The sequence below is a fragment of the Melozone crissalis genome, unplaced genomic scaffold (assembly GCF_028551555.1).
Source record: "Melozone crissalis strain CALT ecotype California unplaced genomic scaffold, PUWL_Pcris_2 ptg000004l_1, whole genome shotgun sequence".
In the NCBI taxonomy this organism is placed as follows: domain Eukaryota; kingdom Metazoa; phylum Chordata; class Aves; order Passeriformes; family Passerellidae; genus Melozone; species Melozone crissalis.
Genome location: NW_026535782.1, coordinates 42,587,959 through 42,724,441, shown reverse-complemented (window position 1 = coordinate 42,724,441; position 136,483 = coordinate 42,587,959). Strand labels below are relative to the sequence as shown.

The 136,483-nt window shown below is 53.5% G+C and overlaps 11 protein-coding genes across 11 annotated transcripts in view; 6 read left to right on the top strand and 5 right to left on the bottom strand.

Moving 5' to 3' along the window:
- Positions 1-7,153, bottom strand: part of MFNG (MFNG O-fucosylpeptide 3-beta-N-acetylglucosaminyltransferase) — a 9,974-nt gene extending 2,821 nt beyond the window's left edge. Inside the window, exons 1-5 of the mRNA XM_054277544.1 lie at positions 6,815-7,153; positions 2,144-2,192; positions 1,525-1,627; positions 1,284-1,437; positions 164-249 (exon numbers count right to left, since the gene is read on the bottom strand). Coding sequence (XP_054133519.1) covers positions 164-249; positions 1,284-1,437; positions 1,525-1,627; positions 2,144-2,192; positions 6,815-7,153 — 731 coding nt within the window. The remainder of the gene's footprint in view (positions 1-163; positions 250-1,283; positions 1,438-1,524; positions 1,628-2,143; positions 2,193-6,814) is intronic.
- A 5,186-nt stretch (positions 7,154-12,339) lies between these two features.
- On the bottom strand, positions 12,340-25,989 carry CARD10 (caspase recruitment domain family member 10). The gene is made up of 20 exons (XM_054277005.1): positions 25,707-25,989; positions 25,246-25,383; positions 24,599-24,924; positions 22,602-22,784; positions 22,096-22,251; positions 21,851-21,976; positions 21,513-21,707; positions 21,276-21,413; positions 20,451-20,566; positions 20,167-20,207; positions 19,371-19,491; positions 18,732-18,912; positions 17,780-17,903; positions 17,187-17,427; positions 16,838-16,907; positions 16,404-16,503; positions 15,933-16,091; positions 13,848-13,969; positions 13,078-13,193; positions 12,340-12,853 (listed from the first exon to the last, which is right to left on the bottom strand). The coding sequence occupies exons 1-20, from the start codon at positions 25,987-25,989 to the stop codon at positions 12,646-12,648; spliced, it is 3,144 nt and encodes a 1,047-aa protein (XP_054132980.1). The 3' UTR covers positions 12,340-12,645.
- Positions 25,990-46,404: 20,415 nt separating this feature from the next.
- CDC42EP1 (CDC42 effector protein 1) lies at positions 46,405-48,880 on the top strand. Its single transcript, XM_054278409.1, has 2 exons — positions 46,405-46,977; positions 47,983-48,880. Exons 1-2 carry the CDS (start codon positions 46,533-46,535, stop codon positions 48,783-48,785), a joined length of 1,248 nt encoding a protein of 415 aa, XP_054134384.1. The 5' UTR covers positions 46,405-46,532; the 3' UTR covers positions 48,786-48,880.
- Positions 48,881-51,333: 2,453 nt separating this feature from the next.
- LGALS2 (galectin 2) lies at positions 51,334-52,866 on the bottom strand. The gene is made up of 2 exons (XM_054279918.1): positions 52,612-52,866; positions 51,334-51,480 (listed from the first exon to the last, which is right to left on the bottom strand). The coding sequence occupies exons 1-2, from the start codon at positions 52,864-52,866 to the stop codon at positions 51,334-51,336; spliced, it is 402 nt and encodes a 133-aa protein (XP_054135893.1).
- A 17,978-nt stretch (positions 52,867-70,844) lies between these two features.
- GGA1 (golgi associated, gamma adaptin ear containing, ARF binding protein 1) lies at positions 70,845-80,680 on the top strand. The gene is made up of 17 exons (XM_054278055.1): positions 70,845-70,937; positions 71,274-71,358; positions 71,658-71,733; positions 72,354-72,452; positions 73,648-73,771; positions 74,240-74,340; positions 75,393-75,473; positions 75,883-76,020; positions 76,168-76,249; positions 76,448-76,555; positions 76,833-76,988; positions 77,748-77,812; positions 77,946-78,124; positions 78,231-78,514; positions 78,721-78,890; positions 79,128-79,238; positions 79,390-80,680. Exons 1-17 carry the CDS (start codon positions 70,907-70,909, stop codon positions 79,498-79,500), a joined length of 2,001 nt encoding a protein of 666 aa, XP_054134030.1. The 5' UTR covers positions 70,845-70,906; the 3' UTR covers positions 79,501-80,680.
- Positions 80,681-83,025: 2,345 nt separating this feature from the next.
- On the top strand, positions 83,026-92,906 carry SH3BP1 (SH3 domain binding protein 1). Its single transcript, XM_054277418.1, has 18 exons — positions 83,026-83,237; positions 85,004-85,046; positions 86,427-86,531; positions 86,921-86,997; positions 87,277-87,388; positions 87,489-87,565; positions 87,939-88,074; positions 88,709-88,777; positions 89,171-89,261; positions 89,555-89,697; positions 89,794-89,905; positions 89,990-90,071; positions 90,359-90,439; positions 90,547-90,663; positions 91,116-91,207; positions 91,389-91,518; positions 91,683-91,798; positions 92,187-92,906. Exons 1-18 carry the CDS (start codon positions 83,176-83,178, stop codon positions 92,519-92,521), a joined length of 1,980 nt encoding a protein of 659 aa, XP_054133393.1. The 5' UTR covers positions 83,026-83,175; the 3' UTR covers positions 92,522-92,906.
- Positions 92,907-93,865: 959 nt separating this feature from the next.
- On the top strand, positions 93,866-96,211 carry PDXP (pyridoxal phosphatase). The gene is made up of 2 exons (XM_054275673.1): positions 93,866-94,442; positions 94,685-96,211. The coding sequence occupies exons 1-2, from the start codon at positions 93,866-93,868 to the stop codon at positions 95,008-95,010; spliced, it is 903 nt and encodes a 300-aa protein (XP_054131648.1). The 3' UTR covers positions 95,011-96,211.
- Positions 96,212-115,449: 19,238 nt separating this feature from the next.
- On the top strand, positions 115,450-118,959 carry LOC128938419 (beta-galactoside-binding lectin-like). The gene is made up of 4 exons (XM_054278629.1): positions 115,450-115,496; positions 116,990-117,069; positions 118,257-118,428; positions 118,816-118,959. The coding sequence occupies exons 1-4, from the start codon at positions 115,488-115,490 to the stop codon at positions 118,957-118,959; spliced, it is 405 nt and encodes a 134-aa protein (XP_054134604.1). The 5' UTR covers positions 115,450-115,487.
- Positions 118,960-121,352: 2,393 nt separating this feature from the next.
- On the bottom strand, positions 121,353-122,537 carry LOC128938478 (urotensin-2 receptor-like). Its single transcript, XM_054278758.1, has one exon. It carries the CDS (start codon positions 122,445-122,447, stop codon positions 121,353-121,355), a length of 1,095 nt encoding a protein of 364 aa, XP_054134733.1. The 5' UTR covers positions 122,448-122,537.
- A 1,658-nt stretch (positions 122,538-124,195) lies between these two features.
- Positions 124,196-132,104, bottom strand: LOC128936938 (arf-GAP with dual PH domain-containing protein 1-like). Its single transcript, XM_054276243.1, has 12 exons — positions 131,989-132,104; positions 131,715-131,857; positions 130,598-130,728; positions 129,626-129,717; positions 129,445-129,527; positions 128,637-128,749; positions 127,854-128,000; positions 127,362-127,445; positions 126,978-127,040; positions 126,400-126,471; positions 125,679-125,910; positions 124,196-125,591 (listed from the first exon to the last, which is right to left on the bottom strand). The coding sequence occupies exons 1-12, from the start codon at positions 132,102-132,104 to the stop codon at positions 125,563-125,565; spliced, it is 1,305 nt and encodes a 434-aa protein (XP_054132218.1). The 3' UTR covers positions 124,196-125,562.
- An 891-nt stretch (positions 132,105-132,995) lies between these two features.
- Positions 132,996-136,167, top strand: NOL12 (nucleolar protein 12). Its single transcript, XM_054274856.1, has 6 exons — positions 132,996-133,100; positions 133,189-133,294; positions 133,391-133,439; positions 133,864-134,006; positions 134,868-134,968; positions 135,539-136,167. The coding sequence occupies exons 1-6, from the start codon at positions 133,021-133,023 to the stop codon at positions 135,708-135,710; spliced, it is 651 nt and encodes a 216-aa protein (XP_054130831.1). The 5' UTR covers positions 132,996-133,020; the 3' UTR covers positions 135,711-136,167.
- The last annotated feature ends 316 nt before the right edge of the window (positions 136,168-136,483 follow it).

Here is a 136,483-nt window from a genome sequence, read left to right as displayed (position 1 = left end):
ACCCACTACATCCTTCCTCCAGTCTCACATCTTGCAGATGTGCAGCACGCGGCACTCTGCACCTTTGCACACACCACATGCACAAATCCAGGGCTGACACTGCCAGGAATTAATGTGCAGCCATGTTGCTCATCTCCAAAGGCTCCCACACTCCCCAGCTCACCTGGCCCAGGGCACCATCTTCCTTGCCAGCTTGCGGCTGATGCAGAACCCAGCCCCTCCCGTGGCAAACCAGAAGCGCACGGATTTCTGGAGAGAAACGCCAGAGAAAATCAATGGCAGAGGCTCAGAAAATACCACACTCCCAGAGGTGGGAATGCTGGAAACCCAGCTTCGATGTCAGGACAAGCACAGCCCTATTGTCACCCCAGCCCCCTGACCGCTGCCCAGAGGAAGGACTTTCTCACAGTACAGCATGGATTTTTGCTTCCTCATAACTAGAACAGCCAGTTGCTCCTGCTGGCAGCAACAGGTGGGGTGCCTAGGGCAGGCTTTTGTCCTGCCAGACGTGTACCCAAAGGCAGAGCAGCAACGTGGGACTCTGCCCCTTGGACGATCAAATTTAGTCAACATCTTACAGCCATGTATAGACAAGATGGCAAGTTTTCAGCTGTTGTCATTCCTCTTGGGACCTGTTTCTCCTTGCAATTGTGTGCTGGTTTTGGCTGGGGTAGAGTTAATTTTTTCACAGTGGCTGATGTGGGGTTGTGTTTTGGATTTGTGCTGAGTACAGCGTTGACAATACAGAGATGTTTTTGTTATTGCTAAGCAGGGTTTACACAACAGCCAAGGTCTTTTTTGCTTTCCGACTGCCACACTGGTGAGGAAACTGGGCGTGCAAGGGAGGTTGTGAGGAGACACTGCCAGGAGAGGTGACCCCAGCTGACCAAAGGGATTTTCCAGCCCATATGACACCATGCTTAGTCTATAAAGTGTGGGGAGAAGGAGGAAGGGGAGGGACATTTGGAGTGATGGTGTTTGTCTTCCCAAGTCACCATTACACGTGATGGGGCCCTGCTCTCCTGGAGGTGGCCGAACACCTGCCTGCCTGTGGGAAGCAGTGACGTAATTCCTTGTTTTACTTTGCTTATGTACATGGCTTTTGCTTTCCCTGTCTTTAGCTCAATCCACGAGTTTTCTACCTTTTACCCTTTCAATTCTCTCCCCACTCCCTCTGGTGGGAGAGTGAGTGAGCAGCTGCGTAGGGCTTGGCTGCTGGCTGGGGCTAAACCATGACAAATGTGAGCCAGAGCACCAAAACACCCCACTGCCCCAGGCTGTACCGTCTGGTTGTTTGGCAGCGTTTCAGAGGCCCAGATGGGTCGGTTCAGGCTGGGTTTGCCCAGGTAAACATCCCGTGTCTCCGCATAGGAGGACAAGAGCTTCAGGAGCGCCCCAGGGTTCAGGTAGTTGTCATCATCCAAGTGGCAAAACCAGCTGGGGCAGACAGGAAGACACAAGAAGTTTGCAGTAAGGAGGGTGCCTCTTGCCCTTGGGGGTCCCCCCACAGCAGCCCTGCCCCACCTCAGGCCACTGGCCAGGAAGGTGTCGAACTCTGCAGCCATCTTGCAGGACAGGGCCAGGTGGCTGTGCTCGGCAGAGCAGTTGGTGAAGATCACATGGCCACCTGCCAGAGGAGGAAAAACTCAGAGGCAGCCCACTTTGCATGGTCACAGGGAGGACATCTGGGCAGGAGGGAAGGGGTTTGTTCACAGTCAGTGTCCTCATGCCCCCCCAAAAGGCATCCAAACCCATGGAGACACAGGTTCCACTCCTCCCCCTACCAGGAGATGAGACATGGACAGAGCCAAGCAATTTGGCCAAGACTAGAATGCCTGCCATCCACACTTCCACCCTGCCCACTGCCAACCATGATGCAGAGATTGAGGGGCTCTGTCATGTGCCACTTCTACCCATGGATGCTTTAAAGCCGACAGCACCCTGCCTCCAGCTGTTTGCATGCCCTGGGGTAAGCCAGCTACACCAAACTATCATCACCACAGGACACGGCAAGGGGCCTGTTTCATTGGGCAGGGCTGGTGCAGGACAGCCAGCCCTCACACCAGGCTCCTCTCAAGGCCAGGACAGCTCAGGGCTAAGGTAGAGGAGGGGCTGAAGGTGGTGGCATAGGATAGGTCATTACCCATTCTCCTTTTCAAGGCATCATCTTCTTCATCAGTGAAGATGTAGGTCTGGGGAAACAAGGAAAAGAGATTACTCTCGGGGATGGAGCTGGTGCTGTTCCTGGCTGCCCACTTCTTCCTCCCACAGCTGGACACACTTGACATGGTTACTCCCCTCCATGCTCTGCTGCTGTACCCACTCCCAGGCAGCAGATGAACAGAAGGATGGCTGTGCTCCCCCTTCCTGCAGGGCACAACCATCAGTACTTGTGTGGCTTCGTTTTCACCCCCATTCCCACTGCCTTGGGAACAGGGCACCCATGACACTGAGTGAGGGGGCAAGGTAGCCCTGGATTAGGTGTCAGTGGTAGAAAAATTAAGGCATTGTGGTTAAATGATGCTTGGGTTAAAAGAACATCTGCTTGTGTGTGAAGTCTGCACAGCCCCCTGCCACTTTCTGCCCCCTCCTCCTCCTCTTCCTCCACTCCCAGGCTTCTCTAATCCCCCTTGCTGCCATTATGTGGCACAGCTCCCCCTGTTCAGAGCCAGGCGAGGATCAGGGCTGGTGGAGAAAAGCTTTCCTCAGGCAGAAAATGAGCTTTCATGAAATGAAAAAGGAGTCGCGAGCCATAAACAGCCTCCCCACCAGCTGCCCACAGGCTGGTTAAACACAGCACCTGCACAGGCACAAAGGGAACAAGGCAGGCAGACAGCAGCTCCAGGAGCCATCACTGCTCCCAAACGCAGGGAGACATGAGTCTCTACATCTCCCACACCCACCCAGCATGTGGGAGATATCCCTATCTGGAGAACATAGCAGGAGAAAAGTTGTGTATATGAAAATAAGGCAGTGAAGGACCCTCAGAGATACCTGACTCAAGCAGAGACAGCAGGATGGTTTCCTGATCTCAGATGGATGAGCTACAGGCTCGGTGAATTACCCTCTGAGAGCTGAGCTGCAGCAATGGAGCATGCACACATCCCTACCTCACCCCACCTGTAAAACCTCTTAGTTAACACCACTTTCAAGGGTTTCATGAGACAAGCAGCAATTAGCCAAGTCTCAGGTGAAGGAACTGCTCCGGGTCAGGGACCATATCACAACCTTCAGGCAAGGCAGAGATTGTCAGCAGCACGGGATTTCCTTTGCCAGCATGTCAGAGTTAGAAATTTCCACTATGGCAAATATTTCCAACTTAAGAAAAACAAAATCTGAAGCCGTTGAAATTTTCTGACATTTTCAAAATAAAAAACCCAAGAAATATTGTTGCTGGAAATTACTTGCTTACAGATATAAAACCAACTTGATATCACGTGTCTAACAAACATCACATTTGACTTAAAATAGCAAGATGCATCTTTTCCAAATTTTCTACTTGTAAAAATATTCTGAGGTTCCCAGTTTTCTCTTGATGCAAGATGAGAAATGTTGGGGGTTTTTTTGCAGACATCTAACATGTTCCTGTAGAACCCAAGGATGAAAGTACACTGTCACCACAGGCAACACCAGACTGTCCAAAATAACTGGGAAAAGGGAAATATGAGTGTGGGGACCAGGCAAGTCCAATTTTTCTGGCACTTTCAAACTCTGATCTCCATGGCACACCTGGCTGTGCTCAAGAAGTGCAAAAGAAGATCACAATAGCAAATGCAGCTGCCTCCATCCTCGTCTCACCATCCCTCACACACCTGAGGGTGGGAAACCTGGCACAGCAGGTGCTGCCAGAGATGAAGCACAGAAAGTATCTCTCCATTCTGGAGTGGAGAAGATGTCTGTGTAGGAAAGGATGTCTGCTGGACAGCAGCGCAAGCAGTGATAAGGAGCCACTGTGTCAAACAGCTCTTTCTGGCAGCTCTTCTCAACAGAAGAGCCCAGGCAATGGATAAATGCTAGGCTTTGAGACCTCCTCACCCCAAATTAGGGAAATAGCCTAGCAATAAAAAAAAATAGCAAAAAGTAATAAAGATGTGGAACCTGACAATCCAGGGCCATGCTCATCGCCTAAGCTCCCAGGGTACCCTTCCTCTATGAAGAAACCCTCTCCAAAATGCAAACACATCAACAGGATTACTGTTGTGTCCTGCACAGAGAACAGATTCAAAATCTGGGGTGCATTCACATCACTGAAAATCTGAAAGCCAGTTCAGGATGGGCCATTCAAAGGTTTCATTCCCATTGGCTGGGTGTGTGGGCTTCTAAATGGAGGGGAAGTGTTAGAAATAGCTCACATTATCAAACCACACCAGAAAGCTGGACTCCTCTCCATCAAAACTACTGGGGCCAGGAGTGTAAGTCACTCCAAGATTCTGTCCAGTTAAACAATCATCAGAACCCCCACTACTATTTAGATTAAGCTTTTGCTGAGGAAAAGGCCTTTCACTAAAATGGCTTTCACATCAATTTCCAGTGGGAAGTTTGTCATGGATCAGTTCTCAGGAGGCAGAGAATGGTCCAGCAAAGAGTGCCCATCTCACACTTCCCCATCTCTCACCAACTGCATGTCTTCAGATTAAACTTCAGAGCAGTTTCAGAGACCTTCTCTCTCTTATTCTCTACCCCAACAGAGTCCAACACAGAGGATTTTTAATTCAGCTCCCATACAGTCTGTCCTTGCCATCAAAACCACAGCTGTTCCTGCCTGCTGTTACAGTCACCTAAGCCTGACCTGGGAGGTCTGGGTTGCTTCCTCCAGGAGGAAACCGTGCAGGTATCCTGCTCTGAAGCCAGGCTTGGAATCAGCAACACAGCCAGCTGCTAAAATTTCCCTGCTGGCCACTGGTGGAGAAACACTCACTGAATTGGTCTCCAGCCATGACTGAGGGCAAGTGAGACCATAAGAAGCTGGATCAGCCCTAGGAGAAGGCAGCCTCTGCACATCAGGACTTCTGAGACCTGAATTTCTCCAGGACTGGTTCCTAAAGGCTATGTCTCTCCATAAGGACTCAATAACAGGAGGTCTGATGTACTATTCCTGTCCCCACAACAACTGAATGTCCTTTGCAAAATGAAAGCTGTCCTTTTTTTGCTAAGTGAGGCTTTCTATATTGTCAAATTTTCAAAACTAACCATTTCCTGGAAACTTAAAAAACCCCTTAAACAGGAATATATTTAAAAAAATGGTTTTGACTTTCATGTACTTCTCTTTACCTCCCTTTCTGTTCCCACTCCCCTTCCCTCAAAGCCATTTTGTAAAAAAGAAGAAGAAAAACACCGAAAATTGAGGAGGGAGAAGGAAAATATCAATCTTGCAACAAAAATTTGTAACACTGAAAAAACTCTGTTTTAAAATGAGTGACACTCCCATTCTATGCCTTCCTTCCTATTTCTCTGCTCAGTCTGTGTAGCTTTCCAGAGGCTGGCAGTAGCATGGAAAATTCAACACCTCTTCCAAGGTTTGGACACCACTTGCATTCCAGAGGGGATCAGATGAGTCTGGGGAGCTAGCATCTAATTCCTGTCATCCACAGAACAGCCAGGCACTGATTTGTCAAACAAAGGAGGGACAGGTGAATTGCTCCCTAACAACCCACTGGCAAGGCCCCACGAGCAATATCCTACTGCCAGTGCAGGCACATGGTGGGGTTTGGTTTCTCCAAGGAGCTGCTGGGCTGGAGCTGGCTGGAGAGGAGAAGTGCCTCTGCAGGAGGAAGCAGGGCATCTCAGACACCAAGAGGGACACGCAGCCACGAGAGGAAGCGTGCTCAAAATAGGACTTGGCTTCCTGTGACGACCGCAGCGGGCCAGACAGTTGCAGCACCACGAAGTGGAAAACCACCCTTACCCAGCAAACCCTGCACTGCTTCAGGCACTCTCCTACCCAGCATCTCCACCCCCGTCCCCCTTCCTCACTGGGGCCTGGATTTGCCTTATAGGCACCCATTACACCCAGGCAGAGGCAAAAAAAAAAAAAAAAACCTTCAGGGCAGCCATAGGATTTCTTCTTTCTTGAGGAGCAGCTCTGCGAGGGAGGGAGCAAAGCACCGGAGCTCTGGGGAGTGCTCCTGCCCACCAGTGAGCCAGCCTGCAGAGCACCACTAATGTGGTGCCCTGCACCAGTTTCTCTAGCAGGAAGGAAACTCTCCAAACTCTTTGAGCAAAGGATGGAAACATTGGGCCCCCAGTTTAAAAAAAGAAAGAAAGAAAAAGTCAAAAATACACCCACATCACTTCAAGATCATGCACATGAAGGCATCATCTGCCCAAGAAGGGAAAGTATGGACTGTGCTGATGTGCTGAGGGATGAACAGGGCTCACTACAGGAGGTCCTCCAGGAGCCTGCCTGCCTTGTTCTCTTGCCCACTGCACTGCACCTTTCCAGGGCAATGGGTGCCCACGCACAGTGTAGGCATCCTGACAAACGGCCTGGGGAGCCGGTCAGCTCCAAACCCAACAAACCCATGGCACCAGGAGAAATGGAAAGCCACCATTTCATACAGACACAGGCTGGTCTGTGCATTCAGTCTGGCATGGCATCTTCACCAGCCTTTCCCTGTTTCACCAGCTACTGGTGAAACATTTTGCTGAATAGCATTTCCCTTTGAATGTGAAGTGAGAAATAAGAGAAAATGAGGCAAAGCACTGAGGGGCACCATGATGCCCAGCTTCCCCTTCCTCTGGCTTTTATCCCCTTGCCCTGACACCCCTGCCCCACTACTAACACCTTCTCTCTAGTCAGAATCCACACACTCACCTGTTTGCTGGCCTGGGATATCCACGTGTCCAGGAGCAGCTCCATCCTGCTCCGGTGAAACCTCTTGGTTGTCTTCACAGCTATGAAAATGTCCCCAAGCGTCAGGCTTCCCTCACTCCTGTATCCCTCCGGAGGATGGAGTCTGAGGTCCGTCTGCCCCCTGCCACCGGCTCCCTCTGGGCTCCCTTGGCTCTGTTGCTCTGGCTTCTCCAACATCCCCTCCCCGATCCCTGGGTACTGAGCCGTCTCCCGAGCCCCGCGGTGCCGCATGGAGAGGAGGGCCACGCTGGCAAGGACGACTGCGGCTCCAGAGACACCGCGGAGGAGCCGACGGCCCATGGCTCCCGAACCGATCCTGCCGCAGCCCGTATCCTCCCGAACGGGGACAAGCTCTGCTGCACCTCCACGTGACGGTGCCTGCTCCTCTCGAAGCCTCCGAGGGGGCAAGATTTGTCAAGAGCAGGGTCTGAACAGACGTGGTCGAGGAACAGGGTGGGCAAAGACCAGGAAGCCAAAGAGTCAGCAGAGCCGAAGGATCCCGCTGAAGCAGGGGGTGTTTTCACAGACTACGGAGAGCTCAGTGCCCCAGCGAGGCAGGGACACACGGCTGGAAAACACTCCGAGGTGACAGCACGTGGCTGGCACAGCCTGCCAGGAGGAATGCGAGCATCCCTGCTTCCGAGGGAGAGGCTGCGTGTCCCAGGCTGGCTGTTGAGGGGGCGGCAAAGGAGATCAGAGCCATGAGGGGGAAGCCTGGACCGAAGGCATCAGAAGACACCAGCGCACAGGGGCGAGCCGGCAGCAGGCGGGCGGCAGGGACGCGGTGCAGTGTGCGGCGGGGCTGCTCGCCACCTGCTCCCGCCGCAGCCCCTGGCCCTGCCAGCCCCGGCTCCCTCCCCAGCCCCGGTTCCGCCTCCGGGCACGGGGCGGGGCGGCGGCCCCGGGGAGGAAGGATGGAGCAGGGGGAGGCCCGCGTCTGACAGCGGGTTTGCCTCAGCAGGGAAGCCCCGCTCTGGGACACCTGCGAGGTGACAAACGGCAACAGGAGGACAAACCTGTTGCGCCTGACTGATTTCCTCGCTTCTCTGTGACAGCTCGGCCCGATCTCTGCAGGCCTGCTCATCCCCCTGATCTTGAGAGAGGATGGGGACGGTGACACTGATGTGGGCTCTGGTGAAGTTAAGGTGCAGGGTCTTCTGTGGTTCTTGCAAAGAACGATTTTCCCCCAGGAATTCCCTTAGCCCCAAACTTTTCCTATGGATACAGGTCTGAGTTTGCTGCTCCTGCCTTTCAGTCCCAGCTTGCCTCCCAAAGCAGGATCGTGTATTCCCTGCTGTCCCTCCTGCTGCCACACCCCAGACTCTCAAGCTGGGGTGTGACCCCCACTTCTGACACCCATCTCCCTAAACCATGACTGTGCTCCAGAAGGTCCCTTTTTCTCTGCCTCCAGCCCTGCAACCCCCACTAGGATATCCAAGGACATTCTGCTGCCCAGGTGGCTGCAGAACCAGTGACATTCACAGGAAGAGGTGCACCAGCAACCAAAAGCATGAGGAAGGGCGTACTGCCTCCCTTCCAGCTGTAGAATCACAGAAGGACTTGGGTTGGAAGGACCCTTAAAGATCATCCAGTTCTAAGCCCACTGCCATGGGCAGGGACACCTTCCCCTACATCAGGTTGTTCAGAGTCCCATCAAACCTGGCCTTGAACACTTCTGGGGGAGGACAGGGTGGGGGCAGGGAGTGCAGTGTCACTGCTGAGTTTATATCCCACCCAGGTCCTTGCCCCCTGCAAGGACTGCAGCCCCTGCAGGGCTGAGCTCATCCATTTCTCCCTTGTGGTTTTTGTGCTATCCAAGATGTTGCTTTCCTTTCCCTGGGAAAGGAAAGGGAATGTCCTCTATCTTTGGAAAACCTGAGGGACCTGCAGGCACAGCAGCAAAGTGGCACCTCCAGCTCCCTCCTCATCCCCCACCTTCACCACTGGTCTCCCCTGAGCCACTTTCACTTCCAGCCCTCTGGGTGCCAGCAAGGGACAGGGATATCAGAGGATAGAGACAAGGACAGAGACCACCATGGAAGGGAAATTTTGGGGTGAGTACCACAGATTGCTGCATGCTTTTGCTGGTTCAGTTAGACATGGGGTAGGTGACCATGCAGTCCCCTTCACAGTACCTGCAGGCCACTTTCCAGAGCAGCCAGAGAGATCCAGAGGGACCACCAGCCCAGGAGCGGGGATGATATCCATGCTCCCATCTCAGCTTCCCTGTGCTGCGAGCGTGGGGCAGCTCGGGAGGGGAGGGGAGTGCTCTACATAAGCTGCTGAAATCAGAGCGCCTCCTCAGGGAGCTACAAGCTGTGGGCATCCAATCTCAGCATGGCAAAAAAATAAAAATAAAAAGTAATAAGTTGGGGCCCAGGAGAATTGGCGGGGGTGTGGAAGGGCTCCATGTGGAAAAGGACACCACGCCCCATGCACATGTCAGATCATGGGACCTTAGAACAGAGGGGTGGGCAGCCTGCCAGGGTCCCTCTGTGCCACACTCCCACCGTGTGTCCAGCCACAGGCACTTCCCAGGCACACAGGGAAGACTTCCCTGCAGGGCTAAACCCATGTGCTCAGTTTCTCCACATCTCAGACATACTTTCACTCTGCCCCTGTCCCTGGCTACGACTTTTTACTTTTGCAAGGAAGAAACCACTGAATCCACTTCTCTTCCCTCCTCTCCTGTATTTCTCTAAGTCTCAACGACTCCTGCCTTGCCCTGAAGCAAGAACATCTCCAGAGCATCTCCCATATCCTTTTGGAGAGTCCCTGCAGGTTTTATTTTTAGATCCCTTTGAATACTGATGCTTTCTTACACTGATTTGGGGCACGGGGGGAGTCATTCACCTTCAGGCCTTACATTACTGCAGGGATGTGAACCTGGTGTGACTGGGATTGCTCACATGGCTGGCCAATGCTCCTGAACCAGAAATTAACCTCCCTGAGTGCTCCAGCCACAGGCCAGCAGCCTCAGGCACCTGTAAAGGAAGCTTCTGTAGCTCCAAGGCATCCTGCAGCACCTCGCAGCTCTGGCTTAGGAGATCATTTGGGAGGCACAGGTGGGGCACAGGCAGGGCCCCTTAGTGATGGCCCCAGAAGGCATTACAAATAAAATTCAAAGCTACCTCATACAGACCATGGTGCCAGGAAACTCTGCTGGGGCAGGGGGCCGCTGTGGACTTCCCAGGGTGATACATGTGCCACCTCAACCATCCCCTCCCTGGAGAGAGAAATCTTGCTCTCAGTGACTTTTTACAGGGGTTTGCACAAGGCTGTTACAGCTGGTAATTGGTGCCCAGGGCTGCTAATTGCATTGTGCCTGTTACCTAACCTGTGACTCATTCCTCCAAGCAGGCAGCCACCCACCTAGGAGGTAAAAAAGGTGGGCTGGAGTGTGCAGGGCAGAGAGGGTCATTTATGTTTGCCTTGGAGCCCTCTGCTCCACTTCTCACCCATGTCCAGAACAGGTTAAGGCTGGATTTTTAAAGCCTCAGGGGAGAGAGGCTGGATGGAGAGCCTGGAAGAAGCCTGGGAGCAGGGGAGGCAGTGCTGCTGCTGCTTGGCTAGCTGGGCAGTGCCAGCCTGCCTCCCACAGCCTCCCTTTGCCTCCCTTTCCCCGTGGCTGAGAGCACTGATGGCCCAGGGAAGTGCTGGGGGATGTGATTCTTTGGGAGGGCAGCAAGGGCTGAGCTGGGTAAGCACAGCCTGGCTACCCAGGGTGGAGGGGCTGCTTTTAGCCCCCTTCAGCCCTGCCCATAGGGCTGGGGCTGGTTCCCAGTGCCAGCAGGGACAAGTCTGAAGCCCTGTGTCACAGTGCCTCATACACAGTGTTTTCCCTGAATACTCAAGTGCTACTTTTGCCCAGCAAACATGCAAATTCCCATCTCCAAATCCATGACAGGGTGAATGGGAACTTGTTTTGGGACTTGTCTTCTCATCAGCTCAACAAGAATCCCACTTTGTTTGCCTGCAGGGCAAGCACCCTCCCAGGGGACTGGCTGTGTTGGAATGCTCAGGCTGCATCCCCTGGAGTGGATGCCACTGGGGAGCTTTCATCTGGAGCCCTGTGTATGCCAGCTCCCCCTTCCCTGAGAGAAGAGTTGCATGGCTCCAGGGCAGAGCGAGGATTCTGCTCTACATTTTAGTGACTGCCAGTTAAAATCTTCATCTTCTTTCTCCCCCCTTCACTCTCGTCCTCATAAAAGACACAGGCAACTGGTTTAGAGCCTGAAATAACACCTCACAGGGGACTAGCGAAGATCAGCAAGTTAATCTTTGCTCAGAGCTTCACAAGTGCATGGCACCAGCAGTGCCAAACCACAGGGGCAGGGGGACACAGAGGGGACTTGACTCTGGTGCTGGCTGCCCATCTTCTCCCACTGACCCAGCATCAGCAGACTCTGCCTGACCTCATGCCCCAAGAGCCCCAAGCCTCTCAGAGCCACAGACTTCATTTTCCTCTGGCCTGCCTTAGGAAAAACCACCTACCACCATAACCACACCCTCTCCCCAGCGTGGGTACCCTGGTACCCCTTTCCTATGGCATCTGCTAATGGTGGCAGCATTACAGGATTTGGGATCATGCAGTTTAAGTGAGCACTGCTGTGGCTGCCCAAAGGCTCCATCTTCCCCCTGCCAGAGTCTGAACCCACTCTGGCCCCATGTCAGGGTGAGAACCCCACCTTGCAGGGGCACTGTGCCCCTTTCTCCCAGCAGCATGGCTGGGCTCAGTCTCCTTGCTGCCCCCCAGGAGGCTGAGGTAGCTGGCTTGTCACGTCATGCCAACCAGGCCATGGAGGGATGCGAAGCTCTAGGGACCCTAGCCAGACACAATTCAAAACTCAAGTGAGTTTTTCCCTGACTTTCCTAAAGCACTCTGACCAACATCAGTGCTGGGGAGAGCAAGGGACTGAAAACCAGGGTCCAAGTAGAAAAAGGAGGGGACTTAGTCTGTGGCACACTTAGCCTGTCCTCTCCCCACACTTCTTGCTGCCCTACAAGAGCAATGTCAGTGCTCCCTCCCTCCCCTGGAGGGCTGGGCAGTTGGGTCTCATCTAAAGGAGGAGAAAAATACCCCATTGTGCATCACCCACACCTTCCCAGTAACACACAAGCCCGCAGCCTGCTACCCATTCCCATTATGAATGGTATTTAATTCTCCTTTACAGGCGGTTTGCCAATGAAAGGCTCCATTAATAATTTACAAGCAATAAAGAGTACAGCTCCTATAAAATGAGGGTTTGTTGCAACCTGAATGTCACTCCAGCCGCTGTGGGTCACAGGTGTATGAGCTATGCTCCCTGTGCCTTGGGGCCAGAGGCGAGGTAGATGGGAAGAGAGGACCCAGAGCACACGGTGCCACCGGGCAGAGGAGATGCTGGTAACAGGAGGAGAGCTCAGGAGCTTGAAATCTGTGTGAGAAATGCTCCTAGGCAGCCTAATCCCACACAGTTCCCCCTACGTTCCCTGTCTGTCAGTCTGACCACGTACAAGGGCAGCCCAAGGTGACAGGGAGCAGCCCACAGGGGTGGTTTCCACCATGGTGGTGGAAGATGCCTTTCCAATGAAATACAGAAAGCTCAGACAGGGGAGGCACTGTCATCTGTTACTTCCTGGCTTTTGGTGGCCCTCAAGGGGGGGAAAAAGGCTACCCTGGGGGCCTTTAGCTACCAGCATCCCCTCAGGGAAGAAGAACACACTGCCTGGAAGGGCTTGGGAAGGCAGGGGCCTCTGAGAGCAGCTCTTGGGGACAGTAGGTGGCAGGAGCCATTCTGCTACCCCCCCACTCAGTCCTCACCCTCTTCAATCCACAGCGGGCGGGTTTGCTCCTGGAAGATGCAGCCACGAACCACCTTGGGCAGCTCCTGGGCGTGGCTCCAGGCGTGGGGCTCCACCCGGGCCCAGGAGCAGGGCAGGGTGTGGAGAGCCCGCTCCACAGCACGGCTCATCTTCAGCACCTCCGAGTCCCGCTGGCCCGCCTTCCCCAGCAAGCTCCTAGGAAAACAGGGACAAATGTCACCCTTGGCATAAAGAGGTGGGGTGGCAAAACCACCCAGAAATGCGCTCACACGTACAGAAAGGAATTGCTCCCCTCACAGCACCGAGCCCAGCACACACATCCAGTGCTCTCGCCTGATCCTTGCTGTGTCTCTGATCAGAGACCAGGGCTTCTCTCTCCTCCCGTGACACCCTCCATCCATGCCATGCTCTCTCCTCACCTGAGTCCTCGAACGTTCTTCTCAGTGACCTCGACATGGATAACGATGGGGTATATTTCACTTTTAATTAGATCCCTCACACCCTCAACTCCCAGCTCTAGCAGGCAGTGTTTATTCTGGAAAGGAAATTGAATAGATTTACTGATTTAAATGGAGAAAAAATAACCCCGGCCCCTGACAGTTACATTAAATCAAACCCCATACTGTGCAATATCATTGCTTTTCCAATACTAATTCCATTAAAAGTGAGATTTATGGACAGTGCCAATAGAAAAGGGGAGAATTAAAGAGCAGGGTCACCCACTCCATCACTGCCAATCCAACCCAAGAGCTCACTGGACCCCTCTCTCAGCCACAACTCATCTTCACATCTTCTTTGTCACTTCTGTCACCCAGAGCCTCACATTTCTGCCCTGAGCAGAGCTGTTGCCACTTGGTGAACATGAGGAATGTGAGAGCAGGGAAGTCACTTCTGAGTATGGCATGTCCCACAGCCTCCCCCACAAATCCCCATTTCCCATTTAGTTTATCGAGCTTATCAGAGACTCAGGGAAATGTCCATATTTGCTGTTCCAAAACTCCACAGCACTTTGACCTGAAACACTCTCCAAATTACACAACCCACAAGCAAGCAACTCCTTTTCTATCACCACACCACTCTCCCTCTTCACCCACTCAGCTGCCCCCCCCTCTCCTCTCCTTTCCTCTCCTCCAGTGTGAATGAGCTGTCCCATCCTGGCCCTTTCTCCCCGCACCAAAAGCCTCAGCACCTTCTCCATTGCCTCCCGGATCATGTGGATTCGTCCGCTCTCCCTCTGGTCCTGGGGGGCAGTTCTAGGCACAGGGTGCTCCTGAGCGTGGGCTGTGCTGGGATCCCCTCCTGCCAGCTTCTCTGCAAGCCAAGAGGAAATGTCAGCCCCTTCTCCCTCCTGCACAGACTATCTACCTCAGATCCCATAGGTTCACTGCTGCACTGGTGCTTATCAAGTTCAGTGTTTACAGATTCTGGAGAGCAAGATTAATTATACAGCATCACACTTTGGGCATGGATCTCCTGCAGCTTTCTGGGAGGCAACAAGCGAGATATCACAGCTGAAGACACCTTGCATGGCAAGAGCAGCACCTTGTGTTGTATCACAGCAGCCTAAGCTAGCTCACAGACATTATCCACCCACTGCTACACTGTCCCAACCCCTCCCTAACAGAGCATGGCAGAAAAATAACCACTTTATCCTGACAAATAGGTTTTCTGCAGGGTTTGAGTGCTACACAGGCTTATACACAGCTCCTGTAAGAGAGCACCATGGCTGGGGAAGCAAGAGGAGTGGGTGTATTGCTGGGAGAGTGGGAGGAAAATGGGGATGAGCTGAACCTCCTCTTGCTGGTGCTGGCTGCTAGAGGCAGTACAGCACTCAGCAGCCAGCACCAGAAAAGCAGCAGAGAGGTGATGCTGGGACAGAGAACTGGGGGCAGAGCTGGATGCAGCAGTGGTCAAAGCAAGGAGAGCCAGGTGCCCCTGGTAATCCCAAAGGAGGCTGACACCACACACACACACAGATCTGACCTGGGAGCCACAGGCCACAAGCCCTGCACTCCAGTGTGGCTGAGGCAGGAGCCAGGCCTTACCTGCCCACCATGCTGCCCTAAGCAGCTGCCCACACTGCCACAGAAACATGAGGAGGCATCATAAAAAGGCTTTTAGGAGCTGCTTGTCTCTAAGATGGAAATAAAGTAAAATTTTTAGGAGAAGGCATGTTTGGAACTGGGTCCAGAGCATATTCCAGTTATCCCAGGTTCCAGGCTGGCTGGGCATTCTCTCCCTGGTGACACAGTACTTCCCAGGCAGACCTGGATCCTGCAAAGCCATGTTTCCTTTGCAGGCAGCAGACTCTCCTGGAAGATCCAAAGAAAATACAGGCAGCAAACAAAAGAGAAATGGCTTGGGGCTCATGGATTATTTTCCTTCCCTCATAGACGGCAAAACTAGCAGGGGACAATGGAGTTTTTGCCCTCAGTGTAAGTTCCCAATCGGAGTAAAAGCTTGGAAGCAGGTCCCCCATGCAGTGTGAGGGGAACCCTGCAGAGGGCTCAGCAGGACAGGATATATGGCCAAGTCACTCAGCTGAGAAGCCCAGCAGCCAAAATTTTCAGAGCCATCCTTCAGGAAACCAGAGATTTTTCACTACCTCCATCATTACCCCGCAAACAAATAAACCAACTTATTTTTCAGTCCTGCAGTTGGCAAACGGAGAGCTCTAAATACCAGGAAAAGAGAGCACTGGAGAAGTGAGGAGTAAGGAGGAAAGAGGGAGTTGTCCTCTCTGAACATTCCCTATGGGAGAAATGCCCTTTCCCCAGCAGCCTCTTCAGCCATGTGTCAGCATCACATCTCCTGGAAGAAGAGGGGGATGACAGCTCTAAGGTTGGAGCCTCCTATTCCTGGGCAGGAAGAGCTGGCATGAAGTCAACCTGCAGATCCCACATCAGCCAGGGTTTTCATCTCTGGGAAGAGCCACCCAGAGTAGCAAGGCAATGCTACACCACTCAAGGGAAGAGAGAAGAACCCCATGTCTCACTCAGGTGACCAGAAGGGAAGGCTGGCTTCCCAGTGGGCCAAAGGGATAGGACACAGTTAAAAACAGCAGGGAACATCTTGCAGACACTCAGCCCAATGAAGTGACATGTCAACAGGCATTACATGGGAAGACCAAGAGATTCCCACACATATCTTCTGAAGAGAGATCTCATGGGCTTTTCAACACTGCGATGAGATCATAACTCAACCTTCCAAGAAAGGAGCAGCTCTTCACTGAAATGGACTGAGCAACCTCGTGTTTCTGCGTGTTTCTGCCTACCTGCTGGGCACACATGGAAGTCCAGGCGAGAGGTGGGCAGGTCCAGCAGGTTCCTGATGAGCCGAGGTGCAATGCAGCTTGGCAACAGCACCACGGGACGGGGTGTCTTGACCACCACAGGGCGCACCAGGCTGTAAGGCTTCAGGGTCGTGTCTGGGTCTGGAAGATAGCATTGAAAAGAGAAAGGCAAAGGCGAGAACACAGGAGACCAGGACAGCCTACAGACCACCCCATCGTTCTGTACCACCTCCTCATCCTGAATCACAGAGGCACCTACCAAACCATCTTATGTCCCAGGAGACACCCTACCCTGGTTACAACACTCACTCATGGACAGATACCCTGCATGCAGACCCCCTGGCCACTATCTGGGACTCCCCTGAGTTACACAGCAGTTTATTCTCCACAAAAAGTTGGATGGCCAGGGGACAACTGGGTCTCCAAGGGTGACAGGGCAGGCACAGGGCTCACCTGAGCAGGGGTCCAGCCACAGCTGCTGGGGAGGCTGCTCTGGCCTCTTCTGTGGTTTGGATTTCACCAAGCGCAGTTGGCCCAAGGCACGTTTCTTTAGCTGAGGAGAAAGTGAGGGCAATTAGGCCGAAAACACTGCTCTTTTCACACACATGAAGAACTGGCTGCAGAACATCGTCTGGCAAAAAGGAGCACCCTTACAAAAAACAAAGGATTAGGACTGCCATCCATTAGGTTCAGTCTGGGAAGTGGGGAAGTGGTAGAAAAGCAGCCACAGAGCAGTAACACTGCGTGGCCTAAAAGCTTTGTTTGCTAACCCATCTGCCACCTCTGCACAAGTTGGTTTACCAACAGAGTGGGGCAGATTGTCTCTGAGGTGGTGAGATGGCCATGGGCACACACCCCAGCTATCATCACCCGCTTCTTTGGCTTACAGTATTTCTGTGGCCTCTCTGCTGCCCAGGCATCTGGCGCTTCTCCTGGATCTTCAAGAGCTGATGAGCCCTGAAAAGACAAAGAGCTTGCACTCAAGCAACTCCAGAAGCCCCAGGAACCATAGCCTGCAGGGATCCTCTTCACCAATCCCACAGACCTGCTGAAGCACAGGCATATCAAAGCCCTCACTCAACCTCCCCGTCCCTCAAAGGCTCCCAAACGCTACCACACTGGTCCCTGAACTAGACTTAGTCATGCTACAGCACCGAGAGAGCCCCAGGACTGCTAGGGGATGGCCAGCGCAGACAAGGGGCAGGCAGCCCCTGCCTCCCTCCTCGTGCTGGGTACCTGCTGTAGTTGGGCACCGTGCCCTTGTCCAGGTCCCGCAGCGTCAGGGGGTCGACGCGGGAGCAGTACCACTCCAGACGGCCCCTGTGCATGGTGTCCGTGACGTGCAGGATCTCCCGACACCTCACGCACAGCGCGTACGGGTCCGACGGCTCCAGGAGCGACACGCTGCTGCGCACGTAGAACGAGTCCCCGGAAAACTTCTTCCCCTCCTCCAGGGCTGCCCGCAGAGGCTGGTATCCTGCAGCACAGAACACAGGGCACCACAGGTGGGGACGCAGCAGACAACAGTCACCAGTAAGAAAGCCAAGTCCCCAGCACAGTTGTGACACTCTGGATTGGGGTTGGGGTGCAGAGGAGGCAAACAGACAGAAGGTCTGTACCTCTGTCCCGTAACTCAGAGGATGCACAAGTCACACCAGAGAGGGAAAGCTACTGGAGCTATGGCCAACCCCTGTGTCTGACATGGTGGCCTAGGACCAAACAGGAGAGGAGAGAGAATAACTGACATTAATCTCCAGGTTTAGGTGGAGGGTCTAGAAAGGGAGGCAGAGAGCTCAGGTTCAAAGCTGATGTAGCTGCCAGCACCTTACCTTCTAGGTCAAGCTCAAAGATGAGACTAGACGGCTCATCCCAGTGCAGCAGACTCAGGTAGGCAACCTCCCGTGTGCAGTTCTCCAGGGAAAGCACCTCTTCCTTCAGCGATGGCACCCTCAGCTAGCAAGGACCCGATGGCGTTAGACCTAAGGGCTGGAAGAGCACGCACCCCCCCCCCAGGCTCCCTCACCCATCAGGGTTACAAAGGGTTGTAACACAAAAGGTTTTACAGAGTGAGGCAGGTCTGGGAAGAACTGTATCTGAGGACCTGGCATCCTCAGTCTGCCTCTGGCTGATACCTGCTGCCAGCCATCACCCAGTCTGGATGGTGGGCTGTTGTGAAAGGAAATGTGTGTGTGCATGAACGTGTGTGGGAGCAGGAGCACTGGTTTGTTTTCAGTTACAGGTGGGATATTAATTCAAGTAGTGCAGCTGTATTTCAAGTGGTGTCATTCTTGGCAAAAGAAATGCCCTTCCCTCCTTCCAGGAGCCTTCTTCAGAGCAATTATTCTCTATAACTCAGGAGGGTCACAAAGGCCTGAGAAATCTTGCTCCACAATTGATTGGTTTGTGATGGGCATGTGCAGGATGCAGGATGCAAACTGCTCTGAAAAGCCACAAGGTGACAGACACAAAGGTGAGGGACACAAAGCTGTACTGGCATCTTAACTGTGTGACTCATTTTTGTTTCTCCCTTCCCACACCTCAAGGAAGGGTTTCAGAAGGTCTTGGCATTTCTACATGCACAGGTACACTCAAGTACTATGAGACCTGGGTGGGTGTTCGTGCTGTGTAAGCTCTAGACAGGGAGCAGCCCTGGAAAATAAGAGAAATAGAGGTGGACTTCAAGCTGGGGAGAGGTCATCTTGCACTGGGGATCGCTCTGCACTCCTTGCATCATCTCAGGTGCTCTGCAAACCCACAAAAGGAGCCCGTTCCCAGACTCACCTCAAGGAGCCGGCACCCTTCCCTGAGTCCTGCTTTTTCAGCCTGTGAGCCCGGCTTGACCCACTGGACATAAATTCCTGTCCTGTTCCCTCCAAGGATGGAGATGTCTGCTCCGAGCCTCTTCTCCTGGGGTGAGGGGTGGCTGGGATGACCCACACTAGTGAGCTGCACCACCAGTGACCTGGCAGGGAGAAATGCCAAGTCTGGCAACTGAGGTTTACTGCCTTTTCTAAGAGCCAGTCCCCCAGGCCTTGTGTCCAGCTACAGCAGCACAGAGCTCGTGACTCAACAGGGCACACAGAGCTGACAAAGCCTCACAGCCCCTTCTATCCCACCAGCCCCACCACCAAAGCCAAGCTGGGTTCCCACAGTCCTTCCCTACCTAGATACTTGCATGTCCAGCCCAGAGCAACATCCCCACCCCTGCCATAACCAATAGGATGGTGCAAAAAATTGAAGTCCTGCTAGGAAGCCAGGACTGTAGGATCTTCATTTCTCTCCTCTCCCACTAGCAAGAAAGGGCCTGCAATGGCAAGGGAGGGGCAGAAACGAAGGGCCTCCCAAGCATGGTCCCTGGCACCATGAAATGCCCCCTTCAAGCACCACCACAGAGTGCCCAGCTCAGAGAGCAGCAGTCACCTCCTGGTGACCTCCTTGCGGCTGGAAAGCGTGGACAAGCAGATCTCCGACTTCACCCTGGTGTAGGTGCTGCTGGAAGAAGAGGAGAAGGCCCCCAGAAAGGTGCCAGGAAAACTGCTGCCTAGGAAAGAGCAAAAGGAAGAGGGAGCACTTTACCTGTGCTAATGCTACATGTTCTGGGGGTGGCAAGGGTCTGCCATCCTCTCCTGACCATTTTTTAGCATCTGATTGGGAAATTGAGGTTGCAGGGAGGCTTTGAATAGTCATCCTTAATAAAAGGGTTTCCCGTGTTTCCTAAGAGCAAGCAAATCTTCATTCCCTTCATCAGCATTTTGGCCAGAAGGCAGCAGCAGCCAGGGTCACCTGGATGTGCCCAGAGATCAGCCACCAGCACCCACCCACAGGACCTGCCAGCACCAGGATGCAGGATGCTCCTCTTCACTCCTGGAGACTTACAACCCATCACACAGGTAGTAGCAGGTGAAGGGAGCATCCAGTAACACCTCAGGGCAAAAGTATTTCCCTCTTCTATTACCTCCTCCCCTCAACAGCTCTCCATGAGCCAAACAGAGCTGATGCAAACAGCTACCTGCTCTGCAGAGGAAAAGCCAGCTTTTCTAGCTGCTGTGCCTGACAAGGCACGGGGGATGTGAGGGACCATTGTACCACGCTACAGGTTCAGAGCCCTCACAATGAGCTGCAAAAACCAGAGGAGTGAGGGAGGGCCACTTGTGCAACCCCTCTCCCCACAGCCCCCACTCCTTTTCAGCTAAGCGCGTTGAGGAAAGCCTTGTACCTGTTCCATCTTCCATGCTGCTAAAGGAGCCACAGGACAAGCTAGAAAGGAGACACAAAATGGATCTGTAAGGTAGCAGCTTTTCCAAAGCCTGTTTGCATTCCATTCTCAATCTCAGCTCCACAGACTACCCCACCACCCCCAAGCACCCCTGGAGCCACCACACAACCTCCTGACAGCCTTTCCACTCACTTCCCACTCCAGGTTCTCTCCTAACACTGCCAGGCATCTCTTCCTGGACCCCAGAACGCCAAGAGAGGAGCCAAGCAGTGCTCAGCAATCACCTTTTGTGGGGCATGCACCTCTCCTCCCGCTGCCGACGGAGGATGGAGCCGATGCAGGGAGGGAAGGGGAAGGTGGAAAGGCGGTTGATGTCCTTCTCGCTGTCGGGAGTCTCATCCTGGGGCAGAGTGAGAAACATGCACGCTAACACCAACACCCAGCACCATTTCTTCCCTCCCTTCAGGCCAAGGGAGCAAACAGCTCCTTGGCTACCACAGCCCTCTTTGGGATAATCCACATCCCTCCAAACTCCCAGGGACACCTTGTTTTCCCAGGCAGATAGCTCAGCTAGAGGTCCATGACACTGCATCCCCATCTTTTTGCAAAGCACAAGCTGTGGGAGCAGTAGCAGATGAACAGACTATCCAAACCTAGTCCTTATATTTCTGTTTTAGCCACCACACACCCAGAGGTGTGAGTAACCTGTGGCAGTGCCCATTTCAGGGTGCTCTGGGGTGACAGTTCAAGGAGTCAAAGGAAAGAACCTGACTCCATTAAAAACCACACGATGCTGCTACAGGGTTCAAAAGAGTCTGGATTTCTCCTCCAGCATGTGTAGATTAAACACCATTTTAGGGAGGATAGCATCTTACATGAGACTGTTGGTTTCTAGGGTGTCATATGGAATGAAGGGTTTTCACACACTTTAGGGCAGGATTGGCCAGTTTGTTAGAGACTGAGAGCTTCGCATCTGAGATCTGCTCACACCTTACACACCATCCCACACCAAGTCTCACGATGAAGCCACTCCAAAGCCTGTATGCCCTTCCTGAGCAGTGTCTCTACTACCTCAGCTGAGGGCCAGCCTCACATGGTCAAGCACTCACCATGCTCTGAATGGCTGAATCTCCTGGGAATGGGGTGACAGAAGTCCCCAGGGTATCCATGAGTCCATTTGCAGGGCTGTCTATGAGGCTCCAGGTGCTGCTGAGGTTGGAGCAGAGGGAGTAGGAAGAGCTGCACATCTGGGAAAGAAGGGACTCCATCATCCCATTTGCATCCTCCAGAAATCAGTCCTGACCCCTTTGCCTTCCCTCTTTCCCCTTCCTTCTAGCCACCCTCACCTTGCTGAGGCTGCGGCTGCCTTGGCAGCGCTGCAGCTGTGCCTCCAGCGTGCTGTTCAGCCCCTCTGCCTGGCTCAGTTTGCTTAGCAGCTCATCCCGCTCCTCCTCCAGGGCCCGCACTCGTTTGCGGTACTGGTCCTTCTCAATCAGGCTCTGGGAGTATTGCAGCTGCACCCCATCACGGCTCTGGATGGCCTGCAAGGAGCCAGAGAGCAAGAAAAGACACAGAACCGCACTGCTGATCTGCACCTCCCACCCTGGCATGGCTGCACGAGATCCACTGGGGAAGGAGACATATTCAAAGCCCTGTTCTTGCTGGGCAGTCACAAGCAATTTACCTGGTCCCGCTCTTTTTCGATCTCCTCCAGCTGCAGCAGCACTGTGTTCATGCGATGCTTGTAGAGATCACAGTCCTTCTGCAGTGTTCGGTATTTCAGCTGCAGATCTTCCACCTCCTGGAGATACTGGTAACAGCAAGCAATGAGCATTAGCCTTCCTGAAAGCAACTGCCTTACAGCATCCTTCCCCTCTCTTCCAGACCCTGCTTGGTGTGCAGGGACAGAGGTGGTGATGAATGCGCTACCTTATCCCTCAGCTCTTCGGCCCACTGCAGCTCATTCTGCAGGGAGTTGAGTTTCTGACAGAGATCCTGCCGATCATCTTGGGCTTCCTTCCAGTCATGCTCCAGGATGTCCAGGAGGATCTGCTCAGAGCCTGGCCCTGGGCCCTCACCGGGTTTCTAAGAGGCAAGAGGGCACTGTCACTGCACCACAAACACCAAGGGAGCAACAGAGCAGGGCCGTGACTGCAGATTGGCACAACTGCCATCATCATGCAGCATCAATCTGCTGTACACTCCAAGGCACAAAGTCACACTTGTGAGCCCAACCAAGAATTACAGAGCTGGAAAAAAGCACCCATCACTACCTGGACACAATGGCAGCCACCATAGCCAAGCAATATGCTCGGAGGATGGGACAGGCCAGCCCAAACCAACGATTTCCCCATCTTTCCAGTGGCTATGTAAACATCACTGGAGATGGCCCAGGAAAGGAGGTGACCTGGAGCCTGCCCTGCCCTGGCAGGTACCTGCAGCATGGCCTGCAGCTCCTGCAGCGATGCCGTGAGCCGCTGGTTCTCAGCCCACAGCTCAGACACGGTGTCAGGCTGGCCCCGCTCCTCCGCCTCTCGCTGCGGCGCTGCCGATGCCTGTCTCCGCAGCAGGCTGCACTCCTCCTCCAGGCTGGACACTTTGCATTTCAGCTGGTCCACCTGCAACCCAGGGAAGAAACAGTCTAACACAGATGGCCCTGCACCTCTGCCTCACTAGGAGAGCGAAGCAGAGAAGGTGCTGAGAAGAAAACAGGTCTGGAGGCAAGTAAGGCACGGGAGGCAACCACAGGCAACCATGTGAAGGAGTATCCTACTGCTGGGCTGAGGTTAGAGCACAGCTGCATTCAAAAGCTTCTCCCTCAGGAAAAGGAGGAAGATGCACTTGCATAAGCACATTCAGGATCATCTCTTGGTGCAACAACTTTCTTGCTACCCCAGGGCATCCACAGTGCAGCCGGACTTGACCGTGGGCGGACGGGGGACCTCTGGTGCGCAGCCAGGTCCAGCAGCTGTATCTCAAAGATTCCTAGAGCAGCTGAGAAACAAATTCACAGCAGCAAAATCCACTGGAGGCTACTCAGTGTGGGAGGCCACCTCTGGCCTGGGAGGTATTTGAGGCTCAAGCTGCTGGAGGCTGCAGAGTACTACAGAGGCATCAGCATTCCCTGGCCTGGTCCCACCTTCCTCCACCAACATGTCTCATCAACAGGAGACAGCAGAGGTCAGTGACTTTTAAGGACAAGAAAGGTCCTCCCAGACCTGTAATGAATGATAAGATTGATCAGAGAACCAATTTCACAGGTAAGGCTTTGAGAGGAAACGGGACAGGAGAAGCCTATCAAAGCCACCAAGAAGCACTGCCAAAATTACCAAGGAGGGATTGAGGAACTGAATTACTTCTGTGAATGTGCCCAAAAGACCTACAATGACTTTTGGGGACCAGACACTTCTGGACTCAAGAGTCAGGAGAGGAAGGCAAGCTGAGACTCTGCTTCCGGGGGATTTCTTCAGCCCACAGTTACCTTCAAGTGATTCACCTCCCTGCTCCAAAGAGACCCAGGGGAGCTGGCATTGTCAGGAATACAGAAAAAAAGGTAGGGGAGGATCCTGCCACTGGCAGAACAGAATGAGGTATGAAAGGAAATCACAAGGCTCTGTGAGAGGTCCAGGCCCAGACTGGTAGGGGGAATGCCAGGAGGCAGCAGAGCACTTAAAAACAGGTTATTAATAGGTTCAAGGTAGGGCTGTCCTTGCCCAGGCAGGAAATGGGTGCATGTTTGCAGGAGGTGAGAGCCTGGCAGTTGGAGTGCAGTGTCACGAATTCCTGCAGCTATGCATGAGTCTTGCAAACGTCATGAGAGACATGAGGCGGTGGGGCGTGGCAGGGGGAATGGAGTCTAAGCCAAAAGGCTCCTAAGCTCAGCAAGGCAGGCTGGGCAGCTCCAGGGAGCACACATACACACCCAGTGTGAGTGGCTGCACAGCCACTGGCCTCCCTAGGGAGAGGAAAATGCAAACTGTGGAAGGGGAAAAAGTAAATACACACGGTTTGACAGCATGGAGCTGTCTGCTGCCTGCCTGTGCTGCCCAGAGAGCAGCGCAGGCAGCACAGGCAGGAGCCCACAGGGCATCTTGTGGTGCCAGCAGCCAGGCTGAGCATCAAGGGATGCCAGGGAAGACATCAGCCCTGCTTCTGGCTCCTCTAGAGATATACCTCCAACCACACCAGTTGGCAGGAGCTGGTGATGTATCTCCAGCTGCCCCCGGTCATGGTGAGCCCCCTGCACTGTGCCCATGCCTCAGCCTCTCTGCAGGGCACATTTCCACCAAGAGCAGGGCAGGATCCCCATCACGCATCCTGTGTGCCATCAGCTCCTTCACGCTCTCAAGCCACCACGTGCAGACATCTGTGGGCTGTCAGAGCCCCACCACATCCCGCTGCCCACCCCTGTGCTCCCTGCCCAGGATCCCACCAGCAGCTGCAGGTCCCTGCTCCGCAGCACGGCCACGTTCTTCTCCTCGCAGAGCTGCGCGTAGCGCATGGCCATCATGTAGTTCTCGTCCTTCAGCCTCAGCAGCTCCACGCTGTTGGAGTCCCACTCCTCTCTCAGCCGCTGGCAGCGCTCCTGCACCTTCAGGAGCTCCTTCAGCTGCTGCTCCAGCCGGACCTGCTCTTGCTCCAATGCCTGGTTTTTCACCTGGAGCTGGTGTTCCTTCAGCAGGTGCTCTTTCCGCTGAGCCCTCACCTTCTTCACCTCCATCATCAGGAACTGAGTTAGTCCCTCAGGGCCTTCCTCATCTGGGGAGAGAAAAACAAGAACCTGTTCCTGGCTGCTGAAACAGGGGTAACTCCAAGAAACAGATTTGCTCAATGCTCTGTTTTCCACAAGGGGTGACAAGTTCTCCTGAGGGTTTGCAGTCTTTGCTGTCCCAGGCTTATGGCACCAGTCTGTCACACCTGTATACATGGCCCCCTCCCTGCCAGTTCCAGAGTACAGAACTGTCCACACACACTGCCAGCATGAACCTGGTTTTTAAGCAGACACATGAACTTGCACAAAATTTTCTGGCCCTTCCATGCAAGCAGCAGCTGAAGGGAGAACAGAGCACCTGCTCCTACCCAGGATCATGGAGCAGCGCTGGGCTGGCTCCCTCCCCGTGAGCCGTGTGTAGTGCTCTGGGTAGTAAAACTCCAAGGATTCCAGGAACGCTTCGTAGCCTCGCTTTCCACGGCGCCGAAGGATGTCCATCAGGTAACCTGGAAGAACAGATAAAGAGCTAGGATGAATGAAGATTAAGAGTTCTCCCTGCAAAACAGAGAACACCATGTAGCCCCACTTCATGATATGAAAACAGCACCTCCATCAGTTCTATTTCCATCCACAAAAATGGGAGTGGCAAGAGGAGGGAGAATGAGGTAAGAGCACTGCCCTCTTCTGTGTGCATGCAGGGGGAGGCCCTGGGTACAGAGCACCTCAGAGAACAACAAAGCACAGTGTGTGCAGCATCCACTCTGTGTCAGAACCACGTTATCCCCCCAAAACCAGGCCCATCCAAGTGCAAGTTTGTGTCTTCTCCCACCTGTCTGGTTGCTCTTGCAAGGGAATCGGCAGGAGTTGAGCACCTCCTCCTCATCCTGCTCGTCTATGACGCGGCACTGGCGCAGGTACGGCGTCAGCTTGGCCGGGTTCAGGGAGCGCGTCAGCTGGTGTCGGGCACTCTCAATCTTCTCCCAGATGGTGTCTTCCTCCTCCTCCTGCTCTGAGAGGCTGCTGGCTTGGAGAGGTGCATTCTCCACGGCTGGAAAGATAAAAGGAAAGGAGAAAATGATGAGGAATGATAGAGAAGCACAGGTAGAAGGCATAACTAGGCATAAGTCGAGGTGTGATCCTGCAAATGATCCATTTGTCCAATCTTGCAAATGGGACTCAGATACACTAGAAAATATTTTACATACAAATGGGTTCAGCAGCATCTTGAGTGTCCACCCAGAGCCTTAGATAGGTAGAAGGCAAGTGATGCATAAGGGAGTTAGAAGCCTACATAGTAGGAAGTCTAGAGAAGATATAATCCTCCTCTCTCAAACATCCTTAAATCCCCCCAGCCATCACACACCCTCCCTTTTGTCCCATCCCTGAGAATGAGAAACTCTCAGGACCAAGAATTTTTGCAGCCTGGGACATGCTTTCTCCTCCTTGGGGCTGGAAATTACCCAGCAAATGAATCCCTGGCACTGTGCAGCAAGCACTGGTGACCAAACAAATTCTCAAGCGCACCATCCCACAGAGAAGCTTGGCTACAGGTACTGGAATCAGCAGGGAATCACATGAGCATATCTTTGGTGTATCTTCCACACAGCTGTACGGAGCCCTGAAAATATGTAGCAACAAGGCAAGCACTCTGCCAGCCAAATAAAGCAAGAAAGAACCCCTCAAGTGAATGGGCCAAAACCTCTCAGAACCATGGTGAACCTGCTCCATTAAGTCCTACAAGCTGTGATGGAGCAGGTATGAGCAATGTGCTCTCTCCAGCTATGGATCAACTCAAACAGTATTATCTGTTTTCACTCGAGGAATGAAGTCTGCTTCACAGGCCAGCACAAATCCTTTAAGCTGTCAAGGAAAAGCACAGCAAAGATCTCCTGAGACTTAGAAGGATTTCTCCTCCAACGTGTGCACGGTTACCTGCTGCTGTGCTGCTGGCATTGAGTCTAGCTTTGGAAGCCAAGGCACACAAACATCCCCAGGGGCAGGGCAGAGGTTCACATTCCATGGGGAAAGGAAATGTCCCAGTCTTTTTCCTTTTCTTTGGAAATTTGAGGGTGGAGTTCTGTTTGTTGGTTTCGGTTGGTTTTTTTTTTTTTTTTTTGCCTTTTTTTTAACTTGTGGTGCAAATTATAGCATGCTTTTTCAGACTGGCAGCCAGCACAACATGGAGGATGGCTGGGAGAGCTGTGCAGAAGTGAATCCTCCAGATACAAACACAGGAGGCTTGGGGTCTGATGGATGGAAGATAGCAGGAACAGAGAATTGCTGACACCACAAAAGGCTCCCAGGTGTCTCATTTTTTGCGCCAAAGAGTTTAGGAACCTAAATACATATACAGATATGGATTGTTTTATGTTAAATAAAACTAGTGTTTCTTGCAGAAACTGAACTCTCATTTGAGACTCTTGTCCCACAGACGCAAGTATGCTGGAGGAGACACAGCAGCAGGTCACAGAAGTTGAGCTGTTTCAAACTCCACAGCAGTTTTATCCCTTTAAGTCAAACTCTTTCTCCAAGAAACTCAAGCCGGCTGCACAAGCTGCGACCAGCTTCTCGGCAGGAGGCTGGGCAGAGATGGAAAGGGAGAGGGAGGGAGAGAACGAGAGGGGAGGGGTGGGCAGAAGGTTCCAGAGCCGGCAGCCCCGCTCCCGCTCCCGCCCGGGGCGCCCCTCTCCCGCGGCGGGCGGAGGGAGCGCTTCCCTTTCGCGGTCTGAAGGCGCCCTTCGAGAAACGCCGAGCCGGAGGCCATTCCCGAGAGGTGCCGGGCGAAGAGGATAAGGAGCACAGACATTCCCCACCACCACCGCTCCCGAGCCGGTGCCAAACTCACGTCCCGGGGCGATGCCGACGAGCTCCACCGCCTCCGCGGCACAGGGGCCCAGGGGGCTCGCCGCCCCGGGACCCCGTTCTTGCCGGGGCTCGCCCCTTACCTGCCATGCCCGATCCCCGCTCCCCGCTCCGCTCCGCGCTGCCGCCCCGCCGCCCGGCAGGTGTGTCTGAAGCGCCCTGCCCACCCCCCGCACCTTCCCACCCTCTTTCCCTGCCTCCCTCCCTTCCTCTCTCTCCCTCCCTCCCTCGTCCGGCCGGCTGGAGAGAAGCCGGCGCCCCCGGGCTATGCAGGGCTCAGCTCCGCCCGCCCCCGGGGGTCGCGGGGCACTCACCGGCGGGGCGGGGGCGGACCCCCCTCGGCCACTCCCGGTTCCTGAGAGCTCCGGGCGCTCCCCACCTGGGTGAGCCGGGGAAGGGTTTTTTCTGCCTGTGTCCTGTCCTAACCCACCTCGGTCCCAGCCCCGGGACAGAGCTGCTCCCCGGAAGGATGTGGCTCGCCAGCCACTTCTCTTCCGAAACGCCCCCGACGGACCGGCAGGGAAAGGGGGTGCCCGCCTTGGCCAGGACCCTGCCCGGGCGGGATGGGGGTCTCCTCGGCAAGGCACAGCCCCCCGCGCTCTTCCACAAAGAAGAGGTTCATAAGGAGAGGCTGCCTTTGGTTCCAGGGCTGCAGAAAATGTAGTCAGGCCACCCAAGCTGTAGGCCTGGCTCTGGACTGGAGGGGGGATCCAAGCAAGGGGAAAAAGTTGAGAGTGTTGGAAAGATGCCTGATCCAGGCCAAGAAGAGATCCCACAGGCTAGATTTTGGCCCCAATCCTCAGCTGTGTCCGTGGGTGGAACTGGGTGTGGAGACACCCCAGGGCAGTGTGATGGAGATGTACTCCAGGGCATGCAGGGGCTTGCAACCGGGGCCAGGCACAGTGGATGCTGGGAAGCCTTCCTCTGGTCCAAGTGGCCACAGCAATCCCAGGAGTGGACCTGCGTGTCCACACAGCATCCCAAAGAGTTTGCACAGAGTACCCTCCACACCTGCCATGTACTCAGTTGCCCAAATCTATGCATACCACTGAACAAAGAGGGCTCTTGGAGAGATGGAACTGGACACCAACATCAACCCTCCCCCTTCAAAGCTAAGATGTTCTTCATTTTCTCTGGCAACCCTATTTCACTCTCATTTCTTCATTCTCAGCTGTGTCAGACCTCAATAGCCAGGCTATGCAGTGCAGGCTCTGTACAAGAAATTCCCAATGCATTATCGAGCTCATAAGAAATGGGAGTTCCCTGATTCTCCCCAGCCTTGGAGTCAGCCCAGGGTAGCACAGAGTACGGCTGTGCATCCCTCCAGGCTCTGAACACAACATGAAGGAGCCCTGCACTGCTCCTGCCCCTACCAACACACTCAGAAAAGGGAGGTGTCTTTAGCACCCCACCACTGCAGCTTCTAGACCCCACCTTTCCACAGAAATCTTTCTCTCCTCATTCACATAAGTGAAGAAGCGGATGTATGAACCGGGCCACCCTTCCCTAAAGAATTTCTGCTGCACTCAAACTCAACATCTTCATTTGTTTCTCCTCCAGGGTCAATGGCAGAGTTCCTGCACCAGTTTCAGTGAGGTGATTTGGGGGAAGAGAGGCTTCCATGAGACCCTCTCCCCATGCTGCATAGCTCCTGTCAAAATCAAGCACAGCCAGCACCTGGGAACTGAGAGTGCATCTGTGTGATGCACAGAGCACACAGCCTTTTTGTTGCAAAATATACACAAATACTGAGCAAATGCCAGGCACGTGCACAGATGTGGAGCTTTCAGCAAACTGCCCTTGAGTGGCATCCATCCCAACAGGCACTGGTTGACACTCTGAGCACATGGATTTGTTGTTGACTCACTCACCCACCCTGGGAGGGGTCCCAACTGCCCCTCCCCTCCCCTGTAAGCCCAGCACTGCACAGCTCCTACACAGAGGGCGCACGGTGACCCAGGACCACCAGCAGCAGGGCACAGCTCCTCTCTCCAGCCCTTACCTCCAGCCAGAGGCATCCAGCTGAGTGATGAAAAGCAAGTACAAGCAAGGCTGCCGGCTGGAAACTCGTTCTGACTCAGGCCATGTCAATTTTTGCCTGCTAGGTATGCTCTCAAAAACAACTCAGGTGTCTCTCTCCCCCTCTCTAGTGAAAAGACTTCCTGAGCTGAGTATTATGTGGTGATAGAAGATAAGATCTTCACAATCCTGATAAAAGTCCCAAAGCAAGAGCTGGTTTCTCTCATTCACACAGAGACCAACACAAGGCTGATGACAAAGAAATCCTCTTCCTCCACCCACCCTGACCCCACGGGCAGTGGCTGCACTGCTTTGTGACTCAGAGCACTCAGACATCAGACAGAGCAGGTCCCACATCAAGAACAGCTAAAGAAATATCTTCACCCTAGGTTGCCCACGGAAGAGTCTCAGACATCCAAGTCCAGGGAAAAATAAATAATTCAATAACTGACTGGTACTGCAATGAGGGCAGGTCTTTAGACTGACTAAGTGACTAATTTCCGTAATTAGTCTATTACCTGATCTCCTTCATGGAGAGTCTCTGAACTTGACAGGTATTCCACAAGCAAGAAGACCACCCCTGGCTCTGGGCTGGGTAACTGATTCCAACAGCTCCTGAAGAACAATAATACATTCCATGCTTTTTTTTTGGCCAGGCTGTGGGGGCACAGGGATGCAAAGCTCATGCTTTGGAGGGAAGCTTCAATTGTACAAGACAACCCCAGTTTGCTGGAGCTACACAATCCCACCTGACTGTACATGCTCACAGCCAGGTATCACATTTCCAAAATAGCTTTAGCAGCAGCACTTGCTTTAGTGCTGGCACACTTGAGTTCACACTAGGAATGACACTGGGGTGTTTGGGTGGGGTTTTTTTGCTCTTGTATTGTTGGTTTGGTTTGTTGTTTTGGGTTTTTATCAAATCCTTACCAAAATAGTCGCACTGGTAAAACTTTCCCAGCCACACAGGCTGACAGAGGAAATCTATAACAAGCTAGCAAATGGTGAGCCACGAGTCCTTTCCACCACCAGAAGATGGGCTTAGCACACATGGCCACAGAGTGTGGCAGCTGCTGGGTTTTCTGCAGAGCCTTGTGGTGTGGGGAGGCACTAAGAGGTCAGAGGGATCCCGCCGAGGCGAGTGAGCCTGTGCTGTGGTGTGTTGGGCTGGCCATGCCTCAGCACTGCATTGTTTGCCCCTGCCTGGAAATAGCTTTAGGGAGGTCTGCAGCAGGGCAGGAATTCAATAAATTCCTGATTGTGTGACTAAAATGCCATTGGTACCAAGCTCAAGCTGTGGTTACAGATGGTGAGCCGAGTGCTCTGTAAAGTCTTGCCCTGTGTTTTGGGAAGCAGTAAATTTACAAAGCAGAAACTGCCTACCCACAGTGTCCAGAGTGTGAGCCAGTCAGAACATCTTCAGCAATATATTTCTTCCTTGGTCCTTCTTTTTTTTTTTTTTTTCCTTCCCCAATCAAAATAAGCGATTCTTCTTGCAGCCTGGTGATTTGCGGAGACTCAGAGTTCCCATTGAAGTTTTAGGGGGGAGGTTTGTTAAGGTCTCCAGGGTGATCTCCCAAGTCAGGTTGAGGAAGTGAGTTTGAAATAATTCCCCTAATAATAAAAACTTCCACCCTGCAATAGCTGTCCCAACACGATTTGGTATCATGAAAAAACCCTCTGCAGTTTCTGTTCCTGTGTGGAACAAAACAAATGCCAAAAACACAAAAGGACTTGTGAAACAGAATAATCGACTCCAACCTGGTCTAATTGGCTCATGCACTGCTTCACGGTGGATTAGTTAACACACAGAGAAAAAAAGCTTCTCTTAATGACTCTCATCAAACTCGGTGTTTATATTAACAGCCTTTGCAAGGACTTTGACTACCTACTCTTTTGCCCAACACTTTCAACAGCAGATATAAGACCACAGAAGCACTGACAGTGGTTTATTCCTTTCACAGCAGTGGCTGCAGAAGGGAGGAGGAATGAGGTCTCCCCTCAAAAAGCGAGTGGCCTTTACAGCAGGAAGGAAATGCGTGTGTCTGTGTGGAGATAGCAAAACAAGCAAATATTTCCTTCAGCATTCCTCCCCCTCACCACACGAACACACCCATCGCCTGGAGCTACAGGAGGCAAAAGCATGTGGGAGCCCTTTGGTAAGGTATTGGCAAGAAATCTGTGTCCTCCTTAGGGCACCAGAGGTGTGCAGGTTCACAAGGAAGACCTGAATTAGAGCAGAATGACAGGATTAGAGTCACTGGGATGAGCTTTCTCGCTCCAAGGCTGCCCAGCTGCCCCTGGCAAAGGGGCTCCAACTCAATGGTTGCTTTATTCTTAGACCATTATCCCAGTGGGATTAGTCTCAGCTTTTTTCCCCTCGCTCTCCAGAATACAAGCCAACCAAGAGTCCATCTCAGGGGCCATTGTGAATCTGGTTGGTGACCCTTTGCAAGAGGACCATTAAAGTCTGCCCTTGGCTGCATAAGACGGGTCTGTGAATACAGGTTACAGTGAACACAGGGGAGCAGTCTGGTCTCCCCAAATATGACCCACTCTGTCCAGAAACTGGGAGTGAATTCAGTTCTCCAACAAGGGATCCGCCTTTGTTGCTTACTGGGCTATGTGCAAGCAGAATTTGTTCCCCAGGGAGAGGAACTACACGGACTGAGGGTGTACTCACAAAGAGTGGGTATCTGCTCAGAGAGGAAAACAAATTACTGTCCAAGAGGAGAGGTGGTGGGGAATGGAGCCTAGAGAAGGAACAAACACAACGGCATTTCAACTGCAGCCTGCAAACTCACTAAACCCAGCCCGTCTGCCTTAGTGCCTCCTTGCACGCCAAGGCTGCAGCCACCAGAGGTCAATGTGACCGCATGAACCTCACCCTGCTGCTGGCTGCTGCACCCCTTAGAAACTGGGACGTCGAACACACGTATGAAGTAGTGTTTTCCACCTCTCAGGACATAACTTTGGGACAGATTTGCATGTAAACCAACATTCAAAGCATTAATCACAAAAGGGCCCCAGCATTATCCTGGGGAAAAAAAAGAGCTTGGGAATGACAATGTCTCCAGTTAGCATCCTGCAAGCCCACTGAATTGAGACTCTTACTTGGCTGTGGTTCCCACAAGTGCTCCTGACTGCCCGGGCATGTCTCAGTCCTTCTGGTTTCAGTGTCACTCAGGTATTCTCACCTATCCCAGCCTTGGGAGCAGGGAAGGAGTGGAAATGGGCAATCTATCCTTCCCACTTCTGCTTTCTGGGATATAGGTCTGTCATAGTGAATGAGGTCTGCCCCAGATCCAGGCTGGCTGGATAAAACAAGTAGCTGACCCGCAGCAATGGGTTAAATGGGTTAAATGAGGCAGGGTCATCAGTCTGGGTTAGAAGTCAGAGAGGGATGATGAGACTGCAGAACAGAAATCAATGTGTCTAGATAGCTTTGTAACAGCCAGCCATTCCTCTGCACTCCCATGTGTACCAGTTCTCCTCTCTATCTCCCCTATATCCTCTAGACCTCCTTAAACAGTCACAAGAAGCCCTTTCTATCCTGGCCTCCCAACCCCTGCATCACCTCTGTAGACACTCACCTAGTCAGAGCAAACAAAACACTCCCACTCCACCCCAGAAGAGCTCCAGCCTTGTGGGACGGACAGGTTTCCCCAGACAGTACACCTCACCCTCTCCAAGAAGACTCCACTGCACTGCAGGATCACCAGTGACCAAGGCCAGCTGCCCAGACCAAGTGTGTTTCCACCATCTCCCAGGAACACTAGCTTAGGATGGAAGCAAAGAAGCACCAACAGGCAAACCAGCACCAACTGGCAGGGCAGCTGAAGGCAAAGATACTGTGACAGTGAGAAGAACCAGCTCAGATGTCATCATGGAGATGAGCAAACTGTCTGTAAGCAGTTTGAATTCAGAAGAATAAATTGTCACCAAGACATCAGCTGCTTAGCTGGGAGCTCTGCTTACCCCTGTTCAGAAATACTCTGAATGATTCAACAGGAGAAAAGGAAGAAACATAGATAGATAACACCATTTCCATCTTCCCTTCCTCTTCTCTGAGGTGATCCAAGTCCTGTATGGCTCGTCTCCTGAGCTGGTACATAAACATGCTCCAGGGTGTGCAGCTGCCAGAGTCCCTGGGTCAGTGTCAGGCTGAGACTGGCCAGATGCTGATGGAGGAGAGGCAGGAGGGGTGATACCATCCCACAACACTCATACTAAACGTGTGCCATATCAGGGAAAGGGACAGGTCAGGACTATATCAGGAGCTTTTCCTCTTGGCTGGAGAGGAAACCTGTCCAGGACATGAAGAGGGGAAAGAGCTGAGTAGATGCTAAGAGGACAAAGTCTCTGCAGAGAGGGCAGAGTGAGCGGCCAAGTGCTACCATTGCTTGTAACACTGCTCCAGAGCCAGAGGGTGTCACCACCCCACCAGCCAACTCCTTGGGGAAGGAGGTGGTTGGGCAAAGCCAAAATGCTGTGGGTCAGCCTGGTCTTAAACTGGAGCCCTTGCAAAGGGAAGGATATGGGGAGCCAAGGGCTGTGCCTGTTCCTGACCCATGGACCTGCCAGGGCTCCTTGCTTCTGACTGTATGACGTTTTCTAAGGCCTTTAATGGAATGGCTTTAAAATTACAGGGAGCAGGTTTATATTAGATATAGGAAAAAATTCTTAACTGTGAGGGTGGTGAGGCACTAGAACAGGTTGCCCAGAGAAACAGTGGATGCTCCATCCCTGGAAGTGTTCAAGGCCAGGTTGTATGGGGCTCTGGGCAACCTGATCTAGTGGAAGGTGTCCCTGCCCTTGGCAAGGGGTTTGGAACTGGATGAACTTTAAGGTCCCTTCCAACCCAAGCACTTTTATTATTCAGTGATTCTATGACCTACACTGCATTCAGCTATTTGTATGCTGCAGCTGCTGCACTGAGCCAGGCCTGGGCTTACTTGTGGGATTGCAAGGGGCTGTAACTCCCATCTGCCCCTGTTAGTGCTGCCTAATGGTGTGTCCTCCAGGACATCCACCAGAGGTGGCACAGAGCACACCTCCACCCACACTCAGCATGAGCCAAGGACTACAAACCACAGCTGAGATATGACAAATTCAGTACAGATGTGGCCTAAGCCAGAGCCGTATTGTGCCAGAGGTGAAGAAAAGAGCACAGCATCTTGGATCTCATTTCCTCCTCCGCATACCAGCACAGCCACACCAGATGCCCTGCAGGGTGTGACCCTAGATAACATGGGAGGTCTGTATGGGATCTTTCTGGAGCCATCATGGCTGAACAGGCACCCTCCCCTAAACATTCCTCCATGCCTGGCATTCCCAGTGCTCCCCATTCCTCCGTCCCAAAGCTAGAACACCCAGCTACCTCCTTGTCTTGGCCTGAGTGGGTCTTTGCCCTTTAGACCATCCCACAGAGACCAGCATCAGCCAGAGACAACCACGGGAGGAATCAAAGCCTGGCATTTAGCGGAGCTGTCCCTCACTTCCCAGGAAGCTAACCACAGTCTCTCCCTTAGAACAGAGCTTCACAAGGCCCTGAATGCAATCCTAGCCCTCCCTGGAGCTGGACGCCCATTTCCCCTGCAAACAAGTCACACCCTGCCACATAGAAGCAATCCCTGGGCTATGAGTCGCAGACAGTCTCTTGCTGGAGCCCGCCCAAGAGCAATGAGCTTTCCAAGCCCTTTCCCTTTCTTGGGGGTCTGCTAGTCACATAAACAGGAAGAGCCTGGCCCTCTCCCTCCCCCTCGCAGGGCTCTGCCTCCCTCCCCGCTCTGCGGCGGGCGGGCGCCGGCACGATGCAAGGCCCAGCGCGGGGCCTAGCCCCTCGGGAGAGGCTGCGGGCTGGCCCCTGACCTCCAGGCTCCGCATTTCCTGTGGAGCCCGCGAGGGAGACGAGGCCCCTTCTTCCAGACGCTGGGGCTGGGCGTAAAGGGGCCCCTATGGGCCAGCCTGCGGGGAAAAGGAAAGGTCACGGCGGTCCTTTGCCTGCAGCAGCCCGAGGTCGGAGGAGGCAAAGATGGCAGCAGCCCCGGCGGAGGAGCTGGGAGCATCGCTGGGACACGGCCGTCCAGCCTCAATGACAGGGCAAGGGCCCTGCTCCCGCCCCCGCCCTGCAGCCGGCTCTCCAAACCCTTCTTTATCTCCCGGCGTTTATTTTTAAAAGCTTTGTGGCATTCTGTCCCAAAACCAAAGGCAGCCACACCAGGTCTGGGCTGCTGCCCAGGAGGGAGCAGAGCCCGTGCCTGCAGGAGAAGGGTGCAGCTGCAAAGCCCAGCACTGTTAACCCTCAGCAAGCTAAACCCAGGTGCAGGAATAGGTGCCTGTCCTAAAATTGCCTAGCTGGGTGTTGCCCCTTTCCTCCAGATCTCTCTAGAGAGGAGTAAGCGGAGACAGGTATCCCTGACTCCTCCTCACATCTCCCATGGGTCATGACAGGGAACAGGACTAAGACCTGCAGAAGGAACCAGGAAGAAGGACAGAGCCTTGCTGAAGGCATTCAGTTCAAGAGGCATATCCCTGTCTCTGGGTCCCCATCCACGCCTGGGCTCTGTGCAAGCCCTGGCTCCTCAAGGCTCAGGATGCTGAGCGCGTGTGATGCCCACTCTTCACAACCTGGCAAGAGGTGCTGGATGCCTGGGGAGAGCAGGGAGGAGGGAGGGATGGCATCCCGGATGGAAACCTCTGGTATGCCTCTGCACTGATCACCACTCTGCCCTGGAATGTGCCGGCCAGCAGCATGTGGGAAAGTGGAGGCAGCAGAGACCTTGGATGTGTCAGCTCCCCGGCTGAGTAAACAAGAGGAGCCCTGGCAAGCATTCAGCCCCAACTATCCAAGACCTTGAAAAAAAGGGGGCTGGAAACAGGGAGGTTCTTCTGTCCCCTTCTTGCTCAATCTTTGCAAAATATGTCCTAACCTCTCCCCTACCTCAGGTGCTAACACCACCTCCTCATATCCCTAGCAAGTCTGGAGAAGAAGTGTGGGGAGAGACTCTCCCTGCGGAGTTTCCAGCACCATGCTGTTAGATCTAACATCCGGGAGAGACACTGCCTCAAAAGGAGGGTCTGGAGAAGAAAGAGGTAGGATAAAAGGATTTATCACCCCCCACCATGCACACATATCCATGCCCCTTGGCGATCTCCCAGACAGCAGGGAGCACAGAGCATGGAGGGAGCTTCCACCAATACTGGCAGTGCCTCGGGAGCAGAGTGACAGCCGGGACAGAGGCACAGTACAGCTCCCAGACAAATACCTTCCCAGCCCCACCTGGGGACATTCCCATTGGGGGGTGCACGCTCCAGCCTCACTCAAGGTTTCAGAGGCTCAAGAGAGGCTGACAGTGCATTCCGCAGTGCTGGTTGGAAACGTGTTCCCACCGCTCTTCAGGCTGGCAGCATTGCCTCCTTGACCTCCTCTATAAAGTGCACCCACTGTGACTCAGCCCCTCATCCCCTCTGCAGCCAGGCACAGGAACCTGGGGCAGAGGGGTGGGCTGGGGAAGGTCCCCCTGCACCCCGCAGTGGAGCCCATCATCTCCTGGGGGCTGAAGTGCTGCAGCAGTGGCGCTAGGAGGCTGTGCCTTCTGGCCACCATCCCGTGTCCCCTATCGCTCCTCCGCAGGCGCAGACTCCCGGAGAATGAGCCATTGTTCCCCAGCCCTGCAGCCTCTTCCTGTCCCTCTAGGGCTGTGAGACAAACAAAAGCAGAGCCAGACGCCATGGGGAGGAGGCTGGGTCTGCTCCCCTCCTCCAGATCCCGCAGCAACCCCACAGGCAGGCAGGCAGACGGATGCCCGCCTTGGGGGAATGGGCAGGGACACCCCTATTTTTAGCTGCTCCTGCATCCCCACCCCCTTCCTTCCGTGGGCCAAAAATACATGGGCTGGATGGACAGGCAAAATCATTAGGATAAAAGAGCTGTCCAGGCCTTGTGTCCAACTACTCCCCTGGCTTTCACCTCTTCCCTTTGACCAGAATGGGTTCCCCAAGCACGGTCTCCCACCCCCAACATGGATGACTTATCTCTTAATCCCCATTCCTTATATCCCCACATCCTCTCTCTGTACACTGTATTCTTCCTCACCCCGCATGCCACTCCCTCTCTGCTCTATGGATGCATCTCCCATTCCGTGTTCCGTGACAGTCCCCTCTCCCATGCCACGCCAGCCCTAGGGACCCACTCCCTTCCCTTGAAATCCCCCAGCTCCTCCGTTCCCCAAAACACCTTTAGGCACCTCCTCATGCAATTCATTTCCAAAAGGCCCTTTCCTCATAAAGGTCCAGAGTTTCCCACTCACCCCCTTCCCCTCCTGTCCCTCTGTATCCCTCCTACTCTCACCATCTCCTCCTTTCTCTCCCCACCCCAACAACCTCCATCCCAGCTCCCTCCAGCCTGCATGGGTTTTAAACTCCTGTAGATGTGCTCCCCCCTCCTTGTCCTGCCAAGGGAACATATTTGAGGGAGGGCAAAGAGATTCACAGATCCCCCTGCACACGGAGAGTTCTTTTCCAAGCACCAAATTTGTATCTGAGCCCTCCCCCCAGTTCCTCCTGCTCTGACTTTTACAAGGTCTGTGAAAAAGAATTGGAGAATCAAGGGTGGGGTTGTTCTGGGGAGATGTAGTCTAGATACATGAATATATATCTTTATATTTACATCTCCTTTCCTAGTACGTGGAATCACAGAAGTGTTTCCAGGCCACAGGCAGCTGTTCCTGGATTACTTCTGGTTTATGCAACATCCTCCCTCCCCCTCCCAGCTATGTCCCAAACTCCCCCTCCCTCCCTCCCCTCTGTGCCCATGTAAAACTTGGAGGGAAAGCATAGATCAGAGTCTGTCCTGGGGTCTGTCCCTCCATCCTCACACCCAACACCACCCCACAACCCCCACAGCAGCCCTACAGCACCCCACATCCCTGGCTAGCAGACAGGAATAGCATACCAGGAGGAAGCCGGGGATTGTGGGGGGAGGAGGAAAGATGAAAATATTTGGGATAGGAGGAGATGGGCAGAGGGAGGGAGGCAGCCCGCCAGCAAGCCTGGGAACTCATCCGTGCCTCCTCCTGGGCTTTGGCAAACCCCGAGGCTTTGAGTTCCCAGCCCTGCTCCCAGGGGAAAAGCACACACTCCCCCCTTTGCAAATCCCACAAGCAGGACGTGGTCAGTCCCATTCCTTGGCCTTCCACTGCTCCAGGGCAGGGGAGGAGCTGGTGGGGAGAGTCAGAAGTGGGTGTTTACAGGGTTATCCACCCCACTTAGAGCATGAGTGGGTCTAAGCCAGTGCTGCTGCCTGCCTGGTGGTGCTCACCACAACCTCCCTGCTCGCCTTCCCCAGTGCAGCACAAGGATTCTGGGAGCCAGAGCGTTGCAGCCCCTTTCCCTGGTTATCTCAAAGGCAACAGGCACAGCATGGGGAACTCACAGCAAAAATGGGTTGAGCCTGGCCGAGCACATTTGGGGGTTCAGCCAGAGGAGAAATCACCCCAGTGGAGAAACGACGGGCATGAGGGACCCAGCGCCTACCGAGCCAGAGCTGGCATCCGACCAGGGATGCTCGTGGCAAGACGCTGGGTGCTTGCACCTATCCCTTGCCCCAGGCTGTCACCTCCTGCCACCATTCTGGCTTGCTCACCCTGAAACCGACTTTGCCTTCAGCTCATCCCCAGGGCAGTGAGACATGGGCTGGAGGCAGCACCGAGGGCCATGGGCTGGGAGCAGGGAGAAGGGACCTGACAGCCCCAGGGTGAGGGGGAGCTGGATGAGGCCATGCCAGGTGGGGCAAGGGAGCTCTCTGCACCCCCATCCCCATTGTGGCAGGGTTCTGTCCCCCCCTGCAGCTGGCAGTAATCCCCATACCCATGTGGTATGTGCCCTCATGGCCCCAAGAGAAGAATGGAAACATCTGGAAGTCACCTGCAAACGAGCAGCACTTTCAGTTAATGAGGAAATATGAGCCAGAGACCCTGGGCAGCAACAGGATATCTGCTTCTTGTGCACTGAGCAATGCAGCCCCTTCCCACTGAGCCCCCTGCCTGCCCTCCCTCTTCAGGAAGTTTCCAGCACTGTTGTGCTCTTGGAGGTCCATCCTTGGAAATTTCCCAGGGAAGGAGGGCAGGTGGGAAGGCAGCAAGCTGAAATGGCAGGGAATATAAACCCATGGGTGAGCACCCTATCACAAGCTGAGATGCCCTCATCACCTTCCCTTGGCTTCTCCCAGGCACTGGGGAGAAGGAGTAGAGGGATTTTTCTGTACTGGAGGGGAGTCCTGTATCAGCCTCCTTCAGGCATTGAGACTGTGAGTGGAAGGCACTGCAAAGTGAGATAGGATGAGGGAGTGAGCACCAGGAAGTGTGGGGCAAAGACTTCAGCCCCCCCACATCCGTCCACTCCTCTCTGCTCCCCATCACATTCAGTGATCCATAAGACCTCAACCCTGTGTTGGAGGGATGAGTGCTGGGAAGATGAGGGGATGCAATTTGCACAGCCCTGTCTTTGATGTTGTGGTAGTCAAAGCAAATTCTCCTCTGGGAAAGCTGCTGGGCCACTTGTCTGCTCCATGATAAGCCCAGTAGCCAGTCTCTGTGTCATGGTGAGACTGGTACTGCTGCCTGGGGGCTGAGGGTTACAGATGGGATGAAAGGTTGGGGTGACTGAAGGTAAATGAGGTAGCTGGGCTGGGAGGGGTCCAGCTCCTGCCCAGGGCACCCATGGGTGGTACAGTGACTCTGCAGCACTGTCCAGCCTCACAGCCACCACTCCTTTATCAGCTGAGGTGGATAAATAGGCTGAGAAGCAGGATTGTATGGACTCACTTTCCAGGCTGTTGTATATGAAAGAAGGGGGTGTAACCGAGCAGCCAGAGGCCAGGATGAGTATTGAGACCCAGAGCTGGCTGATCCCCTGACCCTTGAGGTCACCAAAGCACTTCAGTGCTAGACCTAGGAGTACAAAAGTCAGAGCTTGGCTGGCATGGCTGCAACATCACAGGTTTGGGGCAGGATGCTGAGGAGAAGGCATTTCCAGATGCTTTCCTGGATATGAAGGCCATCCTGGCCCAGAGCACAGAGATGCTGGGAGTAGCACTGAGAAGGAGGCAGGCGAGAGCCGGCCACCCTGCAAGAAGCGGAACGTGGCCCCTGTCCCATCTGGAAAAGATTTGTTCTGCATTCCCCAGTGGAAGTGACTGCCGTGGCCCAGGCTCTGCTTCCTGATGCAGCCTCTGCTGCAGGGCACAGGGACGGGGGTGAGGGAGAGCCCCTCAGGCAGGGTGGGGGGAAATGCCCTGGCAGGCCATGCAGAGGCAGGAGACCCAAAGAAAGGGTCTTTTCCTGCCTCTCCCACCACCCCAATTAGCTTCCACTGAGCAGGACCTAGGGGAAGGAATGCATACCATACCCCTGGCAAGCTGGGAGGATGCATGTCATGATTTCTCCTTCTTTCCTCACTGATGGCAGAGCTCATCTCCCATCAGAGCTAAGCTTCCATCTTCCTCCAAGGCACAAACCCACTTAAAGTACCACCAACATGCACATATGGTCTTAATTCCTAATGGAGAAAATGGAAGGTAGAAACTCCAACTTCCATTTTACAGAAGAGAAGCCAGAGAACAGTGCCAAACCCCACTACTGCTGCTTAGCAAAGCTCTGAGCAATAGGGTGCTCCTGCCTGGGCACCCCAGCACAAGCCACCCGAGCCCAGTGACCGGCCAGGCTCCATTTTGACATCTCCTCTGCAGACATCTTGTCATCCCTTCAGCCAAGCCCTACTTAACCCCAACAAGTCTTGTCTTGCCTTCACCTGCAGAGACACCTCCCTTCTCCTCAGCAGGGCCCTGAATAGGTGCTTGTGCATGGGCAAGTGGTCCCCAGCAGGGCCACCAAGCCAAGCCTGAAGGCCATGAGGGTCACCACTGGCACAGATGATGCTACACCCACCAGCAGGTTGCCCCTATTGGCACTGATAAGGTCTTCTGCCCTATTAGTGCCAATAGGGACTGATCAAGGGATAACATATGATCCCAGAGGGATGTGGTGTCCCATGTGTGGGCAGAAGCTCTCCCTGGTGCCACCAAAGAGCACCTCCTTGCATTTATCCACAGCCACCCCCTCAGCCTGGTCTGACACACTCTCGCTGGTATGACACTTGTCCTGACCCTGTAACAAACACCAGCCTGGCCCAGGTGGCCTTTGGGGAGGCTGTCATCCTGCTAATGCTCACCCCAGTGCTACCCACAGCTCCTGGTACCACCACCCAGGCGCAGCCCCCAGTCCTGACTGGCACTGCTACACCCCTGGGAACTTCCTATGCAATATGGGATCAGGGGACCCTGTGTGATACCCGAGGTGTCACACACACCCACACACAACCACACACACACACACACACACACACACACACACACAGGGTTCAAGCCCCTCTCCTTTGCCCTGCAAACCCGGTTAGACAGCAGCCTGGCCTCCCCCTTCCCCCAGAGCCCCTGTAGCCGGCACCCGGGAGCGGGAGGCGGCCAATGCCGGCAGACGGGAAATGGCACCGGGAAAGCGGGGAGGAGGAGGGGAGCGGCAGAGAAGTTCCTGAAGTTTTCTGTCCTGGATAGTTGGAATAAATCTCATTTTCTCTGGTCTCCCTGCCGAGGCGAGGATTGGCTCGGCAGTGCTGCAGCCCGCCCTCCTCCTTCCCACGTCCCCTCCCCGCCAGCTTCGCTCCCTCTCTCCCGTGGCATCAGGGCGTCAGCCTGGGAGAGCCAGCCTTGGGGGACAGCCGTGGGAAAAGGAGGGGACAATGCCTCCCCTTTCCCCGCCACTGCATCCCGGAGCGCAGCACCGGTAATCCTTGGAACAAGTTACAGGGGCCTGCCGAGAGTCTCTCGCAACTTTTCGTCTGGAGACCGGGAAAAAAATAATAACCCTGGTTCGAAAGAGGTAAATCCTGAAAGTTTTTGGTTCGTCAGTTTGTAGAGCTGGGGGCAGGGGCGTGTTGGGACCAGAAGGAAAAGGGGGGAAGAGGGTGTTTGGACTGGGGAGAAGCGGGAGGGGTGGCAAGGCGATAGAGACGGGAAGGATGGTAAAAATAAAGGGAGCAGAAAGCAGGAATGCAACAGGAAACTGGGAGTGAGGAGAGGGGACACGGGACGGGGGGAGAGGCGGGAAGGAAAGGGAGTGAGAAGAGGGTCCCACGGATGGGGGAAGGCAGGAGGACGCTTGTTTCCCAAACCTTGCTCCGATACCCCTCAAAGCCCCACAGGCTCTCGGCACCTCAATTTTAGGGGTATGGAGGAAGAAAGGGAACACTTTTTCACAAGTGGGCAGGGAAGGGATGGCTAGAAACTGCCCATCTCCATAGCTCCAGCCTCCCTCTGTGTCCTAGAACGTCTGCTTGGAAAATATCCTTGTTATACAGAGATATGACTATGTGTATATATAGCAGCCAGCAACACAGGAGTCAGATTTAGGCGTCTGCCTACTGCCCGGCACGGCTCCAGGGAAGCTGAGGGAGGCCCAGCCCAGCCAGCCAAGCCCCTTTCCCCCTTCCCCAAGAGCCTGTCCCTGCTGGCTTTCCTCATCCCAAAGCAGTCACCCAACAGGGGAACTCTGCCTCCCTTCCTTCGGGAAAAGGGAGGTTTTTCATCACTCAGGAAGGCTGGGAAAGCCTTCCTGGCCACCCACTGCCATTTCCACCCGCTCTTCCTCCTGTTGAGACCACCCCAAATTTCTTTTGCAGTATGTCCCCTTTGGGGGAGGGAAGAGGCTGCTTTCAGCAGCTCTATCCAGCTAGACATCTGGATTATTTTCCCCTCCTTTCTGGTTTCCGCTCTTCCCAGCAAGCAGAACAGCGCTGGCCATTCCCAGCTAGTGGAAAACCAGTGGTAACCAGCTGAACTCGGGGGGGAACAGGCTGGGAGGAGGAGGAGGAGTGCTGGCAGTGGTCTTTGAAGGCAGGGGGCTTCCCAGAGGAGGCAAGAAGGGAGCCAGAGGGAGTATGCCAGGGAAGGGGAAGCCATGGTGGGCTGTGGGCTTGGCTTGCCAGGAGCTGGCAAACACCAAGGGCTGCCAGATGGAAGCAGTGGCACCCAGACAGAGAGAGGGCCAGGCAGAGGGTCCCTTTGCCCAGTGGAGGAAAGGACAGCACTCAGGTCACCCTTTGCCCACAGAATCACGAGTTCCCCTGGCCTGGAGGAGTCTGTTCGGGTGAAGGGGAGGGCTCAGAGGGGGCAGGGAGCCACACCAGGGGCAGAAGGAAAGAAAAGAAGGAGGGAGAATGGAAGGAGGAAAAGCCCAACAGGCCTGCCAGAAACCTGCCATCCAGGTAGGGCTGGGCACCAGCTGCTTCACTCCCTCCCTCCCTCTCTCCCTCCCTCCTCTTCCCAGCACTTGCTGCCTGCCAGCAGGCAAGGAGAGCCAGGGGCCAGGAGTTGCTGGCTTGCTTCCCTGTGGTGACCAAGGGACAAGGAGGGAGAAACACTTTCTTTCACCCCACTCCCTCACTCAATAGTTGTCCAGATAGGGAGCAACGGGATGCTCTCCTCCCTGTTCCTTGCCTCCCCACCCCAAGGTGTGATGTCCCCCATAGAGGGGTGCAGGGCAGCTGTATTGTGGGGCGATCTGGGGTGGGGGCAGTACATACTAAAGGGGACAGTCCCCACTTTGGGTTTCTCAGGGGCTCCAACCTGCAGAGGAAGGGAAAAACTTGAGTGCTGTAGCTCACCTAATCCCCTCTGCCAGAGTCACGTGCTTTCCTTGGGAGATCCTGGGGACAGCTCAAAAATATGGCTGCATCTCTCTCCCTGTGCTCCCAAGACCCCAGGTGTGCTGCAGGTACCACCCCATTAGTTTCCTTTGCACTCCAGGGGAGCCCTGACCCAATGGCTGTGGGTGGGCTTTCACCACAGAAAGGAAATAGCTCCCCAGTTATGCCCTTACCCCAAAACTGCCACGTGCCTGGTTTGCTGCAAGGCAGCACTGCATGGTGTCTGTGGGCAAGAGGAAGACATGAACTGCAGGACCTGGGGGCCAGCAGGAACCCAACCTGCCACCACTCTGTCCCTGCTGCCACCAGCCACTGCCACCCCAGGAGGCCACTGCCACCCTGGGAGGCAGCCAATGGTGCTGGGCACTGCTGGGGGAGGTTTGTTTTCCCTTCCCCAGTCATTAACCCCGGGCAGATAAGAGAGGCCCCGGGTGAGCAAACAGGGCCAGGGCAAAGCAAAAATGCATCTAGCCAGCCAGGAAAGCAATTTCATGTCCAGGATCCCCTTCTCCAGAGCCTTTGCCGTCCTGGCACTGCCTGGCTGCTCCAAGGCGATGCACGGACAAGCAGGAGAGGCAGGGAACGTGGCAGGGAAAGCCGTGCAGCACTGGGGGACCCAGCACACGGAGATAAGAGATGCGGCTCCTGCGTCACTGCTTGGCGTGCTGTCCTCCACAGCCAGCCCTGCTGCAGGGACTCAGCTCTGTCTTGATGTTCCAACCACACAACTGAGCCCAGGGAAGGATGCGTCCCCAGCTGGCTTCCCAGGCCACCAACACTCTGAGATGTCCCAAATCCTCTCCTTTCCCCAGCCCACCCTCTCCCACTTGCTATGCACACCAGCAGGGGATCTGCTGATCTGACAGTCCTCCCCACTGACTGGGAGGTCATCACCCTGCCGTGCATCCAGTGCATCCAGCTGCTGCTTCCTGCCTGCCCCTCACTGCCTCTGGGACCTGCCTGAGTGCAGGGACCCATCCCACCTTCTCCTCCAGCCTCAGGCAATCACCTCCCTTGCCATGCCTCAGTTTCCTCTGTCTGCAGAGCAGCTGCCCTCCCCACACTGCCGACTCCCTGCTTCTCCAACATGTCTGCCCAGCTCCCAGGGACTCAGCCAGTGAAGGACAAACAAAGCAATATACAAATACTGCATTTTTGCTTCCCACCACTCCTCCCGAGAAGCACATGAGCCCCAGGCCTCACCCTCTCCTCAAGGGTTCATCTGAATAGCAAAAAGGAGGGAGAGGTTTCTCGCCCCAGGAGCTGGGGCAGCCAAGCAGGGCATTGCTCTGGGAGGAGGTTCTGCCTCGGAGGGAAATCCTCAGCCTGTGTTGTGGCGAGGGTCTGGCAAAGCTGCTTTGAAGACGGGAAACTAAGGCATACTGAGGTAGGTCAGCAAGGTGATGGAGAGCACATGTTTTTGGAGGAAAGCCTTTTTCTTCCTCCCCAGGAGAAGGGCCAGATAAAGGGGCTGCCAGTAGCAAGCTCGCCACTGCCTTATGCACCGCCTTTAACCTCCTCAGGCAGTTCAATGGGATTGGGAACATCCTGTCCAAGGCTTTCACTGTTCCTCTTGCCTTGTTTAGGTGGCCAACAAGGGGACCAGTGCTCTTGCCCTGCCAGTCCCCCTGAAGCTCCCTTTGCTGCCTGATGCCCTATCCATGACTGGCTCCCACTCACCCAGCGAGAGTAGAAGACAGCAGATTAACCTCTAAGTCTACAACCAGACACAGTCTCCAGTGACCTCCACAGAACAGGGGGTGACCCAGACACCCCCTGGGGACATCTGCGTGCCACCACTGGGGACGTACCCTCTGAGGGTGATTTCATGAGCACGACGTAGCGCAGGGAAGCAGGAAACCTGCCGAGAGATAAAGTGCCATGCAGCGTCACCCCAAGAGCATCGGAGCAGAAGCCATGGGGAGGCTGGGGATGTGACAGAGCACCCCGGTGCCGGAAGCCTGGTGAGGGCTGATTTTTGGAGCTTTTTCAAAGGCAGGCTGAAGGGTGCAACATGAGCCTGGGGAAGCTGCCGGTGCTGAGCTGGGTGTCAGGCTCCCACGGCAAGCGGCGGCTGAAGTCGGAGCTGACGCCGGACATGATCAGCCCGCCGCTGGGCGACTTCCGGCACACCATGCACGTGGGGCGCGGCGGCGACGTCTTCGGGGACACCTCCTTCCTCAGCAACCACGGTGGGGCTGACGCCGCCAAGCCCAACAGCTTCCTGGCGCGGACGCTGCGGCACGTGCGCCGCAGCCCGCTGAAGAGACGGGGCAGCGGGGGCCAGGTGGGCGCCTCGCCCGCGCCCCCCGCCGTCTCGCCCATCATCAAGAACGCCGTCTCGCTGCCGCAGCTCAACGAGGCCATGTATGATGGAGACAGCACCAGCAGGGGCTTGACCAGCAAGTTCTCCTTCAAAAGTGCCTCCAACAGCTTCTCCAAAACACACCAGGCCTACGGTGAGTGCAGCGCGAGGCCCAGGCTGGTGCCTTGGTACTGAGCACCCTCTGCAGCCCTTCTCCATTGCTCCATGCCTCAGTTCCCTCCACAGTGAGGAACTTGGGGTTTTAAGGAGAAATGGGATATTTGAGATCACCCGGTCTTGACAATCCCTCCAAGCAGATAATCCTAACCTTCCTCCTGCCCTTGGAAGGTCTCCTTCTAGGGTGTCCCTCAAAGCGCGGCAGGGATGGTTTCTCTGTTTCTGCCCCTCTCCTGCAGCGCCACACAGCTGGCAGCCTGTGTGCAGTACCTGTAAGGGAGCACCCCCCATCTACCTTTTCACTTGAGCAGCCTCCCTGAGGAAGCCAAAAAGGTGCTGGGACAGTGCAGCAATTCCCACTCCAAAGCAGTGAGGTCAAGGGGACCCACAGCATGGTCTTCCCCACCTCCACACAGATGCTCCAATCCTGTCCCTAGCTGTGCCAGCCTCTACATCTCCATATGCTGCTCCTTAGGGATTCCATCCACCCTTCTTCACCGTGTCCACATCCCTCCCTGCCAGCCAGGGTGCCCTTTGGGGAAGGGTTGTGGGAAGGACAGGGCAGGACATCTGTATGGCTCCTCTCCAGCCTCACTGCACTGGGCTGTGCTCAGCTTTTCCCCAGGGAGGGAGGTCTGGAGCAGAAGGTCTCAGGGTGGGGGTTGGATCAGGGGTGCCTGCAGCAGCCGGGGCAGGAGGCCGGGCTCAGAGGAAAAGGCAGGCTGAGGCAATGCTGCCATCTCCTGGTCTCACCTGCCTGGCTCAGCCCCACTGCCAGCTTACCGAGCCCAGAGCCCACCTGGAGAGACCCTCTGCTGTAACTCCGGGCTTTGGAGATGTCCACAGAGACACTGACCTGTCCTTTAGAGGCCAGTGCCACTGACAGGAGCATGGCCTGAGCCACTTTGTCAGCAGTGTCCCTTTTCCCCTGCAGAACTAAGTCAGGCTTGCTCCCTCACCAGCCATACCTTCTGCCTCACAGGTCTGGAGTCCGGATTTTGTACCATCCCTCGTGTCCCTCGTTTGGAAAAGGCCCAAGAGAGCACCTGTCCTGGGGAGGACGAGCTGGATCGCTCCGACTCCCTGCTGTCCTTCCGCCTCGACCTGGGGCCCTCCCTGATGAGCGAGCTCCTCCAGGTGATGAGCTTCTCTGAAACCAATGGCAACGAGGTGGGGGAGGATGGCCCACACCTCCTGTGTGAAGAGGGGACCAAGGACAGGGTCCCTCCAGCAGTGCCTGCATCCCATGAAGAGGACAAGGCAGCATCCAGCTTCTGGGACCACTCCAGGCAGAGCAACGTGTCAGGGGCCAGCTCACTGCCCGGCCTGTCGGTCCATGCCAACGGAGAGGCACGTGCCATCGAAGGCGCTGGAGCGAACTCTGTCTGGGCTTCGGGGCCAGGGCCAGTGTCCACAGGGTCCCCGTGGCAGGGCCACTGGAACGACTGCACCATTGAGGCTGGAGAATTTGACCGAGCAGCCCAGGTCCTGGCCCGCCATTACGGTGGGACCAGCACCCCGCGGAGCCCGGAGAAGGGTGAGGGTCCCCGGCAGGCCCGGACACAGACCCCGTGGGAGAGCCCCAGCAGCAGCAGCCTGTGGGGGTCACGAGTGACAAGGGAGAGCCACTCCCCCGAGGCCAGCTGGAACCAAGGAGAGGAGGAGGAGGACGAGACCAAGCTCTCCAGCCTGCAGGAAAGCCACAGCGGTGCCCGAGGGGGCCGCAGCAATTCCTTCGAGTATGCCGATGCGGAGGAGGAAGAGGACGATGAAGTCAAGGTGTGAACAGCCATCCCGCCCATCACAGGCCCCAGCAGAGACACTGGTGCCAATGTCTTTGCCCTCCTCCCTGTGCCCCACCCGCCGGTGCCGGTGTCACCAGCAGGCCCAGTGGGTGACCTGCTTGCCAAGTGGGGGCACTGGGCAGGCCGGGGAGGGCAGGAGAAGAGCCCATCTCCTGGGGAGCTCCCTGGGGCTGGGCCAGTGGGCTCCACAGCCAGGCATAGCACCCCTCCTCCAGCCTCACGGCCCCTAGACATCAAAGGAACAGCCCCATATGCCAAAGGAACCCTGAATCCTTCCTACCCCATCCCATTCTCCCCAGCACCCCCTCTCTCAAGCCCCAACCTGGCTCCATCAGCATGTCTGGGGACATACTTCATGCTTCCACTGATGTCCCCAGCCCTCCTCTGCAATGGTGTGCCTCCCCAGAGGTATTCCCACTGATGGCTCTGGCACGAAGGGGATGGGGTTTCCCCAGCTCCAGCTGGTGTAAGACCCTTCAGAACAGCCCTTCTGTCAACAGGGGAAGGTCAGCTGGGGTCCCAAGGGACAGGCAAACCCCACAGAGCTGAGCTTTCTCTTTTCCCCTGCCTCCCTCAAAAAGCTGTGTCCTCGGTGTTCAGGAGGTGAGAGCATGCACAGAAATAATCAGGAAAGTTTCCATTTGCCTCCTGCTGCTGAGCATCACTTAGGACAGCTTCCTTCCTTACCCCCACTCCCCTCAGCAATTGAGAGGGGAGAAACTTCTTGGCTGACTGGTGGCAAAGGCAGGTTGTGTCAGGTCACCAAATTCTGCAGTTCAGGCCCTAAAAATCCCTTCTTTTCCCCCTGCCTCAGAACAAGGAGACTCCTCTGCAGCCACTTGGTTCGTGCCACCATCCTCGTGGTGGTGGTGGTGGCACAGTTTGTGTCTCCATCCTGTCCCCTGCTCATTCCCCACACACACCCCTCTTTGCAGCGCACCCTCCCTAAGGGTGGCGTGGAGCATGGCTGCTGTCCCCTGCCGGGTGGCCCTGGGTGACACAGCTGCCCTGGAATGAGCTGTCCCCACGCTGGCCCGTGTGCAGATTGGCCCTCACAGAAGCGCCTTTGTGCCACGGTGTGGAGCCAACATGCTCGGGGGCTGAGGTCACTGGGGGGACCCTCACAGGACCCCCCTTGTTCTCTGGGACAGCAGGGCGTGTGCAGTGGGAGGAGATGCTGGGCCATGGCTGCAGGACTCTGCTCCCACGCATCTCTCCCGCCACCCGGCTGCTTTTGCCAGGAAGCTCTTCAGAGCAGGATAAAGAGCTTCAGGATGCACGTGCAAGTGCCACTTGCAGCCAGGCCACCAAGGTTAAGGACAAGCCCATGTGCCTCAGCCTCCCCAAGGGGCTGTCTCATGCCAGCCACCAGCAGCAAACCAGGGCAGGCACCAGCTTCAGGAAGTCCCCAGGCCTGGCCACTGGCAGCCAGCAGGATCAGCCTTATTCTCCCTTGCACCTTCCAGGGTGGGGACCTGGGCAGTCAGGATGTGCTCCCCTCTGCCCTCTGCTTCCCAGACCATAACACAAGACCAAAGATCCATATCTGTGGAATTATCCTTTCTGCCTCTCCTCTGTATCCCATGCACTTATTATTGACCTTATTAAAACAGTTTTGATACTAACCTCTGGTGCGTCCCCTTGGCTGCTGTGACCTTATTGTCTTCCTTGCCATGTCTGCTGGAGCCCCAGCCACCAATCTTTGGCAGTGAGGAAGTGGAGAGGGAGGGCAAGGGCACTGTCATCTTGCCTTGGACCAGGGTCTTTGTAAGATGCTCTTCTACTCTGCTGTCCTCCCACCCAGCCTGAAGTGTCCCAATGTTTGCTGTCACACATCAGTCTCACTTTTGAGTTGGCAAGGTACTTTAGAATTAGAGCAGCAGCATGTAATAATTGGGACTAATTGCCTGTAGTCCTGTGCTAGGAGGCCAAATCCCACTGCCTCATTTTTGATGAGTAGGATCTGCTGTGGAAATGTCAGAGTAATGGCTAACCTGACTGGAATGTGCCAGCAGATAAGTGAGGTGAGGTAGAAGGGAAAGTTGGAGACAATTCCTTATCTATGGCAGGAATGTTGGCTGGGGGCACACCTGTGCTGTCATCCCCATGCCACCTTTAAATGATGCACTTTTGTAGCACCTAATGCCACATCAAATGCCACTTCATTTACATTTATGCCTTCCTTCCCAATTCACCATCCCCCCTTCCCAAAAGCTTGGCTGCAGGAAGTAATGGAGCTTTGTGAAAAAATTACACAACCGTTTCCCCAGCAATCATTTGGTGTCCTCATCCCGGACCCCACCTACAGCCTGCTTTGGCCTACCTACCATCCCTTCAAGCCCACAGCCTGTTCTGACCTGGAAGGTACCTGGCATTATCCAACAATGGCTTCTTTCCTATTGGTGGGAGAACCTTGGGTTTGGTCAGTGGCTTGCACAGAGACACAGAGCTCTCACAGAAGACCAAGCAGCTGGAACAGCCAGCCTTCCACTGGCTTGGGTTTTATTAGAGCCAGGAAGCAGCGCCCATCAGGTGAGCTTGAAGGAGATGACCTTCAGTCCCCCCACAACGCTTACGTAGCTGATGTTGCGGTAGCCGTGCCGGTTGGGGAAGCACACCTCATGGCCATCGGGCAGCTTCACACGGAACTTGTCCGACAGCATTTCAATGAAGAACTGGGGGGAAAAGAGAAAGAAGGGCAGGAATTGGGAGCAAAGAGGGTATTCAGAGGTCAGCATTTAGGCAAAAGGCCTGACTACATAAGAGGGTCACACCTGTCCACTACAACCTTAAGCAAGGTGCTGGGGGTTGAGGTGAGGGTGATTCAGGAAATGAGCAGTTGCTATCAAGGGTCTAAGCAGGAATACAGACTATGACTGGGGACAGGATCTCTCCCAAGGCTGTTTCAGCTACTCAGACTGTAAACTCACAGCAGCTAAACCCAGGTATGCCTTTACATGTATTCACAGAGCATATGGAAGGTGTACAACCACTGTTCTGAATAAACCTGACCCCCCAATGCCCTCAGCAGCTCACCAGGACTCAGAAAAAGGAGCTTTGCTGATAAACATGCACAAGCAGACAGGACAAGGATGCATCACTGCTCATTCAAAACTAAAGGCAATGTTCCCCAAAGCCATCACCTCACTACCCCTTCCCCAAGAGCCGGTTCTGTCTAAAGAAACAAGCTTTCTCTCCACAGATACAGGAACTGGACTACTTCTAAATGCAGCCCTGTTAATCCTAAATGGACTACTCCTAAATGCAGCCCTGTTAGTGATTTGGGACATCAGATAAGGTGAGGCAGCAACTAGGACAGCATCCCTGGCAGGAAGAGAGAAAGGACAGATTTGCAGCATGGATCCAGGAGTAATTAGGACAGAAGAGTTCAGCGAGAGTCTTTTGGACATTGCTCCAAACTCGAGGTTGCCTTAAAGCCTGTGTTTACATAGGAAGGAGGGAGAGAAATAAGGAAAACAGCAGCAAAACCCTGCTTCTTGGAGACTCCCTTTACTTTCATACATGCCCCAGGTATACTGCCCTGCTGGGCAGACAGAGGGGCCAGGAAGCACTTACAAAGTGTGAGACAGACAGGGCTCACTTAAAATTCCCAGAAATGTTGCAATTTTGAAAGAGGAGTGGAAACGGCAATCAGGACCAAAAACCCAGAAGAGGGGCCATGGTGAGGGAGCAGGAGGAACCGGGAAAACTATGGTATGGGAATCTGCTAGCCAGGGGCTTCCCCTCACACCCTATCAGCCCAAACACACCCCACATACCCCCTGACACCATGCTGGCACCCTCACCTTGACAGTGCAGCCCCTGAAGAAAGGGAGGTGGCGGTCACGGAGTTCCGTCTGCCAGGAATCGGAGCACTTGGAGTTGCAGACGATGACAGACTCGTTGAAGCGGGGATTGAAGTGAAATGCCAGATCTCTTGAGCTGCAGCCAAGATTGATGCTGAAGCTGTAAAGGAGCATGAGGAAAATCATATGCATGGACAGGAGAGGGTTTTGGAAGACTTGAGATCCAACACACATCTCTGCACCCAGTTCCTCCATCAGTGTTGCAGGTGGCACAACAATGTGCTATTTTGTATCTGGCAACCTTGGAAAACCACCTTCCTCTATAGCCCACCTTCAACCCCAGCATGGCAAGGTGGTTTCTTTGTACTTACCCAACAGTATCAGCAGATATTTTGCCTTTCACCTTCAGGGTGTTCCCAGGCTTCATATTCAGGTTTAAGATTTCAATATTTCCCTAAGGGAGAGAAAAATAGTCTGTGGGGCTCCTTCAGCCATTCCTCCTGACTTGGCACTGCCATTTATAGGGTGCTGCTTGGGGGCATCCCAGCCAGGAGAACATAAATTGCTCTCAGCCGGTGCTCCTCTCATGACAAAACCCTCCACACTGCAAGTCTTGCATGAACTTCTCATTCAGTGAGAGAAGAATGGGCTGAGTGAAACCCGCAAGAGAGAAGAGACGTCCAAGAGAGAGAGGAAGTGAAAACTGGCTTGTCCTCAGCAGAATGAAGAGAAAGCAGGACAGCAGAGACACAAAGAGGGTTAAAGCAGAGGGGCACTGTCCAGGGTTTGGTGGAAAGCCAATGCTGCCCAAGAAATGCAAGTGGTGAGAGTGGCTATGACTCGCCAGTCTCACTCAGCCTTGCTGAGCTGAGGACCCTGGGTGACGGAGGACAGGAGCAGCAGCCCTTACAGGCATTTTCCTCAGAGGGCAGAGTAACCAGGCAGGGTGAGACCAGCAGTTTAGCTCAGAAATGCTTTGCACATAGGACCTTACAGCTCTGAACTTCCCAAGGCTTACACATTAACATGACTCCTGCTTCTAAAAAGCTCCAACAGCTGCTATTAAGCCGGAAGGCTTTGATCCCAGGAAAAAAAACTCCATATGTACACTTCTTACTAGGGATTCCAGCAAATAAAAGCAAATCCCAGCCTCCTTGGTGGTCTCCCAGGGGAAGGACTATGACACAGAGCCTTTAGGGGTGCTACTTTAGACATGAGATAGGACAAGCATCTTCCCACCTGGCCAGGGAGGTGTGACCACCATGCTCCCTTCTTTCCTGTGTGTAACAGCTCACCCAAAAGAACATCCCAGCTCCTTTCTTTTGTGGCAAGGGGCAGCTCCATAGTCCATACCAGCAGACAAAAATGGTCTCCGCCATCCTTCCCCACAGTGCTCCAAGGAAGGGCTCAAAGGGGCTTGGAAGAGAGGACAACCAACACATCCCCTCTAGATGGCTTCAGTTGTGGAGTGTCCTTTGCAGGAGTGACAGAGTGGCATCCCAGCTCCTTCCCTTCTTGTGGCTCTAGATTCAGCTGTGTGGATTGCAGTATCCATATGTGGCAGCTCTTTGCAACCTCCCATCCAAGCCCCGTTCAAACCCAAACCTTTTAGCCTGAGGAGCCACACACCAGGCCACATCAGGTTCAATAGTCCCATCCTCCCTAATCCTTAGATATAGGAATGTTGTCCTCACAGGAGAGTATCATCCCTGCTGTATTCTTCCCAGGTAAGAGCTCAGCAGACAGTGCCCCTGCTTTGTAAGACTCCAAAAGTCAAGTGGAAGAGGGAGACAAACGAGGGGGTCAAGGCTTGAGAGACCAGTCATCCCTCAGTCCCCCTCCCAAGCCCTACAGAGAGCAGCTGAGTGCTCCTGCTGCTGCACAGACAGCTGGCAGACAGCTTCTACCCTTCCCTAAAACACTCTGAAGAAAGGAGAAGTGCTGATAAGCACTCCTTCCCTGGAGTGTTTCCCACAAGCAAGGGGTCATAAACTCCAGCAGGCTTGGGAAATTTGTTTACTGTGGAGGACCTGAAACTGTTGGTGAAACCTCCAGGGCTGATCATGGAACCAGCAGGAACCAGTGCTGGGGAAGGTGTTTTCTGGCATTGGATCTCTTTCCCACCACACTGCTGTGTCCACACCCTCCTATCACACTGCTGCCCTGCAGCCATCCCAGGGATAATACAGAGCCCAGGGTCCCCTTCTCAAATATTGGAGCAAAACTGGATGGCTGGCTAAATTGCACAGTAACTCGCTTTTTATCTGGGGAGTAAGGATTTGCTGTCTGAACAGTATCCTGGGTATTCCAGTCTTAGTAAATATACCCATGAGAAGGGGGTCTTCTACAGACTTAGGCAAAAGCAAACAAGCAGTAATTGCTTATTTTCATTAAGTATAAACATATTAAACCAAGGCATATCTTTCCAACACAGTTTATAAATGTCATACTTGTTAACCTTCATTACTTGGTTAAATTTGTAAACAAAACTTAGAGATACATACACAAATTAAAACCACCAGAACATAGTACACAGAAAAGTTAAAATCTGCTGTGGATGCCTAAGGTTGGAATAGGAGAACTCTCAGCTCTAGGTGCAGTTTCTAATATGCAAGATTCCTATAACCTTGAAAAACCATAAAATGGAATTGCTCCGTTTCTGTCTAACCAGTGCACAGTGGGTTAACAGGAGGGCATTATCCATCTGGCAATAATCTCATGGATTTTTCCAGAACTATCTTTCACTTCCCAAGGGTAACACAGAAAACTTTAGCTCTGTCACCACCCTATCAATATCTGCAGCAGTGGGTACTGTTAATGGAATCAAGTCTTGGTTTAGATTTTGGCTTTGCTGTGCTGGTTTAAATTCAACAGACTCACCAGGGGGTTCAGGTGGCTTCCCAGAGGTTGCTCCAACCCATCCCATATGGCACCAATAATTCCCTATTTCCTGGGAGAATTCATACCAGGTAGGTATGTGAATTTGGTCTATATGTGGTTATGCCACTGCTGCAGTAATATTCATGGTGCCATCCATTTGTATGTGAATTTGGGCTTTTGAAACAAACATTTTCAGCCTATCTGGAAGGCCATAAAGGGGCAGAGTTAATAGGGTTGGACTGACAGGAGCTACCGTCAGGACTCGCCTTAATGGGTGTCTTTCATACATTGCTTAAACACACGCTGCCTTTTGCACAGAGGCTGCCAGATCTGAGAATCCTGTCATTTTAAACAGCAGCAGGCTTTCCTGTGTCCTCTGGGTCTATGCCCCCAGCCCAGCAGGCAGCTCAGGCAGTCAATGAGTAGTTATAGTTACCTGGGGTGGTAGTTAAAAATACGCTATGTCACCAGAATCTTTCTGCCTCTTCCTCACTCAGCAAGATCTGATCTCTGCCCATAAGGGAAACTTGTATTCAGTTTCACATTCCCCTGAACATCTAGAATGTTCTTCCAGCAACGTATCTTACTCTGCAGGGAACAGTAGTGTGAGTTTCTCCACCCCCCTCATCCACAGTTTCAGTTTCAATTAAAGGCTGAACTTTTTCTGCTTTTGGGGTAGCGTGAGAGTCTGCCTCTAAATCACCATCACTGTACCAAATGTCCCCATCCCATGTTTCAAGATCCTCACAATATACCACGCTGTGATATATTTAATAATATTATAAATTCTATTATTAATAGTATTTAATTAATATATTTAAAATAATTTAAGTAATTTATTAATATAATTTAATAATATATTGATTATATTATTAATAGTAATTTACCTAGATTTTTCTGCATGTTTTTCTCATATTTCAGCTGCAGAACTTTTTTTCTAATTGTTCATTTTTATTTAAAAGAATATCTACTAGTTTTTACGATTTCTCCTGTGTCCCTTTCTCAAAAGACAATGCTGTTCTAAGAACCTCATTTTCTGACTTCAAACTCATGAATTTTAGATCTGCAACCCTTTTCAGGTGGCAGGTTTGATTTCTGCACACAAGATAAACAAAAAACTGCACAAATAACTTACCTTCTTGTCTTTCATGGGTAACTTATCTTTTCCTCATCCCATTTTTCATTCAACCTGCAAACTAGTGATGTGGTCAGCTACTGCCTGTACATTATCACAATTACTTTATACTCATTCCAACTCTAGAGGAGAAAGGCAACTACCAAACTTCTCCAGGATAGAGTAAAACTTTAGCTTTACACTGGTCACCCTTGATAACCATTTTTCTTTCGGTCTCCTTCAGAAGGAGACAACCTGGGCACACCAGGCAGGAGAAAGATGTCACTCACAGAGGGACAGTAAAAGTAACAGTAAAGGCTTGGTCAATCTCTCACCAGGTGGGAAGAAGAGTCAAAGTTCGGAATTGTTGAACAGCACTTTGGGCCAGAAAATGGTGATGCCAATTAAAATACTACCATTTGCTGTTGAAGTCATCTGCCCAAATTAAGGTGGAAAGGAGACTAAATGCCAGTTCAACAATGCCAACTTTATTTTACAAAATTAATCTTATATGGAAAAGAGAAAGGCAGAGAGAAAGAGAGAGAGGGAGAAGAAGAGAGATAGGTCAAGTAGAAGGTGGTCACCTCCATGGATCTAGCAGCCTCGCGTTGGTCCTTCTGTGCCTTGGGCTTCTTGATGGTGGGGTCTCATCCAGTCCACTTTATTTCCTCAATAATTCTTATTCAGTCCCTTATTGGGTAAAAAGTAGAAGCAGAAGTGGCTTTCAGTTCCACATTAGCATGTGAGGCAAGAGTAGGCATGGTTCTGCCATCGCACACACTCAGATCTTAATTCAATGGTCACCAGGGGATTCTGGGGGTTGTGTGAGACAAGTACCTCAAAAATAAGTGTCCTATTTGTGACCCCACTTCTTGCACTTCCACAGTAGTTCACTTCTTATTCAAACACACCACAGTTGAACTTTGACCTGAACAGTTTTGATTCAGTTGAACTGAACCAAAACTGAAACCTTGTTCCTTCATGGGTTGTGCACAGGCACTTGTGACTTTTTTCTGCAACAAGTTCACCACCAAGCCCTTGTTTAAGGCATATACTGCAAATTACTAACCCTTTCCTTATAGCTGCCTGAGAGGGAGAGCAGTGTGTGTCTCCTACTGTGTCCAGTTCTGGGCTCCTCAGGACAAGGGAGCCATGGAGCTCCTGGAGCGGGTCCATCAGAGAGCTATGGAGGTGATGGAGGGACTGCAATGTCTCTTATGAGGAAAGGCTGAAGGAGCTGGGCCTGTTCAGCCTTGAGAAGAGACAACTGAGAAGGGACTTCACCAATGTATATCAGCATCTGAAGGAGGGCGTCAGAGGGATGGAGCCAGACTCAGTGGTGCCAAGCAATAGGACAAGAGGCAACGGGCAGAAAGGGATTCACAGGAAGTTCCATCTGAACATGAGGGAAGTGCAGGTGATTGCACAGTGGAACAGACTGCCCAGAGAGGTTGTGGAGTCTCCCTCACTGGAGATATTCCAGGACCATCAGTATGCAATCCTGTGCCATGTGCTCTGGGACAATCCTGCTAGAGCAGGGAGGCTGGGCAAGGAGGAGATGAGCCCCTGTAGGCCCTTCCAACCTGACCCATTCTGTGATTCTGTCTGAGGGATGAGTATAACTCCCTGTGCAGAGCCACAAGTACCGGGGACGAGAGAATATGCAGAGAGGGAGACAAGCAGGAAAGAGGCACGAGCTGCTCAGAGAGGGGCCATGAGATTTTATCAAGATAACATTTACCCCCTCCTACAATGCTCAGCAGGGGCGTTCACCCCCCTTTTATTTGCCATTGGGAACAATAGTGGGAAGCCAGGCAGCAACTCTGCCAGCACTGGCGACTTCCTTCGTCTGCAGAGCTGAGCCTCCACGTGGTCACACACCAGCCCTGTGCAGATGGTCTCCCTCCTGCAGGGGTATGTGCTCCCCACATCCAGAAGGGGATGAGACTTTAGGGACCCCAAAAGAGTCAAAATTCTCCACTGCAGTTGGAGAATTTTGGAGATGACGATTGGGATGATGAAAGGAGGGTGACAGGGGCAGGTTGATATTTCCCTGCTGACACTGCAAAGCAGAAAGCCTGGGGAAACAATGATAGCATGGGAATGTAAATCCCAAAGAAAGAGGAAATCCGGCTAAAGAGCATCTGCAAAAGAGGTGGAGGATCTGTGCAGTAAGGAAAACATAAACAATGGCTGTGGAAGCTGGCAGCCGCTGGTGCAAAGGATCCAGGAACACTTCACTCCCCAGAGAGATGATCCTATAATAGGATACCTGATTGGGAGCACCCCTCCAGGGACCCCTAGATTTTTACCCAGGCCAGAGGGCAGTTGGCTTGTATGGGACACCCATGTTCACATCACTGTGACCAGAGGAGCATTTGCTGCATTCTCAGAGGGACAGCAAAGACCCAACAGGCAGTCACTTGGTGTGAGGGTGGGGGCCACCTGTGACCCAAGGGCAGAGTGAGCTTCCAGCAGGGAGCAGGCAGGCCTGCAATTTCGCATGGAGAAAACAAAATAACCCCAAACATATTTTAAGAAGGGAAGAGCCTAATGCAAGCATGTTGGCTTTCAGCCAGGAGAATGGTAGGGCAGGTCCTCTGCAGACAGCTTTCACCCCATAAAATGCAGCAGCTCTATTGCAGAGGTCCCACATGGTAAATTTTGGGGTCAACAATCTTTCCCAGCCTTCCTGCTAGTCCTGAGTGATCTCAGGCCACCAGGAGCACCAATGGGATCTCAGGACCCTGGGTGCCTCCAGACAGCAGCACCTGCTGTACCATAGCCTAGAGCTGCCACCACAGCCTCAGGGCACCACACAGCCTTCGAGAACAGACTGAATGCCACCCTCCCCAGCAGGCTGCCAAGATCCTCGGCAGCATCCTTGCTGGCAGCAGGATTTATTTTGTTTTCTTATTTGGGCAGGAGATAAGCCAGCTAGGTGTGAAGCCCTGAGGAAAACCACAGACTTCTCCACTTCCCAGCCAAGGCAGACTCAGCAGTTAGAGGATTCTCAGGGCCTTTTGTGGCAGAGACAGCCCCCAGAATCCACACCAATCCAGCACGCCAAAATCATCCCCACCCTCTCTCTCAACAGGATTCTGAGGAAGGGCTGCAAGGGGCTCAGAGGAGAGGGCGGCCAACACATTCTCTGTAGACAACATAAGCTATGAACAGCTCCCTGCAGACTGACACAGGTCACCACCAGAGATAATGCTCAATCCAGAAGGCATCAGGAAGATAGAAGAAGGCAAGACAGCCATCCTGGGTGCATGGATACATGTGCCACTGTCCCCACATCAACTCAAGCTCTGCAAGAAGAGGGCAGAGATCCCTTTAGCACCCTCATGAAAGGCTTGGTGCTAACTAGGCACCAAAGAAGTGGCACTGGAGAATGGCACTGCAGCATGGATGAGGTACCTGTCCCACACTGCACTACAGGCACCAAGGGAGCCTGTGCCTTGGACCAGGCATCAGTGTCTGCTCAAGGCAAAGGGAGCTGGAGAGATCAACCATGCATTCTTTCTCGGAGTAGCAGCTGCTTACTCTGCTATTATTTCCTACTGCTTCATATAATTTGTACTCCCCAGCAAGCTATTGTCCCTTTCCACTGGCTATTTATTTCCTTGAATAGCCTCTGGGGAAAGATTTCAGTGAGAGAGTAAAGAAAAAAGAAAAACTCCACACAATAAATCTCAAGCAGTGACCTGATTTAAACTGTGTTCTCTGACCTCATCTGGGCCCTGGTTGTGGTTCCTCATGGCAGTTGTGATTAAGGCCTGTTTCTGCTTTGATTTCCTCTCTTCATTAAGCTGAGGGGGGAATGACCCCTGCCTTAGAGGGCTGTGGGGTGGATTTTCAGAGGCCAGGGCTCAGGATACAACTGAGCAGAAGCTTCCACCACCTCCTAATGGAGATGCTCAGCCCTCTACCTGCCAGTACAGAAATTCCTGGATAGGACTAGCTTCCCCTTTAGTCAAGAGGTGTTGGTTGGTCTCTCAGCAGAGAGTGCTGCAACCTACACCCAGCTGATCCCTGAGCTCTGAAAGTCAGCCAGCTTCCTAACGGAGGAGGACTGAAAGAACAGAGTGTACTTACCTCAGCCAAACACTGAGGTAAGCAAGAAACTGGGTAAGCAGGTCTGTGGATCTGAAGGGTATTTACAGGAGACAATTGTCCAGGAGATGCAGGAGAAGCCAAAGCAAGGATGAGCACAAGAAAAAAGTGCCCAGGAGCACCAAGCTCCTGTCTAAGATGTTACCCACAGTGGGATGGCTCCTCTAGAGAAAGCACTGGTCTCTACATTCAGATCAGGTAAAATGGGAAGGAACAAAGGACTAGAGATTAATCTCCTGCCCCTCCTCCTGCCTCAGCTTCCTCACAGTGCATCATCCAGAGCACCTGTGGAAACTACAGAATTAGCATCCATGACCTAAACTGGAGGGCAGGACATCAGAGGCCATCAGCACCCAGTAAGCTCCACGAACATCACCCCTCTTCCGCTGTAGTGTGCAATTTCTCTTCCTTAGGAAGCGGGGGAAGGAAGGAAGGACAAAGATGGCTGAAGAACTAAAATGTGGGGGAAAGCCCACACCTTTCTTCAGGGCTAGGGGCAGCAGTAAGAAAGGGAATCTGCATCAAGCAGGGGAGCAGATGAAGAGCACAGGGAACAAGTACAGCATCAGCCTCCATCTCTCTCCCTCCTCTGTCTGAAGGGTGGTGGTGCCACAGTGGCTGGCATCTCCCATCTCCATGGGAGAGCTCAAACGTGCTCTGATAGATGCTTTCCAAGTTATGTCCTTGAACCTTTGCAGGGAATGTCTGTCTCAGGCAGCTCTGAAGTCTGTATAAACATTTCTGCGTGGTCTGAGCTGTGCACAGGGAAGGGGAGAAAGGTGGTTCATTTGCAAGGAAGTTGGTCAATAAAGGGTCATTTTTATCAACCCAAGCAGCCAGATGAGTCATGTCTTCTGTCCCCAGCTTGGCTGAGGGGCAGGGGAATGAACACAAGTGGCAGAGGGTGGAGAAGGGAGGTCAGAGCACTGATGGCATGCCACCCAGTTCCATTTCCAGACTTCATTTCTCCAATTCTTTCACTCATAGGTGCATGCCAGGAAATGCGGGCTGTGGGAAAGGCTTTCAAAAACACGTCTGGAGATAATAATTCCCTCGTGTTGAAAGCTTCCCTACTGGAAAATAGAAGATGTATAGAAAGCTCACAGCTTCTCTCTCTCTGGGACTTTTGGGATCACACAGCTTTACCCACAATCTCTAGATGAGATATTATTAACTTAATGGGAAAAGGATCCTCCAAAGACCACTCCACAAAGGATCAGTTTCATGAGGTCTTGTGGTCCACTTGCATCTTCCACCAAAAGATTATCATCTGCAACAGTTTTATCTTACCATTGAGCAAAGAAGATGGCAGCTCCCTCACAAGAGGAAACTGAGGCACAGACACCCAAGTTCACATCTAAAATCAACTCCTCCTGTTTGGATTCCCATCCTAAAGTTTTCACGGCCACAAAATCAAATCAAATCATTTTGCAAACCTGTGCAAAAAGCTAAAAGGAAGCTGTGCTCTCCTAGCTGATAGCACTGCAGTATCAAAGATGCTGATCTCTCATCACACCATCTACTATCAGCAGGAGGTACTGAGGCATTCGGTGCCTCTGGAAAAAATCAGCCCTTGGGTGGGTGCCATTAAGTCTGAAAACCAGAGGCATTTGAAGAACAGAAGTCTTCCTGCAGTGGAAGCCATGGCACTTCCAAGATGCCCCAAGCTCAATTTCATTGAGTTCAAGGGGACCATTTCCCACAACAGAGGCAGCATGAGACCAGCTGGCTGGAACTAGAATAAGCCAAACAGAAATGCAGCATTGCACCATTATACAAAAGGTCCTTGGGGACCTCCCTCTGCAGAGCAGCTATCTGCTGGGATTCAACCCCCCAGCACAGCCAGGGCAAGCAGTGAGAGTGCCTGCCGAGGCTCCCTTTCAGAGTGATTCTCACGGCTTCCTGTGCTCAGCCCAGGCAGGTTGGACAACTCTTGAGGACTTGCAGGGATCTTTCAGACAAGCAGAATCCATCTGAGTCACACACACGAGGCACGATGCCAATGGTGGCTCATCCACTGGAAAAAAAAAAAGAGAAAGAAATGCGAAGGGAGAAATAGCAAGTTTTGAAAAGCCACAAGAATTAACAGCTCATAGGCTGGAAAGAAGGGGAGCAAAAAAAAAGTCTGTTCTCCCATGCTCACGTCACTAAAACCAAGTATCCTTCATCTCCACTGGGAAGCAGCAAGCCACTTACCACACAGCAGCTCTGAGAGCATCTGAAGGGGTGACCCACCCTGGACCCAAGGCCATGACTGAGGTCTGCAAAGGAAGGGGTTGTCAAGTCAAAACTATCCATTGCTGCAAAATCAGCTTGAACAAACTCCCTTTGATGGCACTGCAAAATGAAACAGTAAAAACCAAACCAGATGAACATGGGAAAGAAAAGCTGCCAAAAAAAAGGAGTCCAAATCCCCAAATGATGCAGGAAATGGGCATCTAAAGAGGGAACTGCAGGCATCTGAAGGAGATCTAAGAAAAGATCAGGCCCACACAAATTACTCTCCATACTCCTTTTCTCCCATTTTCCAGAGGGGAGGGCACCAGAAATACCTGTGGACCTTCAGAGTGAGACACAGGAAAAGAGCTGGGCCACAGAACTGCTCTGAGGTATTTCATCTCCACTAGATACTCCAGGGAGCAGGGCAGTGACTGCTTTGCACTGATGGGACACCTGGCCTCCCTTTCCAGCACTACACTGGGCACTCAGGGACACCCTGTCCCACACAGGCATCCTGTCCCTTCTCTGGACTGCACCCACGAGCCTCTACTCTTGTTTCTGACGCATGTGGCCAGTAGTACATCAGCCCTCACTGGAGTACCGTGGATGTTTATTTTGCATTCCCAGCAGTCATGCCAAGCTCTTTGTTCTCTCTGGCTCTCTTTCCCTTCCTTCCAGTTTGTGCCTTTTCCTGCTGTCCTTTTTTCCCTCATCACTGGCAACACGCAGGGGCCAGAACCTGGCTGTGTCTCTCTAGCTGCCCCCAAGTTTCTTTTTGCTGCTCCCCTCCTGGAGAGCCCCCAGCAGCAAAACAAACACCAGGCTTTAATTGCAGTCAGATTCCTGGACGGAAGATGCTTGCTCCAGAGAGAGGAAAAGAATATTTGAAACCAAATGCCTTCAATGCGACTCACCCCAGACTAATCTTATCATATCCCAGGCTGAATAGCCTCAGTTGCCAACAAACAGACTCAAACAGACTTCCCAAGCTGGGAGATCTGATAAGCACAATGTGAGGACAGGTGGCTGCGACTGCCAGGCAAGTTCCCATCTGCAGCAGATATCTTATCTCTTCTGTCAGGATGGGACACACATCCACACAGCAGGGAAAAGCCAGTGGAGACCTGCTTTCTGGTCCTGAACGTGCACGTAGCACTGCTTACAACACCATCCCTGAGGAACATCTCTATTATTCACTCGGCCTCATTAGGAAAGGGGTGGGAATCTTTCCTGAACATCTCTGTCAGAGACAGGGCTTCCCTGAGAGCTGGCTCAGGATGAGCTGAAGAGTGCCTCACACTAGCTCTGGACACCAGCAGGAGAAGCACAGCAGCCAGAGGGAAGAAGTCTCATAGCCCACTCTTGAACCATGCCATGACATCAAAGCTTTTAACCCTACCAAATCCCAGAATCCTCCTGAAATTCAGCCAGAGCACCGCTGCTGGGAACCAGGCTACTCCATATGCAAAGCTCTCTTTGGGGAGGAGCAACCTCTGCGGAAAGAGGAGCACCCTCTGCTAGGAGCATCTCCCTCCTCTCCAAGATGAGGGGGCTTGGGCTGCTCATCAGGGACAGCAAAAGTGCAAGATGGTTGCAGCAAGAACCATCCAGAACATGGACACTGCCTTTGAAAAGCCTGTGGAACTGAGGGGAACAGTGAGTGGCTTGAACAAAGTCCCTCCAAGTGGAGACAAGGCAGAGGCTGGTCAAAGGCACCTGCTCCTTCTGGCACGGGGACACGTCTGTCAGCAGCATGTTAAATGGGGGATACATGAGCTCTGCCCCTGTTCTGCTCCCTGGCTGAGCTCCCAAACCTGATGTGGCTTGGGGTGGCAGGGGAAAGAGGACACAGGTGTGTGTGCATGGGAAGTTCTTGCAGAAGCATGTGCTCCATGGGCTCCTTGTTCTGCCAGCCTCAAGCAGCAGAGCCAGAAGGGCAAATTCCATGTGCTTGTATGCCCAGGCCTGTCTGATCCCTGCATCGAGGAGCAGGCCCACATACTGACCTCATTTGCTTGGACAACATTTTCTCCTAATATCTCACCCACCCAACATGACAGAAGGTCAAATGCAGCCAATGATGCATAGCATGGAGTATTGGACACTGAGTCACAACCCACAGTTCAGCCATACCCAGCAGACAGAGTACTTCCCAGTTTCAGTCTGGCACACACACCTCCATCCCACACACTCACCCACGACCTGTTGCATGACATTCCCCAATATTCAACAAGGAAAACACTGGAAAATTAGAGGATAAATGTACAGGCTGCAGGTGACTGCACTTCAAAAACCTGTCTTCTGAAGGACCTGGGCTTACAGGGTGTAGCTGTTTCACCCTTGGTCCCAAAAGCCAAGGAGCAGAACACAGTTCCCATCCATGGGGTTAAAAGCATGGCAACAAGGCTCTGTTGGGAACAGCCCTCAGCCCACCCTGTCCCCTAGCCATGCCTGGGCACTGTGGCACTGCTCAAAACCAAGGCAGGGGGATTGCTAACAACTGCACGACACAAGCCATCATCCTGAGGCAATGCTCAGGCCCAGCCCTGCTCCTGTTGCACTTACTAAAACAGATGAAGCCAGAGGGACTAGAAAGGAGCCTATGAAAAGTCAGGTCCACCCTTGGGTAATCTGCGTATGCAGACTCAGCGTCTCCCTCCCCCTCCTCTTGGGTCACAGCTTTCTTTTGATCCCTGGCTCCACATCCACCCTGCCCCAGCACTGGGATCGCTCTGCCCTGCTGCTCCTTACCATCAGCAGCAGCAGGGCAGAAGCTGGCGGTAGTGCCAGGTGGCAGAGATTGAGCAGCCAGGCTGCAGGGAGGGCACCGGACTGCCTCCTCCCACTGTTCCACAGCCCGGACTTCAGCCAGCACTGGAGTTTCCCAGGGAACCTGAGGCGGCTGCAGCCAAAACGAGATCGCTGGCAATGGGGGATTTTCAAGCCTGGGCCAAAACCCATCTATTCAAGCTCATCATGGCACACTTGAGCCAGCTGCACAGCTGAGTACACGTGCATTCAGCACTGGGGCACTCTGCAGCAGGAAAAGAGATGCTGCACACACCTGATCCCTGAGCTCCCAGGCTGCTGCCACATTAACCATCCCCAGCAAACACTGCACAGGGCTGATCCCTGAGCTCCTGGGTGGCTGCCACATTAACCATCCCCAGCAAACGCTGCACAGGGCTGATCCCTGAGCTCCCAGGCTGCTGCCACATTAACCATCCCCAGCAAACGCTGCACAGGGCCGATCCCTGAGCTCCCAGGCTGCTGCCACATTAACCATCCCCAGCAAACACTGCACTGAGGCATGCTTGGCTGTCGCCGCAATGCGGGGATGTGTTCATCACCCAGCTTGGGGATTTGCTGCAGCTGATTTGCTTCAGGATGCTGAGCTTCGTGTTGCCAATTTCTGCTCAGATCACGCTTGGGTGCCCATGAAAAATGCCTTTGCAATAGGGTTTTTCTCCTTCTCCCTCCTGCTGTTCTTTAGAGCCAAACTGTATCTCAGCAAAATCCAGGCTCTTGAAGTGCTTTTCTCCCTCCAGTACTTGTGCTCTCTCATCATGCCCCTCCCATCTGCCAGCTGCAACTCTGCAAGCTAGGGGTAAAGCAAGAATGGGTGAATCTGTTCACGTTTTCCAGTGCCTCTGCCGATTCCTGAGCACCGAGTGCACAGTATTGGTCATGGATCTGTTCCAGTCTGGAGCTGATCTCATCAGCAGTGCTGTGAATGACTCCATCGAGGCTCCCCCTTGCGGGCTCAGGGCCCTCAGCGCTCACTTCAGCCCCATAAATTCAAAGCAGTTCGCTCTAACCTGGCAGGTCTTCCTCTCCTTGTTCAGCTTCCAGCTACAAAACCTACCACCCCCAAGCCACAGCTACAACGAGGGCTTCTGTCCCATCAGTTTTATTTCATCTTTGCCGGCTGCAGATACAGCTCCTCAGCAGCAAGAGCATTCCCATATTCTCAGAGCACACCCCAAATGCCCCGGACTTTGTTGGAAAGAAGCTATCAGCATCAGCAAACCCACTTGAGCCTTCCCCAGCATGTAAAGAGACAATTTCACACCCCACACTGCACAGAAAGGCACTGCTGCCTGCTCAGGCAAGGAATAAAGACATCCCTTGAGCTGGGAAGTATGGCTTGAACACCAGGAAACAGGGATCTGCACAGCTCACCTCTAACTCTGGTATTTGCTTCTCTCACTTGTCTCGCTGAGCCAGTTGCTCTAATGACAGAACCAATGTGGAAAGGAAAATTGGTGTACAGAGGTCAAGGCAATTCCCCAAAGGAAGAAAATGAAATTATACCCCCATGCTAACAACCAGGGAAACTGAGGCAGCAAGATTAGCTGAGTATTTCCCTGAGTCTTGCTTCAAGATATGCTTAATTGCAGAGATCTAGCCAGCAGGTTTTCTGATCCCTTATGCAGCATCCTGTTTCCTCATTCTGCTCCTGTAGCTGCAGAAGGATGCCTTTGATCACCGGGGACAGGTCTTCCTACAGCTGAAAGGGAAACTGCTGAAAGAAATGGAAGGGAGCAATCCTGGTAGATGATTGCATACAAGAAAGTGCTGCATATGAAAGGGAAGGAGACATTTCCTATTAGATTAAAGGAGCTCAAACCTGCTCTCCCTCTACAGAAGTATGCAACTCTATACTTGCCTCTCTAATTGCAACCCTGTGCTGGGAAAGGTGCTTAAAAGTATTGCAAAAGGAAGGAGATTAGCCAAGGTCAGGGAATGGCAGGACTGCAAATCCAGAGGACTATGTAAAGAGGTGCATGGTCCGAGGTGTTTTTAGGAGAGGTGCTGCCTGCTTGTTCCAAGAGTGAAAACTAAGCCAGCCCCCAGGAACTGGCTCCTGGAGTCAGCCAGAGCAGGAAAACAAACAAACAAACACACACACACAAAAAAAGTAACAAAAGATCACAATACCAAACTTCAGGAAAGTGAAAGGTCTCTGGCAGAACACCTTGCCAAAGAAAGGAATCTGATGGGGAAAGGAAGGCTCATGTCCTGGACCAGAGCTGACGACCCAGGAGGAAGCGCACACAAGCACATCTGAAAAAGATCACAGGGTTCACATAAACACACACGGCAGAGAAGCCAAACAAACATGGGAACTGACAAGGGGTGACAGGGTGGTTCTGGCCGGCAGAAGATGATAGGGCAGGTGAAAAACCCCTCTCCCAGGCGGACCCGCCACTCCTCTGAGGCCTTTCCTTCCCGACGGAGAGTGACTTGGCTTGTTTGGGATTCACCTCGAGTGTGCAAGCAGCAGGAGCGTTCGCTGAGCCCGGGCTGCTCAGGCAGGCGCTCCCCTGCCTGCTGGTGCCCTCTGCAGGCAGTGCTGCGGAGCCGGGTACCACGGACTGCATCCCTCTGCCGAACCTGGGACTGCAGCCCTGTGCTGAACCTGGGACTGCAGCCCTGTGCTGAACCTGGGACTGCAGCCCTGTGCCCAACCTGGGACTGCATGCTTGTGCCCAACCTGGGACTGCAGCCCTGTGCCCAACCTGGGACTGCAGCCCCTGTGCCCAACCTGGGACTGCAGCCCTGTGCCCAACCTGGGACTGCAGCCCTGTGCTGAACCTGGGACTGTATCCTTGTGCTGAACCTAGGACTGCAGCCCTGTGCCCAACCTGGGACTGCAGCCCTGTGCCCAACCTGGGACTGTATCCCTGTGCCCAACCTGGGACTGCAGCCCTGTGCTGAACCTGGGACTGCACCCCTGTGCCCAAGCTGGGACTGCACCCCTGTGCCCAACCTGGGACTGTATCCCTGTGCCCAACCTGGGACTGCAGCCCTGTGCTGAACCTGGGACTGCACCCCTGTGCCCAAGCTGGGACTGCACCCCTGTGCCCAAGCTGGGACTGCAGACCTGTGCCCAACCTGGGACTGCATCCCCGTGCCGAACCTGGGACCGCAGCCCCTGTGCCCAACCAGGGCCAAGCTCTGACCCCATGAGCCGTGCTCATCCAGGCCTCTGGCTTGCACGCCACCACTTTCCTCCGCAACTGGCTCCAAGCTAATTACAGCTCCGGTACTTTCCCTCTGGAGCAGTGTTAATTACAACTTGGAGCGCCTCACTCCGTCCAAACCTAGCTTAAAATTCCAGCTGTCGGTAAAAATAAATCGAGGGGAGAAAGGTTGTTCCCTATACATCATCTAGCCGCTCTTACAGGGAGCAAAGATTCACATTCCGATCTCTTTTTCCATTGGCTGCACTTTGGGTCCCTGCTGTATGGAAAGCAGATGTACCAAAGGGAAAAGAGACTTGTAAATCTGTGAGAAATGAAAGCAAGGTCGCCGCTGACAGGACTGTGATGCACGAGTTCACTCGCCATTGTTTGCAACCAGCCGAAAAGAGGCGCAGCCTTCCATTCATCCTGGACTTGCTAACCACTGGGTGTTGCCAAAGACAGGAAAACAAACACGCTCGAGACTCAGACAGACCGAAACCTGAGCAAAAGGGGGCTGTGTAAAACACCGGCCTGCGAAACTTCTCATTCAGAGGCATCGCTGTGGGGGATGGAGCGGTGCGTGCCTTCTATGCAGATCGTACATGACCTGGAGGGCTCCTAGGGATGACTTCAGGATTCTCAGAAAAAATCAAAGGAATAGTGACAGGCAGGGCTGACTCATAAGATTAAAATAATCTGCGTAAAACGTGCCTGAACACAGCAAGGGGAAGGATGTCGCAATTTTCTATGAAAAGCACTTTAAAAGGGCTTTGTGATGCAAGGCAGTAACAGTTAAAAAAAGAACTACATTCTGGCGCCAAAAAGTGCTTTTTAATGGCCCAAAAGCCCTTACCAAAACAATGGCTATCCATCAGGAAAAGCCATTAGGGGTGACAAGAGGGCAGTTCCTCCGTCAGCCGCGGGATTAATACTGTAAATGAGTAACCCAGCCCGGCCGCGGTGCGCTCAGACGCCTGTCTGCACATCAGAGGCCGGAACGCCGAGCTGCGGCTGCATTGTGGTCTTATCGCCGAGGCCCTGGCCCGCCCCGGCCCCAAACCCGCCGCCCTCAGCGGGCGCCCCTCACACAGGCGCTCCCCGAGGTCCCTCGGGATCTGAAAGGCAGGAAAGCAAACTGCGAAAGCAGAGAGTCGGGGAAAAGCCGTGCTGCTCCTGGAGCACAGAGAAAACAGGCGCTGTTAGGTGCCCAGCTGGCTGCCCTGGATCACCAGAGCCACACGGAAAGCGGAGACAAACGGAGTTTGTATTCTGGGACAAACGGAGTTAGTTTTCCTGGAACGCTCCAGCGGGTTCTGGAGCATCACTAGCACCCCCACTCCCGCCCGCCCAACACGCTGCTCGGCCAGGCAGAAGGGCCAGGCCAGGCGCTGGCCAGAAGATCAGCTGCTATTTACAGTACAGTGCAGGGAACGGCACTTGCTGCCATTGATATTTATATTTATTACTGGCTGACACCCGACCTCGGCTGGACTGTCGGGCCCCAGGGGGCGCGCATCGCGCATGCGCGGCCCCGGCGGGCCCGTGTCCTTTTAAAGGACACCGCTGGCCGCCTGCCGGAAGTGCCCGTTCTCCTTGCCGGAAGTGGCTTCACCTGCCAGTAACACGGCTTCTTCCGGGAGGGGCCGGCTCGCCCGGTTTCCGCGCGGCGCTGCTTTCCGGCGCTCCGCCCCGCCCCGCGCCCGCTTGCCCTCTGTGTCCTTCTCCGGGAGGGCCTTCCGCCTCCCTCCGCTTCCTTCCGCCTCCCTCCGCCTCCCTCCGCCTCCCGCGCCCTTCCCTGCCCTGCGCGGTGAGCTAATGGTGCAGCGGGAGCGCGGGCCGCCAGGGGGCGCGCTGGCAGCGGAGCGGCGCTCCGCGCGGCCGACTTCCGGCTCTCGGTGGCCAGAGCGATCGCGGCTCTCCATGGCGCGGCCGCGCCGGGCCCGGCGGCAGGGCGGCGGAGCGGCGCTGCCCCGCTGAGGAGCCGCGGGCCGCCGACATGGAGCCCGAGACGCTGGAGGCGCGCATCAGTGAGTGCGGCTGCGACCACCGCTGCCCTCCTAGTGGGGCGGGGCGGGCGCGGGGGCGCAGGGCTGCGAGGGAGGGGGGCTGCGGGCGCGGTGAGACCCCAGGGCCCAGCCGGAGGCAGGGGTACGGTGGGTCAGCAGGGAGGAGGGAGCCAGAGTTGGTGCACAGGGCTGCCGTGGGAAGGGGCGAGTGGACACGAGTGTGTTTCTCCTCCCACGCCGTCCCCTGCTGCTGCACCCGCTGGAGTTGGCAGGGAGGGAGTGGCATCAATGATGTCCTTCCACACAGTAGGAGCCTGTTGGGTTTTTCTTCTCACCGTCCCCTCCTCCTGCCCGCAGACAAAGCCACAAACCCCCTGAACAAGGACCTGGACTGGGATGGTATCAATGCGTTCTGTGAGCAGCTCAATAAGGAGCTGGAGGGGTAAGTGCTTTGTCCTTTCCCCAGGCTTCTCCAGGTCACAGGCCTGGTTATGATTTCCCACTCAGCAAAATCCAGTGGGATTGTCCCGAAAGCTGAATAGGCATGAAGGCCCTTGAGGTGGGGGTAGGTGGGGGGGTCTGGTAATGGAAGGTTTCCTCCGGATTTTGAGGTGTCTTAGTGCTTTACCAGCATCTTCAGCTTGCAACATGCTTTTCAGCTCTGGATTCCCAGACAGAAATGCAGGTACCAGACATTTTGTCAATAACTGGCGAGCTTTTCTTTCCCCTCACTCCTTCTAGTCCTCCACTTGCCACCCGGCTTCTTGCCCACAAGATCCAGTCTCCACAGGAATGGGAAGCTATCCAGGCCCTCACGGTAAGGGCATCTGCAGGCTGGTAGAACTAGATGGAGGGGCAGGGCATGGAGATGCTCCAGCTTGACTGGAGAAGCACGGGAACCTTTGAATTCCCTCTGAACTCAGTCTGAGAAAGCCCTGGAGCACCTGGGCCCTTGGGTGGGAGAGGGACTGAAGGTGGTTCCACAAGTCAGGAGAGGTTACTTGGAAAGGTTTTGTTCCTAGAAGGATCATAGCCTGTTGAATAGGAAGCTTTTTGGCTTTTGTTGTGGTGGCCGTGGCAGTGCTGTGTTAATGGTTGGACTGTATGATCTTGATGATACTTTCCAACCTAAAGGATTCAATGATTCTTAATCATGTTGTGGATCCCTACTTTGAAACCCTGGTATTTGTGACCTCTCTAAGGGTAACCCTTTGGGTGAGTGGTTCAGCCATCTCTGCAAAAACTGGCCCCAAAGATGGGAATCTTTCTTCCCTGAGGGAGGGTGCTTGAGCACCCGGGAGGGAGCAGGGGATGTCCCTTTGTGCTGCTGTGACAGTAGCCACAGGCTCTGTACGTGGTGAGGGGCAAGCAGGAAGGAGCAGGCTCCTGACCCTGCTGCTGGCCTCATGCTGGCACTCACGTGGCCGCTGTCCCCAGGTGCTGGAGTCGTGCATGAAGAGCTGTGGCAAACGCTTCCACGATGAGGTGGGCAAGTTCCGCTTCCTCAACGAGCTCATCAAGGTGGTGTCCCCTAAGGTGGGTCTCAAGGCATCGTGCTGGAAGGGAATGCAGCCCGGTGGCAGGAGGGCTTTGGGAAAAAGTGGTGGCTGAGAAAAAAGGTCAGACACCCACTGGGATGTGGATGAAATAGGACAGTGTTAGTAGGAGATGTAGTCCTTGTTTCTTGGTGAGTTTTCTGGTGGGAAGTGAGTTTTCACCCCGCTGTTCCAGGCTGATTCTTGTTGTAGGAAGCTGAGCACCAACTGGACATGGTGCAGCCAGCACTTGTGAGACAGCTGAGCTCATGTGCGTGCCTGGAGTCACCTTCCCTGCATCCCTGTAGGGCTCTGTCTGTGCTGCATGTGCTCAGGAACATCCCCCAGCTGTGACAGGACCGTGTCTCTTTGGGGTGTCCCAACCTGACTGAGACACTCTTGGAGGGCAAGCCCAGGCTTGGTCGGGGTGTTCTGGTGAGTCCATCTGAAGGACCAAGTCAGTACCTGCTCCTGTGCTGATGCTGCTGTTCCTGCAGCAGAACAAGCTGTGCAGGCTCCCCTGCTTCAGTCAAGGCAGTGAACACCAGCAAGCGTAGAGTTAAGGGAACCCAGGCTAAATATGACTAAGGAAAACCTTTGTCTGCCAGTCACAGCTTGTGATCTGTGATGATGAATAGCCCCAGACAGTGACAGCAGCATCCTAAAGTTCTCTTGTTTGGCACCCTAGAGTATGTTCTCTGCCTTAAGCCACTTGTTTCTGGTGGCACATGCACTGTTTGTACCTCCCATCAGACCCATGTGAGAAGGCTGAAGGATGATTGCATGGCACCTACTGGGTGCTGGTCAGCTGGGGCTCACCTTGCTCAGGGCCCTGCCTCAGAGACCATTACTCACACCCCTCTCCCAGAGGGCTGCCTTGCTGAGCAGCTTCTTTTCACAGGACCCTTCCCTTCTCAAGGTGACAGGAGACCTGCCTGAGCCTTCCCACCTCTCCCTGTGTGCCACTGAGGAGCTGCTGCTGCAGCATTTCTCACACCTCTTGTTTTTCCTGCGATGGAAACCAGGCACAGCATAGCATGTGTTGCAAGGCCCTCGTGAGCTTTCCTGCCTGCTTCCTCTTTCCTCCTTGTGCCATTGGGAACGGTCTCACTTCTCCTGGGAGGGCGAGGAGAGGAACAGGCCAGACTTGCAACAGCTCAGATCAGCTTCACACCTCCTCTTTTCTCTTCCTCTAGTATCTTGGCAGCCGGACATCAGAGAAAGTGAAGTCAAAGATCCTGGAGCTCATGTACAGCTGGACATTAGGGCTGCCTCATGAGGTGAAGATAACTGAAGCCTACCAGATGCTGAAGAAACAAGGTGAGAGGCAGTGGTCTGGAAAGGGCAGTGGACAGATGGTTTTGCCCACCTTCATTTTTTGTCTGGGAGAAATCTGAAACAAGCTCTCCCTTTCCTCTGCCCAGACCCAGGGGAGCCATTAGTCTGACTCAGCACCAGGGTTAGGAGACAGAGCAGGTGCCTTGGGGCTCCTGGCTGAGCAGAGGGAGTTGCTGGGTTGGAGGGCTCATCTGCTTGCTCACGTGGGAGATGGGGCACTGGAAAGGTCTGGGGCTGAAGGGCTGCAAGTACTTCAGCAGTATAGGCTGGAATTTTCTAAGCAAGGATATTTATGGGGAATGGAAACACAATCCAGGATCTTGTGTAACAGGAGCTAACCCACACACCCTCAGTCCCAGCTGGATTTGGTGGGCCATTAGGGAAAAAAGACCTGGATGGCAGTGCCATCCCTGCGTGGGTGAGTCCTCCTGATCTCTCCTTCTACCGCAGGGATTGTCAAGTGTGACCCCAAACTTCCTGATGACGCTCCTTTCCCACCGCCTCCTCCTCGACCCAAGAACATCATCTTTGATGATGAAGAAAAATCCAAGGTAAGGGCTCTGTGCAAGGAGAGGGACAGTAGGCATCATCTTCCTGCTCCAGTACCTTATGTCCCCCTGATGTGGGAGAGTCAAAGTCCCTGCTGTCCTTCAGAAAATGCATCACAGGAATGCTGAGGGCCTGTTCCAAAATCATGACAAAGGAAATATCCAGAGGAGTGGGGCATGTGGGTCTGTTGGACCTTTGGAGCACTTAGCTGCAGGATGGTGCAAAGGGTGAGGCACTGACATTGGCCCAAGCAAGTCTGGGGAGGTTTGCTGCTGTGAGCTCTCTAGACTTTGGAGTTATCTGGCCATGAGGTTTAAATCTCAGCCCCAGATGCTGCTGCTGTTATCTCTTCCCCACCCCCAGCACTGCAATCTGCTTATTGCCCAACCACTTATAGCCACCTGGACCCATCCTGTGTTGTCTTTCCATCAGAATTGTGTCACCACTCAGGCAAACCTCTGCACTATCAGTGCTGATACTTTTAAGCAAGTACTGGGCTCCTCTGGGTCTAGTTCTACAGCAGGAGTGTGATGCCAGTTTGCTGTAAGGGATATAGTCTGCCCCCATGGGTCAGAGTGTGAAAATGAGGATTTGAAGATGGGCAGTGGGACTGTTCACAGACTGTGGAGAGGAAGTGGGAGCTCTCTCTCACCACCAGCAAAGAGGCATGTGAACAAGTCCAAGTGGGAGTCCATTACAATGCCATGGCAATTCTTGCATAAACCAGGCTCTCTTCCTGTCTCAGTGCTGCTGCACCCCAGACTCTCCATGGTGGGTAATGGGCAGGCCAGAGCAGGTTTTGAATGCAGGGGATCTTCAGGGAAAGACCTAGGTTGCATAACCAGAATTACAAGAGGAAAAGCCAGGCCAGTTGTACTTCTCTCCCTGGTCTCTGATAGCCCACAGGCTCCTGTGGCTGGGCTTTCTAAATGATTGGAGTTGTCCACTGCCAGATACAGGTTTGGGATGGGGGCAGCTCTTGGCTCTAGTGATGCAAGAGTGACTCTGGCTGCCATCCCTCAGCTTGGGCTCAGGAGTCCCTTCTCTTTTGCAGACGCTGGCTCGGCTCCTGAAAAGTTCCCATCCTGAGGATCTCCGGGCTGCCAACAAGCTCATCAAGGAGATGGTTCAGGAGGTGTGACTGGGGAAGAAGGGAGCTGGGGGGTCATGGTCTGGGTGGTGATGGCTGGCACCAAAGGAGGACTGGCTTTGTGACCTCATGACCTCAAGGCATTTTGGAGCTTCTGCCCAAAATTTGGGTGCGGCAGCTGTGAAAGAGTCCTTGTGTGAGTTCTGCCATCCTCTGGCTACTTGGGGGAATGGCTCTGAGTGCATTCTGTGGCCCAAGCCCTGCTGCAGCACAAGATCCACAGCAATTCCATCCCTGTCTGGCATGTTCCTGCCCAGAGATGACCTGGAGTTTTCCACTGGAGTGGGAGCTGTTGTGAGGGCAGTGTTGCTGGGCTTTAGTCCAGGCTGGTTGGTTGGCCTGGCCTTCCTCCTCTCCAGGTGAGGACATCCTTCCCCATGTGCTTCCCCTCCAGGACCAGAAGCGAATGGAGAAGATCTCCAAGAGGGTGAATGCCATTGAGGAGGTGAACAACAATGTGAAGCTGCTAACAGAGATGGTGACAAACTACAGCAAGGGGGAGACAACGGAAAGCAATGAGGACCTAATGAAGGTGAGGAAAGGCAATCCCAGAATCCTCCTTGGGCTTAGCAGAAATGGGTGACCCTTATCCCCTCATCCTCCTGCCTATTTTGCACACCCAGCTGAGCGTCCCACTGCTCAGGATGCTCACCTCATGACTGTCTCTCTGCTGCCCCAGGAGCTGTATCAGCGCTGTGAGCGCATGAGGCCCATGCTTTTCCGGCTCGCCAGTGACACAGAGGACAATGATGAAGCTCTAGGTAAACATTTCTGACCTTTCTCCTTCCTGCTGAGCCTGCCCTGGAGGTGTCAGTGTACCCTGGTGCAGCCTGCAGCAGCAATGGTGGAAATGCTCTCTGCGGTGGTTTTGTTTGCAGCAACTTGGGCCTTGCTTGGGAGAAACAGACAGACTTAGGGTATAAGAGTTACTCTGTTCACTATTTCACACTTGTTTTCAGCGGAGATTCTGCAAGCCAATGACAATCTGACCCAGGTGATCAATCTCTACAAGCAGCTTGTACGGGGAGAAGAGATCAATGGGGAGACGGTGGCCAGTCCCCTTCGAGGTGAGGAGACTTGAAGAATGAGGACAGGAAGGTCAAGCAGAGGGACCCTGTTGCTGGTTTCTTGCAGAGTAAGAGAGGAGTGAGAGAAGTGGAAAGGGGAAACCTGCAGAAGCTTAGAGTGGGACTGGTGAGATAAGGAAATGGCTTGTGGATGTGACTGGTGCATGAAGAAGGGGAACTGGAAGGGAGAGCAGCGGGTGTGAGGAAGGATGGGAGCGAGGCCTCACCACATTGCATAAGGACTGGACAACGTTTTCAGAGTCTTTTCTTTTTGCAGGCAGCAGCTCAGCACTTCTAGATCTGTCTGGCCTGGAGCTTCCAGCAACAGGCCCTTCCTACCCAGCCTTGCCCACCCTTTCAGGTGGCTCAGCAGTCCCTGTGCCTGACCAAGCTGGCTCTGTCTCCTTGCTGGATGATGAACTTATGTCATTAGGTGAGAAATCCAGAGCAAAAGTTCTTCATTCTTTGACTCTCGGTAGTTCTTCTTTGGCAGGAACATGAATAAGAGAGAGCTCTGGTAGAAGTGAATAATGGAAGACAAAGAGGTTCTTTCATTTAGTGTGAGGGAAAGGAGGGAAGGACTCTAGCTACGATTCTGAACTTCAGTCTCATGGTGTTTTCCTGGCTAGTCAGAGAGAGCCTGTAGGGATGTGCCCACTGATTTGCTCTGGGTAAACTGACCTGGGAGGTAAATCAAGAGTGATGCAATGGCCATCCCCAAATGGGATCATAAGGGTGGGTCACCCCCAGCTCCTCGTGTTTTCTGCTTGCTCTTGAAGTCATGAACTGACAACAGATGCATGGGACTTCCAGAACTGTTCACATGAACTCATGTAAAGTGTCACTCCTAGAATGCTCTAGAGTCCTGCTTTGCACAACAAAGTGTCTGTTTCCTAAGTCAAGTGCTTTTGAGTACAACAGCATCAAGTAGACAACATGGTCAGTCAGATTGGTCAGCTCAGTAGCAGTCATTTTTCTGTTGATTGCAGTGAGACATGAACTATAAATGAAGCCATCTGGACAGAAAAAAGCCACTGTCACCCTCCTGGCTCTCCCTCGTGTAAGGATGGGGGCCAGAGATGGAGACCACATTGGCAGTTCTGCCCTGCTGCTTCTGTGTCTTACTCAGGCCATGTTTAATGCTCTTAGTGATTTGGTAGGTAAGCTTCATGTTTGCTTATACTCCTGGCAGGCCTGAATGACCCAGCGCCACATCCTGTCCAGGCCAGTGACAGCAGTGGCTGGAACAGCTTCCAGGTAATGCGCTGGGAGCTAGGGCAGAGGGTGGGAGGGTGGTAAAAGCCCTCTCAGATGAAGGCAGGGAAACATGCCACAGCTGGTGCTGATATGCAGCCCTGCTTTGGGGCTCTCCTCCGTGCTCTTTTCACAGTCATCAGACAGCAATGAGCTCAATATCACCCCTATCATGGCAACACCACCAGTCAAAGCAGATGCTGGTGCATCCTCCCCGAAACCATCTCCTAGCAGCAGTGGCCTGGATGACCTGGACCTCCTGGGCAAGACACTGCTGCAGCAGTCTTTGCCTCCAGAATCTCAACAAGTGCGATGGTAAGCACTAGGTAGTGCAGTCTGGCATCTCTCACCATTGTTTCCATTTGTGGGTGCTGGACAGCATTTCAGTGCCCTGTTCCACTCGATCTCTCTCCCCCTGTAGGGAGAAGCAGCAGCCACCCCCTCGGCTCACCCTGAGGGATCTGCAGAACAGGAGCAGCTCTGGCACCGCAGCCCACAATCCCAGTGCTCTGCCTGTACTCCAGAGTGTTTCCCCTAACCCCACGCTGCCTCTGACCTCAGAGCTGCCTGCCCCTGCCACACTTGCAAAAGCTGCCACCGCACCAGCAGGAAGTACTGCAGTGCCACCACGGCCTCCTGCCACTGCGCTGCCCCAGGAGATCTCGCTGGCCAACATCACTGTGCCTCTGGAGTCAATCAAACCCAGTGAGCTGAGGAAAAATAGGGGGGGCAGGCATGGGGGGATTCAACCCTGCACACATGGAAGGGAAGAATGTGAAGAAACTTCTTGCTTGTTGGATTTTGTGGAGGCTGAAGAGGAATGGTGTCTCTGTCACTAGGATGATGGGGAAAGGTGTTCTCAGGCCAATTCCCTCCTGGCTGACTGCTGTGTGTCCCTGCCTTTCCCACAGGCAGCATCCTCCCTGTGACAGTGTATGATCAGCATGGCTTCCGTGTCCTCTTCCACTTTGCTAAGGATGCCCTGCCCGAGAGGCCTGACGTGCTTGTGGTGGTGATTTCTATGCTGAGCACGGCCCCGCAGCCCATCCGCAATATTGTCTTTCAGTCTGCCGTCCCCAAGGTAAGACAGCTGCTGGGGCTGAGGTCTCAAACTGGGCAAAGCATTATTCTACTTCTGCAGGAAAACTGGGTGGATGGAGAGAGCTCCCTGGGCATGGGAGCAAATTCTGATGCCTTCAGATTAGCACAATGCTTTTCGCTTTGACTAGGCAGCAAAGCTTCCCAAGTGCAGCAGAGCTTCTGGCTGCCAAGTCACTCTCAGGAATGTGGTCACTGTCTCCTCTCACTCTCTCCCTAGATAATGAAGGTGAAGCTGCAGCCTCCCTCAGGCACGGAGCTGCCAGCGTTCAATCCCATCGTCCACCCCAGTGCCATCACCCAAGTCCTGCTGCTCGCTAACCCACAGAAGGTAACAGCACTGTCCCTGGGGCATGAACAGGGGCTGGTCTTGGTGCTTAGGCAAAGCCTCGCTACCCTATCCCTGTTCCCTCTACTCAGCAGCATCTGAGATGTGAATGGTTTGTGCCTCATGCCTTTCTTCCTTTTTCTCCCATGTCCAGGAGAAAGTGAGGCTACGGTACAAACTGACCTTCACCATGGGAGAGCAAACCTACAATGAAATTGGGGACGTGGACCAGTTTCCCCCACCAGAATCCTGGGGAAACCTTTAGGGCCACATGTTGCAGGCACTACACTGCAGATTCCTTGGGAAGCCAACCCTGTGGGGCTGGAGCAGCCAGAGGAAATGGGAGGGTGGCTGGGGGCTGGTGCTCACGCTCTGTTCTCCAGATGGCCGGGCAAGGGCCAGAGGGAGCATGCCTCAAGGAGGAGAGCAGAGATGCCAGGAGATGGTAATCTCACAGGACTAGAAGTGGAGTGGAAAACTTCATGTGTGTGAACAGTTGCCTTCCCTGCTCTTCTGAAGATGACACTCCCTCCCCAGTCTGTGCAGCTTCTCTTCTAACCCTGCTTTCCTGCTTTAGGTGCATAGGGGAACAAGGATGGGGAGCTTTAACAGCCTCAGCCCAGGGGAAGGCCTAGCAAAGGAAGATCCTTTTCCTTGTCTGCTCCCTCCACACTTCTCAGCCCTTCAGCTACTTCGTGCTCTATGGTGCTCTCTCTTGCTCCCTTGCCCCCTCCTTAGAGCTGGGCCCCAGTGATTCCATGTGGTGGGATCACGCTGGAGCTGATGAGGAACAGGGCTGAGCAGAGCCAAGGTATCTCTCCAGCACCAGAGAGCAGACAGCTGTCTCTGCTTTGGGGGGGGGGGGGTCAGGGGGAGTGATCATCACATATCTCTGTCCTAGCTGCTTACAGAGCTGTTGGTGAGAGGTGGGACCTCAGGGGCTGGGAAGGGCTTGCTCTGTGCCTTCCCCTCCCCTTCAGCTGGCGTTCTGAACCCCTACGGCATGGTAGGAACCATTCCCACAGCCTTTATCTATCATAGCAAGCTGTGGGGATGGTGGCCAGAGAGGGGCATGCTCTGGGGGTTGAGACTGCCTGCAGCCTCCTGGCAGATGGGGAGAGGAAGCAGCAGTGAGGCTTCCTTTCCCCAGCTGGGCTGGAGAGCTCGGTGGGGCAGGAGGGTTTTCTCAGCTCTTGAGTGCCCTCTCGCAGAGGGGTGAGTGATGGGCTGGGAGCTGGGGGAGATGGGAGCCCAGCTCATCACCACCAAGCTCTGCACTGGGGCACGGGGGGGTTCAGCTGTGCCTTGTGCACCTTTGCTGCAGCTGAGGGCAGGCCTGGCTCCCTGTGGCGGGGAGGGGGCTCACCCCAGCCGCCTGATCACTGTGACACAAGAGCTGGGATCTGCAGCACCGAGGAGACCGAGGGTAGCACATCCCAAGCAATCCCCCTTAGGACCATGGAAGCTGCTTCCCATTCCTAAGTTGGTTTGGAGAGGGCCTGATCATGAAAAGCAGAGGCAAGCTGTGCTCTGCAGTGGCTTGCCAGAGGTTGAAGGAAGCATGTGAGAGATGGAGATGAGCAGGGTGCCTCGCACTCGAGGCTCGGGCAGCGAAGGTGATGTGTCTCAGAGCTGGGCACAGCAGGCAGTAAAGGGGAGGGGGAAGCAAGGTCTTTATGCTGGGATTCTGCTGTCTTACTTCCCTTTCCCGTCTCTTCAGGGTTTTGTATGGGTTTTTCTTTGCAGATCTTGTTTGGTTCTTGAATAGACTTGTATATATTTTCAGTGCAAAATTCTGTAAATGGAAGAAAACAAACATTTAAAACAAGACGCCCGGCGCGAAGAATCTGCTGTATTTATGGGAAATAAAGAGTTCTTTCCTGATCCTCCTCCTCTGTCTTTTGACCCAAGGAATGCATTTTTCCCCTTACTTTTCCTGGACCCCTGAGGAGCTTCTGTGCATGCTGTCCAGCTCAAATCCTGCCTCTTCAGTCCTGTATTTTATCCCTCAGTCACTCAGGCCCTTGTCACAATGATTTCCCTGCTCCTATGAGCAGGGGTGGTGGAATTCCCCTGCCAGTTCTCAATTCCTTTTTTTTGAGAGCAGTGACTTCCAGGCTGTGAACTGGGTGCTGCCCACTTCCCTCGTGCCCCATGGAGAGGCAGTGGGCAGGAATGTGTGCCTGACAGCCCACGGAAAGCAGGGCTTGAGCTCACTCCCATGCCTCACATGACTGCAGCTTCACCACTGCTGGTGGCAGCACTTGGAAGCAGCTCCACGAGGCAGTTTTATTTCAGGAGTACAAAGGGGGATCTCCTCTGACAAGCAGCAGCAGCAGCCCAGGGCTGGGAGCGGCTCTGATACTGCATATAAGAGTTGGCCCAGCCCCCCCTTGATGCAGCCAGTGAGGATCTGGGGGGCCTTAGCTGCATGTTTGCAACAGGCGCTTGAAGATGTGTGTTAGGAGCACCCAGGGCTTGATGGTGGGGGATTAGATGTGCTCTGCCACAGGTTGAGAACAGCCTGGTGTTTTGGGCAGGGAGACAGTGGTGCTCTTGTCGCCCCACAACCACTTGAAAACAGCTGCCAGCACCACTTTGCTAGACAGTAACTAGAGACCTGATCCTTGCCAAGAAGCACAGCCTAGCAGCCCTCAAATTTTTGCTCCTCCGCCTTCAGGGCACGCATGGAGTGGCCCTTCTGCCTCATTTTCTTTTGCTGCTTGTCTCTTCTACCCACAAGCTGACCGCTTCTTGTTTTGGCTTGGTTTGCTGCTTCCTTTGCCAGCCATGTAACCCAGCTAACAGCAACCTCTGCCCTCTCTTAGTGCAGGTGAAAAGTCCTATCTGCAGGTAGCCAGAAATAAAGTGAGATAGATACATGTCTCAGAGAGTCAACACCAAAAGTCGTAGTGGTGTGGAGTGGATGTTTTTCGACAAAAAGGAGAAAAGAAAAACAAAAAGAAAAAAAAATTATATGAGCTCTGGTGCAGCTCTGCAGAGAGCAGGCAGCAGCTGAGCCTGAGAACCGGGAGTTTGCGGTCCCCGTGCAACTGCGGCTGCTGCTGGCCCTGCTCGGAGGAGCTCCTCTGGCGGGGGGAGGGACCAGGCAGCAGCCGCTGGCCGCAGCTTTGCGGTGGCTCCGGAGAGCCTCAGCGACGGCAGGGAGGGAAAGCAGCGAGAGGGTGCAGGGGTGGCTTTGCTGCTTGTGCCTTGCTGCTTTTGTCGCAACAAGGCGGTATGTCGCAGGGCAAGAGGGTGGAGCTGCACCCGTGAGCATGGAGAGGTGCCTGAGCAGTGCTGGCAGAGTAGGGTGGCCAGGTAGGGCAGGGTGTACATCCATATGAGCTGCACAGGCAGCTGGCACCGCACGGGCTGCCCCGCGGCACAGCTGCTGGTGGGCACGGGAAGGAAGGAAGGGGAACCACCCCAGCTGAGACACAGCAAGAAACAGCGTGGGCCCTTCACGCGGGCTCGGCAGCGGCATGTGCTTGTCCTGCCTTGTTATGCGTATGCTGTAATAAAATTTCCCCTTTAAGGCTGGGCTGAAGTTATTTTTACTTGTGGGCTGGTGACAGGAACACAGAACGGAGCAGGAGCTCTGAACTGTTCTTACCTGATCTGTGGCGGAGGGGCGGACGGAGGAGGAAGGAAGCTCAGAAAAGGAGAGGGAGTGAGAGAACGAAGCTCAAGGGAGGGGAAAATAAAGCAGGCAGGGCATCCCTAGGGAGGGACTAGGGAGGGGACCAGCTGGGGAAACTGAAAAAGAGGGAACGAGGGAGGGAAGAAGAGGAATAAGGAGGCAGAGGTCCTCTGGGAAAAGCAAAGTGGCGCCGGGGAGAAGAGGGGCTGCAGGCATCCGATGCCAAGCATTACCGAGGGCAGCTGAGCGGGTACAGCCAAGCAGAGCAGCTTTTGCGGTCTCCTCCCGACTCTCAAGATGATGAAAAGACAGTTCAATCGAATGCGCCAGCAGCTGTCCCATCCCAGTGCCACCACCAGGTAAGGACTCCTCCACCAGCAGTACTGGAGGGAGCGGGATGCGCGTCCTGGAGGGCTTGTGCTGGGGTTGTGGCCTGGGAAAAGGGCAAATGGGGGGAAAACTTTTAGGGTTTAGAGCATCTTCAGCACAAGCTAAAGGGCTTTGTGAAGGCTGCATTGGTGCTGCTCAGCAGTAAATGATCCTCAAGCCCAGCTACCTCTCCCAGGGCCCACATTCCTGCATTCACCAGGAAACAGGACTTGCCTAAGCTTGGCTTCACCAGGATGTGGGAGAGTGGGGCAATGGAGAGGGACCTTCCAGCCACATGCCCCTGCCTGTGCAATGACCAGAAGGGGGATTGGGCTGGGACCTGCCCTCCCTGCTGAGTCTGGGGTGCCCCACAGGAGCCAAATGCGCTGCATAGCTCTGGCCAGTCCAGCAGCGTGAGCAGCCAAGAATGCCCTTTGAGGAGAGAACCAGGGATCCTCAGATGGACCCATGGAGGACTTACAGCTCCACACAAAACCCTCTGTCCCTGTTCTACCTCTGCCATTTCCTTCTTTTTCTCTTTGACTTTCCAAAGCTCTCCCCTTGCAAAACCCAGAACTGAAATTACAGGGCTGGGCCCTCCCTGCCCAGCCCCCTCACTCCCTTTCCTACTGCCACCTCTGCAGCACTGGGTTCCCAGCACTGGGTGGCTAAGAGGGACCAAGCATGTCCCCTGAACCATTGAGGTCCTTCAGCCAGCCCAGCAAATCAACCACGAGGAAGCAACTCCTATATGCTGATGGCCTCTTGCTCTCCTCACATTCCCTGGAAGGGAGCATGATGCCCCTTCCCATCCCTTTTCCCTCAAAATTTCATCCATGTCAGATGCATGTCCCTTTTGCTTCATGTCAGGCAGGCAAGCCTCAAGCATGTTGTGAAGTCCAAGAGCAAGCTCTTCACCTGCTGAGGAGCCTCTCCTCTATGGACCATGACCTCACGTGATCTTGCTTGCCTTCAACCAAACCATGTTTCCTGCAGATCCAGATCCTCATCCCACATTGGCTTTGGCAGGCAGTGAAAAGAGAGAAATGTGAACTGGGGAAAAAGGAGCAGCAGATGGAAATCAAATGGGGTTCCTGGGACATAGCAATGATAGCAGGCTGTGAAGCAAGGCTTCCTCTATGGGAGGCATCAGGGAGGCTTTAGGGTCATGTGGCTGGTGGGTTTTGAATTTGGTTTTGAGCAGAACCACAAAAAGCTGGGTTTGTGACGGCATTTCTGGAGGGGCTGGTGTTGGTCTTGGACCCCAGATTGATCACAAGGATACCTTGGCTCCCACACCAGTGGCCCCACTGCTACTGACTACCCAGGTCTGCAAAGACATGTGCCAGACTGCAGCATCACTGCCCTGGATTCACCTTCAGGGGAGAGATGGGGCAGTCAGGGGCAGTAAACATCCTGCTCCTGTTGTGGCCCTGCTAAGCACTCTGACTCCAAAAACACAGGCCACACCTGGACTTTTTGATTGAGGTGCACAGACAGGAAACCCTGTCTGATGGAGTGTCCACCAGCCAGCAAAGATGGCTCCCTTGCCCTGCTCCTGCTGTTCTTGTCCTTCCAGACTCGTTCTACCCACGGCCTTGTCGGCCTTGTATCTGATGGTCCAGGCTATAGCCTGTGTCTCCTGCTCCCAGGAGCCCAAAGAGAGGCCAGGAGGATGCACAAGGACCTGCCTTCCCAAAGAAGCCTCGTGGAGGTGATCCCCATTCACTTATGGTTCCTTCTCCTTCCTCTGCAGAGCCCAAGAAGCAACTGAGCTCCTGTCAGAAGATTTGCTGCAGGTGAGGTGTGGGCTGGGCTGGCAGGCGTGTGTCTGCTTGTGCCTGGGCGTGGAACCTGCCCCACTCCTGCTGCCACCTGCCCTGCCAGCACGTCCAAGTCATGGGGCTGGGATCTGCCCGCATGCCAGAGGGTGATTTCAGGACCATGGTGTCAAGGGATTGGCAGGTTCCTGCTACCAGCAAGGGCTTTCCCAGCTGCTCACAGAGGGATGAGTCCTGACCGGGAGTTGTGCTCCCTTTTCACTGGACCAGATGCTCCAAGCTGTGGCAGGAGGCTGGGCAGGTGTCATGGTTTGATACTGCCCAAATGCCATGTACCCACAAAAGTTGCTCACTCATCCTCCCCTGCCACAGTTGGGCAGAGGAAAATTTAATGAAGGCTTCATGAGCTAAGGACCAGGAGAAAACACTCCAAGGGCAAAACAGGCTTGACTTAGAGATACAAAGTGAATTTATTGCTAACAAAATCAGAGGAGGATAATGAGAAGTAAAATAAGCCCTTGAAAACACCTTTTCTTCCCCCAGTCCTTCCCTCCTTCCCACTGACAGTGCAGGGGACAGGGTGTGGGGGTTTTGGTCAGTTCATCACCCGAGATACTCTTCCCCTGCTGAGGGAGAGGAGTCCTTCCGCTGCTCTGGTGCACCACAGGAGACCTGAGTTCTCTGTGAACTTCTCCAGCCTGGCTCCAAATCTCATGAGCAGCAGCCCTCCCAAAACTGCTGCAGCATGGGTCACTCTTCCACGGGGTGCAGTCCTCCAAGGACAGGCTGCTCCAGCCTGGAAGCAGGGGCCCTCTCTCCAGCGGGTCTCCCACTGGATCACAGCCTCCTCCCGCTCCACTGTCAGCACCTCCCCCATGGGCTGTGGGTGAGTTTCTGTCCCTGTGTGGATCCCCATGGCTGCAGGGGCACAGCTGCTTCACCATGGTCTCACCATGGCCTGCAGAGGAATCTCAGCTCCAGTGCCTGGAGCACCTCCTGCCCCTCCTTCTCCACTGGCCTTGGTGTCTCCATGTTGTTTCCCTCACAGGTTCTCACCTGCTTCTCTTCTCTGGCTAGGAAAAAAATGTGTGCCCACTTTGTTGTGATTTTCTTCTCCAACATGTTTTCACAGAGGCATTCCCACTATCTGTGATTGGCCCAGGCTTGGCCAGCAGCATGTCCACCTTCAGAGCCATCAGGGATTGGCTCTGCTGGACATGGTGGAAGCTTTTGGCAGCTTCTCACAGAAGCCACCTGCATGGCTCCCCCTGCTACCCAAAACCAGCCCATGCAAAACCAGCACAGCAGGCCATCCTCACCCAGAGCAGGGTAGTGGGGTGGCCTCAAGGTGCCATGGCTGACAAAATGGCTTCCCCAGTCCCACTTTTCTGCCCGCAGATTGAGCAGAGGATTGAGCCGGCCAAGCGAGCAGCTCACAGTGTGTCCAAGAGGCTCCAAGCCTGCCTGCAGGGACAGTGTGGCTCCGAGATGGACAAGCGAGTGGTGAGAAAAGTCTTCCCACGCAGCCTGTGCTCACCCCAGCTCTGTCCCTTGCCAAAAACAGGGATGCCAGGCCCCTGCTTTGCCAGCTTTGCTGAAGGGTGGCCCAAAGCTATGCCAAGCCCAGGTCCCATTGTCAGCAGTGGCCTCCAGCCTCCAGCTCTGCCTGGGATGAGCAGAGCAGGGCAACCCCTTCAGTCATCACTAATTTAGGACACTCCTGAGAGACAGCGTCTTTGCATTGAATAACCCTCCAAAGCCCTTGCTGTCTATGTTCCTTCCCAAACCCCCATGAACTCTGGCACCCATGGTACCCTGTGGTGGGGAGCACCACAGTGTGGCCAGGCACAGTGGTGTCACCACTTCTCTCCCAAATCCTTGGCTCTGTGCAGAAGAAGCTGCCCTTGATGGCTTTGTCCATGGCGATGGCTGAGAGCTTCAAGGAACTGGACACAGAGTCCAGCCTTGGGTAAGTACTGGTGGGAAAAGGTGCCAGGGTGACCCCAAAAGATGCCAGATCCTGGTGGTGACACTGTCTTGGCTCAGGGGCTGCCATGGCTCAAACCATGTCCCAGAGCAAGCACTGGTGTTGCACTGGGAGAAGGAACAGCCAGCACCTTCAGCCTCCAATTGCAGAGTAGGGCTGGGGGCTGGCTCAGGGTCCCCTGTGGGTACAGGGACAGGGGTATATTGGGTCAGACAGGGGCATGGCTCCAGCCTGCAGTCATTGCATCTCTGTCCCACACAGGAAAGCCCTGGAGATGGGTTGCTGCATACAGAGCTCACTGGCCAAAATCGTGGCTGAGTTCGAGATTGACCTGGAGCACTACGTCCTGCAGCCACTCAACAAGCTCAGTGAGGTAGTCCTGGCTGCTCTACTGGCTCCACTTTCTGATCCTTCCACCACTCCTTCCTGTGTCCCCAGACCTCCCCCGCTCACTCTGGCCCTCTCTCCCCCAGGAGGAGCTCCCCATTATCCTGAAGCGCAAGAAGACCCTCCAGAAGTTGATTTCTGACTGGAACACAATCAAGAGCCGGTATGGGGCGCACTGCAGCCCTGGGGCCCAGAGCATACCCAGCACAGCCCCCAGACAGGTTGGGGAGAGAGGAGGATAATTGTCCTGGGGATTCAATTTCCAATAGCTCTTCAGGAGCACCCAGCTAGCTCCTCTGTAGGTGCATCCTGCTCTGGGCTCACATGCTGATTCCAGCACCAGAGAGAAGGGCAGCTCTGCTGCTAAAGGCAGCAAAGTGCCCTGGTGCTGCTTGGGGCACTGAGATCACCTCATTCCAGTTCTTGCCAGGGGTAGCCCTTGCCATGCCACATTTCTCTGAAAGTCTGCACACCAGTTCTACCCAACATTCCTGGCACTGAGACCATAAATGCGCCTCTTCTTTCCCACCCCAAAGGCTGAACCAAGCTGCCAAGAGTTCCAGTAACAGCACTGGGGCTGGTGCTGGCCCAGGGGCATCTTCTGCTGCCGCCAAACTGGAGATCTTGAAGGAAGAAGAGGAGGAGGTGAAGAGGAAGGTGGAGCAGTGCAAGGTGAGAGGGTCACTTGCTCTCCCCCATGGATCAGCTCCAGGGCTGCAGACCTGCTCCCCTCCACCAGTCTTGCCTGAGGTGACCCCACGCTGGGATGGACTGCAGCCAGCCAGCATGTCCTGCCCTCTGAAAGCAAATGGGGCCCTCAAGCAGAAACAGGGAGATGGCCCAAGCCCAGGGAAGAAAAAGAGTAAAGGAATTCAAAGTGCAAGCTGTTGCAGAGAGGAGGGTCCAGGGGCAAAATCAGGGAGCATATGGGGTCCCCTCATGCTGGAAAACAGCTGAGCTAGGATCTGTCATGGGTGGCAGGGAAGTTTCACATCAGCTTTCTCCACTTCTGCCCCGTGTCTCTGAAAAGCCCAGCACCTCGTCTGGTTGAGCTCATGAGCTCACTGGAGCTGAAGGTGCAGAGGCCTCTTGTTCCTGAGCCACTTGTGCCAGGGCTTTGATCATGGGGCAGGTTGCTGCCATTACCCAAACACAACTATGGGAAGCAAGGAGAAAGCCCCGCTCCCCCCAGAGACCCGGTCTAGACCACTCACAGGCCAGATGAAAGGGCTTCATGGAGGTGTCTCCTCTTCCTTGGGTGCCAGGGAGGGGATGGAGAATTGCTCTTCTTTGTCTCCCTTCCTAGGATGAGTACATGGCTGACCTCTACCACTTCTCCACCAAAGAGGACATCTATGCCAGCTACTTCATCAAAGTAAGTCTTCTGTCTCACTTCTCCCCAGTGTGTGAATGTCAGCTGCAACCTGTCTGAGCCCAGCCTTGCCCCCATCCACACCAAGTGCCCCCAAGCAAGGCAGGGGACAGATCAAGGCATCAGCAGATGCCTACAGCTGGCCTTGCTCCTACCACTGCAGGTTAATGCCACCACTAGCACCAAGTGCAAACAAGCAGCTTGTCCTGAAGATGCCCCTCTCCAATCTGCCCTCTATGCCTCACTATAGACACAGTCCCATGGACCGCAGGGGGGCTCCCCTTGCAGCTCCCTCTTTGCCCTCTCTTCATGTGGGTGCAATGCCCTGGGAATGGGCACCTCTCCAAGAGGGGCTGGTGCCAACTGAATGCCGTTTGCCTGTCCCCTGTCTGGCAGCTATTGGAAATCCAAGCCCAGTACCACCGGCAGTCACTGGAATCTCTGGACTCAGCTCTAGCAGAGCTGAGGGAAAGCCACAGACAGACAGGTACCCTCTGGCTCTCCGTGCAGCCTGGCGAGGGCTGCAGCTGAGCCTGGGAGATACAAGTATGTCCAGCAAAGCTGGAAAAGGCTAATTTTCCCTCCCTACACCTGCTGCTGCCTACCATGTTGGGCTGGTAGGTTGGGGACGTAGCTTGACACAGGCTGGAGATGCTGCGTGTCCTGCCTCTGTCTGTAGCCAGCCAAGCTCGGCTTGGAGCAGGATGTTGCCATGGCCAAATGCTGGACGGTCCCAGGGATGGCCCACCATCCCTCTTGACATTTTCCTTCCTCTTCCAGAGCCTTCCTTCACAACAGACACCCCAGTAGCAGGGTACTACGGTGTGTCCCTAGAGACACATCTCAAAAGCTTGGGCCGGGAGATTGCGCTTCCCATCGAAGCCTGTGTCATGATGCTGTTGGCTTCTGGCATGAAGGAGGAGGTAGGGAGTGCTCCAGACCCCCTCATCACCTTTCTTCCCCAGATGCACTCCTCCCAAACTCAAAATGCATCCCTTCCCTCTTCATGCCATCCCCAGGGACTCTTCCGGCTGGCAGCAGGCGCCTCAGTGCTGAGGAAGCTGAAGAGCAGCTTGGCCAGCGGCTCCAATGCCCTGGAGGAGTTTTACTCAGACCCCCACGCTGTGGCTGGTGAGTGCCAGCAAGGCACATGACTGGGCAGTCCCTGCCATCCCTCAGCTGCCATCAGCTCCGCTGCTCCCCCTCTCCCCCCAGGTGCACTGAAATCCTACCTGCGGGAGCTGCCCCAGCCTTTGATGACCTTCGAACTCTATGACGAATGGGTCAAAGCAGCCAGGTGGGTCCAGGCACTGGGGTGGAAATCCCTGGCAGGTCTCAAAAAGCCCCCAGTCAACCCCTTCTATCCCTCCTGGCACTTGGAGCAGGTGTGCTCTGTCTCACTTGGGGAGATACAGACACAGAGCCTCCGTGCATGCCTGCCTTCACTGCCCAGTAAAGCAGGACATCTCCATCTCCAGGGCTATGGCCTGCACGGGGCAGCCAACACTGCCCTTCCTCCTTGTGCAGTGTCCCCCTGTGCCACAGGGAAAGGCTGAGCTCTCTGCTCCTCCTTCTCTCTTACAGCCTAAAGGACATTGACAGCCGCCTGCAGAGCCTGCAAGACACCTGCAGCCGCCTGCCCCAGGACAGCTACAACAATCTCAGGTGGTTTGTCAGAACAGGGCTTCTTCAGCCCCAAGCAATCACCAGGGGTAGCCATTTCCTCCTCAAATCCCTCTCTACTAAACCCCTGCCCTCCTTTCACCCCACAGGTATCTGATCAAGTTTTTAGCCAAGCTGGCTGAACACCAGGAGGTGAATAAAATGACCCCCAGCAACATTGCCATTGTGCTGGGCCCAAACCTGCTGTGGTCTCAGCAGAGCACAGGGTAAGGTCTGGTTTGAAGGGATGGGAGGCGGCTCCCTAGCCCCAGCTGGGGTGCCCTGAAGGCAAATGCCGTGGCAAAGGCTGATCCAGCACTTACAGGCTGGTCTAAAGCACTTACACCTCTTCCATCCTCAAGTCCTTTCCCTTGGTCCATGCTCCCCAGGTTGCATGTCCTCTCACAAAGCACATGTCCTCTTTGCCACTCTGCAAGTAGTAAAGGAGGGGGCTGAGACCCAAAGCACTTGTGACATGGGTGGCTTTCAACACCACTGGTCTCCAACACCAAACCAGGGTTCCCAGGACAGGATAAAGCCCATCACCCATGTTGCCATTGCCCTTGGCTGGGCTGCCTTCCCTTCAGACCCTGACCCCTGTGGAATGAACACAAAAACTCATTTGGGGTTAATACCCCCAAACCCTTTTTCTGATGCCTCCCCCACCCCTGTCTCTCAGAGACCCCATGCAACTGGACTTGGCCTCGGTCTCCTCCATCCAGGTTGTGGTGGAAGCCCTCATCCAGAACGTGGACACTCTCTTCCCTGGAGGTAGGGCCAGGGCATCACTTGGTGGGCCACAGCAGAGAGTGAGAGGGAGTGGAAGGGAAGGGAACATTTCTCCATCTCCAGGAGGGGAGAAGCGGGAGGCTGCTCTGGCTCCCTGCTGTGGGGTCATTGCTCTGGGTGGGAAGTGCTTCCTTACAGGATCTCCTCCTTTCTCTTCACCCAGAGGTAGACTTCAATGTCTCGGGCATGTTCATGCCACCCACAAACACCGGACTTTCCAAGGCTGCCCCAGAGGAAGAGCCAACTCCTGCGACCCCTCCAGCCAGTACCCCCACCCTTTTGGATGGAGAGGTGTAAGTCTGATGGGAGCTAGAGGCTCTGGCTATCCCAGCTCTCCCATGCCCTCCCTCCATCCCACCCCACACCAGGGCCATACTCTCACAGGTGGCTGCAAGGTGCCTCACAGCCAGGACCGCCATGCCCAACCAAAGCCTGACGTGCCTTGTTCTCTGCACAGCACCTCCAGGGACCCTGAGGCCAGGTCCCAGCCCGCATCCCCAGGACTGCCCAGGCCATCTCCTGAAGCAGCAGGGCCACCAGCTCCAGTGATGACTGACAACACCACCCGCAAAGGTTAGGGCGCCCCACGTGCTTGGGAAATTACACCCCCCAATGCCACCTCCTATGGTTTAGTCATCATTCTGCTGTTCCCCACACAAGTGGGAACTGGGGATGTCCTTGTGGGAAAGGCCTCTGGCCAGGGCAGCATGTCCACCATCCAGCCAAGATGGGGCCATGGGATGGATGAAGTACGTCCTCCAGTGTTGGGTTGAACACCTCCAGTAAAGAGGTGTCAAAGCTTTGTGAAGGAAAGAGGGAAAGGCCCCCAGAAAAGTTGGTGTGCGTCTTCAGGACAGGAGCTGGGCAAGGGGCAATTTGTCCGACCAGCTGCCTGCAGCCCCTGCGCCCTTTGGAGAGCCCCGGTGGCGGGGAGCCCAGCCCACCTCAGCTTTCTTTCCAGGCAAACGCCCAGCTCCGGCCCGGCCCGCCGTGCCCCCGCCGCCCGTGGCGCAGCCCCGGGGCACGGCCCCTGCCCGGGCCGCCAGCCCCAAAGCCCTGCCGCGCCGCACCGCGCCCGGCCGGGCCCCCGCCGTGCCGCCGCCGCTCCCGCCGCAGCCGGCGCCCCGCCACAGCCGAGACGATGCCCCACGGGCCCACAGGCCTTCCTCTGCTGAGGCTGACACGGCGGCTGCCGGGGACTGTGTGCCAGGAACCACAGAGGAGGGGCAGCCACTGCCTGCAGGAGGAAGCCCCCTGGCCACATCGGCCCCAGAAGGACAGCCCACAGATAACTGAACAGGGTGAGAGGCATGCAGGAATCACAGGTTGGGGAGATGGGATCTGGCACCTCTCTGGGACCCAGCAGACGCTGTGGAAATGCCAGGGTGGCCTGAGGGATAGCGTCTCTTGGTGTTCCACCTTGTTCCCTCGGCTCACACCACCTGGCATGCTTTGCCGGCCTTCTCTCGCTCCCACATCTCGGTCGCCACCTCCCCACACTACCACGTCCCTGCCAGAGCCCAGCCACCAGATCCCCGCCCAGATCCCTGCCCTGATCCCCACCCTGATCCCCCACTGCAGGCTCAGACACTGCTTGCAGCTCTCGGACAGCTTGGCCCCATGGGGCCATTCACGGACGCTCAGCCATGATCCTAGCCCCATTTTGCCTTAAAATGCATTGCCCCAGGAACACACAGATGGATATATATATAAATACAGATGTATAGAGATATATATAGATATATATACACATAGATATATACGTTTATTTGGAGTGCATGTTCTGTTAGGCTGAGGGAGCTGGGGTTGTTCAGCCTGTAGAAAAGGAGGCTCAGGGGTACCCTGATCACTCTCTACAACACCCTGAAAGGAGGCCGTAGCCACGTGGAGCTCGACCTCTTCTCCCAGGCAGCAAGAGCACATAGTCACAAGCTGCACCAGGGGAGGTTTAGGTGGGACAGTAGGAGGGAACTTTTTCATAGAGTGATTAGACATGGGAATGGGCTGCCCAGGGAGGGGCTGGAGTCACCGTCCCTGGGCATGTTTAAGGCTGGATGCAGCACTCAGTGCCACGCTCCAGTTGACATGGTTCGCTCTTAGGCTGGACTCGGTGATGTTAGAAGGCTTTTCCAGCCTAAGTGCCTCTGTTGATATTTTGCCAGAATTTGAGAAGCTGGTGTCAAAGCCGCAGGCCGGTGTGAGCAGGGCACACTTGGCAGTCTGAGGTGATGGAGGGTGCAGCCCGTGGGCCGCAGCGGGAAGGGCAGGAGGCGGGAGCGCGGCAGGCGCCCGGGACAGGAGGCGGGAGCGCGGCGGGCGCCCGGGGCCGCGGAGAGGCGGGCCGAGCCGTAATGGCAGCCGCGCTGCCACAGCCCCGCCGGCCGGCGGAGGGCGCTGCGCGGCTGCGCGGGCACGGCGGGGGGCGCGGGCCGGGCACGGCGGCTCCAGCCAATGGGCAGCGGCCTGGGCCTGTCCCCGCCCTCTCCCAGCCGCGGTCACTTTGGGGCCGGCCCTGGGCCTGGCTCTGCCGGTGGGAGCGTCAGGGCCTCCCATTGGTGGCGGTGGCGGGGCTGGGGGGCGGTGATTGGCTGCGCGGCGGGGCGGGGCGGGGCGGGCTGCGGCGGCGGCGGCGGCGGCAGCATGGCGAGCTGCCGGCGGCTGAGCGGCGCGGGGCTGCGGGAGGTGCTGGGCCCGGCGCAGGGGCTGCTCTTCGACTGCGACGGCGTCCTGTGGGCGGGCGAGCGCGCCGTGCCCGGCGCCCCCGAGCTGCTGGAGCGGCTGCGGCGCAGCGGCAAGGCCGCCCTTTTCGTCAGCAATAACAGCCGCCGCTCGGTGGCCGAGCTGGAGCGGCGTTTCAGCCGTCTCGGCTTCCGCGGCGTGCGCGCCGAGCACGTCTTCAGCTCCGCGCTCTGCTCCGCGCTCTTCCTCCGCCAGCGCCTCCTCGGCGGCGGCGGGAACGGGAGCGGGGCCGGCCGCGTCTTCGTGCTGGGCGGCGAGGGGCTGCGCGGCGAGGTGCGCGACGCCGGGCTGCGCCTGGCGGGCGAGGGCGAGCCGGCACCCGGCGAGCCGGTGCGCGCCGTCCTGGTGGGCTACGACGACCAGTTCACCTTCGCCAAGCTGGCGCAGGCCTGCGGCTACCTGCGCGACCCGCAGTGCCTGCTGGTGGCCACCGACCCCGATCCCTGGCACCCGCTCAGCGACGGCCAGCGCACCCCCGGTGAGCCCGCGCCCCGTCCCGCGCCGCCCCGGGGGGAAGGGGCTGTGGCGGGGGTGGCCTCGGGTGGGGTTCGCTGTCCCAGGTGAGGGCGAGGCGGTGCCCTGAGCGGCAGGGCCAGCAGGGATGCCCTGGCAGTCCGTGCCAGCTCCCGAAGCGGGGCTGCCAGCATCCCTGTCCTGTGGCGGGGCACGGGCGCTGAGCTGCCCGCGGCTACTTCTGTTCCTCCTGCTTCCCTCCCGCAGGCACTGGCAGCCTCACCGCCGCAGTGGAGACGGCTTCGGGCCGCAAGGCGCTGGTGGTGGGGAAGCCCAACACGTACATGTTTGATTGCATCGTGGAACGTTTCGGGGTCGACCCGTCCCGCACGCTCATGGTGGGAGACCGTCTGGAGACAGACATCCTGTTCGGCAAGAACTGCGGCCTGGCCACCATCCTCACCCTGACAGGCGTGTCCCGCCTGGAAGAGGCGCAGGCCTACATGGCCAGCGACAGCGCCGCCGCCAAGGATCTGGTGCCCAATTACTATGTGGACAGTATTGCAGACTTGATACCAGGCCTGGATGAGTAACAGTTTGTACATGTGAGGGCAGAGGGGTCAGTTCCCCATCCCACATCTCCATCTGTTCCCATTTCTCTCTCACTGCCCTATTCCCTCAATCCCCGGGTTCTTCATATGCCAACATCCTTCTTTGGGGGCAAAATGGGAAGGGGATTGGCAGGAGGGGACAGATTTCAAGTTGTCTCCTTTCTGCTGAGAGCTGTCCATGATGGACTGAGTTCTTGTCTCCCTCATTGCCAGCTGCCAGCATCTTTGGAAGAGAGCTGGAGTCCTTGAGGCTGCTGAGGGGGATCAAATCAGTGTCTGTGTGGCCGCTCCAGGGGTTTGGGACCGGCTGCTTTAGTGTTATTTTTCCCTTGGATAACCAATGGCAGCTTTTACTGCTGTCCTTTGACTTGTAACTCTTTAATTGTGAGCAGCATCCCTGCAGCCCTTGTGGTAACCCCCTCCTTGCCAGGGGATTGGCTGGCACTGTCACCCACCAGGTGTCTGTCAGTGCCAGGGCATGTGGAAGGAGTGTGCCAGACCTCTGGAATTGTGATTGAGAGCATCTCTGCCTCCCACAAGTGAAAGAGAGCATTGCCTCATCTCTTCTCTTCCCTGCTCCTTAGAAAAGTTTCCCCCACTACCCCCCTGCCCTGACCCAGTCAATAACTGTGCCAGTGTCCATCTGAAGGACAGAAGAGACCAGTTTGAGGGTTTTTTCCTGTGCCAAACAGACAAGCTGTGACTGCACAGTGGGTCTGCAGTTGCACCTTGTTTTCAGGAACACTTTCTGAAGGGGCTTTTGAAGGACAGAGGGCTCCTAGGCCATGACAACACAGCACTAGTGAACTGTATGACTCTCCCTGGCTGCCCCTTCTCAGTTGGATTTTGTCATAGTACAGTGAGAGAAAAGTGCTGATGGGGGTCTGTGCTCCAGCTGCCGGTGTGCAGATGAGATGGTGATGGTGTTGTCACTGCTGTGAATGTGTCACAGTCCTCAGAATCATTCCTTGCTGCTTTGTCTTTCTACGTTTTTTTAATTTCTTGATCTAATTTATCAAACTTATTTATTGTTCAGATATTGTATTATTTGTATAAATTATGCTGACTGGTTGCACCAAGGGGACAGAATGGAGTGCCTTTGGGCATCCCTTACTGTCCATGTCCCATGTTGATGTTCTTACACTCACTGTGTCTCTGTATATAATAAAGTGTGAGCATAGGCTGGAAATGACCTCTTTTTTCACTCATGGTCCCATCAAGATGAAACTGCCCTAGGTATCTGAGCCCTCACAGGTGAGGATGTGGCAGGACCTTTCCTCACTCAAGGGGGTGCTGCTGGGTAGACAAGACAGCTGGGTGGTGTCTTTGAGGTGCCCTTTGCTGGATCACTGGTGCCTCAGCACCGCCTGGCGGGGCTGTGGTGTAGAGTGCAGGGTCCAGCCAGGTCACCTGGAGCAGGGAGCAGTGCAGCCCTTGCCAGCTGCCTTTGCATTTCACAGGGGACATTGCTGGGAACAGTGACCTCTTGTGCTGCACCTGAAGGCTGCCTCTGCTAGCCAGGTGGGCCCCAATGACCTGTGTGGCTCTGCTGGGCTAGGGGTGAGGTTCCACCTCTGTTATGTGCATAGAGGGGCTGAGAACTGCCTAAGTGAGGTTTTACTGTGACCTTTCTTGCCTGTGTTGTGCTTTAAGTGACAGGGAGATGGCTGTGACTGTAGCCCTGGGGTGACCTTAACTGGACTAAATCTTGCCTTGTCCTGGGTTTGTCCATACTCCCAGCCCAGGGAGAAAATGGATTGGGTAAGAGTTGGAAGTGACTCAAATGTGCTTTGCCTCCGTTCCCCATACAGGAACCAATCCTCCCCTTTGTCTGCCAGACCCCTTTAACTGCTGTTGATGGGAACCAGGCATCACATCTCTGGCTGGAGAGATCAGCATTGAGTGTTCAGTAACTGCTCTGTGTCAGGTACTGCACTGTCAGCTCACATGGGAGGATTGCATGCAGCTTATTGTCCCTAGGATAGTTCCAGGTGCCTTCTTTGTTTTTTCTCTCCAAAATAACCTAGGAAAGAGCCTTCCAAAATAAAAGAACATCCAAAGAGCTTTCTGTATATTGCCTGTCATCTTAATCAGACCCCTTTGTATATGACCATTTCTCTCTTTTGTCTGTCCCATGTCCAAATAGGCCACCAGAGGACTGGTAGTCCCTTAATGAGTACTTGACCAACACTTGCATCATTAAGTAGAGCAAGATTGAGACCTAATGTGTCTGCTAACTTGGCTTGCCAATCTAGAGATACCCAGAGCCTGGTTTATTTTTCAGAGCTCTCAGTTCTTGTATCAGGCTGAAATCTGAAGTGCTGTTGTTGTGACTTTGGGGCCACAGCTGGAAATGCTCAGTATGGCTGCAAACTTCCCAGGCTGAATTGGTTACCTGTGGGTGTACAGAGGAGACTGTGCACAGTGAGAACATTCCCAAGACATGCCTCCTTTTTTCTAGGGTGCTTTGAGGGTGAGCACTTGCCTGCTCTGTTCTTTCCAGTTCTCCCAGACAGCAAATGGGATGCTGGAGGCTGTAGTCTCCCAGGCTGGCACGCTGGAAACAAAACAGGAAATCCAGTAGCTGGTCAGAGTGTTCCAGCCTGTGTTTGGGCCATCTCCAAAGATACTTTGGAGTTTGTACTTTGGATTCCAAATGGTGAGCCTGCAGAGTAGGTTTTTTTCATGTGACTGCTGCTGAAAACACAGCTCAGCAGGGGTGATGGCTGATCCCTATCTCTTGTGACCATGTAGCTTCTTTTCATCTGCTGCATCTCTCCATGAGGGCTTTGCTATGAAGCAGAGGTGGACTTGGAGCAAAGGGTTTCTCTGTCCTTCCCTTGGTTCATCATGTAGGTGAGGACATTAGGCAGGGATGACTTCTGTCCTGTGTACATCAGTGCAGCTGCTCTTGCTCTGAACGGGGATGGAGCAGCACTGGGGTCCATCAGGCCTGCCAGGCTTTGGTTTTGTGTGGCTTCTCCCTGCTACTATTGCTCCTGCATGTACTGGATGTGCATGTGAGCAGATCTTGTCAGGAAACTAGACTGACAGCACTCCTGGGGTAAAGAGCTCCCTACCCAAGCCTGTCAGACATCCATTCAGCCACTGACAATAAGGGTCTGTGATCCTCAGGGGGTTCAGGCTTTGGTTCCCTCTGGGATAGGTCTGATAGGGCTGCAGATAACATCTGCTGTTTAAACTGAAAAAAGCAATGGTTCTTGCCTAAGTCAGCTGATTTCTTCTTGTCTAATGCAGCTTTTCTTCTTGGGTTGAGTGTTTAGGGAAGCGATGCAATAGCCAGGGAGGACAGGGCTGTGAAATGTAGCACACAGGAGGGTGGAACAGATGGGAAGCCCCACTTGGTGTAGTGTGGGTAAAGGTATTTATTTTTTCATCCTCAGAAAACTGCATTGCCCTTTCCTGCCGTGCAGCAGAGACAACAGCCAGACAGGTGACAGTTGTTCCATTAGACCAGAAAACTCCTATCCTCCATCCATAAGTGCAGTTACTGTGGCAACCACTGGCTGGATGATGTCAGCTGCAACTTGCTGAGCATTGCCTGCTCTGGGCAAGGCTTTATTCCCTTAGTCATCTTCATGCCCCTTCTCTGGACTCTATCCAATATGGCTCTGACTCTCTTGTACTAGGGAGCCCAGAACTGGACCCAGCACTGGACCCCAGGTCCTTTTCTGTCGTGCTGCTTTCCAGCTGGGTGGTCCCCAATATTTACTGGTCCCTGGGTTACTGTTTCCCAGATGAAGGACTTTGCACTTCTCCTCCCTGAATTTTTTGAGGTTCCTGCCAGCCTGTTTTCCCAGCCTATCAAGGTGGGTGGGACCACAACCCTCTGGTGTGTCAGCTGCTCCTCCCAGTTTTGTGTCACCAGCAAACTTGCTGAGGGTACACTCTACCTCATCTTACAGTTCATTAACGAAGATGCCAAACAGAATAAATACAACAGTATTGACCCCTGGGGGACACCCCTAATTACAAGCCTGCAGCTAGACTTTATGCCACTGATCAGCATTCCTGAGGCCCAGATGTTCTCACAGTTTCCTGTCCACTTCACTGATACCTCAGCCAGCCCATACTTCCATTACCTTCTCTAGGGGAATGTTGTGGGAGGCAGGGCCAAAGGCCTTGCTGAAGTCAGGGTTTATGTCCACTGCTTTCCTCTCATCAGGCAAGCCAGCCATTTCATCATGGAAGAGTGTCAAGTTGGTCAAGTGACTGACACTTCAGGAAAACAACAAACGGGCCCAAAGATATTGATCGGTGAGTAGATGCCTTTAACATGAGGAACTAGAGATCATCCTGGCTGGGAAGCTGTTAATGTTCAGCCACATGACATGGTAATAGAACTGGCACAATCTGGAAGGTGTTGAGACTGGTAGGACAGAGGAGGTTTTTTTGCATGGGAAAGTGCCTCCAGAGCCAAGAAAGGATCATGATCCTAGGAGCTCGCTCGATACTTGCCCAACCCGATGTGAGAGTCCCCTCTGCCAAGGCAGGCAGCTCTGGCGCCACCCTGTCCCGCAGCAGCTGGAGCACGGAGGAGGAGGAGAAGGTGAGGAGCAGCAGCCTGTTACAGCCTGCCAGCATTCACTCTTCCTCCAGCAGCAGTGTGGGTAGAAGTCCCTCCTCTACAGCACAGCTTCCCTCTCCTCACTCTTTACTCAAGGCATTGTCCCATCCCCACCATAACACGGAGTTTCAGGTTCCTCTTTGCCATCTCTCTATCATTATCCATTTTTTTCCCTTCCTTACTGCTGCCTCCCTCATTTGCTCTATGGACTCTGACCCCAGAAGCAGCCCAGGAGAATGACATGGCTATGCACATCTAGGAACTGCTACTGTTGTTGGACTCTGCCTGGGAACTGTGTGTGGATAATGTATTGGAAGTGCCCCTGGCAGACAAGCTATCCCTGGGAGATGGTGAACTTGATGAGGGAAATTAAAAACCCTTAAGGACTGCACCAGCTTTCAGAGTTGTACTGCTCTTTGTAGCTTCGGTACCCCACTGCACTGTTAGCTCTATAAGCCTCCAGCATGGACACAAGGGAGATGTGATGCCAGAAACATTCCCAGATGACAGGGCAGCTGCCTGTGACCATCCAGGTTGTTCTGCCCTGTGGTTTAGCCTGCTGGATGTGCAGCTCCAGCAGCTAGCAGTTTCCAATCTGTATAGGATATTGCTGAGCACTGAGATGCTCTCGTCACGCGTTGGGGTGAGAGAAACCTGTCCTTTTAATGGTTGTTCATCAGATAATTCAAAAGTCCTGTGCCAGCCTTTCTGCCCTTGCTGAACCTCTAGCCTGGCTTCCACAGAAGCTGGACAGAAAGTGGTACCTGGGTAAAATTTATGGCAGGAATTGTTTCTATACTTGAGCTGTTTCAAGCAAGATTAAACAACTCAAGTCTGTGTTTCTGTTTCCTCCAGGTACACTCCACTGCCATACTACAGCTGCCTATGTGCAAGTAAGATAGTTTATCCCTGCAGCATAGCAGCCAGAGGAAACTGAGTCTTTGTGGGCTGTAGATTAGAGATTTCCCACCTGCTGGGACATAACTGTGGCCCTGGCAAGGTTTCCTTCATGAAACAGAGGTGTTCCTGACTTGGTGTCCTTCTCTGGCCTAGTGTTTGGAGGCTTTTGATTCCACTGGGTTTGGACAGAGCCTGTGAGTGGCACAGAGCAGTGCCAGTCCCTACTTGTGCACATGCCAAGGCTGGAGGAAGAATGGCAATATGCCACTGTTGAGCACCTGAGTACAACTAGAGGACCATGTGCCTGCCACAGTCTTGGTTACCTGGAAACTGACACAGCTCAGGAGACAGGGTGGCCATACTCCTCCAGGAGAGTATAGGCTGTGTTTAGGTTGTTTCATGATGCTCACTGCCTTGCAATTCATCACAGTCTCATTAGCTGCCTTCCCACAAAAATTTCAGGGCTGAAAGGACCCATGTCATTGAGCAATCCCACACTGTGTTTGACTCCTGTTTGGCCATAAGCAATTCTGAATGCCCTTGAGCCGATGTTGCTGGAAATCTGCCTGTTGGTTCAGGTTCTTGAGCTACTTTCTTGTCAGTTATTAACAATTAATAAGGTATTAAGGATTCTCAGAAGAGCTTCCTACAGAACTAGTCTTCCTCTTGGTCACTGTCTCTTGCTGATGACCCAGCAGCAGTAGAACAGTCCTAGAGGAGCATATCTGATCCTGGGGTCAGCCCAGGGATTGGGGTGACAGGTAGCACCTGGTCCTGGCTGGCACACCCTTTAAGTAGCAGGATCTGAGGCAGACCCCACAGTACTGCTTGCTGATGCAATTCAAATCTCTGTCACTACTTCTTTGGGTGTGTTACAAATTTTCCAGGACAGCATGTCCAGCAATGGGACTCAAACAGCATCAGGAAAACCTGTCTGATTCCTGTAGTGACTTAGAAAGAGATACATCTACCTGGAAAAGGAGTACATGAATTACCCTGAGACTTCTTCTGGCAGCAGGCCTCCAAGCTCAGAACATGGAGGCATCCTGTCTAATACCCATAATTCCTCCTTTTTCCGGGCAATGTTCGGCAATGCAGAGGGGTAAGACACCTGCAAAGGATCATCCTTATATGCTCCTTGTCTCTTGAACTTGGATGCTATGCCAGATGCAATAAGTCAATTAGACAACTCTGGTAAGGCATCAGTCTAGGCATCAGTCTAGGGATCTCACCCTCCCATCCTCTGGACTATGTTCTTTAGGCTGAAAATAAATCTAGAAGTAGGAGGCTCCTGTATTGTGTTCCCATTATGCTGGCTGGAGTAAATTGACACCAGATTTTTCTTCCATTTCATAATATTCCCATGAAATGTTCTCTTTCCTTTTACCTTTCTGTTACCACTAGCAGGGCCTCCACTGCCTGCCTGTTCCTTGTATGATGGTGTGAGTTGGGCGTCCCTGTCACCATCCAACCCACCAAAACCAGCTGTCAGCCTGTCCTGTAGCACACAGCTGGCTGATACCTAGAGGCCTCGGTGTGGGCATGGTAAGAGGCAAAAATACAACTGATTAGAAAGAAGCGCAGCTGAAATTGCTCTCCAGCAAGACCTCACTTTCACTGTTGCCTGAGCCTACTGTCTGTCTGTCTTTCTCAGTAGGAGGAAAGGAGTGGGAGGTTCCACATCAGCATTTCTCCATAGATCTGTAAACCCAACACAAGCTGGTGCTGCAAAAACTGCAGTTATTTTCACATCCGTCTGATGCTCAGCAGCAGGAATGCTTTCATGATAAGACAGGAGGCTTGCCAGGCAGGGGTGAACAACTGAAGGCTGGAGAGCTGAATGGGAAGGTGTGGGGTGTCATCCCAGCTGATATGAACGAGCTCACAGAAATATGGACTGATAAATGGCAGCTGGTTGGGGAAAGAGTGTGAAATCCTGTCCCTTTGCACATTCAAATCTTGCATTCTTCTGAGTTGTTCAACAAGACCCCTTCCCATGAGCTGAAAAGCTGGATTTATACCCACAGACAATTTTGGCTGTACTTGTGGTGTCAGCTTCTTTTACTAGATATTGTTGACACTGCAGGGCCCTAACTACCGCTGGCTCCCTGGGTGCAGGCAGCCCCCTGCAGCTGCAGCTCCCTGCTGCAGAGCTGGTTCTCATCACAGCTCATTCTTCCTTCAGCCCACAGCTCCGCTCGGCAGCGGCTTGGTCACGCAAGCGTCTCGCTCAGGAGAGCTTGGCTGCTGGCAAGCACAAGGCTGTGTCCTGGACAGCAAATGGCACACAATGTGGCCAACAGCCCTGCAGTCTGCATCCAAGTCACAGCTCTCTTTTGTGCATGCTTAATCAGCTCCTTCTGTGCTAGGCATTTTCTGTCACACTTCCAGGGGACCATGCCCTCCAGCAGTGCTCTATAGTTTAATTGCTAGAGATGTATGCTTTCTAGTTTGCACATTATGCTCCTTTCAAGAGCTGACTTATGCAGTACTCTTCATCCACTCCTGATGAACACCAGATACCCTGCTTGCTGCTTTACTCGTTGTTCCATCAGCTGCATCACTACAAGAGTTTCATCTGTTTTTCAGAACTGTAGCACATTGGTTTTGCCTTTCCAAGTCAAAGGGGAAAAGGATGTAATCTGTTCAGGCACTGCTGTAAACCCCTTAGCAGTAGTTTCAGGTACTTAAATCTCTGTGAAGGGAGCAGGATGGGAGAAACATCCAGAGCCACCTGCCATCCCCTCTGAGGGGTGCAGCAATCCCAAATGCATGTGCAGTGCCCATTTCCAGACTCACATGGAGGGCAGTTATTGATCCAGCAGGTGAGCAGTCAGATTGAACAGAACAGTGCCCCTTCTCCTCTGCAGCTACACAGGGCTGGCCAGGCACGGGGAAGGAGAGCACCTGGGACTGTGGTTGCAGGATGCTGGAAGCTGCACGAATGCAAACTTGATGATGTAATGGCAGCCTTCACCTTCATCCCAACTCATTCACTGGTGCCCAGCAGGTTTGCCCTTAAGGAGTGATGTTTCAACAGGAGGAGGCCACAGACAGCCAGAGCAGGGCAGCTGTCACACCACTGAGGTTGCCACCACAGCATGCCCAGCTCTCCCAGGGCTGGGAGAGCCAGGGCTGTGGTCACTGCACAGCCAGCAGTGAAGCTGGGCTTGGCACCCTGGTGCAATGCAGAGAGGGAGCTCACCTCACTTCCTCAGGCAGAGCTGAAACCTGCCAGCTGGGCAAAGGCTTGCTGGGGTGCTGGGGCCTGTCAGTGCTTGTCCTGCTTGCAGACAGAGCAGGACAGGGACTTGGTCCACCTGCAGCCAGGGTGGTGTTGAGATGCCACCAGCAGTGGGAGCCAGGGAAGCCGCCCGTGCAAGGCTGTTGTTTGTGATAGGTGTGCAGGTGCAGGTGCAGGTGCAGGTGGGTGAGAGGCAGGTTTTCATCCAGGCAGCCAGTTTTCCTGTGATAACAGCCAGTGTGCCAGCACTCTGCAAAATGTACAGCTGGAATTGTTTTGGTGGGTTATGGGAGGGAGCCTGGTAATCCTCCAGGGAGGAGTTTCCTTGAGAAGTTTCGGGATCCCTGTTCTCATCCCAAAACACTGCTTGCTCACCGGCCATCCTCTCTCCCCCTGACCAAGCCAGCTCTGACTCTCTCTTGTGCTGCATGCTTAAGCCTGCATTCCCACCAGCACTGCTGGTGCTGCTGAGAGTTGATCCATGGTATGACAGTGCTGGAGATATCTGTTTAGGAGATATCATGCTGTTTCTGGAACCATCCATACACAAACCAGAAGACTGAACAGCATTGCATTAAAAAGAAAAGTAGGAAACAAAAGCAGTGTATTTCATGTTTCAGCCTCTTGGAGGGTCCAAAGGGTATACTGTATTTAGAAATATTACAGAAAGCTAAAAAGATGTATGAGCCCAGCTGTGAAATGTAATACATTTCTGCTTTCTGGCATCTCCTGGGGTTCACCCCTCCCTGCCCACTGCAGGTACCCATACCCTGGACAGTTCTGGGGCTCTGCATGGCTGTGCTGAGCCACCCTTCCTTGGGCACTCAGCACAGAGGGAGGCCCTACAAACATACAGGGCGTCATTCTACCTTTAGCAGACCTGTGCCAGGCCAAAAAACCCCAAAGGACACCAACTTTTCTGAACCACGTGTGAGTCTCCCCTGAAAAAGGGAGAGCACATGCCCAGCAAGCTAGGCCGTGCCATCTCCAGCAACTCTCACCCCCTGCCTAGAGAGTGCTCATTATTTGCCAAGAGCCTGCCTTTCTCAGAAAGTGTCCAGTGTCCCCATGAGAGCCAAGTTACTCTCCTGCCTCATCACTCAGAGCCAAGTTACCCTCCTGCCTAAAGAGGGATGGTCAGCTCACAGCATGGCCAAGCACATTCCCACTTCTGTATGGGAACAGCAATACAGAGCCCAGCATCTCAGTTTCACCCTGAGAGGTAAAACCATCAGTCTCCCAAGTGAGCTAAGCCTAACCTTTCTTCAGTGGGAAACAAGATTCACAAAGGGAATCTTGATGAGGAGCTGGTTAGCATCCAGGCTCAGTCCTTGAGACTGCTCCCCAGGCAGCAGCAGCTCACCAGCTTTGGTCAGTAAGCTCTTCCCTCATATTGCATGCTTCCAAGAGATTCAGCATCTCTGAGGCTGACCTGACCAAACCTCATCAACCCTGTGATTCCCAAGAATGGGTCTGAGGGGTTGGGTTTTCTCCATCAGGGCTGCTCTGAGCAGAGCCAGGGATAAGGAGATGGGAATGCAGCAGCAGCAGAGGCCCTGCATGAACTCCATCTCCTTCCCAGCTCATGAGACACATCACAAGGATGGTTCAGTCTACACAGAGCTTGTAGCAACTCTCAGGTGTGGGTGTTTTCGCCAGAGAGACTTCCAGGAAGTGCTAGGTGCTGCCTGTGGTTTCTTTGCTGTGTGGGGGGTCCATGCAGGGCTGGTGGAAGGAAAAGACTGGATAGTGATGAAGCAATGGTGAGCTTGAAGGAAGGCCAACTGAGACACCCTGAGAAACAAAGCAAGTAATAAAATCCCAGAGAAAACAGCGCTCCGCACCCAGCCAGGCCCTCTCCTGGAGCTGCCAAAAAGGCATCCTTGGCTCACAGGTAAGCAGTCATAAAATGCAGGGAGAGACTTCCCAGGGAGGGAAGGTTTTACCTGTCGAGCAAGTTCATGGGTACCCTCACCCACCAGCAGGGAGAGTTGAGCATGGCAGGCAGTCGTCCCGCAGCCCTCAGCCCTGCAGGAGGAGAGGGGAACAGAGCCTCCTTCCCTCTGTGGCACCCAAGCAAAGAGACTGGCTGGGTCATTCTGAGGGGGGACCAGGCGTGGCTGGGTTGCCAGCTTGGGAACACTGAGTGCCTTGGCCAATTTTGACAGGCTGATGGTATTTTTGACCACCCTCCTCAGACCCAAGCCTTCCTGCATGGAAAAGCAGTTCTGTCTCCTCGTAGGGCTGTCCCTCAGCAGCCCAGCCCCACCAGACCTGATGGGTCCTTCTCCCAGCCCCTGCTCTCCCTCCGCCACTCATCCCTGCTCGCCCATCTCTGCTAGTGGGCACAGATCCCCATGGACTCGCTCAGCAGGTAAAACATCCCCTGCCCACAAAGCTGAGCTTGCACCCCCAGGGCAGATGAATAAAGCACCACGTGGGGCAAGGCCCTGTTCTGCTCTCTGATGTGTCTCCTTCCCTTTCCCCCAAATAAACAGAACGCCACAAAGAGAGACAAATGCCTTTGTTTTCCAGGGAAGGACTGTCAGAATGGCGTGTGTCCCTGCATCTTGTTAGGGGTTAGATAAGTCCCCAGGAGCCATGGGGAGCTCTGTCACACAGCACAAGTCCTTGCTGACAGTACCATTGTTAAGAAGGGGTGCATTTTGGGAGGGCTGGGGCTTTTGCCCCCTGCTTGTTTTTCTCCAAGAAAGTCAGGCTCATGCCTGTTTGCCCAGGGAGACTTCCCTCCCCAACAGCTCTTATCCTGAACAGACAGTAGATTGGCAGTCACTGAAGGGTGTGGAGGCTGGCCCCCATTTCTGGACCTCTCCACATGCCCCTGGGCTTGCAGGCACTTCATGGGGTGCCAAAACTGAGCTCTAAAGAAGTTGCCTTCTTTTGGGGCTGCCCAGCGCTAAGTTCATAGCTCCAACCACTCCGCCCAGCAGTGACCCTTGGATTGCTCCTGCCAGCAGCAATCTCCCTCTGCTCCCAGCAGAGCCAGTGAAACAAGTCCAGGATGCTCACCTTGCCTGGTATGGAGGATGCCTTGCCCAGAGCTTGGCTTAGGGCTAGGTCCTGCAAAGGTCCTGTCCCACTCGGGGCAAGATTACACAACAGCAGAGCCTGCAGAGATGGAGCTTTCCCTGTAAGGTTACCTCCTTATCATGGGCTTGACCTGGGGACTTCTCTCATCTCCCATCTTCCCTTTAAATGAGAGGAGGGGGATTATATCACAAATTGAACCTGCCTGACTAAATATAGCCAGTGCAGAGTCCAGGAGAACCTCCCTGGTTTTCCCCTGTTTGCTTTGGTGGGAATGGAAATAATGAATCCCAGGTGTTGCCTGCTTCTGGAGCAAATGCCTGAGGAGATGGAGGCCAGTACCTCTCAGATGTCCATGGTTTTTGAACATAATCCACCCTGTACAGGGAAACTTTTAGATGGTGCAGTGGCCCTTGGCTTCATGGTGTGTCTGGTGAGCCTGCTGTGGGTTGAACAGACAGCATGGACATGTCTCACAGGCTAGCTGCCTATGGGGAAGGGAGGCTATGTCCAAAACCACCTGGCTGGCTGATGGGCCCTCCCTTACCTTCCATGCTGGGTGAGAAGAGCAGGCTTCATGCTCACGTGAGCAGCACTTGCCACCAAAGCACTGGTGTGAGGATGCTGCAAGGGAACGTCCATCCCTCTTCCCCCAGGTTCCCACTGTGACAAGGTGAATCAGAAGCTGATATTACATCTCATCAACTCCTTGCTCAATCTCTACCAAAACATCTCTCAACCAGCAGCCCATGAGCTAAATGTGCTTCATAAAATCCTCAAAACTGTCCCACAGAAAAGCCCCCCCCACCTCACACATGGTCAGGCAGTTGGCTGGCATGTCAAGATTTACCCCTCCAGCAAAAGGCAGGAGTTTGTCAGTGCTTGGCCTCCATGTCCATCACAACAACAGCAAGACTACAATCCTGTAGAACAAAGCCATGTTGTTCATTTTGGCACTAAGGGCATCAACATGCCTCCCGCCCTTCTCACAAGTCACCCACTTCTACTGGGACATGAGCTGGTCCTTGGCCTTCTTCTTGAAAAACGACCCAATTTTTGTTTGGGAAAGGAGTTTCTGCCCAGGAACACAGGGCAGGAGAGGGAGAGTATGTCTGTGCTGCCTGTGCTGGGGGTGTGTGAGCTCATGCTCCTGACAAAATGACCTGCATTACCACCCCTCCAGCTGCTGCTGTGAACCTGCCCCAGCTCAGGATCTCTAGGAGGGAACCAAGGAGATCCCCAGTGTGGATCCTATCTTTTGCATGAGGTGTGGACAGTTGACACCTGGACTGGGCTGAGCACCAATGGTCAGCTCTGCCCAGGTGCTGCAGGCTGGCAAAGCCCAGCTTGGGTGTTGGTGGGCTGCTTCAGCACCTGCTCTCTGCCCAGGGTGCAAAGCAAGCTGGAGAAGCCAGAGGTGAGGGACAGCAGACCCTTGTGTTGGACCTGATGGTGGGTGGTGGATCTTCTTGGTGGCAGCAGCAGAGATGGCTCTGCAAAGGGCTTCTTTGGGAGGATCCATTTGCAAAAACTCCCAAAAGAGCAACACAGCCTCACCACAGCAGTGATGTATGTGTGCCCACCAGCCTCAAAAGTGTCTGGGCCCCCTTGCAAGGGACTGGGAACCAGCAGCATGGCAGAGAATGACATATCCCAGTGCTTTCCACAGCCTCCAAACTGTGATAGCATCAGAAAGTGCCCTGCACTTTCTCCCCCCCAATAGTGTAAGCCTCAGGGAAATGAGGGTGCCAAGCCCTGCTGAAACACCCTCCCATTTCAGCAGCTGATCCTGGCAGATAACAGACAGCTTACCAGGATAATTGTTCCAGCTGGCTCTAGGGTGGCAGGCAGCAGCTGCATAACAGAGCTCAGAGACCCCTAAATGTTTGGGGCACCCAGTGAAGGATGGCACATGTTACTGGAACCCCCAAGGGCATTTTGGGGGACTCAGGGTCCCCTGTGGGGGCCAGTCCCAGGCTGCACCAGCTCTGTCCCTGCCAGAAAGATGCATCCATGCTGGGGAATGATGAGCTAGCTGCCCACCACCCACCCCACAGGACCTCCAGGAAGAGCAGCTGCATGTCTGCCCAACACAATTCTGTTTTCTCCAGCCCTTGCTGTCTGGTGGGGCCACATTCCCCTCTGAAAAGGCCAAGCTGGTCTTTTGCCTGCCTTGGCTTCTGTTCAGCTCTGTTGATGCCTTGTGGTCCCATGTGCTTTGGAGGCTCTCCAAGCACGAGATGTGCCCCTAATACGGGCTCGTGGGCTGGCTGCAGATGAATGCAGATGCAATGGCTCAAGGAGGGTTTGTCTCAGGGAGTAAAACCTGATGTGCTCAGGCTCCCTGCTGGTCTCACCTCCCGAGCATCACTGCTGCTGTTTCTGACATGTGTGGAGACAAACATCACAGCCCACACCCTAGGTACCACTTCCCATAAACACAAAAAAATACCAAACAGGTGTTTTCAGACTTCTTGTCATTCCTGGCAGCAAAGCCTGCTCACGGCAACCCTTTTCTTCGGGATTATCATTCCACACTGGTTTTTACACACATTGCTTACTGAAAAATGGCATGCAGCTGAGTTTCGGTCTCAAGGGTGTTGGAGGAGGACGTGCCTGTGTTCCATGAACATATTTCTCCTGAGCACTGTTTGTTGGAAGACCTGAAACCAGCACCTGGGTTGCTGCAACATGTTCAAACACAGCATCCACTTACAATTTGCATATTAAGTACAGCAAACAAATTCTGCCTGGCGCATCTCAAAAGTCACTTTAACAAAAGACAAAAAATGAGACAGCAAATATGCCTCAGCAGGTTATTTCTAGGCTTGAAATAGGCTCAATAAAATGGCAGGTTCCTAAGGCACCTCAAGGACACCAATTTGGGTGTTGCAGCAGCAGAGAGCCAGTGGCCACAGTCAGGCAATAGCCAGCAGCTCTCCTGCTCGGGCACACCTGTGATGAAACATCTGACCCTCATGCATGGAGCTACATTTCCTCGCCCTTGAACTTCCAGCACTAATGAGCAGCACAAGAATAATTCTTGGCGTCACATTTTAGCACAATTATACTTTTCAGTCCTGCAGCGTGGTGCTGGGCTCATATTGCAGGCCCTCTGGAAATCATTAGCCAACATCCAGACAAGCAGTGGCAATGTTTGCCCCTCTATAGTCAGCATCTGCTGAGCTCGTGGCCCTGCTTTCAAAATTTGTCATTTCTTATAGGATAGGTTTGAAGCCTTGCCTTCAGTGCCCACACAACCTGAACAACACATGCTGCACCCCAACTCACTTTCAGTTTTATCTTTACCTTTCCTTCTATGTCTTTGCCTTGATTTATTTGAAGAAAATTGGAAATTCATGCCACCGGTCAGAAGTAGATTTTCCGCTTTTTTTTAAAATAAGGAAAATATTATCGGCTTCAAAGTCAGAGTTGTATGAGGTCCCTAACTGTACTTTGTTCACAACAGAACTTAAGACTTGCTCCATTCACTGTCCAGCTCTCCCCAGTTTGCTGTTCCACTCAAGCTCAGCAGCAATTGCCAGGCTTTTTTTAACCTGCATTTGTAGCTCTTGGAAATACTCTGCATGCAGAAACCCATTGGTCCAGGCTATGTCATTGTGAGCAACCACTGTGTCAAAACCAAGAACGTGCTTTCCTGAAGCACTCCTCCTTGACTTGCCTTTGCTGTGCTGCCCTGGGCCAAGCGCCCTTAAACTGAAGAGCAGATGGCCTGGAGCCTTCCTGATTAAAGATCTGCTAACCCATGCTCCAGCCTGGCAGTTGGGATCCTTCACTCCAAGGTAACAAAAGGCTTTTTTGCTGTGCTGTCAGTATTTCCAGCATGGTCAGGTGAGGAGTTCCTCTGCCTGTCACCCCAGCAGACAGAGGAGTTAGCCCTCATCAGTGGGTGTCTCCTTGCTGGTCTCACATGCCAGGACAGCACTTGAACAGCTTGGGCCAGCCACCTCCGTGGGCTGACACAGGCTGGTCCATGTTGCCCGTGGCCATGACCCAGCACCAAGCTCCATCCTTGCCTCCCTGGCCAGGGTGCTGTGTCCATCCCACAGCCACAGGGATGCCACCCCACTGACAGACCAGGAGCACTCCCTTCCCCACCAAGCGCTGCAAAGAGTGCAGACTTTGCACCCCAAGAGGCAAGATGGAGCCCAGTGTGAGCAGCCAGAGGTGCAGGGGAGGAGGTGGGGACCATGGGTTTGGGAACCTTTCAGAATACACTTAGAGGTGTGTCTAACACATCCCAGCATCATTAGTGCAAGGAGTCATTCCTGCTTCCCCAAGCTGTAACATCAGGCTCGCCCAGATAAATCACTTGTCCAGGTACGCTTTGATAACATTTGCAGGATTATCTTCACCACTTGGGAACATATTTCCATACTGATTTAATGAAAGCAGGGATTCTGGAGTCAGCAGGAGTTGGAGCCTCACAGACGGCTCCTAATCCAGGAAATTGGATGTGGTTGAAAATGTTTCAGCAGTCAAAGCTTGGGAGATCCTGCTGTGGCTCATTCCTGATGTGAGGCTCTGCATCCACAACATAATAAATCTGAGTTTAGCACACCTAATTCTTAGTTTAAAATACCACAGGCCACATAATACAAAGTGGCTGAACAGGTACAAAGGCTCCCTCCCAGTGGAAAGGTGTTGCAAATCACTGCAAGAGTAACTGCAGCCAAAAGAGGCTTTTGCCAGTAGAAGAGCACAATGTACAAGCGGGCTTTGGTCCACAGGCTTTTCAGCCAGGCCCTTTCCCAGTTCCTCCCAGGTCATCAGTGAGGATGCCCCCTCTATTGCTGCAGCCCTCACAAGAAGATCTGGGGCAGATGTTTGCTCTTTTGCTTCAGACACTTGTCTGACTGGGTTTCTCCTTTGGCAGCTGCTAAACCATCTTGTTTAGAGCCGCCCCTCGGCTCGGCCCATGTTCCAACTCAACCCCAGAGCTTGCACCAGCTGGACTCCAGCCCTCAGCCCGCAGCACCAGTCTGGCTATGCTGAGGCACACAAGTGCCTATCAGCCAGACCAGAAGGCATGCTCTAAATCAAAGCTACTCGCAGTGATGAAACTCTCTTTTAGCAATCATGTTTCCCTCTTCAACCTAAGGTGTATTGCAGCTTGGAGGTTGGGAGGTGTGAGGATGTCCATGAGGAAGGCTGTGGTCTCAAGAAAACGTGCCATCTCAGCATAGGGAGATCAGCCTGGGATCTTTGAGTGCCAAGGAGAATGTAGGAAGAAGGCTGAGGCCCTGAGAGAAGAGCTCCAAGGAGCACCACGAGCAGCTCTAGGGACATACTGGGATATCTGGCCCCTTGTATGGGAAAGTTGGGTTACAGCCAGCACTGGGGGATGGGTTCAGGCCCCAAAGGCATTAAAAGCTTGAGGACTGTCTGGGATTGCTCACAAGGGCAATTTGCACTTTCCAAGGAGAATGAGCAGATTGTGCAAGGAAAGGCTAGTGAGAGGTTAGCCAGTTGCTCCCAGGAAGCAGGTGACTGAAGCACAGGCCACACTGGAGGTGCCCATGGTCAGGACTTGAGTGGGGTGCCTACACCTAGCATAGTACATGCTTGATGGGGTCTTTGCTGTGATGCCTGGGCTTGAACACCTGTGTGAATTTGGTCTGTCCCATCATGGCAGCTGGCTCTTCTACATCCCCTTTACTGGCCCCGTCCTGTCCAGGACACAACCCCAGTTTGCAGAAAGCAGGTGCAGATGCAAACACCACCTGCCTCACCCTCATAACCAAAGGTGAGGCACAGCTGAAGTCATATCCCACAGTCATTACTCCTCTCTCCACACTCATGGCTCCCTCTGGCCAAGAGTTTGGCATGGACAAGGGTGCTGTTTGAAGCAACAGCATCACATCTACTCACTCCCTTTGGACTGAGCAAAGAAGACCTTTGCCCTCAAGTTACAATGCAGATCAATGACTCTCCCTCTAATACAAAGCTAGGATTTGAAACGTTATGCAGGAAAGCTCTTCTGGTGAGGAGAGGCAGGAATGGTGGAGGAGAAGAGGCTTGTCCCTGTGTAGAGTTCCCACACAAGCCCACAACACTGTAGTCTGTTCTGATCTGTCCTCATCTTCCTCATCTGCATCCTTTGCAGATCAAATGGGCTGCTAAACTGCTGGCGCATCCCCTGGCTGGCCCACTGCACACTGATAAGGAAGGAGGTGACAGGCGGTGAAGACTGCCAGCTCTAGCCAGTCTGGCTCTACCCTTCCCAGCCCGCAGTGGCTCTTCCTACACCACATTGCTCCTAAAAATCACAGGCAAGCACCTCTGTGTCTCCAGTGTGGTGGAGTAGGTGTCAGTACACCTGGGGACACCATCCTTGCCTGCTGTGACACCAGGGTGAGCAGGGACCTTTCTTCCCCTCAGTTCAGCCATCCCTTGTGAGGATGCTGATGCTGAAGTTTTAGAGTTCGTCATCTCATCATGATGTCTCCAACAGGAAGGCAGACGTGACATTGTCCTGATGGTGGTGGCCCCTGGCCTGCAGGCAATGGGACACCCTGTGGCCCCCTTGCCTGTGGTATTAGCCTGTTGTGCTAATGCCATTTAATTCAAGGTTTCATGAAAGCCAGTGGAGACACCTGGACTTCTATTAGACAAATACAGGCTGCCCGAAGTAGACTCAAGCCTGGAACCTGAATTTCCTTGATGTGAAAAGCTCTTTAAGCACCTTCTCTGGAATGGTAGCCCCTCCTTCATTATCATCTCTTAGCCATTAGCTGGTCTCTAATTTCCCCAGCAGCATTTGGAGGAAGGTCCCTGGACAGACATAACTCAAGGACTTGGTGGCTGCTAAGGCTTGGTCACAGTGCCCAGCTGCCAGAAATGCTGCAGAAAACACAGAACCTACCCCATAGCTTTTAAAAGGCCTCCTCCACCTCCATCTGCAAGAGAGCAAATATTTACACATTTCCCTTCCCCATCCAACAGTCCCGACCAGTCCAGCCCCCTAGACCATGGCTCCAGGAGCAGCTCAAGTACTTGGAGAGATGCCTGGGGTTTAGTCCCACAAAACCTTGGATTTGAAAGGAATTGATTTAATAACACACACATCCCAAGTAGAGGATGACTCTATTTACTTTTTCTCCTCCTCATATGGAGCCCTTCTTGTCCTGCTCCACATGATCCCTTGATCCCTTGGCTCAAGACTGAACCCCAAGGCAAGTGAAGAAGGAGAAAGGGGGAGCAGGCATGTCAGAGCAGAGAAGACCACTTTGGCCTTTACTCTAGGCCTCTTGTGTCACGGAGCGATCAGCAACCTGGACAAAGTCTGGGGCCTGTTTCTGCCCTCTCCAACAGGCAGGCAAGAGGGTCTCCCTGCTACGTCTGCTGGCACTGATGGAATCAGCTGGAAGTACTCAGTAGTGCCATCCTCAGGGGTCATACTGGAGGGGGGTAACAGGGCTGGGGACTCTCACACCCTCAGCAGAGAGGGAACCGATGGGCCTCACAGTCATGGAAGAAAAAAATTGTTTCAGAGAGTTTCAGTTCTGGGCCTCTTAAGGAAATCACAGTGTGTCTTGTGACTTAGAGACAAATATGCAAGACAAGGAGAGCTCTAAGCCACAGGCTTGGCACGCTGCCTGAATTTTTCCCTCCTCTTTCAGTGTAATTACAGTTGAGCCATGTAGTAATTGGGTAACTTTTTCCAAAGGAATCCTTTCACCCAGTGAATCATACTTGCCACAGAGAGAACATAGAGACAGATAAAAGACATATAGATCCTATGGTTTATTGTGATAGAAGCATTTTGCCCCCATCCCCTTCTTCCTCAGGCCCCTAGCTGTGTTCAGGGTAGAATCAAGAGCCAGGCACGGCACTTTTCCAGATAATTTCTTCCCAACCTTCCAAGGCTGCTTCCTCCTGACTCACTCTGCCCTGCAGCCAAGACAAACTGTACAGCTTTGAAGGTACCTATGGGTTCTGTAATGGACAGAGTGGGGATCCATTCTGAATTAGGTGAAGTGTCTGGAAAAGGTGAGGGGTCCGTAGGGCCCCTAAAAAAAAGGACTGTTTTCCCACCTTTTGTTCCTACACCTACAAAAGTGGGTGGTAAAGGCTGGGTCAGCAGCTGGGCAGTCTCCAGGGACAGAAAGGATTCATAGTGCAGCTGGGTGACTCTGAATGCAGCTTCAGTCTTCTGTTACTGGGGTTTCACCTGGACTACAAAGAGCTTCTGAGGCACTATGTGTGCTCAGTGACATTTTTTCTACTCCTGATTTAACCAGAGCTGAAGATGCCCCCCCTCACTACAGACCCTTCCTGCCAAGTCTTGATCCATTTTCCGTGTGGGACAAAAGCCTTGGATAGTAAAACATTCATTGTAAAACTATTTTCCATTGGACTCATGGACACACACAGCTGGATCTCCTCCTGGAGTAGCCCACAGCCTGCTTGGAAGGGCTGTGTTCAGCATCCTGGAGAGGAGGCTGGGTGAGTGTGGGAGGAGGCAGCTCTGTCTAATAGACCCTCCCTCCTCCCAAAACCAGCCCCTGCTCCTCTTCCCATTGGTGCCTGGGGTGGAGAAGGGCTGGCACAACTCAGCTCTCCATCTATTTAAAGGCTAGGGTGGGGCTCCAGAAGTCACTTGCCTGGGACCCTTGCGCCTCAGCGGAGAGGAGCAGTGCCCTGCAGAACAGCACCATGTCTTGCGTGAGTAGGGAAAGGGATGGAGTGGCTTTGCTGCAGGTGGGACTGTGTTGGCTGGGTGTGAGGGTGCTTGTGCTGGCCTGCACATCAGCCCCACTGTCAGAGGGTCTGTTAGAGCTGGGTGCCTGCTACTGGTGAGGGATAGTCCGTGCTGTATCCCCTACAGAGTGCTGGCTGCTATTTTGTGTTCTGGTTCTTTTTTCCTGTAGGATCCCTTTGGGGCAGTACGTGTGGGGATCCTCCCTGGGTTGAGTCCTGACCTGTTTTACTGCAGTTCTAGTCGGGAGAAGCTGCTGCAGTAACATTTATTGCTGTCTGAGCATCTTCTCTGGGCAGCCTTGCTGCTTGCTTTCTGCTGAAGTTTTCATGAGTCACTGAATTGTTATTCTTCTCTTTCCTGGAAGGAGTGTGCTGTACAGAAGTGTTCTGTGAATGTCAAGGACTGCATTCAAATACCTTAAGTTAGAGAGGTTATCTTAAGGGCAGGTATCAAGAGTATGGGGCCAGACTCTTTACAGGGTTGCCCAGCAAGAGGGGAAGGGGCATGAGGCACAAACTGAAACAAAGGGAGTTAGAGTTGAATATGAGGAAACACTTCTTCACTGTGAGGGGACTGAGCACTGGAACAGGCTGCCCAGAGTGGTTGTGCAGTCTGCTGCTCAGGAGGTATTCAAAAGCCACCTGGACATGACACTGCAACCTGCTGTATGTGAATCTGTTTTAGCAGGGGGGTTGGATCTCCAAGATCCTTTCCTTAGCTGTTGTGCTAGGGAGATGCTTGTGTTAGAAGAGTGATTACACTTCTTTGACTTGATTAAGCAGGGATTGTCCCAAGTGCAGGCTTATTTTTTAAGGCGGGATAGGAAAATATTTTCAGTATTCTTGAGGTCCTGGCTCTGCTGTGATGAAAAATGAATACATGTGGGTTTGCCAAGATGCTTTGGTCCTCCTAGAGAGAAGGTGGGGGGCAGGTATCTCTGTGGAGGAGAAGGACGTTCTTGCAAATACTGAACCTACATTAAAAAAAAGCTGCAGCTGTTGGGAGATGGGAAGCAAGGTGTCTGAGTCCTTGGACCTGGGCAAGGCTGAAGTTCAAACACGAGCTAGGGGAAGGGAGTGGAGTCTCCATCCGTGCCATCCATCCCAGACAGATTTGTGGGATGACACAAGACCCGCAAGGCACATGGGCGTGTTTGGGATGGGGTGGGTGTGATTGGAGTGTGCAGGTGCTTACACTTCCCTGCTGTGAAATACAGAGATGTTGATGAGAGCAGCAGGAGACAGATTAGGAAATCGAGCTCCAATCAAAGGTACCATGTGATTGGGGTAACTTCTCTGGGATGTCCTTGCTGCCTTGCCCTAGGGCAAGGGAGCTTCCCTGTTTCTCCCTGGGTCCAAAGCAAAGCATGTCTTGTGAGGCAGCAGGGAAAGCTGCCAATTCAGAACAAGTGAGCCAGCAGGTACTGAGCTAATGTTTCTGCTTCCACATTCCCCAGGGACCAGTGTGCACCAACTTGGGTCTCAAGCCTGGCCAGCGCCTCACTGTCAAGGGGAAAGTTGCACCAAATGCCAAGAGGTGAGTTGTGCTGTGCTGCCCAGGCATGGCCAGGGCACCGCACTGAGGGGTCTGCAAAAGGACTCTGTCCCTTGGGGAGAAGAGGAGAAGGGTTAACACCAGCAGTGCTTCCAGTGAGTCATCACCTAATGCACATTGCAGACACAGTACTGCCAAGGGGCTAAGCCAAAGCAGATGTGAAGTTCCAGCTGCACACGCTGGCAGCGACCACATCCTTCTAGTGCAGGGTGAAGGAAATGGAAGCGTGTCTATACTGAGACCTGGTTTGAGATCATCTGCTCCACCACATCCTCTCCCCTGCACGAAGATGCCAGGAGTAGGGACATTTATGGTGCCCCAGTGGATTTGGTGCTCTCACATGGCAGTGGGGAAAGGAGGAAGAAAGGTGGTGAGCAGGCAGGTGGGCTGAAGGGGAAATGTACCCCTAAATGTGCAGGGATTGGGGTGGCTGGGGTCCCAGTGAAGCCTGTGCAGCAGCCCCCAGCCCTTGTGCAGCTCTGTGGCTGGGGGTCCTTTGCAGGTAAGGTGGAGCCTGTAGCTGCTGTACCAGAACTAGCGGTGTTCCAGGAAACAAGTCCCAGCTCTTCCCAGTGCCTTTGAAGTTTGATACTGTCTGAGTGAAGCCTCCCAGGCTTTCTCTTGCCAAATAATGTGCCTCTTCTCATCTGGGTGAGAGGCCTGAAGGCAAGGTGGACACAAGGCTAGGAAACTTCCTCCCACTGCTGTTGCAGATACTTTGGGATAGCTAATGACATGGTAATTATTTCAGCTGCCTGCAGGATGGGGAGAAGGCAGTGGCTGTCAGGCAGGATGCAGCACTAGCTAACTGTTCAGGACTGAAAGGAAATCTATGGAAGGCAACTGACTCCTTGGGAGTCGGTTTGGGTGTATGATAACTTTGCTCAGGGCACTGTGTACTGAACCTTTCTCTTGTTAAAAGCTTTGAGGAAGTGGTGTTCTCCCAGGGATGGCACTCTGCAGCCTATCACCCCAAAAAAAGTGCCTCTTACAGCATCATCTTTTTAGGGAAGCTGTGCAATTTAGCAGAGGGTTTCTCTTAGGTTACCCTCGGCAGGGCTTGAAGAAACAGACCCAGGGATGCTCATGGTAATGAGAAACATGCTACCATAGTATTGATTTTATTTTTTTCAGCTGTATTGATGTCTGCCTTTCTTTTTTCTCTGCAGCTTTGTGATGAATCTGGGCAAGGATGCTACCCTCCTTGGACTTCACTTCAATCCCCGTTTTGATGCTCATGGCGATGTGAACACCATCGTGTGCAACTCAAAGAAGGTGGAAGAGTGGGGTGCAGAGCACAGGGAGGCTGTCTTTCCTTTCCAGAAAGGGGGCACAGCAGAGGTGAGCCATGCAAACATTTATATATGTATATACACTCTCTGTACATGCTGTGAAGGGAGGATGTTTGGCACAGGACACCCAGCTGCAAGGGCTGTCTCAGGGCTGTCTGTACAGGAGCTGGCTGGCTTCTCCTGCTTGGCCAGTGCCACCACTCAGGGCTCTGAGCTCTGGTGGAGGGTGGGGATCAAATGTCTAAGCTCCATCTGTCTCAAAGATGTTGCTATTGAACAGAGCAGGGAATGGGCATCTCTTGGGAGACCAGAATAACACTCCTGCTGTTGAACAGGTTATTCTGCTGAGCTTGTTCACCCTGTGAAGCAGAGGGTGGCACAGCAGTGCTGCAGAGGCTCGAGGAAACTTTCTCTAACTTTTCCATTTGCCTTGCAGATCACTTTTGCTGTCAACCAAAGTGATGTGACAGTCCACCTGCCAGGCCACCAGTTCACGTTCCCTAACCGGCTTAACCTCTCTGTCTTTGACTACTTTGATACACAAGGGGACTTCACACTCCAGTCCATCAGCTGGGAATAACTTCCTCTGACACCTCCATCTCAAAGATACAGAAAAAGCAATCAATAAATAAGAGTTTTGATGTATTAAGTCTCAAAATCTAATCTGTTTAATATTGCGAGTCCTCATGGGTTGGGCACCTTGCTGGGAGTGGGTGGATGGGGTAGCCAGTGTTGCTGGAGTACCCTAAGTGGAGGCAATTGTCCCAGCCTTGGGCCTTGAAAGTCATGGATGGAGAAGAGAATGAAGGTTAAAAGCCTGGGAACACAGGTTAAAAGTCCAAGGAGAGTTGCAGGAGGAGGCATTGGGGCTAATTGTCACTCAGAGGAGCGTACAAACATTCTTTAAGCAAGGCCACAAGCTGTTGAGGTCTAGACTGACACTTTACACTGCCTGAATAAATTACCTAAACTAAGCACTCCTGGCTGACATCAGACAGCATTGAGTGGCTGGGCTAGCTGAGCCTAGTGGGGCATGGAATGAGGGGAGGTCCTCAGCTGTGCTAGTTTTGGCTGCAGCCTTCTGTAGAGGCTGTAGGAATTCCTATTCCTGTGTCTGCTTGGGACCTCTTACTGCTGTATGGAGCCAGTAGAAAAGCTGCCTTGCTGGGTGTGGCAGAGCATGTAGAGGGTTCCTCATCCAAATCCTTTCTTCCAGTAACTGTAGGAGCACAAAGTGTGCTGTGGCACAGGAGGGCAGTAACGTGGAGGTGTCTGATTTTATTCTGCCCCTTCTGCTTTGCCTGTTCACATCCAGAGCTGAGGGAGGCAACAGTGTCCAGCTGGAGGGTGGGATGCTAAGGATGTGTGCTCTATGCTTTTGTTCCCATTTATACTTGGCCCACATGAACCTGAGTCTAAACTAAGCCAGACTCTGAGGAGACTGAGGCAGTCAGGCATGTTTGATGTTACTCATAGCTGCCTTGGGGTCTCTCTCAGTCTAATGCTGCCTTGGTGCTGCTGCTGAGCATGCTGTGCCTAGTGGCTGTAGGAAAGGTGGGATCTGCCCTCTCCACAGTGCACAGCAGTTACCAGGTCGCTCTGAAATGAAAGGCTTGGCCACAAGCAACACAAAGCACTAGCAATTTGATGTACTACAGAATTCCCTGCAGGCCTGGCTGGGCTAATTCCTCACATTAAGCAGTCTCCAGAGCAGCTGGAGAACAGGGACTTTCCCCTGCAGCAGCTGTACCTGCCATTCTTATTTCATAATTCATGAGGCTCTGCCAGGTCCTGTGTCCTGGGTGCCTGTGCAGAGAGAGGCTGGGCTGCTAGGAACTGTGAGTCTGAGAGGGAAGAGAGATGAGATGAGAGCTTAGCTGAAAGGTAGGGGCACTTGGGCTGTGCAGCTGGATCTCAAGAGCAACTTGAGGCTCTGCAGCTGGATCTCTTTTGAAGTCCTGTGTTGCCCAAAGCCTATCTGCTTTGGATGATCACATCAGACTCTTTTTAAGGCTACATCTACAATTGTAAACGTGACATCTAGCATTGCCACCCTGCACATAGGCATGGCAGGGGGACAGCATAGCTTGGGGACTCTTCCCATGGCGTGATAAGGATGAAGCCATCCTTTCTGGAGAAGAGAGGCTCAGCAGTATGGAAATGAGCCATGCTAGGCTAGATGGTCCCAAGGCAAGAGACCTGGCTCAGTTTACACAGTGGTGTTGGCACAGTCTGGCAGACTGGGGTACATTTGGTAGGCCAGAGAATTGGGTGTTTCCCTCAACCACAGCAGGGCCATGGTGCTGGTGAGGGTGCCATGAACTGTCATGATGGACACAGAGGAGAGCTCTCTCCTTGCAGCTTCCTCTGCTGGGCTGATCTTGAAAGCTGAGCAAATGTACTGGACTCCCTGGACTGTACCACAGGGGAATCTCGCAATGCCTTTTAATTGCGCTTGGCAATCTTTCTTTAGATTCTTCAAAGATTTTTCTGTGACGGTTTCTTGAAGAAAGCTCAGTGGTAGCTTTACCACAGGAGTATGAACCTTAGTGAGGTCTCCTGCTCGCCTGGCTGTTTCTTGCAGTGACTCACTGTTCTTGTGAAATCTATGACTCACTGTTGTCCTGACTGTTATGGCTTGGCCCGTTGCTAGCAAGGAGATGAGGGGTGGCAAAGGTTCCCCAGATATATAATTTAGACATATCGAAGCTGACTGCTCCCTTCCACCCACTCCCCAGCCTTGTGCAAGGTGGAGGCTGCAAGGTGTGTGAGAGCTGATGGATTCAGGATGAGGAGAAGAGTCAGGATCCCTGAGACAAGCACTCTCCCCACCCAGCTGAGCAGGATGAGCAGCCATGCAAAGGGGAAAGCACTGCAACAACATTGATGGAAGACACTGCATGCTGGCACGGAAGGTGGCACACTTTTATTTCTCAACATGACCCAGCCAAAGGTCAGACGTTCCCAGCCTGCTCAGCCCTCGCTTTCCCTCACAGACCCCAAGAGCTCCCTGAAAGCCAGGGGGATGCTGTGGCTCCCCACAGCCTGCTGCGAGGGCTCTGCAGGCCGCGCCATGCCCGTCCCAGCGTGGCCACGGCGCCGGCGGTGGCTGCTGGCAAGCAGGGTGTACAGGAAGGGGTTGACACAGCTGTTGCCATAGGCCAGGCAGGTGACACCAAAGTTGAGGTAGGCCTGGGCAGTGGGGCCGATGCCCAGCCCCTCTCCCTGGTACAGCCCGGCCAGCTGCCAGGCCCAGAAGGGGAGGAAGCAGGCCCAGTAGGCCACCACGATGGCAGAGATCCTGCAGAGGAGCCGCCGCGCCGGGGCCCGGCCGGGCGGCGGCAGCCCCAGCCCCCAGGCCGAGGAGCGGTACGCCCGGGCCAGGCGGGCATAGACGATGCCCAGCACGGCGCCGGGTGCCAGGACGCTGGTGCTGAACAGCACGGTCAGGTAGAGCCGGAAAGACGATGGCGTCCAGGTGGGGACGCAGATGCGCTTGCGGGGGCCGTCCCCCTCCCGCAGCTGAGTCATCGCCATCATGGGGGCCGTGAGCAGGAGCGAGAGGAGCCAGAGGATGGCGCTGGCCAGCCTGCGGCAGGCATTGCTGGCCCGCCGGGCCCGCAGGGGCTGGGCCACCGCCCAGTACCTCTCCAGGCTCATGGCGGTCAGGAGGAAGATGCTGGCGTGCATGGTGAGGAGGTCCAGGCTGAGCAAAAGCCTGCAACCCACATCCCCGAAGAACCAGTCGTGGGCGAAATAGGTGCAAACCACAAAGGGGATGGTGGAGAGGTACAGGAGGTCAGCCAGGGCAAGGTTGATCATGTAGACCCCCAAGGAGCCTGCTGAGCAGCCTGCCACCCTGCCAGAGGCCACTGCCACTGTGTAGATGTTCCCCACCATCCCAGTGAGGCACATGACGAGCAGCACTGCACCCAGCGGCCCCGTGACTAGGCTGTCCCCTCCCAGGACATTGCTGTCATCACCCCCACCACTGCTTTCCTCCAAGAAACTGCCACCCTTGGGATCCTCTCTAGGACTTGGGCTGATGAGAGAAGTGTTGTAAGACATCTTTGGGTAAGTTAAGCAAGAGCAAATCAAGCTCTCAGAGACTGGCTCCTTCCTCCTGCCTTCCACCCTTGCTGTACTGGACACGACTATCCTTAACAGCAAAGCAGCCCAGGGAAGAATGGGGAGAGTTCATCAGACACAGACAGGGTGCTCCAGAGAAGTCTATTCCTCACCTCCAGCTGACCAGTCCATTTTGCTGATGTTGTCCATCACAAGCTCTGTCCGGTTGTTTTCCTTAACCATGGAAGAGCCAAGAAAGGGACACTGCCTTTTCCTTCAAGACCAATATATGCAAGGTAACCTCTGCCAGCCAGGAGGAAAGGTCTCTTTTCTTCGCTAACTTTGTTGCTTCTCCAGAGTGTGCTGGACTCGCAGAAACAGTGGATGAACAAGTAGATTTCTGCTCCTAAATCTGTCAGCTCAGCTCAGACAGACTTTGGAGAGGTGGGCCCTGCCTCGCTGAGCCAACCCCCTGAGAGCTACCTTGACCACTGCATGGAGGAATGTGCCTGACTCACAGCCTCACACACTGGTGTGAATACAGTTCCAAATTTATGCTGGGCTTTTAGCCCCTAGCTGAGGAGCCCCACTGGCTCCCTCCTCTTTCTGGCAGACATGCTTTCTTCCCCCATATCTTCCTTTATCCTGCTCCGTCTTCCTTCTTGTTCTTATTTCCCTTTCTTTATCCCATTTCTCCTTGTACAGTTGTCCTCATTTGGGACAGGAGACAACTGAGAGACAAGACTCCATAATATGGCAGGGAGGGTGGAAAGCATCATGCTGTGGCTTTAGAAGGGAAACAGGGGCCAGCCCTGGAAGTGCAATAGGCAGGGAGCAGCCACATAGCTCTCCCCAGCCAAGCCAGACTGAAAGAACCCTCCCAAGCACTTCAGGCCCTTTGAGGTTTGGGTGTTCTGGATATAGTCCCCAGTTTGCAAGCAGGCCCACCACCTCTCACATTGTCTGTCCTGGCCCTTTTCCGCCTTTGCCCACAGGTCAGCAGCAAGCTCCTAGAGACACAAAGGACTGGATATTTTAGACTCCATTTTTCCTTCCTCTCCACAAAACCATCCTCCTCCTCTGAGCTTTCCCGCTCCTCCCCTCGCAGCCCCGGGAAGCTGCCCCGGAGCAGAGCAGGGAGCAGCAACCCATTGCTTGGCACCACCGCCTTCTAGCGAGGCACCAGCACATGACACCCACGCCCGAAGCTACCCGGCCCTCTCCTCACTCACAGCTGAGCCTCCTCGTCTCAAGGAAGACACGGTGGGACAGAATTTGCTAAGCAGAGACAGATGTGCCATAGCTTCATAGTGGCTGAGTCAAATGCCTCTGCTCATATTCAGTAGTGGTAATTCAGCGGCAAACAGGAGGAGGAGGGGGCATCCCATCAGTACTCCCCTCACTGTGCAATGACCTTTGGTTTTCAGGAAAATCATGCTCCAAACTAGGAGAGATCAGCAAAATGCAGTGAAAATATACTTTTAGGTGGATATTTCCATTGCACCATGGTGATAGGGTGAGAGATGCTTCTACTCATCCAGAAAGTTGATGCTCCCAACAGACTGTGGTGGTCTTGGCAGAGAGTGGGGTCCCCAGAGAAGCAGAGGGGCACCATGAGTCTGCCCATTTGGCTCTGACGGGAATAGTCACAGTTCACATGCCCCAGAAAATACAATGAACAGCTATAGCTTTTTGTTTGATCGTCTGTACTTTTTCCCAAGAAACAACCTCATACCTCAGCAGTTAACATGTCAGCTAATTTAAGACGTTAAAATAAATTACAATGATATTTTTAAATTATTTCTTTAGGAGCTAATTAAAATACTGGTTGTCTCATTAATTCCAGTTAGCTCTCCTTAACACATGAGATACCTTCTCTCACACTGCCTGATAAAACTGCAAACACATCAGATACTACAGTCACCAGCAGAACTCAGCTACTCCTCCCAGCATGTGTAGCACAGCTCTCCCAAGAGACCTTCAAGAGATGAGCTTTAAGACATGAATCATGGGTTGATTTTGTGTTTTAGGCTAACTCTTACTAAGAGAACATGAACATTCAGATATGTATGTGTGATGGACAAGATAAACATATGCAATGTGCAGGTCAGAATGAAAGTGCCAGGCCTTTGACATACAGAAAATGAGGGAGAAGAGATCCATGTATTACCATATTCAGCATCAACCCTAGGCTCTAGTAGAGACAGCAGACTCTGAACTCTATACACCTTATCAGCTCCTCTGCAAGACCCAACCCCTCTCCATTGGTCTGATAGAGACTCAAGTTGGGCAGCTGATCTTCAGTGGCATGAAAATCCCTCACAGTATCTTCCCCAGGGCAGTATTCCACCTCCATCACTTTTTGTTGTGTGTGCATGCACACGTTATCCACATACACAAATGTATATCCACATTATTTATCCACATACCCAAATGTATATCCACATTATTTTTGAGATGATCTCTTAATCTTCTCTGAAGCATTTGGTGGAAGGTCTGCATACAAATGTCATCTGAAGAAGCTTTCAAGCCCATACATGGCAGAAGGAAACAAGCCTCACATTTGGCTGTTTAGGTTACATGTTTTAAGTGACCTTTCTCAACCACTGCACTAACTGGTCAAATATCTAGATGTTTCACATCTCTGTCACCCGCAGATATGGTATTTCTTGTAAAGGAACAGGCTCTTTTAGTCCAGCAGTCCCTGTAACCCGCTGTGGTGCCTGGCTCCAGCCAGGCAGCTCTTTTCTTGCATCAGGTGGGTGCCTGTCTGCAGTTTCATGCAGGAGCGATGCTGGGTCTCACGTCCAACATAGTAAGTGCCAAAGTTTTCAAGGCCTGACTGACAGGTAAGACCTGTCAGCATCCAGCCACATGACAGCAATTTAACAGGGACAGGTTGTACTGAGGATTCAGACGCACAAAATCTTGCACTTGAAAAGAAGCAGCTTAATCAGGCCCTCAAAACAAAGTGGATATCCAATGGGGGCAAAAGTGCTTCAAAGGGTGCTCCAAGAGCACTGTGTTTCTCTGATGTCAATCTCCTCTCCTGTCCTGACAGCCACCCAATAGGACCAGGTAGGGTTGAGTCATAGTGAGATTCCTGCATGGCTTCCTAGGATTTAAACTTGAAGTAGGCTTCAACTGTAGAGAAGAGAAAAGGTGGTGCATTAGGGCAATACCCTGAATGGCAGTGGCAGGAGGGGAAGGAAACAGCATCCAGGCACTTACTTGCATATTCCTGTGGTGTCATGGCCTGGTTGATGACACTAGTGAAGGCTCTGACCCACTCCAGCTGGTCAGTCTCTGTCTCGCAGGTGAAGAGGTATTCCCGGTCAGGGGTGACAATGGTGATGCCATAGTTCCAAGAGAAGTTGCCCTGTGTCCCTGAAGGCAATCCCTTCTGGACACTGTATCCATTCTCTCCACTGCCCACAAACACCTCACCCTTAGCAAAGGCGTCCTGCACATCAGGAGGGAAAGACAGTGATTTATGGAATCCCAGAAGAATAAGAGAACAATTACAGGGCACCTAAGGACAAGAGGACAGTGTGTGAGGACCGGCAATGCAGCAGCAAAAGATTTTAGAGGTGGTCAGGGGTTCAGAAGAGCAGTGAGCCTGTGCTCAAAGGCAGTAGTGAAAAGGAAAATATAAGGCCATGAATCTCAAGAGGTCTGAGAGGGGAGCTGCTGCTCTCATCTCTCTGTGTCACCCTCCCATCACCACCTTTACACTGCTGCCCTCCCTGCTCCCATTGTTTGCAGGCAGTGAAACAAACACAGAAAGCATGTGATGAACTAAAAGGGGTGAAAAGGGGAAGACCTGGAGTCCATTCACAGCAGCTGGGAAACCTGCAAGCCGAGCTCACTGCAGAGCACAGGCTCTGTGCGCACTGTGACCCTGCCCCCAGCACCGCTGCCCGCAGCTGCCGGCGGTCCATCGCCCTCTCACCAGAGGATCCTTGAAGTACATGAGCCTGCGGTGATCCAGCGTGAACCAGCGCTTCTTAAAGGCCTCTCTCTGCTGTGAAGTGAAGAGGTGACATGTGTGAGGGGACAGTGCCCTCTGCTGCGAGCAGTGCGACTGGATACCCAAACTCATCCCAACCGCGAGAAGCAAGCCCCTGCCGTCAGCAACCTCCTCCTCGCCCTTTCTGAGGCGAGAGCGGGGTCAGTATCGGGTGATTCACTGCCAGCTGCTGTCCCCAACTCCTGAACTTCGATGAAGGAGCCCAGAGTTGCGACAGGAGAAATCTGGACACTAAATACCTGTAAGGGCACACGCACACAGACCCATGCAGAGAGATCTGTTGCTCTGGGAGAAAAAAGGGACTCTGGCTTCATCTACTTTCATATGTGTCCTTCCCCTTCCTTTCATTCTCCCCTCCCTTGGTGCCCACACACTTTTCCCACGGGTGTCTAAAGAGTCAGGGGGGAATGAGGAAACAGCAGCAGAAAAACATTGAAGCAGGGAAAGCCAGTGGTGCTCTGGCAGGCCCCTGTTTGATTTTTTCTACCATAGCAGCTCACCTTGGGACCAGTCTTCTCCATGTATCCCTCCTTCAAGAAGTTTCTGGTCAGACGATTTTTGATCTGACAAAATGGCAAGAGTATCATTCACTTAGCTGTGACTCTTCGCTATTCATTTCCCTCCCCCACCCTTCTTTCCCCCAAATTCAGTCACCTTCTAAATTTATATTTCCCAAACTGCCTAGCTAGGCATCACTTCTGCCTCCAAAACAGCAGAGAGCAGCTATTTTCTGACCACCACAGGCCCTTTTAAAAACACCTTCTCATCCCTCTGTCTTTACCCTGCAGTTTCCACTTCCATACCTGGGGTTATAACAGTAACTAACGAGCTCTTTTATCATGCAAGCAGCGGGAGGCTCAGGAGGAGCTCCAGTGCTGCCTTACCTCATTATCGCTGGCAATGGGAAATGCCACCTTCAGGTAATGGAACTGCACTGAGCGGATGGCATTGAACCAGTCCACTACCTCCTGAGGGCAGAACAGGACAGAAAGCTTAGCCAGAGCAACAGAGGGGCATCTAAACTCACCCAGCTGCACCCAGCCCTGAGTTAGGTACAAGCACAGTCAGCTCTCCCTCTGCAGCATCTCCCTCACATGCACGCAGCCGGCACGGCTGCCCCATTCCCCACATGCACAGGCAGCACATCTTCTGTAGAACTCCTCCCACACAAACCAACTCAGCCAGTGCTCCTGCCCTGCTCCCTGCAGCAAAACTCTCTCACAGATACACAAACACAGAGCCAGAACCCCCACCCTATTACCTACTGCAACTCACACTCACACACCCCATCCTACCCATGCTTCATACTATTTAATATCAGCAGCTCCTCAAAGCACCCCAATGGCTTTGCAGGGTTTGCTGCTAAAACCAGATACCTTTCCACTTTCATGGTAGACAAATATATTCCGGGTCTTATTGTCTTTGAGATAGGTGATCTGCAGGCCATTGGGGTTCCCAATCTTCTCTGGCTGGAATGTAGCATTGATGACATCTATTTTAACGTTGATTTTGGGTTCTTTGGCCTGAAAACAGAATGGCATTGACCATGCATGAGCAATCCTAGAAGGAAAGAGATCTGAGCTACTGATTACCTAGGGTAAGGCAGGGTCAGAGGCCTGACCAGGTGGAGAACCTTGCACTTGGCTTTTTCAAGCCTTCTGAGCTTCATATCAGCCCACTTCTGGAGCTTGTCCAGGTTTCTCTGGATGGCATGTCCTGCTTCTCCCTACCCTGAGCCATTCCCTCCCTTGTGACAGCATTTTAGCTCTTGCCCCACTCATTTCAGAGATATGAATGAGCAGAACAGTAGCCCTCCTCAAAACCAAGCTGAGAAAAGGTTTTTGCCAACTTGGCTCACAATGGGGTGAGGTTGGTTATACGAACGGCGCAGGATTACACATCCAGGCAAATGGGTAGGAGTGAAATGGAAGATCAGTCTTTTTCTCAGTAGTGAGGGAAGCACAAAGGGAGAGCATGGGGAAAAGTTACTCTGACAGTAGGAAGGGGACCTTTCTCCTTAGTGATATGTTTTGTTCTCATCTCTGAGCTGGGATGAACAAAGCAACCTCAGAAACATGCGTAGGAAGTCAGAACATCTCTGTGACCCCACTGCTCTGGGTGGAGCACACACTGAGGTGGGAGTTGACCACCATACTCACATCCTGCTTGGTGAAATACTTCAGACATCCCTCTCTCTCAGACAAGAGGAACTTGCGGGGTAGGAACTGCCCGTTGTCTCGGCCTCGCTTCCAAAGGATGCCTTCCTTCACCCCTTGGAGCAGAAAAGGCACTTATAGAAGCATTCCTCACAGGCATGGTAGGCACCAGAGAGCTGCATGCAGCCTGGGGCCCAGCCACCCCTCTGGGACAAAGAACACGATGGGCTGTTGCTGAGAGTAAACACTTGAGACGCTTCACTTCTGACTTACAACTAAAGATGCTGTGTTCCCATGCTTGCAGTGCAGATAAGCACTCACCAAAAGACATTCCCAGATACTTCCCACCTCCTAGTCCTGCGCCTACTACTACCTCTGACAGTGTGAGAGCTGTCTCCTGTGAACACTAGAGTCCTGGCCCATGCAGACTCTGGTGTGGGACCAGAACTCTTCCCACCTGACTCTGCAGGTTCTTGGGCTCCAGTGCCCTTTGTCACAGGGCTGACAGTGCCAATTCAAGGACAACTGACTGGGTTATAGGGGGTGGCATGCAGCAGGACAGATATTCCTTATGGCAGATGTCTGTCTCCAACAAGACAACAAATATCTTTGAAAAATGCCACCTGGTAACACCAGTGGCAGTGCCAGCCTATGTTGTCCACAATTTAACACCCCCAAAACGAAACCCTGTAATGACCACTTGGGTTCTCAGGAGTGCTTGTGGGATTTGCAACACTGACACCTCATGACACTCAGAAGTTGCCAGCAAAGACAACAGGCAGGATGTTATGATGCTGTATTCTGCTCTTACCATCAGAATATGGCAGCTGTTTTCCCGGCTCAGTAAATTCTTTGCGTTCATATTTGGCCCGTATCCACTGTTCTCTCAGCACTCTATGGAGAGAGGGGACAGGTAGCTCAGAAATAAACTAGAGGAATTAGAGGAACAGAGAGTTGCCCTTCCCCCTTTCCTTCTGCATGCAGCAACTTACTGGCAGTCATGGTAGGTTGGCTGGTAATAGTAAATAGGGATGTGAGCTTCATATATGGCTTTAGTCACAGCATTCCCGTGCTTGGCCAGAAACTGCAGAGTTAGACAGAGAGTTAGTGCCTTGCCTTTGATGCACACTCATGTTGGACCTTTTCTTTTCTGATCCACTACAGGGTCAGATGCATATCAAACTCTTAATGGAGCATTCTCTTTCCCCTCCATTGCAACATTCCAGCAGTCTGGCAGCAGGAAGGTGGGTCTCAAAGGTCTCATCTACTCTCAGACATTACAGTGATTGCACCTGAATCAATAGAGTGCCATAAATGTCACTTCGTAAGGCTGGGTGCTCACACATTCAGTTCATTTGCTGCCATGCCCCGCATCTCCTGGAGAGCTTGACAACAGCTCTGCAATGGCATCTGGAAGGACATTCCAACCTCTTCCAAAGAGCAACAAGACACAGATTATTCTCTTTGGATCTCCAGAAAATATTTTCAGTCCCCTAAAAATTAGTGAGTTGAGCGGACTGTAACAGGAAGAAGTCAAGTTCTCATAAGTGCCATTTTTCTCAAGAGGTTGTATTATATCAGAAACTTTTCTTGGAGAATGGAATTGCCCAAGATTTTTCCCTTGGACTGCTGAAATCAAGAGGAGACATTGAGGCTGGATGGTCTTGGCAAGTGGAAAACAAGTAATCTGAAGCAACAAAGACCCTAAGCCTTAGTAAGATCCATTGCAAGAGCTCTGCATTTGCCATAAAGTAACAGGACATGCGGAGACACATAAGGCAAGTGTGTCCTCCCTCTCCCAGTGGGTTGTGAGGAGTTATCCCTGATTTTCATGCGTAGAAAAGAGACTGATTAAACCAGATTACATTCCAACTCTGTGAGGTCAAAGGACTAATTTTGCCAGGACACTGAGTGTATAGCCTAGTCCAAACCACCTGCCCTACCCATGGGGATAAAGATCTCACCTGCACCTGAGCATCATCCCAGTAGTCCATCTTCAGGGATTTGACTTTGCTGATGCTAGGGATGTTGCGGTGAATTCCTGAACAGCTGAGGCATATAAAGACACCCAAAGTAGAGGATGCCCAGTCAGGATCTGAGAATATGGAAAAGGGTATAACTAGAAGTGGTGAATATCCCTGGGATATATGCCTCACCTGAGAATGTAGTCCTGAGAAACAGGGAGCTGATGACCACAGTTTCATCTGAGCTGAGTAATTAATGCCCAAGGCATGGATGCCAGTCAGAAAAAAACACAGTCATTGGTCCCTCATTCCCCATTCTAATCACTTTGCTGAATTTTTAATGACCTGTATCTTGAAAAACCCCACAGTGCTCTGTGAACTCCCTTTGTGTAAAGGATCACCCAGAGGAAAATGAAACCACCTCTGGGAAAAGACCCCAGGAGTTGTTCAGCACATCACAGCAACCCCCTAACAGTGTTTAGTTCAGGAAGTGGAAAACAACCTTGAATCTAAAACTCTCCTGGAATAATTAAAAAGGGCAAAATTGTGCCAATTTGCCCAGTCTTAGTCTGGCTTGGGTAGTACACTCCTTTTGGAGGTATACGATGGGTTGTTTTAGCAGCACTTGTAGGATCTCAAACTGGGTACCCTTCTGAGAGGGCAAGCCCTTCAGTAAATGAAATTTCCCAGGCAGCTGTGGCAGGTTGTCAGTTCAGAGCTGAGTCATGGCGGAGACAATGCCCTCCTGAATCATGCCTTCTTTCTGGAGAAGTTAGGATTTCACTGCGAGCTTTCCTGTCAGGTCCTGACTGGGCATGACCTTGGTTTGCATTTGCGATCTGACATGACTACAACCCACGGTGCTGCAGCTATGGAGCCCCTGCTAATCTGGCACTCCCACACCCCGTCCTTCCCACCAGTGCTATGGCAGCATCTTCTCTCTCCTCCCTCGTCAACCCACCTGAAGGGAGAGGAAATGAATACCCAGAGCAATGCCTCCCCTTTCTCTCCAGCCCAGGCTCCTGTGCAGTCCAGACAGCCAGCACTAAGTGGCTGCTAGAGATCAGCCCCAGCTCCCTGCTTCCAACTCCTCCTGCAGCATCCTTCGGGGACTCACCTGGCTTCCCGCAGTCCGCACACAAAGAGTTCTCTGCTCTTTTCCACACTTCCTTCAGGGCCTTCATGCTCCGCTCGTTCCCTGCAGCCATCGCCTCAGAATGGTGTCCCTCCAGGCAGGGCAGGACAGGGCCAGGAGGGCAGCTACCTGCACCTGCAGGCCAAGCCACTGCGTTACCCAGGCGAGAAGGAGCCACCAGAGAGACAAGCTCTGGCAGCCAGAGAGAAAAGAGGAAGGCAAAGAAGCCTAAGGTTAAGGTAAATGGGAAGGGAACAGAGGCCTGTCGGTGCACCTGAGCCGGCTGAGCACAGGCGGAGGCAAAGAGGCTGGAGGCTGAAGTGCACCCAGACTGTGCGTGAGGACTGAGGAGGAGCAGGAGACCTGCCCCATGGGCGTGGAGGGAAGTGCAGCAACTAACCACAGAACTGGTTTTTCCACATTTCTGCTGGTGAAAGGACAGACCAGGAAAAGAGCGAAAGCAGCAAGCAAGCTGATAAAGGAAAGCTGGCTGTGGACAAGTGACTGCCAGGCTGTGACAGGACTACTGTCAGGACTCGTCATGCTCTGTGGGCTGAGGGGGCTGGCTTTGGCTGCCCCCACAACACTTCAGAAGCTTCCACCTAAGTCAGCCGGCCACCACACAGGCATTACACCCATTTTTAAGGAGAGAACAGGGGAGCAATAAAGGTTCAGGAGCTCAGCCAATGTCACTCTAAGCCATCAGAACATGGCAGTCTTTCTTGATGCCCCCACCAACTCATGCCAGTACCTCTCTCCATCACTACAGAAATTATGGCTGGCCAGCCAGATGCTGCGACTTGGACACAGCATCAGAGCCAAGACCCATCTCCATAGCTGCCCTCCCCAGATTAGAGGAGCAGCACCTGCACTGCTAACACCAGGAAATGACAATAGCTTGAAATAAACTCAGAGCTCTGTTGAAGAATGCTCAGTTGAAGAACTGCAGATGTTAACTATTCGGAAGAGTGGCATTTATTTAAGAGATGTAGATGCAAAACACTCGGGAGTGTCAGAACGAGTCTGGGGCTACACTGCGAGAGCGGGTGCTACGCTGCCATGTTCTGGCTTAGAGCGGCCGCACAAGGCAGCGCCACAGGATCTTTCGCTGGGAGGCAGCTGAAGAGGAGCGCAGCCGGCGGCTCCCACAGGACTCCAGGCCGGGATCAGGCGCACGCAGGCCCCGGCGCTGGGCGCTGTGTCCCGCCCGGGCCGGGGGCGGCGGGCAGAGCTCCGGCGTTCCGGCGGAAGGGGCGGGCGGCAGCAGCAGCAGCAGCGTGGGGCCGCCATGGGCCGCAAGAAGAACAAGAAGGGCCCGGGCAGCCGCGAGAGGCGGCTGGTGGTGACTTTCGACGAGGAGCGGCGGAGGTGAGGCCGGGCGGGCCCCGGGGCGGGGAGGGAAGGGAAGGCGGCCCCGGTCGCTGAAAGCCGGGCGGTTCTGTGTTGTCGGCGGCAGGGAGTACCTGACCGGCTTCCACAAGCGGAAGGTGGAGCGGAGAAAGGCGGCGCTGGAGGAGATCAAACGGAAGCTGAAGGAAGAGGAGAAGAAAATCAAGGAGGAGGTGAGGGAAGGGTCTCGTGTCCCCCCTCGCAGGCGGGCAGTGAGCGGGGCAGGAGGGGCGGGCAGAGGCGCCCCATGACCTGTTTCCCTTCCTCAGCGGCACCAGGAGTACCTGAAGATGCTGAGCGAGAGGGAGGAGGCGCTCGGTACGTGCTGGGCCCTCGGTGGGGAGGGCGGTGGGCGCCCGTGGGCCGGCAGCCTTGAGTGGGTGCTGAGGGGTGGGGCAGGGATGCTCGCACACTGTCCCACAACAACAGCTGCTCGGTCCTGTCGTGTTCCCCAGACAAGCTGGGCAGAAATCTGAGCCGTGACCCCGCAGCCCTCTGTCCCGATAATCATGGGGGTCGTACAGAAAGGGAGGAGCAGGAGAACATCTCCAAGGTGTCACCAGGGCCCCTCGCGGGGAGAAGCAGCTTGCCCTCCAGGCTTGCCGTGCCAAGGCCCTCTGCCCTTTATCCCTGCATGCCAAGGCCGGGTGTCACCCCAGCCCAGCATGGTGCATCAGGAACAAGTGAGTTTATCCTGTGAAAAGTTGGGCACTTTGCAGTGCAGGATTTCTTGTGTTCCCAGAGGAGGCTGATGAACTGGAGCACTTGGTGACATCGCGGACGGAGTCTGTGAACATCGACCACCCAAACCACATCGTAACAGTGACCACCATCAGCGACCTGGACCTCTCAGGGGCACGCCAGCTGGGACTGAGCAGCCCCCTGGTAAAGACACTTGCCTCCTCTCTGTATCAACTGTACACGCTCCTGGGGCTGGTGAGGTAGGGCTGGTGGTCCCTGAGTATGTCCAAGGCCTTGCAGCTGGCTGGGAACAGGGATGAAAAGGGGAACTCATAACTTTTCTATTTTTCCACAATTTAAACTGGACCTCTAAGGAGAAGGAAATGTTCTGTATGAATAGCTCGCTCCACACCACTCTGGAACCCTTTGCTAGTCCCGACTGACCCTGGTTAAATGAAAGTGTTACTGGACTGGATTGCAACAGTGTAATACTTTAAAGGCTGATACAAGACAAGCAGCAAGATTTCAGACGTTGCCAAATGGTCTATCCTTGACCTCTTTTCTGTGTCCTGGTCAGAAATATTACTGTTAGCATGAGGAGGCATTTTTCTCTCCATAATCTCGTGCTTGGACCACAAATAAGGAAACCATTCAGTTCTGTTTGTGGTCTCTTTTATTCTCAGAATACATAGTAACTAAGAGCTTGTATTTCTTTCATAGAGACTCTCGGGTGTTGGTTGTACTTATATTTGTAAGGTCATCTAATCTGAAAGTCCACTCAGAGACGTCTTGGTAGTAATTTAAGCAAAAGCCAAGACCTTTGTTTCATTCAAGTTCAAACTTCAATCGCATGGCTGTTAAGATCATGCTGAAGATTTGGATCTTGGGGTGGATTACTGTAGAACATCTCTGGTTGTGGGACTGCAATAGGAAACCGTGACACTTGGACAGTGATGGGTGTGCAGAATTAAGAAATCTTCATCTGTGACTAGTTAGTTCACAACACGGGATGAAACCAAGAAGGCAGTAGAAACACCAGAATCACAAAAGTGCTTTATTTTTAAGGGAAAAACTGATGGATCTGAAGAAGAGAAAGAGGAAGAGGTGGAGAACAAGCCTGTGAGAACAATGCCCAAGAAGTCCAGAAACCCCTTCCTGTCTGAAAAGTACGTACAGATTCCCTCAGGCCTTCCCTGCGGGGCCCTGGGAGCCGCTGGGAGTGCTGTGTTCCGGGGCACGCGGCGTGGCCGCCGGCGGGCGCGGTGCAGCGGGGCCGGGGCCGGCAGGCGGCGCTGGCGGAGCGCGGCCCGCCTGCCCCGGTGGCCGCGGGAGGAGCGGCCGGCAGCGCGGTGGGCGCCGTGCTCACCTCTCACCCGCGCCCCCGCCGCGCCGCATTCCGCAGCTTCCCTCTGGGGCTGAAGGTCAGAGGCTCCTAAAGCTGAAACTAAGGCGTTCTCCACATTTTTCAGTATCCAGGTTTTACAGCTGCTTTGAGGGTGTGGAGAGTTGCTTTACTCTGTGGGGTCTGGGCAGCACGATGCTCACAACATTAGTTTTTGTTGTCACTGCACACGGAGACTTGCAGGTTTCCGCATAGCTTAGAATCTCCCTGGGTCTTGCTTTGTTTGGCATCCATTCCTGCTGGGCCACACAGAGCTCTTCAGCTATTGTTGTGGTGTTGCCTTCCGTCTGCAAGCTTTGGTCCCCAAACCCTTTTCTCTTTCTGCCCTGCACAGAATCTCTTCTCTTACTGCCACGCTGCACATGCACAGCCAGAAGAAGACAAAAAGAAAGAGATCCCAACATGGGCAAGGCCCACGTAAGAAAATCCAGAAGTCCAGCACAGGGCGAACCACCAAGACTCAGCGTCGGAGGCTGACTGGCAAAATGGGCCGTAACCAGGATTAACAGAGAAAGAGAAACTAATGTTCAGACCACCAGCTGGGACAGTGCTCCACATCTGGCCTGCTGCTCTTTGGGACCCTGTCATTGTGGGCAAGCACCTTGTTTACATGGCATTCTGACTAGCCATTAACCCAGGCCAGTTCAGCCTTTCTGTAGCCTCCTGAGCACTGGCCAGGGTCACTAGACACTCTGCCCATTTATTTTTGGAGTGATCTCCAGCTAAGTGTCTAGGTACCACAGAATCTCTTAAAAACTTCTGCTGAAGGTCATGTTCTCTACTTCTGTCCTTGGCCTCCCCTTTCAAAGCTGATACTTGGCTTTATCACAGAAGGGGATTTGGGGCAGAGTGCAACAGGCACATCATTGTCAGGGCAATTTGAGAGACTTGGGAGAGCTCTGCTTGCACTCCTGCATTAGTGCCCTGGCATTTCTCCTGTGCAGTAAATCCTTTTTCCATGGAGACATGGTGTCATCTTCTCTCCTGTGTTTCTTCACCACACAACACAGTGCCACACCTGAATGCAGGGGTACTTTTTGTTTGGTACGTGTGCCAGGTGAAATTGGATAACCTTGTGAATAAACTTGAAGTCGTTTTGCTAAGAAAAAAAAAAAAATCTGTGACTTATTTGAAGCATAAGAGGAGCTGTGCTAACGCCAGTACCAACTGGAAAGAGGGGGAGGTAATTCCTGGTGTTTAAAGGATATTGAAACCCACTGGTGCTTGGAAAATGGAATAGCTAGGAGCTATTTCTGTGGCAAGGCACAGCCAGCTAGAG

Coding starts and splice junctions, on each gene's coding strand:
- GGA1 (XM_054278055.1), top strand. CDS start 70,907: ATGGAGCCCGAGACGCTGGAGGCGCGCATCA. Junction 71,359..71,657: donor CTCAATAAGGAGCTGGAGGG/GTAAGTGCTTTG, acceptor CACTCCTTCTAG/TCCTCCACTTGCCACCCGGC. Junction 78,891..79,127: donor TTCAGTCTGCCGTCCCCAAG/GTAAGACAGCTG, acceptor CTCTCTCCCTAG/ATAATGAAGGTGAAGCTGCA.
- CDC42EP1 (XM_054278409.1), top strand. CDS start 46,533: ATGAGCCTGGGGAAGCTGCCGGTGCTGAGCTGGGTGTCAGGCTCCCAC. Junction 46,978..47,982: donor CAAAACACACCAGGCCTACG/GTGAGTGCAGCG, acceptor TCTGCCTCACAG/GTCTGGAGTCCGGATTTTGT.
- LGALS2 (XM_054279918.1), bottom strand. CDS start 52,866: ATGGAGGAACTGGGTGCAGAGATGTGTGTTGGATCTCAAGTCTTCCAA. Junction 51,481..52,611: donor TCAGGGGCTGCACTGTCAAG/GTGAGGGTGCCA, acceptor TTTTCCCCCCAG/TTCTTCATTGAAATGCTGTC.
- PDXP (XM_054275673.1), top strand. CDS start 93,866: ATGGCGAGCTGCCGGCGGCTGAGCGGCGCGGGGCTGCGGGAGGTGCTG. Junction 94,443..94,684: donor CGACGGCCAGCGCACCCCCG/GTGAGCCCGCGC, acceptor TCCCTCCCGCAG/GCACTGGCAGCCTCACCGCC.
- LOC128938478 (XM_054278758.1), bottom strand. CDS start 122,447: ATGTCTTACAACACTTCTCTCATCAGCCCAAGTCCTAGAGAGGATCCC.
- SH3BP1 (XM_054277418.1), top strand. CDS start 83,176: ATGATGAAAAGACAGTTCAATCGAATGCGCCAGCAGCTGTCCCATCCC. Junction 83,238..85,003: donor CATCCCAGTGCCACCACCAG/GTAAGGACTCCT, acceptor CTTCCTCTGCAG/AGCCCAAGAAGCAACTGAGC. Junction 88,778..89,170: donor ATGCCAGCTACTTCATCAAA/GTAAGTCTTCTG, acceptor CCTGTCTGGCAG/CTATTGGAAATCCAAGCCCA.
- LOC128936938 (XM_054276243.1), bottom strand. CDS start 132,104: ATGGGGCAGGTCTCCTGCTCCTCCTCAGTCCTCACGCACAGTCTGGGT. Junction 127,041..127,361: donor CCATTGCCAGCGATAATGAG/GTAAGGCAGCAC, acceptor CCATTTTGTCAG/ATCAAAAATCGTCTGACCAG. Junction 125,592..125,678: donor GACACCACAGGAATATGCAA/GTAAGTGCCTGG, acceptor TCTTCTCTACAG/TTGAAGCCTACTTCAAGTTT.
- NOL12 (XM_054274856.1), top strand. CDS start 133,021: ATGGGCCGCAAGAAGAACAAGAAGGGCCCGGGCAGCCGCGAGAGGCGG. Junction 133,101..133,188: donor TTCGACGAGGAGCGGCGGAG/GTGAGGCCGGGC, acceptor TGTCGGCGGCAG/GGAGTACCTGACCGGCTTCC. Junction 134,969..135,538: donor AACCCCTTCCTGTCTGAAAA/GTACGTACAGAT, acceptor TGCCCTGCACAG/AATCTCTTCTCTTACTGCCA.
- CARD10 (XM_054277005.1), bottom strand. CDS start 25,989: ATGCCTTCTACCTGTGCTTCTCTATCATTCCTCATCATTTTCTCCTTT. Junction 13,194..13,847: donor TCCGGGAGGCAATGGAGAAG/GTGCTGAGGCTT, acceptor TTTCCTTTCCAG/AATAAACACTGCCTGCTAGA. Junction 12,854..13,077: donor AAGAACGTTCGAGGACTCAG/GTGAGGAGAGAG, acceptor CTGTTTTCCTAG/GAGCTTGCTGGGGAAGGCGG.
- LOC128938419 (XM_054278629.1), top strand. Junction 117,070..118,256: donor GTTGCACCAAATGCCAAGAG/GTGAGTTGTGCT, acceptor TTTTCTCTGCAG/CTTTGTGATGAATCTGGGCA. Junction 118,429..118,815: donor AGAAAGGGGGCACAGCAGAG/GTGAGCCATGCA, acceptor TTTGCCTTGCAG/ATCACTTTTGCTGTCAACCA.